Source organism: Nyctibius grandis, chromosome 6 (genome assembly GCF_013368605.1).
Source record: "Nyctibius grandis isolate bNycGra1 chromosome 6, bNycGra1.pri, whole genome shotgun sequence".
Classification (NCBI taxonomy): domain Eukaryota; kingdom Metazoa; phylum Chordata; class Aves; order Nyctibiiformes; family Nyctibiidae; genus Nyctibius; species Nyctibius grandis.
In genome coordinates, this window is record NC_090663.1 from 2,474,372 (window position 1) to 2,618,014 (window position 143,643).

Below are 143,643 nucleotides of genomic sequence, written 5' to 3' on the forward strand. Positions count from 1 at the left end.
ACCCACGAGCGGCGGGGGGGGGGATGTAGAACGAGCGCTGCGCCGGGGGTGTGTGCGAGGGGGGTATGAGTTGGACGAGCCCATGAATTCCGGAGGGGGAGGAAGCAGCTGTATCCCCCCGCTGTTTTTGCCCCCAGCTGTTGTCAGATGGAGAAGACTTTCCAGCTTCGCTATGTGTGACACTAGAAAAATGTCGGGCTCAACGCTGCACGGCCGGGAAGGCGGAGAGCGCGGGCGGCGGCGCGGCCCTGCCGCGGATCCCCCCTGCGGCGGGGAGCGCGGTGGTGCGTGCGGCGCGGGGCGGGGCGGGGCGGGGCGCGGCGGCCGCAGTGCTGCCGGTGCCTCCCCGCTGCCCGCATCGCTGTCGTCATGGCGCTGTGCGGCCGCTCCGCGCTGCTCCCGCGGACCCCGCGCCCCTCGCCGCGCCGCCCCCGGGCCGCCCAGGCCTTCGTCAGGTACCGGGGGGAGCTGCCGGGAAGGGCGGTGAGGGTGAGGGGGGAGCAGAGCTGAGGAGCTGACAGGGAGGGGCCGGGCCGGGCTTTGCGCTGCACTGAGGGGGCTGGTGGGGTGGGGCCGGGCCGGGTGTTGGGGGGCACTGAGGGGCCGGGGGTATGAAGGAGGGTGCATGGAGCAGGGCTGGGGTGTTAAAGGAGCTGGGGGCACCGAGGGGGGTGATGCAGAGGTTTTGGGGGGGGGGTGATGGGGCGGGGTTGGGAGAGTTAAGGGGGTCGGGGGGGAAACGGTGTTCAGAGAGCTGTGGGATGGGGAAGAAAATGGGGCGTTAAGGGCGTCGGGGTGGGCTGGTGGGAAGGATGGGGGGCTTAAGGGCTTTGGAGGTGCTGAGGTAGGCTAGAATAGAGGGGTCGGGGACATTAAGGAGAGGTTTTGTGGCGTGCAGGGGTCATTAAGGAGTTTCAGCGGGTATTGCAGGGGGATTTGGGGTCATTAAGGAGGTTGGGGTGGTTATGGGGGGCTGGAGCATTAGGAGCAGCATTTGAGGGGCTGGGGCTGCGGGGAGAAGGGATGGGGCATCGTCGGGGGTGGCTGATTTTGCAGTTGGCTACTGGGAGACAAGCGTTGATGGCCTTGAGGGGATGGCAGGCAGGGCCTGGCTTGGCTTTGTGGGTGTAGGGATTGGCGAATCCTGAATCCCGCTGGAGGAGGGTGTGTGGGAGGCTGTGCCAGACTGGGGGACAAACAGAGAGGTTTGGGCACTGTGGAGAGGGGCTGGTCTGGAGAGAGTGGGCTTGGGGTAGTGTTACAGTGGGGAGCTAAGCTGGGTCTGGTTTGGGAGGGGCTGGGTGTGGGGCTACCTTGGAAGTAGGGAAAAAGGGCTTGGGAAAGGTAGGAAAAATGAATTAGGGGAGGGATAGCAGAGATTTGGGAGGGGTTGAGGGATTATGGAGAGAAAGGGGATTGTGTATTTGTGTGGGCACTTGCTGGGTGACTTGTGGAGAGCTGCTTGAGGGTGTGAAGGCAATAAAGTTCTCTGAGCTTCGGAAATATGGAGGATAGAGCTTGACCAGAGGTGGGACATGGGGATTTGTTAGATGATAGCGTTGGCTCTGTGGGAGCTCAGGTGTCAGCTCAGGTATCCTTAGGTTGCTACAGCTCTATTTCCTTTTAAAGGCTTAAGGTGCACCCATGTGTGTGTATTAAGCTACAGTGTATTGTCTGAATATCATGAAGAACAACCCAGGAACTGAAGTGCTTGATGCTTTCAATAGTTATAGCACAATACCTGGAGGTACTCACCAGCCTGAAGTCAGATAATAATAGAGTAACTGGTACGTTGCGTGTAAATTGCAGAATTACACGTAAATTGCAAACAAAGGGTTGGCCAAGCTGCCTGGGTGTTAAAGTGGTTATACCTTTGCCATAGCTTTTACATCTTTTTTTTAAAAAAAAGGTTTTGATATTTTGGTCAAGGAGGGAAGAAAAGGATTTTTACTTTTCAGACAATATGCCTGTGAAATGAGAAATTCTGCATTGTGAGAGAGAAATGGAGGTTGTTCTGTTTGCTTGAAATACATGAACATGGTTGTTCCGTGATGGTTATGTTCCCTCTCTGCCTGCAGTTAGAAATTGAGTTGATCATAAGAGGGAAGGAAAAGTGACCTTTTCAATTTTTTTTTTTAACTGAGTACATTAATCTTATTTGTTTAGAAAAGCTTAGTATTTGTTTATAGCTGGAAAGTATCTAAAGATTCATGATCAGTAACGAAATACCAAGATGGTAAAAAAAACCCAAGCTGAAAGAGAAAATGGTTCCCACTCAAGCCTCTCTATGAGTGATTTTTGTAATCTGAGATCCTGGTTTAGAGTTGTCATGAGAACATTCAGACTCTCTGTGAACATCTGCAAGCTTTTGAGCTCCACTGGGAGATCCAGACAGCATCTGTAATTTGGCATGTTTGTAGGAGGCATGTCATCCATTAGGTTTTTTTCCTCCTCAACATTTGTGCAGCTTTTTTTTTTTCCTCAAGCCAGATGGAAGCAGGGAGGCCAGTGTTTGCAATAAATTTCCCAAGCAGTCAGCAGATACCAGGCAGTTAATAAAAATAACTTAAAACAATCCGTTACACTCCTCTCCCCACCCCCAAGTCCCAAACAGGAATGGAAAAATTCTTAAGACTATATAAAGAATAGAGAAACGGCCAGAGATAATTCTTGGAGTTCTTCCACATGCTTCAGAGTTTTGGGCTGCTGTATGGTGTGTTGGGAGTTGGCGTTTACCACGGTGACCCTCGGCGTTGTAACAACAAAAGCAAGTAAAGAATGGTTTTGTAAATAAAAAGAAAAAATCCCTTAACTGAGAGATGAGTAGTACCCAAAAAAGGATATGCCTTTTTAGAAGATGATGTCATGTTCCATGTGGCTGTGTTTAGTGGCAAACGAGTGTTTTCCTGAAGAATACATGCATTTCTGAACAAAATTTCTATTAAATACTTTGGTTACATTGATTTTTAGATGGTGATATTTAAGTTTGTTCTATTTGGTAGGGCTTTGGACCCACCCAATTTTGCATTACCTTTGTGTAAAATAGAGTAGGCAAATCCTCATTATTAACTACATAATACAGATTAGTTCTCACTGTGGGTCTATGTGGGGAAATGCAAAATGAGCACTTGGGTTCATCTTTATGTTGTCTCTGCCTATATGCCCATACTATCCTCTAAACCATTCTGGTTTTAATCACATAGCGGTTAAGTACGTGGCTTTTTTCCTACAGCTTCAGAGGAGCAGGCAGTGGGGTGTTTGGGAGCGTGGTAGTGCAGGGACGGAAGAGTTGTTGTGGTTTCCCAACCAGTTTTAGCAGGGGACATATCTGTGTTGAAAGATTTAACAGTTTGTATACATGTGTTCCTTATGAAATTATGCTGAGGTTCGGGATTTTGTAATAGCGCTGTTTCACCAGATTTTTTTTTAAGGGATGCACTGTATTTTAGCTATGCAAAGAGAGAGCTAATTTAACTTGCTGAAGTACAGGAGGGAGAAAAAAAAGAGCAACAAACCTCATTCCTTGAATCTCCCGGGCAACTAGCGATAGGACAAGAGGACACAGCCTCAAGCTTTGCCAGGGGAGGTTCAGGTTGGACATTAGGAAGCATTTCTTCTCAGCAAGGGGCATTAGCCATTGGAAGGGGCTGCCCAGGGAGGTGGTGGAGTCACCATCTCTGGAGGGGTTTAAGAAAAGACTGGACATGGCACTTAGTGCCCTGGTCTAGTTGCCATGGTGGTGTCAGGGCAATGGTTGGGCTCAATGATCCCAGAGGGCTCTTCCAACCTGATTGATTCTGTGATTCTGTGATAATATGGATGGGTTTCCAACGTGTTAGGGAAATAAGGGTCTGTTGAGTGCTAGGCTGTGGCCAAAGCTAAGAGGGATGTGGGACCATATGGTTGATATGAATAGAAAGGTAGAATAAGTGCTTGGAAAGGCAAAGTTGCCAAGGAGAGGAGCAGAGATGTTGCGTTAGCTCGGCTGCCTGTGGAGCTTCGGCTGAAGTTACCCCTTTGCAATCGTTCAGCTTCAACTGATGGAAAAGCATCTGGCTTCGTGCTTTGTGGCTGCAGTGGTTGTGGTCCAGCAATGGGCTCTGAAAGTAAATTTGGTCTTAAGGCACTGTAGCTTAACTTCTGTTTTCTGCTGAAGCACTAGGTGCTTGCCTTGGCTTTCTGATCAGAGATTGACTGATGGCAGAATAATTACACTTGAGCTGCTGGTCTTTCCTACTTCTTCAAATATTGTCACTTTATCAGGTGATGGTGTTTTTTGGGGGGAGAATAGTTGGCATCCTTGATAACATGCTGCAATTTAAGAAAGTGAAAATACGGAGCTGGTGTTTGTAAATCAGTCTGTTGAACAGAAAATGCGTTAAGGCTGCAGGTCTGACTGGCGTAGAATCGCAGAACGGTTTGGGTTGGAAGGGACCTGAAAGACCATCCAGTTCCAACCCCCTTGCCACAGGCAGGGACACCTTCCACCAGACCAGGTTGCTCCAAGCCCCATCCAGCCTGGCCTTGAACACTGCCAGGGAGGGGGCAGCCACAGCTTCTCTGGGCAACCTGGGCCAGGGTCTCACCACCCTCGCAGGAAAGAATTTCTTCCTCATATCTCATCTCAATCTCCCCTCTTTCAGTTTAAAACCATTCCCCCTCATCCCATCACTCCACGCCCTTGTAAAAAGCCCCTCTCGCGCTTTCCTGTAGCCCCTTCAGGTATTGGACGGTGCTAGAAGGTCTCCCCGGAGCCTTCTCTTCTCCAGGCTGAACAGCCCCAGCTCTCTCAGCCTGTCTCCAGAGCAGAGGTGCTCCAGCCCTCTGAGCATCTTCGTGGCCTCCTCTGGACTCGCTCCAACAGCTCCGTGTCCTTCTGATGTTGGTGCCCCCAGAGCTGGACGCAGCACTGCAGGGGGGGTCTCCTGAGAGCGGAGCAGAGGGGCAGAATCCCCTCCCTCGCCCTGCTGGCCACGCTGCTGGGGATGCAGCCCAGGACACGGGTGGCTTTCTGGGCTGCCAGCGCACGTTGCCGGCTCATGGTGAGCTTCTCGTCACCCATCACCCCCAAGTCCTTCTCCTCAGGGCTGCTCTCAATCCATTCTCCACCCAGCCTGTATTTGTGCTTGGGATTGCGTGCATTTAGGCGATGAGCAGCCTATCATCTGATTGCACCCATGGAAGAACTTCATTTCCAGCCCGTGAGCTGATGTTGAGGCCCGATCTGTGAGTTACTCACAGTAAACAAGTATGCTGAAGGGCTGCACTGTCCAGCGTGGTCGTAGAAAATACCAGTGTGGATATTGATGTGCTTTCTTAATAAATAGTGCTACTGTTCAGATGTGCTGAAGTGCTGAAGATCCTGAACAAGCTTGTGGTTTGCAAACGGCATCAGGTAGTCCCAGATGTTTAGTAAGGAGAGATTCATGCTGGTTCCTATGTGCTTTGAGGTCTCTGAATTACAGAATTGACTATTTCTGTCCATTTAAAGTCAAGACGGAAGGAATTTGGTCCTGTAAAATGCACATGGAGTTGAAATTTCTTTCTTTTACGTCCAGCTTTAATATTAGCTACTTACGGTTGCTAAACATGCCACGTGTTTTTAAAGTTGCTAGATCTCCTATTTACAATCATGTTCCCTTTATTCATTGCAGAGAAATTTTGAGAAGAGCTGGAAAATTGTCATGTATTTTAAAGTGGGTGAATGCCATTGTCTTCTGTGAGTGCCAAGCAGTAAACCAGTTATTTTGGTGAGCTGAGAAAAAAAATAAAACTGAGAAAGCATGTTATTGTTCAAGCTAGATAGTAAATTTCAAATAAACTGCTTTTGAAATTCATGAAGTTCTGAGAGTCTTTAATTCAAGTCTGAATTCTGGTGTCTTTTCACAAATAAGATGGTGATAATGTCAGACTGTGGGAAATCCAGGGAAATCCGTACTCTAGTATAAGCAGACAATAATAACGTTTCTGGTAGAAATTGTGAGGTCAACAAAAGGCCCAGGAAAAATAAACTTGATTTTGTAGGGGGTAGAGTGGAAACAGATGGCAGTAGCAGCAAGTTAACAAGTAGTGAGACTTGGAAAAAAATAAACTATCGTTCCATTAAATTTATTTATTTAATTAAAAAAAAATCAAGTACTTAATGTTAAAACCAGTGTCTGTCTGAGGTAGACGTCATGAATCTATTCAAGCCGTTCCCTGAAGATGAACCTTGTTAATGGGAGGATTTGCACAAGCTTGCCAGGGGTGTCTAGACTTTTTTTCCCCTTGTTCGCTGCTATCTATCAAAGCTTTACCACGTGTGGCTTTTTAAGACTGCCTGGCCTTTGTGGGGGAGGAGCAAACATCTGCCAATATGGAGCAAAGCATACTGCACACGGTGAAATCGCATCCTTTGTCAGCTGAATTGCACGTTAACCGCAGCTGCTGTCCCAGACGTGTGGAAGCCAGACGGTGGGATCCATCGGGGATCGATGCTGGCAGCGTCGCTGCATCAGTGCTGCTGGGTGACAACAAGAAGCTTGCGCCCAGAATAAATTCAGCTAGCAAGAAGGGATGCAGGAGAAGGTAACACGTTGTGGAAGTGCAAATAAAATGAAAATTAAAATACTGTGTGGCATTATTTAAAAAATGTGTGTGTTCTTATTGAGAAAGGCACCGTTGTTAATATTCTCCTTATTTGCCAACACACGTGGCTTGCAGCGCCGTGTCTGTTACCACGTTGTGACAGGCTAGGCTGTTGTACAGCAAAGTACTTTGCATAATTAGTGTGAAGACATGTGAACAGATGAGCACTAATTCTTAGAAGTTAATGATTGTCAATTATCTTCCCCCTTTTTTTTTTTTAATCTAGTCCAAGATTAGCAGAATATCAAGTACCTCAACGTCTAGTTTCTTAATTGGCCCAAGCCAGCTGCCACCCCAAAGCGTGGCTTTGCCTTCTGACCCGCTTCCATCAGCAGTCAGATCAGCTGGCTGATGTTTCAAAGCGTTATTTTTTTTAATTCCCAGGCTAGGGTTTGTTTGGATCCATAAGCTGATCTGACTTGACACGTGGCTTCAAGATGGTTAGTGCAGATACAAAGGCAGCGAGAAGGGCGAGCCTGTCCCTTGCAGCACCGTGGGCTCTTACACTGGCTTAAGGCGATACAGAAAACATCTTCTGTTCAAATGTGCACAGTGGAAAAATTCTCACTTCACCTACTTATCTGCTTCTAAACCAGCCTGGTTGTCTGTAGTTGTCTCGTTGGGCATGGTTGCAATAGACCTAGTTTGAGTAGCTTGCAGCTCATGTCTTGTCTCATTGAAGTCTCCGTGTCCAGCGATTTGGGGCTTCCTTAGAAGGGCTTCATGTAATTGTGATTTTTAACACAATGCTGATTTTTCAGGATCAAGCTACTGTAAAATTGCGTTGTGGTTGTGTACGTGGGTGGATCCAGAGCCCCATCTTCCAGGAGAGTGTCCTGAAGTCTGGAGGGTTATGCCATTGTGCGGAGCTCATTCTTCGTTGCTTCTGTTTGGAATTGTGTGACTGTGGTAAAATGAAAAGGAGTAAAAAGTCAGTACCCTTGCGAGGGCGCTTGCTTGGAGACGGGAAAAGTCATGGAATTTTGTTCCCAGGACGGTTTCTTTGTTTTTGTCAGATGACTGTTTAATGTGAAACGCAAGAAAATGCCGTTTTTTTTTCCCCTCTGACTTTATACACAGTTTAGCCTGTATTGTTTAAAAGCATGTAGTAAGAATTCTAATTATTCTCTTCAGTCTTTCTGAATAACGTCTTTCTTCAGACACAGAAGGCTTCTGTTTTTAATGTCAGCCTTTGAATGTAATGATTTATACACACTTGAAATGATGTTGAAAATATTTCTGTGAAGAAGCTTTTCCAGAGATTTCTTTCATAGAAACCACTTTAAACGAGGCAAGGAAAAATAGTCTGCTGAAGGCTGTTTGCTATCAAGATTGAAATAAAACATCTTTATGGTCATACATCTCATTAGGAAATAATGAACATATCGTTTGCCCTGTGCTTTTTCCTTTTATGTCAGGGCTGTCTCCTGAAGGAAGCGTAGCGCTGACGTTCAACTACGCTTGGCAGAAATTTCTCAGCAGCTTGATCTGAGAATTTTCTCTCTTTTAAGGGGGGCACCAAAGTTATAATACGTGTGAAAAATACAGAAAGTAATTCTAGGAGAATAAAATTCCTAACCTTAAATCAAACTTGAGGGGGAAAGGAATACCCAACGCAAAACACACATGCAAGTACTTTCCTCCTCCAGTTCCTCTTCCCCTTTTCCACCCCACCACAATTTACTTGAACAGATAAAAAAATACTTTCATGGATTTCAAGGAGACAAAAACATTGTGTATTTTGCTTTGCTCTGGTCCTGTTGCAAAGGCTCATTACACTGTTTCTTTTCAGATGATAAATGTACTTGATCAGGTCTCCCTTTTGTTGAAGTTCCTAGTGTGAAGTTAAAATTTAAAGATCTTAGGAATAACTTACCCTGTATCATATAGTAAAATCTTTTAATAAATGGGAATATCTTCCCTCACGAGTTGCTTACAAGGAGTTTGTACTTGTTCTTTGTCAAATTTAGTTCTAACCATTCTTTTCTTTTTAAAAGTGATCAGTGTAGGGGAAAAAAATTGATAGCACCATCAAAGTAAGTATTCATGCTGTGTTTATAATGCATACGAGGTTTTAAAAATGTTTTACAATCCGGATAAACCTGTCTTTGGCTGGAGAATTACTTCAATTTGCCTTGAGAGTAGAAGTTGAACACTTCTAGTAGAGGGATTTTTGCATCTTGTTTCTGAGAGGAGTTTATTGAACAATTTACCTCTTGTGCCTTCAGTTTGGAAGCATTCCTAAATTCCTAATATTTTTTTTTTTTGATGACAGTTTGTTTTCTCACTCTGAGCAGAAGCAGGAAGATGCATCCTCTGATATGGTAAATGTTTTAATAAAAGTCAGTTTGGAAGCTGCCTGTTGTGTCACTGCAGAAGTCCTTGGGCTTTCTCAAAGTCCTTCCAGTCTGTCCTTCACATAGTCTTGGGCAGCACGGCTTCTCTTACACTCCTTTGCAGATAGGTTGAGAAGCAGAATCAGAATCACAGAATCAATCAATCAGGTTGGAAGAGCCCTCTGGGGTCATCGAGTCCAACCGTTGCCCTGACACCACCATGTCAGCTAGACCATGGCCCAAAGTGCCATGTCCAGTCTTTTCTTAAAGCATTTTTGTTTTCTTGCAGTCTTTGTACATAAAGTTGCTTCCATTTTCTAGCGTATTACAGAGGCTCTAGCAATTCTGCTTGCCTGCAGCTGGTCCTTAAAGGAATGTAGGCTTGTTTGCGTGCTAACAAATGAAATAAGTCAAGTTTGTTTGTACCCACAGTGAAGAGTTTCGTAATTTTTTCTACTCTTGATCTGGTGACATGGGAAGTGTAGGAATATGAGCACTGCTTGCCATAGTGGATCATCTTTTGGAGTTTGGTGGAGTCACCATCTCTGGATGTGTTTAAGAAAAGCCTGGACATGGCACTTAGTGCCATGGTCTAGTTGCCATGGTGGTGTCAGGGCAATGGTTGGATTCGATGGTCCCAGAGGGCTCTTCCAACCTGGTTGATTCTGTGATTCTGTGATCTCTCACCTACCTAGTCTGGGGTCCTGCTTAATGAGGGGACGAAAATCTTCCAGAGTAAGATACAAAACCTTAATTTTGGATAGCTGTGAGATTCTGTTTTAGGTCAAGTTTTAAAGAACTAATAATTAGAAGTTGCTAAAGTATGCAGCGTAAGGTTCAGTGTTTCTTTCATGGACTTCACAGCATCCCCTGCATGGGCAACAACATCTGATAGTACTTGATTAGGTGTCTTTTTGCTGTCATCAGTGGCTTTAATTTCTGTTTCTGTATCTAAGACTGGATCAATATGTCTATTCACACATGCAGTGGACTGTGATACAGTACAATGTATAATATAAATAGGGAAGTTTCAGGCAAATAGAATAATTGAGGGATTCAGAACTCAAATAAGCAACCTAAAATTGGGAGAAAATAAACCTGGAGTGGTTTGCACTGATTTTGTACTTCCTATGAAAGTATCTTCAAATGTTGTCTGTCCTTTGCTGCGGGTGTTCGACTTGCACTTAGATTAGCTATACTGTAAACCTTTCATGTTCATTCTGTCTTTCAGAGAAAGTAGAGCATGATAATTGTAGTATTATTGAAAAGATCAATTTGCTTTTTACTTGGCTTAAGTAACTATGAAACTAGGAATTCTTGTTTGTTTGAGCAGATCATGAATTTAGCTCTGTTGCAGTGTTGCTATAAGAGACGTTTGTTTCCTAGAGCTGAACAGCTCATAGTTATATAAACAAGGCTATGAACAACAAAACACATTCAGTAATATCAGCAGCGAAATTTCTTGCCTTCTATCTGTATGAAAACAAGCTCAAAATGTTGCCTAGAAGCACCAATTATGTTGCTCTCTATCTGGCTGTTGTAGCTGATTTTTTTTGTCTGACTTAAAGATGCATATTGGATGACTAAATTAAACTTTATATAATAAACTATTCGTTTTGATTATGAAAATCTTGGCAAGACTTGGTATTGTTTCTTTTTACTGTAGATTACATTTCTTTTTAATGTAGATTATCAAAGGTCATACTTTAGGTTTATAATTTTCCCTAACGGTTCATTTTAGAAAAAAATTCATGGTTTTAATACAGAAGTCATGAGAAAGGTAATGTGCACCTTATGAAAATGATCTAGATATTTCTTTGGGTATGGAGGGAGAAAAAGTTCCTGCTTTTATCATTTGCATTAAGTATTATTCATTTAGAGGTTTTTTGAGCTGTGCTTTACTTTCTGACTGGAAACCCGCTAGTGTAAGTTCAGTTTGTTAATTTGTCTTGCAGAAAAATCATCTTTCTTAAAAAGTGACGCTCCTCTGGAGATTTTATTATGCTAAATGAGAGTATTGGCTGTACATTTTTCCTTTAGGGACTAGGTGAAGTTCTAGAGAGTAATGTAGGATGAGAGGAAAAACTGGTGTACCTGAAGCTTAAGTTGTAACAGCAGATCTCGTGGTCAGGAGCTGTCTGTCGCAGGGCTCACTAAATTTGCTGGATTGGGGGCATGGATGGGACTCTGCAGGTTTGCGAGTGGAGACAGTTCTCTGTGCCTTCCCCCCTTCATCATACTTTGATCTTGTAAGAGTCCTGGGATGTGTCTGTATTATATAGTTACACGGGGTGGAAGCGGTCTGATGGTGCTGGAGGTGCTGAAACTCATCCTTTACAAACTCCGCTTGGGATGTAGGAACTACTGCAGTCCCTTCCCTTGTCAGCTTTCTGCTTGGACATCACCTGCCCCACGTTGCTTTGCTCTCTACTTCTCTGGTAGAGAAAGGAATGTTGCTGGCTTGGTGAGAGGAAACTTGAACAGGAATTTTTGCTAGAGGTTAGAGATTAACAGGGCACTTGGTTAGAAGGGATAATTACGGGTTCTAGTCTTCTCTTGGGGCTATGTACTTCATCTTCTAGTGGACAAAAATAAATAATCTGGGGTTTTATATGACATCTAAATGTATTTCAAACAAAAGTTACCCAAATTGAACTGTCTCCGCTTAGTTTATATAATAAAGAAAAAAAACTAGGCCAACTCTTTAGCTTACCAAATTTGAGCACTTCAAAACACTGACCTTAAGGATGAATTCTCTTTCTTTTGCAGCTGCAGCCGCCTTCGAAACATCCAGAGTATCCTGACACAGAGCAGCAAATCTCAACCTGATGGAATCCTTTGCATTTTAGGTTAGTTTTACTACCCTCCCCTTGGCTTTTGTTCTCACTGTACTGATAAAGATGAAGATCATCTCCTTCCTGCCCCGAGCCCCAGCCCTGTGTCTGAGGGAATGGACAGCTATCTGATTGTCACACTTTTTTCTCCCTAAATAATTCTTAACCCTGTTTACTAATTTCAGGCAAACTTGCTACAATAGTAGTAATATAAACATTCTTGCAAGCCTTATAAAAATTAAGTGGCTGGAGGGAAGAGACAATCTTTGTTAATGTCCAAATTGAAGGAAAGATGGGGAGAATTTAATCCATATCTATTTGGAGTAAACATTCAGCTGTCTAGGCAGTGTGTGCTTTCTAGCTGGTGCTTGGCATAAAAGCTCAAGGCTGAAGGCACCAGCGTTGCAGCTGGTTACCCCATGGAGGGGGGGAAGGGGAAGGGATTAGAAGGTCCTGAGGTTAAGGGGGTGGAGAAGAGCAGAGGAGCACCAAGGTTTGGGATCATGATATGCGGAGCTATGGAGGGTGGTGGTTGAGAACAGGCTTGGCTTATATGAGATGCGGGAAGTGGGGGGAATAATCAGAAAACTGGCAGAATTAATAAAGTGTAGGGAATTTAGGGAGAGGGAGGTCTTGCCTCAGGAGAAGTAATTCAAAATGCATTTAGACTCGCATGAGAAACCCGGGAAGCAGTTATGAGTTAAATGGTGGCACATAAACAGCATGTGGTTTCAGTGCTTTATTTCTTCTGGAGTTGGGAAAAGGGTGATATGAAATAAAGCTGCATATACAAGTGTGCTGTAGGAAAGTAACATGTTTTTAGTACTGCTTTAACATAATTTCTGTATGTAACATCATCTCTTGTTTCTTATTATATAATCAATATCAAGATATTAAATGAAAAATTCAGGAAAGATGAATGAAATACCTTAGAGAAAAGGACCAAGGAGTGATTGTTTAATGTGTTACAGTTAGAGAAATTTAATGTAGCCCTGAAGAAGGTAAGTGTAGTAATGGGCTTATATTAAGAAAGGATACAACAGCCTGGTTTTTAGGTTGTTTTTTGTTTTTTTTAATGATGTAGCAAGAAAACTTGAAGCAGCTCATTTACTGAACCACAAAAAAGTTGTAAATAAGTGTAACCTAGTTATCTTTTGGTCGATGCTAACTGTATAACATGACTCTTCTATCCCACGTTCTCTAGGGTAAGAGTTTAAGATGTCTTTGGCTGAGTAGTAACTTTACAGCTATAAGGTCACTGTGTCAACCTTCCAATGAAACTTAATCATACAGGATAAAGCACTTGGTTTTTGCCTTTGGTGCTAGTTTAATTTCATAAAATATGTCAAGTTGTGCCCTCTCGCCATTGACACTGTAGTATTTCTTGACTAGAGTTAACTCTGAAGCTGCAAGAAGTCCCAAATAAAGAACAGTCACTCAAAACATTGTACGGCTTTGGGGAAAGCATTGCAGGCTTTGTGTAATCCTCAGTGTAATGTGGAGTATTTAAGTCCATGCATAAGACCATACTTCTTCATATATAAGCATTTCTCTTGTGGAAATATAGGAATTGTGTTTTGTTATTAGACTTGGGCTTTGCACTAATCTCTTTCAGCACCCGCAATGGGACTGTTGTTGTCTACTCTGACCTGTCTAACATAACCTGCCAAATTTCTCACATAACTTCTGATTAAGCAGGCATGTCACTCTGTTATAAATGCATTAAATCTGTCTTCAAATACAAGCCAGGTCAGGTGACAAAAAATATGTAGTCTTACATTTTGAGTCCTGTTGACTTGTATGGAAAGCAGATACTTTTATAAGTATGGTTTGGTTTGGTTTTTTTTTACAGTCACTCCATGTTGTATTTCACTTGGCTGTCTGTAATGACCTAGAGTTAATGCATTTCTCTCGCCTCAACTTTACTTTTACATTCTGGGCTGTGAGATAAAAACAATAGAAACTTTCATAGCTTTGCTTAGAGTACATTCATGTTTATACTGAAATTAAAAACAGCATTGTGAGATTCCAAAGAGAGATGAGAACTGACCAGTTATTGGTACAATTATTTAAATGTTACAGCTGATTTTCTTTAAAAAGAATCATAGAATGTGAGGGGTTGGAAGGGACCTCTGGAGATCGAGTCCAACCCCCCTGCCAGAGCAGGACCGATCTAGGGCAGGTCACACAGGAACGCATCCAGACGGGGTTTGAAAGTCTCCAGAGAAGGAGACTCCACAACCTCTCTGGGGAGCCTGTTCCAGGGCTCTGTAACCCTTACAGCAAAGAAGTTCTTCCTCATGTTGAGGTTGAACTTCCTGTGCTCCAGCTTGCATCCATTGCCCCTTGTCCTATCGCAGGGCACAAGTGAAAAGAGGTTGCCCCTTTCCTCTTGACACCCAGCCCTCATCTATTTATACCCATTAATCAGATCCCCTCTCAGTCTTCTCTTCTCCAGACTAAAAAGCCCCAGGTCTCTCAACCTTTCCTCCCTTCATCATCCTCATAGCCCTCTGTTGGACTCTCTCCAGTAGATCTCTGTCCCTCTTGAACTGGGGAGCCCATAACTGAACGCAATACTCCAGGGGAGGTCTCACCAGGGTAGAGTAGAGGGGGAGGAGGACCTCCGTCGATCTGCTGGACACAGTCTTCTTAATGCACCCCAGGATACCATTGGCCTTCTTGGCCCCAAGGGCACATTTCTGTCCCATGGATAACTTGTCATCTGATTTTAAAGTAGTTGAATGGTATATCAAACTACTTAAATTATAGTCTAAACTATTTTTTTTTTAACAGTGGTGTTTCTTGCATCTTACCCTTCAGTGGAGATTTTCAGCTCATGGTTAAGTTAATCTGATTTCTGAGGATATGTGTTTAGCTTCAGTAGGGTATGTCTATAAATCTGACTGTAGTTGTAACTGCTCTGATTGTAGATCAGGCTGCTTCACAGTTCAGCATAGCTAAGGTAAATTTTACAAGATCTTGATATTTACTTCTTATCCTCCCTGAACAGACAGGAATACTTCAGAGGCTGTACCAGTAAGTCTTTAAGTTTATTTTATCTTGGTTCTGTTAATGTATTACTACTTTTTTAGTTATCTTTTTTTTTTTTTCCCTCCATTATATCCATCCAACACAGAGCTCCTGCTCTTAGGATGTGGGAGAAACCTCACCAGCATTTACACAGAATCAACCAGGTTGGAAGAGACCTCAGGGATCATCGAGTCCAACCATTGCCCTGACACCACCATGTCAACTAGACCATGGCACTAAGTGCCATGTCCAGGCTTTTCTTAAACACATCCAGAGATGGTGACTCCACCACCTCCCTGGCCAGCCCCTTCCAATGTCTAATGACCCTTTCTGAGAAGAAATGCTTCCTAATGTCCAACCTGAACCTCCCCTGGTGAAGCTTGAGGCTGTGTCCTCTTGTCCTATCGCTAGTTGCCTGGGAGAAGAGGCCGACTCCCACTGCACTACAACCTCCCTTCAGGCAGTTGTAGACTGCACTAAGGTCACCTCTGAGCCTCCTCTTCTCCAGGCTAAACAACCCCAGCTCCCTCAGCCGTTCCTCGTAGGTCAGACCCTCCAGACCCTTCCCCAGCTTGGTCACCCTCCTCTGGACTCACTCCAACACCTCAACACTTTCTTGAAGTGCATTAGAATTTAGTACATTGCACTGGTTGTTCATCCCATTCCCTTTGCAAACGGGGAATATTTTAATATTGTGCCACTTCTGGTGGCAGTTCCACAACTGCGTGTTGGTTTTGGGCAGATGTCTAAAGGTGATCTGTCCATTCTCTCCAGCCTCCCCTTCCTGCCACCTCCCTGGTGTCCCTAGAGCTCGCATGGCTCTTCAGTGTGTTATGGACAACTATTCCTTGCTTTGATACTCAAGGGCGTGCCAGAAGTGCATGGCCAGGACAAAAAGCAGGACTTTTTTTTACCTGTAGGCTATATTTATGTCAACTTAGCAACTGTGAAATCACAGAGATGAGTGATGACTGAGCTGAATACTTCTGCTGTGCAAAAGGGGAGTCTCAGCAGGCCCCTAGACAGCTCCTTTTCCCTTTCCTCTCTTTCCTCCCCACGTGCGTTTTGCATCAGTGCTGGTGGTTGGTTGATATCTCACACCCACTTCATCTTACTGAGCAGATACTTTTTTTTTTTTCCCTGTATTTGGCCAGACTAGTTTTCTGCCAATTTAGCAAACTGAATCAGCTCACTGAGAGGTCAGATGAGCACTGACTGATGGAGAAGAAGGAGCAGGAACAGCTCCTGACTGAGTCATTGTCTAACTACACCCTTGTGATCAGTTGGGAACAAACTGGGAGTTACTAAACTGCCAGCTCAGCTGGAGACAGGCGTGGGGGTTTCCTAATTAATAGCTTTCCCCATTGTTCTGTGGAGGACTCCTGATACGCTTTCTGGAGGTATCTTATCTTGGTCATTGTTTCATTTCCTGTTTATTTTCCTCTAACTATATCTGTTCATTTAACTCCATATGTTTCTGTAGAATAATATTAAAGCCTCAATATGAAAGCTCCTGTGTGTACTGGATACTCAAAACAAAAACAAAACCCTCAAAACCAATTATTCTGCAGAGTTAATTCTTTTGTGGTAAGCTAATTTCTTCCCTTCTAGCCTGTCAGTGCTCTGCAAGCAATAAATTCACCCATGTCCTCTAAGAGTTAAACTTATCAGCTGCCCCCCTTGGTAGCACCTCCTTTTTGTCTTCTGTTCCCCTTCTTCTGTCATTTAGCTGAAAAAGCAGATTTTGGTGGTTAGCTTTGAAGATCTTCCCTGCTTCAAACCTGAAGAGCTGGTGCACCCTAATAAAACCTCAAACTCTTCAAGTGATGGCGACAACCTAACTTTTTTATGAGGACAGTTTCTCATTTTTCTTCTGATCTTCCAGACTTTATCATCATCTGTTCCTTTTTCTGCTTCACTATGTGTTATTCTGTTAGCCTGAGCACACCACCTTGGCTGTTTAGGCTTTGGAAACCCTGGCAATGAGCCTGATAAGAAGGAGTGCAAATGCCATGGCCGCTTTCATCCACGCTGTTTGGCCTGTAGTTGAGGGTGCCTTGTTAGAATAACATTTGATAGGTGATGTTTGCTTGTGAAACAATGCTGCTTGCAGAACAACTGATCTTGACAGTTACTGCCACTGAAAAGGACTATCCTGACTCCTGCTTTGTGCCAGATTCTGATTGCCTTCAAAAGTTGCCTTAGTTAGGCAAGTAATCAGCAAAACGTTATCTCCAGGACGTTGTGTGTGCTAGCTTTGTAAGGGGATAGCTGATTTCAAGGAGACTGATTGTGTTTAAATGGTGTTCCCTAGAACAATGGGATGGTTGCTTCCTGGAGGAACAGAGCCTCCACACCTGATTGTGACTAAAATCCCACCTAAAGATCACAGAATCACAGAATCAACCAGGTTGGAAGAGCCCTCTGGGATCATCGAGTCCAACCATTGCCCTGACACCACCATGGCAACTAGACCATGGCACTGAGTACCAAAATGGAGGCTTTGGCACCAATATCAGTGTGCTGAGTCCCATTGAATTCTAGATTACATTGGTATGGCTGCTTCCGTGGGGCTGGAAACATGAATAAAATAGAGACTGTGTGTTCTCCCTCTCTCCCCTCTTTTGCACCCTCTCTCTCCGAGTTCCCAGATCCAGGGCAGTCTGGTTATGCAGAAAATTATTGCACAGCAAAGATGGGACATTGCAGCAGGGAGGGGAAATGAGTGACTGGGTCTGAGCATTCTTAGCTGACTCTTTATGAATGCCGTGACCTGAGTTACAGATTGACTGCTAAGGCTCTTGATACTCCCTTTGTCAAGGGGTGTCTCCTAACTCACAGAATTGTGACTCTTTTTAAAAAGAGCATGCTCCAAGGACGTGTATATATGAACGGGAGATCAGTGCTAGAAGCTAAATAGCAGAGGAATGAGGATTCAAAGATTGTGGCAGGAAAGATTTTTGAGGGCTGAGAAAGCTGGGGCAGATGTGATGCAACTTCCCCCTTTCCCAACACAGTTCAAGGAATTCAATGCTATAGTGTTGTTGGTGCCAATAACCATGAAGCCATGAGCAGTACTACAGAGGTTCACAGCTTCAGCACAATTTGAAGTGATTGAATCTGTCTCTTCTGTAGCCTTACACCAGATATCTGATACCTTGGAATATACGTGAGCTATCCAAAGGCTAGTTACTAAACAAACAAGGGAGTTTATTAAGATGAGCGGCTGAGGGAGCTGGGGTTGTTTAGCCTGGAGAAGAGGAGGCTCAGAGGTGACCTTATTGCAGTCTACAACTACCTGAAGGGAGGTTGTAGCTCAGTGGGAGTCGGCCTCTTCTCCCAGGCAACTAGCGCTAGGACAAGAGGACACAGCCTCAAGCTTCACCAGGGGAGGTTCAGGTTGGACATTAGGAAGAATTTCTTCTCAGCAAGGGTCATTAGCCATTGGAATGGGCTGCCCAGGGAGGTGGTGGAGTCACCATCTCTGGAGGGGTTTAAGAAAAGCCTGGACATGGCACTTAGTGCCATGGTCTAGTTGCCATGGTGGTGTCAGGGCAATGGTTGGACTCGATGATCCCAGAGGGCTCTTCCAACCTGATTGATTCTGTGTGATTCTGTGTTTCTATGTGGGATTCAGTAGCTGGATGCAGACATGGCATCTGGTTAGCACTTTAAAGCTGAAGCATAACATAAAAAAGGAACATAATTAGGAGAATCTAGGGTTTGTTCCAATTTCTGGTAGGTTCAGGTGACTCTTGAGTAGCGTGGTTTCCGATGCAAGCCCTGAAACCCAGACATCCAGGCTGTGTTATTACATTATCAGTGTACTGATCTTGATTTGTTGGCAACCATCCAACTGTATCCTAATATAACTTGGTAGGAAAACTTGACGTTAGTGTTTATGAGAAATTTTGTAGCAGTCAAGACTGGTGACCTCTGTCGAGCGTGGATGTCAAGGATGCTACTTCATGCATAGTTCTACTTGTGGAGAAAACTTGATTTATTACAGTAGAATTAGGAATTATGACTGTGACTGTCTTCCAGAGAGATGAAAATACTTCCTAAATCTGTAGCCTGTTTCCTTTCTTGTATTTATCTCCTATCTCTTCATGCTCCAGATCTTCCATTGATTTAATTTTATTTTTCCCAAGGACCAGAAAAGGCTTTCCTTGGAAGCTGTTCGTATACCATATGTTTTGTGAGAACATCTTTTCGTGATTTGTTAGAAGTCCACACTGGCTTTCTGGTGACTCAGGGATTGCACTATAATACTGATAAGATGTTTAATCACGTATTCTAAAGCGGGAGATTTAGGTCACAGGATTAGTTTGTTAGGAAGCTTCAATCAAGAACATATTAATTAGAATGCATACTGCATACAGACAGATGTTTGAGGTTGAATTACTAGAGAAAATTGAACTTTTATTGATGCAGAGCACTGCAGAAAACTAGACTTAATTAATTTCTTTTAAGTAATGCCTGTGGATTTAGGTCAAGTGTGAAATGTTGGTATGTGGCAATGAACGTGCAAAAACTCCTTTTTCCCTACCCTGTTTTCCCAGTATGTTCAACGGGCGTAGGTGCCCACTGGTTACGTGATGGAGTTGAGTTAATACTCTTGTTTTAAAGGTTTTTTTATTAGGGAACAAACCAAACTTTTCAGGTGTACAATGTTAGGACACATAACACTTCATGTATGGTTTTGCTTTTGCAGGAATAGACAGTCGATACAATGAAGGTTGCAGGGAACTGGCAAACTATCTGCTTTTTGGCTTGTATAACCAGAACAACAACGACTTTGAAAGAACTGAGTTTCCTGAAGAAGTTCTCGATGGTGAGTAACATACTCAGTGTTTTTACCTATTCTCCAGCCTTTCTGGAGGGAGAGGGAGCAGAAAAAGGGGCTATCTCAAAAAAGTCAGTAAATCTCTCATTCTGATATACACCTGAAAAACTGTTCTTAAAAACACTGCTGAAAAACTCTTGTTTTTAAACATTTTCCCCCTCCGTAAGTTCCCCCAAATGTTCTAAACAAGTACAGCTCATTAGGAGAAGTCCTAGTTCAGTCGTGGTGTGTATGTACATGTGTTATCAATTATAGTGTGGTCACACCTCCAGAGTTCTAAAATACTTGAGTTCTTTTTCACTTTAACTCACTTCTCTACTATTTGAAAGGTGGCCAGTCACCACGATCATAGATTATTATTCCTTTATTTGCAGGAAACTTTGACTATCTACCCCATAGGCTGTAGAGCTAGTTTTTAGTTGGAGCAACCTTCTGATGTAACATCAGGCAAGAGCAACTATCGTTTACAGTTTTAAGTGCTCTGTAAGGACTCATCGCTGACAGCCTTGGCTTTCCAGAGGACAGGCTGATGCAAGTTCTGGGCAAGACTTTAGAATAAACCCACAGTTGTTCTGAACAGTAAGAAGTACTATTGTACTTGGAACTGTGTATGGCTGCCAACTGTTTCTTTTTTAAAGAAGTGGGGAATGGTTGTGTATTCAAACAATTAAACAATTTTCTTCTACTGAAGTGAGTTGTAGAAAAAGGGTTTTCTGTTCGGTTTCTGTGTTTTTTTTGTGCCTGTATAATTCTTCTGTGTATGGAGTCTTGATGCTGGAATGATATTTGTTCTGCTTGTTGCAGATATAATCATATTAATAAAACCTGACAGTGTCCATCTGTACTGTAACCCTGTGAATTATAATCATCTGTTGCCGTATGTGGCATACTGGAGGAACTTGCATTTTCACTGTCTAACTGAAAATGAGGTAAGTGTAAAATGAATGCAGATGAGAATTGCTAATAAACTTGCTAATGAACTGATAGTCAAAGTGGAACTTCTTTGTAACATTCCTTCCAGAAGTCTTTTTTCTTTTTCCTACTCAGCAGGCGTGTGATCTGCATATATATCTATGGGTATTAATCATTTTGCTAGTGTGTGCAAGAAGAATATGTTTTTAATACTTTGTATTTGTTGGAGCATGAAGACAAATTGCTCCCCTCTCTTACTAATTACTTGTGCTTTGACATGAGTCAATGATCTTTTAATGAGGAAAAACATGTGGGTTGTGAGAAATGCAGAATCAGAATCAAATGCTACAGTCAACACTGAGATTTCCAAGGTAGCTGCCTTTGCTACCAAAGCAGTGTTTTAATGCATGGCATACCAATAGTTTTAGAATATTAGAAAAGATTGGCTTAGTAAGCCATTTAAAATCAATAAATTTTATTATATATTTTCTGTTTAACTTTCAACTCTTCCTTTCAAGAGCTATTCATCTCAGTAAGGAAAAAAGCTGAGTTTTGTCACTCACTTTCGTTGGACTGTGGTTACAAGATGTGAGTTTCATCTTGCATTTAAAGGGCAAGGTGTTCTTAGAAAAACTATGGTTATCATAGTGAAGTACTGTTAGAGGAGTACAAAATGAAAATGTTTGTCTAGGTGTAGACTAAGAACCTTTTTATTCCAGTTGAGACTGGAAATGTTTCTTCCTAAATGCCATCATGGGAAGCTTTCCTCCCTGTTCAGTTCTGTGTAGTTCTTTTTCTAAATTAGGGTTAGGCTGAAATCTGAAGGGAGTGGGTTAGGAGCCCGTGGTGCCAGTGGGTGAAGCTGGTGGAGGGATGAATGCGGAGGTCAGGGAGGGAAACCTTTTGTTCCCTTGAGTTTCTAGCTTGAAAGCGATGGGGCTTATGATAGATTGATTGTGTTTTTATGTGGCTGTTTGATAGTTTAGATCACAGAATTATGAAATAATTCAGGTTAGAAGGAGCCTCTGGACATCATCTTGTCCAATCTCCTGCTTAAGGCAGGGTTAGTGATGAGATCGGGTCAGGTTACTCGAGGTTTTTTTGCAATTGGATGTTGAAAGCATCCAAGGATGATGACTGCAGAACTCCTCTTGGCTGTCTGCTCCATTACCTGACTGTCCTAATAGTAAAAAAGTGTTTCCTTTTATCCAGTGTGAGCCTCTCTTGTTTGAAATCACGCCCTTTGTCACGCATCCTGCCACTGCAGACCACTGCGAAGAGCCTGGCTTCACCATCTCGAAAACATTTTTGTGGGTGTTGAGAGGCAGCTATGAGGTCCAGCCGTTGCCTCCCCTAAGCTGAACAAGCCTGGTCTCTCCTTGTAGGACAAGTGCTCCAACCCACTGATAGTCGTAGTGGCCCTCCACTGAACTTGCTCTAGTTTGTCAATGACTTTCTTATACGTGGGTCCCAAAACTGGATGCAGTGTTCTAGACACAGTCCCATGAGTGCTGCATAGAGGGGGGGTAAGTAATTACTTCTTGTTAAGATGTAAGCAGCTGAGCTACAGGTTAAAGCATGCTGTAGCAAAATCTAAAGCCTGGCTTCATAAGGTTTTTGTGTTGCCAGAATCCCTACTGAAAGGGCAAATCGTGAAGCATACCTGATGGTGGTAAAACACATGCATTTTGGAATCAAGACTGGAATAGCTCTTAACACACTGTTGCTAGCACAACTGCAATCTCAGCTATTGAATTTTAAGCTGCATCTGCTTATGAGCTTTTATATGATTTATCGTGGTAAGTAGTAGCCTTAATCACACAGCACTGGATTGAATAATGGCGTAACTAGAAAGGTAAACCCTATGCCTTGCTGTTTGTGGAAATGAAAGGAAAAGTTTGATTTCTGGATTTGAAAATATAAGTCTTGTTTCATTGCCGTTTCAGGTGAATGAGCTGAGCGATGCCTTTCCAGTCACATTTCTAATGTTTAAGAATTGCCAGTTTCCTAGCTTACTTCTGAAAGAGAAACCAAAAAACGTTGCTGTGTCAGGCTTTAAGTACATCCTGTTTACAGGAGGATTGCCTGTAGTGGCTTTTAAGCATATATTTTTTTTTTCCCAGTGACAGAAATAACTTTTGTTTGCTTTTATAAAAATGAAACCTTCCTTGTGGCCAGGAAGGCCAATGGTATCCTGGGGTGCATTAGGAAGAGTGTGGCCAACAGGTCAAGGGAGGTTCTCCTGCCCATCTACACGGCCCTGGTGAGGCCACATCTGGAGTAACTGTGTGCAGTTCTGGGCCCCCCAGTTCAAGAGAGATAAGGAATTACTGGAGAGAGTCCAGCGAAGGGCTACAAAGATGATCAAAGAATTGGAGCATCTCTCTTATGAGGAGAGGCTGAGAGAGTTGTGTCTGTTCAGCTTGGAGAAGAGAAGACTGAGAGGGGATCTTATCAACACTTACAAATACGTTAGGGGTGGGTGTCAAGAGGAGGGGACCAGACTCTTCTCAGTGGTGCCCAGTGACAGGACAAGGGGCAATGGGCACAAGCTGAAACATGGGAAGTTCCATCTGAATATGAGGAGGAACTTCTTTACTTTGAGGGTGCCAGAGCCCTGGCACAGGCTGCCCAGGGAGGGTGGGGAGTCTCCTTCTCTGGAGATATTCAAAACCCGCCTGGATGTGACCCTGTGCAACGTGCTGTGGGTGACCCTGCTTTGGCAGGGGGTTGGACTGGATGATCTTCAGAGGTCCCTTCCAACCCTTAACCATTCTGTGAAACCAAAAAAGCTCAGGAGCTTTAGGAATAAAGCAAGCAATGCCGTACCTGGCTCTGTGCAGCTCTTGATGAATCTGGCAAAACCTATAGCCTCTCCTCCACAGAATCATAGAATGTGAGGGGTTGAGAGGGACCTCTGGAGATCGAGTCCAACCCCCCTGCCAGAGCAGGACCAATCTAGGGCGGGTTACACAGGAACGCATCCAGATGGGGCTTGAAAGTCTCCAGAGAAGGAGACTCCACAACCTCTCTGGGCAGCCTGTTCCAGTGCTCTGTAAACCTTATAGTAAAGAAGTTCTTCCTCTTCCTTTCTTCCTTCCTACTTGCCTTCAACTAGATGGTAGGAATTTAAGTGACTATCCTAGTTATCAGAAGAAAAAACATATTGAAGAATATCCATTTTCAAAATGGCCAAGTAAGATAAAGTACTGAAATTTGATGTATCTGTATAAGCTTTCTGGGTGTCATTACTCTGCCGTTTACGGAACGGGCTGTATTTATACCTGCAATAGCAGATAGTGAGAAAGCCTTTAGTACCCTGCCAAAACCCAAGTTCTTATTCTAATGGCATTTCAAGTCTTGAGAAACTGGCAGTTGTTTGGGGCTTGGCTTTGAACTGAAACTTTGATCTGGCTTCCTGGGATTGAAGAAAGAACACATCATGGAGGAACTTGGGCTGCATCTTAAATTCAGGCTTGTCTTAAAAGAACTTGTTCTTAAAATAATTTTCTTGAGTGTACCCTGAAGCTCACAAGAGCTATATACAAGAAGTTCATAATTATGTAATTTACCTTGATATTAAGCTCAGAGCACTGCACATAAAAAAAAAATAATGAGAGAAAACACCACAGCCTTCTGATCTTGCTCCAGAAAGCAAGTGACTCTTGAAGTACCCAGTGGTGCTAGGCCTGTTGGTTTTAGACTTGCTACTAAACTGTGCCTTTTCAGATAAAAATCAGAGGGCGTTTTTAGGTTTTTTGTTGTTATAAAAGTGATTTTTGTGTGGTTTGTCTCATCAGTATGGTTTTTATGCTTTTCTGAGCCCTCAGTATGATATTTGTTCTTCAGTCTGCTGAAGTCTTCAGACAACTTCAGTCTGCTACTAGCATGAAACAGCAAGATAGTGTTGCATGGTGGTGTCTCCTCTTCTTTCCTTCTCCTTTTCCTACATATACCTCTCCCTCGGACACCATTTGGCCTCATTGCTTGTTCTGTGACCTGAGGCGCATCTTGTCAGTTGGCCTTCCCAGTTTAGTGTTGTTAAGCTGGTAATATTTTTTGTTTTTCCTCAGTGGCAAGTTTTTTTTGTGGCACATCAGTTGGTATACTCAAAATATCTTTTATTGGTTAAAAATTGTCCAGAATCTAGTAGGTAATGTTGAAAGACTTAACTGAAAAGCTGAAAATAAAGTATATATTTATGCCTTCATATAACCTTATCAAACTTCAGAGGAAGGTTTTTAATTATAAAGAATAATTTCCATTGACTTGAATACATCCCTGCCATGAGGGAGTTTCCAAAATATGGAGAGTGAAGAGGTTCTTTAGCTTCTGGAAGCTGTAGGTAATATTTTAGTGGATTATATGACAGTTGCTGTGGAATTAAAACACTACAACACATATTCTCTGACAAACAAATTATGCGTGCCTAATCAAATTTTATTTTAAACGACTTCTTTCAGTATGAAGATGAAGAAGCCGCAGAGGAATTCAAAATTTCCAGCTTCGTAGACATGGTTCGAGATTGCAGTCGCATTGGTATTCCATACAGCTGCCAAGGTAGGTTAGCTTGTTTTATGCCGATAGTGCAAGTGTTTTGCAGTTCAGGGAGTGAGGTTTTGCTTGCCTTCGGTAAGAAATAAGGGTTAATATGTCAATAGTTTCCTTTTAGCCTCTTTTTTTCCCTCTGAAAAATGTAAGCCCTTAGACTTCATCTGAAGAGTGAATGCTCACAGCGTGAGGCAAGGAAATAATTTGCATTCAGAGAAGTCTGGTCTGCTGCTACAGAAGGTCTCTGTTCAGACGGGAGCTCCAGATAAATACTCTTTATGTAAGGAAAGAATAAACATTTTGTTATGCAAGTTTCCTTTTTTAGCACTGAAAAAACTAGGCTGCATGGCTTCCTGTTATGATCTGTAGCCAGCCTTGCAGCCTGAGCAGTGCAATCTTACATTGTTTGGTGAAGTGTCCTTTGCAGTATCCCCAGCAGTGAATAACACAAAAGCAATGCAGTGTGTGCACTTCACTGTGCAGCACGAGCGTGTGGGGTTTTTGATTCATAGTACAGGAGGTGAGAGACAAACAGGAAAAAAAAAAGAAAATTGCTTTCTATTTTTGAGCCATGTGAGTTGAAACCAAGCTAATTCAGTTTCTTTTTTTTTTTTTTTTTAATTCCTAATTCTTCATTGCTTCTCTTAGGGTCAGGATGGTATGCTCTGACTGCCTGAAGAATCATTAATGGGTCAGGGCATGGGGGAGGATGGCAGTTCTTTGTTAGGAAGTATCTAAACAAGGTGTGTAGCTAAGGATGGTAATCACACCTGTTCAGATGGCTTACAGCTTCACCAATGAGTACCAGGCTGAATAGTTTTCCTCTCCCAGACTTAAAATTCTGATTAACATGGGGATGACTTTGACAGCATTTGACTTAAGGCCTAATATTTAAAGAAATTGGAGTAAACAAAGCTCCTTGTTCAGTATTTTGAATTTTAATGGGCACAGTTTTGCTAATGGTCTTGGAATGAAATTTGCAAGGAGACGTAATGTCTTTTACTAGAGTGATAGCTGGGAAAAAGGGACAAAATTTGAAGTGTAAAGAAAGGAGTTTCTAAAAGCTACCATCTTCACAAAAAACATTTTTCAATTACAGATTTTAAGTTATACAAGGAGAAGATAGTTGAGATCCTTTATTAGAATCTCAGAACAACTCTGAGATCTCACAGGAAGTTAAACTGCCAGTATTTGTGAGAGGATGTTTCTGTGAAACATTTCTTTTGCAGGTCATCTACAGATATTTGATATGTTCATTGTTGAAAAGTGGCCAATAGTGCAGGCTTTTGCACTGGAAGGAATTGGGGGCGATGGCTTCTTTACAATGAAATATGAAGTAAGTAGTTAGATTTTTTTCATTTTCTTCCATTTCCATTCTGAAGCAGAAATTGAATCATGGAATTACTTTAGTTAGAAAGTACCTTTTGAGATCATCTCGTCCTGACTCAGCTTTCAAAGGAGGCCACCTTCTAAGCTGGGTGAAGTTTTTCAGGATCTTATGAAGCTGAGTTTTGAATGTGCAAGGATGGAGACACCACAGTCTTGCTGAGAGACTGTTAAGAGCTACACAGCACCGTGTCCTGGATAAACCATGATTGATTGTGTGTCCCCAGCCCCTCTGTTGTAATTTAGAACTCTTTTCCTTCTCTTCTACAACCTTCTCTACCAATAACAGAAAACACTTTTTTAGCTCTACCAGATGGGTATAGGTCTTCAAGAGCAGTGCAGGAGGAGCTGGTTAGTGACAAATGCCTTAAAATGAACTGAGGAAATCAGAAGTAAGTGTATTTCTTGTGTCACTGGTTTTAACACAGAAGCATCCAATTTTCTCACCAACATTATATATTCTTGGATCATCATAGCCTGCTGAATAGGGCAACAGTCAAGATTTTGGATGATGCTCCTAGTTTTAATAATGATTTGCTGTTCCACTCTGAGCAACTTGTATCATTTGATTTGCCTATTTATTAAATATACTCTAACAGCATCTTCAGAGGACGACTTTGTATTTATATACTTGCTTGAAGCTGCTTTTCTTTAATTTTCTTGGAGCTCTGCCACAGAAATGCAGATGTCCTATTTTTCTTGTCACTCCTCCGTTCTTACAGCCAGCATGTTCTTTGCCTGACTTCTGACAACTGGAAAAAACCCAAGGAATTAATAGTACCATTGTTAAAGTCTCATCACATGTACACGCTCGCTCAAAAATCTATTATGTGAGTTCAAGTGTGCCTTTCTCTCTCTGAGCACTGTACTCCTTCCACCTTTCTTCATTATTTTTTTTTCTTCATTCCATCCCTAGTACTGTAATCTTGTTGTGTGAACCTGTCAGAATCGTTAAATACCAAGTGCAAATCGATGAGCATCCTCGTGGAGGTCTGCCTAAGTATCAGGAGCCCTTCCTGATGTCTGAAATCAGTCAACGAAAATTTGACTGTGAATTCAGGAATTGTTTAGGTCTTTAATTACCCTTACCTTAAAGACCTTTTAGGTCTTTAATTGCCATTCAGAGAGAGCTGGACAGGCTGGAGAGTTGGGCGGGGAGAAATTTAATGAAATATAACAAGGGCAAGTGTAGAGTCCTGCATCTGGGCAAGAACAACCCCATGTACCAGTGCAAGTTGGGGACAGACCTGTTGGAGAGCAGCGTAGGGGAAAGGGACCTGGGGGTCCTAGTGGACAACAGGATGACCATGAGCCAGCAGTGTGCCCTTGTGGCCAAGAAGGCCAATGGCATCCTGGGGTGTATTAGAAGGGGTGTGGTTAGTAGGTCAAGAGAGGTTCTCCTCCCCCTCTACTCTGCCCTGGTGAGGCCGCATCTGGAATATTGTGTCCAGTTCTGGGCCCCTCAGTTCAAGAAGGACAGGGAACTGCTAGAGAGAGTCCAGCGCAGAGCCACGAAGATGATTAAGGGGGTGGAACATCTCCCTTCTGAGGAGAGGCTGAGGGAGCTGGGTCTCTTTAGCTTAGAGAAGAGGAGCCTGAGGGGTGACCTCATTAATGTTTATAAATATGTAAAGGGCAAGTGTGATGAGGATGGAGCCAGGCTCTTCTCAGTGACATCCCTTGACAGGACAAGGGGCAATGGGTGCAAGCTGGAACACAGGAGGTTCCATATAAATATGAGGAAAAACTTCTTTACGGTGAGGGTGACTGAACACTGGAACAGGCTGCCCAGAGAGGTTGTGGAGTCTCCTTCTCTGGAGACATTCAAAACCTGCCTGGACGCGTTCCTGTGTGATATGGTCTAGGTGATCCTGCTCTGCAGGGGATTGGACTAGATGATCTTTCGAGGTCCCTTCCAATCCCTAACATTCTGTGATTCTGTGATTACCAATTAATTTAATGAATTCGTAGAGGCTTTGAGGAAATGTGTAGGCACAGTGTGGCGATGACTTTGTAAAGACGAAGCCTCTCCTATTTCGTTGTGGGAGTTCGTGCTGTCTTTACAGCATTCTTGCAGGCTTAAAAAGGAGCAATGCAAATTCTCAGTATCTTTTTTAAGATTAAGCATGTTAGCTCTGGCAGTTCTGCCAGTTCCAGCTTGAGTTCTTGCTTTCTTCCTCCTCAGAGTCATAAGGGGATTTCAAGTGGGAAGTGGCATTCTTAACTTTTTACGTAACTGTTTATGCACGGTTATCTGTTAGGCAGCTGCTGTATGTCACAGATGGGGAGGAAAAACCAATCATCTATGGGAGGAAGTACATTTGGGATCACTGTAAATGATCTATAAATGAATACTTCTACCATTATTAAAAGAGGATGTTCTCAGTGCATTTTTAGCTCCTCAGACTGACTTTGCTGTGCGTTCTGTGCTGTTAGATTTGAAGATAATCTAATGATGACAACTTATTAATATTTTTTTTTCAGTGTTTTAAGGGCAGTTGCCCTCTTACTCTTACTACAGAGTTGCTCAAGATGCTGTAATCCAGAGAATTTACTGTACCAATAGGTTTATGGAAGTGATGTCTGGGAAATCATCGTTGCCATATCTAATAAATACAAGTAACTGGAATAACTATAAAGCAGTGACTTAAGAAAATTCCTGTTAATGTTGTGTTTTTAATTAAGTGGGTGGTGGGGAACCCTGTAAATACAGAAATTATTCAGATACAAGTGTCCTGTAAGAATATATTTTTGAATAGTATTCTCGTGTGCATCGTCTTACTACTTGGAAGAAGATATTGCTAATTGCTAAGTTAAACTAGCTTTGCCTAAATTTACATTATGCTTACAGCAAGAACTGGCTGGTGCATAGGACGAGCAACCTTGGAATCTGCTTCTTGTCTGTCTTGTCTCAGAAAACTGATTTTTCCCTTTCGGTTGCACCAGCTGATGCTATTCTTCGCTATTAATTCAGTTTTGAAAAACTCTGTGAAATTATTTGTTTGAAGGATGCAAGCAGAACTTTGCGTGTACTTTCAGCCCTCGCTTGAGGAGATGAGCCTGAAGCATCCAGAACACTTGCATCTGGTCAATTCTTTTGTAACCAGTGTAAAAATATTCCTGGATTCAGAGTTAGGCAGGGCTGTTAGACTGGGCAGCGTGCTGCAAGTCTGATTCAGTATGGCTTAAACGTGAATCTGTGACATTCTTCATGGTGTTTTTCACAGAAGTGTGTTTAAAATCTTTTTCAGTTAATGGATGTCAGCGTTGATTTGTGGAAGACATACAGCAGAATGGATCCTGTTTCCTTGGAGGACTTGCTCTTTGAGGTAATGGAAGGGAAATATTCTGACTCAACTACTAGGCTGTTAGTGTAGCTGCAGAGCAAAATTGTTGTGATTTTGTTTGTTTTTAATAGTGCTTATGGACTTACTCTACTGGCTCTGCAAACTGGTGTTTGCAGGGTGTCTTTCCTTTCCTCAAATCTACCACAAAGTCCACAAAACATTAAAATAACTTGTCTTGGATTCCTTGAATTCTTTGAAATTCTCCTAAAAGTTTTTCTAAATGGTGTGACTATTCTTCAGGTCACAGGACTATGTACAGAGTACAGAAAGTTGGTATGTTTGTGTGTGTTAATCCTCCTTTTGCAGCAAGGGGGAAGAAGAAATCTACTTTAACATACAGGCATTCTTTCAGAAGAAAACTTTAGGATTGCTTTGTAACTACTTTAAGTGGATAACAGTGACACACAGTGGCTGCCCTGATGCTTTGTGAGATACAAGCACACAGTGTAAAGTGATTCCTCATTTTAATGCGATGGTCTGATCATCTCAGTGCTAGAGAAGAAAGCAACATATGAGTGTTAGTATATATTATTTTGTTGTTAATTTTTTCATCAGATCCTAGCTTGGCAGCAAAGTAGGCTTTTAATATGTAGCGAGTTCAGCTTGCTAAAGTATCCTTTATTAATAAAATATTGTTAGTTCACACCAATTTGGTAGTTTAATCAACTGCTGTAATGAAAATTTAAATGTCATACAGTTTACAAGGCGGTCAGTCTAAACAGTCACTCTCTGATACTTCCCTTCCCTCTTCCTGTCGAAGTGAGATAAATCTTTGGGACTGTTTTCTTGTACCCTGAAACAGACTTATTTATCCTGTTTTGAAGTTTTGAACCTGAAAGTTGTTGTTACATTGACTTCAGATTTTCTAGGAAAAAAAAATTAATGGGGTTTTCATACAACTGTGGTTTCATAGAAACTGGGGATTTTAAAAATGATTCATTTCCTCCATGAGGATGGAGCTAGGTGTACTTAAAGAGCATTTGAAGCTGATGTATTCTCATACTTTTTTTTTTGTTAACACAGCTTTGATTTCAAGAAGTCCTTATTTTACCTCTACTTGGAATTTAAAAGAATATTCTGTACATTATTGGCATGTTCCAAATAGGCTGACAAAAGCACTTTTTAGTTCTTAGCTTCTATGAAAAGGTTATTTGAGACTGGAATATTCTCCAATGATAGTTTCTCCCCTTAAATGTAAAACTTCATTTTAAACCTCCAATATAAGCTTTATTAGTGTTTTGGAAGGCTTGTAAGATTTTATCAATGTTCACTCTCTAAATTTCATTTATTACTGCATCAATGAAGTGGCTGAAGTCAAATACTGTGTAATACTCATACCACTGCTAAAATCATAGTTCTAGTTTTGCCTGTTATATATCTGAAAAACTACACTTTCTAAAATCAGGATGTCTCAACTTCCAAGTTAATATGTGACAAGTAACTGAAAGCAATCTTGAGAGCATTTTAAAATTACCAAGTTCTGTAAGGTTCCTGCTTTATCAGCATGATGCACTCTTTTCTTTTTATTGATTCTCTGATTTTCTTAAATTAATTTGAGTGCAACACTTACCTGTAGTCATCTTCCTTTTTTATTCTGCTTTAGTGAGGTGTTACTGATATTTCCTTTTCCACTTAATTTTTTTTGCAAAGGCAGATAAAGAAATGACCATATGCCACTTGCAAGTCATGAACTTCCCAAATTCCCCACCCTGTTCCTCATTTTCTGACCATGAGCTTACTTAATGTTAGATACAAATTACTGCAGAACCATATGCAGATTTAAAAATGGAAAATTAAATCTGTCCAAGTGTTCATTTTGGAACTCTTATGGGAATTATGAGGTCTGAGTTTTATGAGTGATCTCAAAACAGTGTACTTAGGTTAAAAGCAGATAGTGCAGGGTCCTTTTCCCTCTCCTGCCTCTTCTCTCTCCAAAAAAAAAAAAAAACCAAACAAACCCAAACGAGCAACAAACCCCCACCCAAAAATGACCCCCTAAAACCCAGCAGAAAGTCTTTATCTTTTAAAAGATGTTTATTTTCTTGTACTTATCATTTCATTGGGCAGGCTGCAATAGTATACTGCAGAGTGAAACGTCATTTGTATTGTTCTAAAGTAATTGGGGTTCATTCAGTACAATCTGTGACTTCCTTTCCCTGGTATAACACTTGCCTTACTAAGTAATGTTGAATATTTTTCCTCTAGGATTTAATGATTTTTGAACACCAGTGGACCAACTTTTTTGCGAATTTTGATACTGAAATTCCCTTCATTCTGGAACTCTCAGAATCTCAGGCGGGGGAGGTATGCCTGCTTCTGACCTACGAGGAACGGCTGAGGGAGCTGGGGGTGTTTAGCCTGGAGAAGAGGAGGCTCAGAGGTGACCTTATTGCAGTCTACAACTACCTGAAGGGAGGTTGTAGCGGAGTGGGAGTCGGCCTCTTCTCCCGGGCAACTAGCGATAGGACAAGAGGACACAGCCTCAAGCTTGGCCAGGGGAGGTTCAGGTTGGACATTAGGAAGCATTTCTTCTCAGCAAGGGTCATTAGCCATTGGAAGGGGCTGCCCAGGGAGGTGGTGGAGTCACCATCTCTGGAGGTGTTTAAGAAAAGCCTGGACATGGCAGTTAGTGCCATGGTCTAGTTGCCATGGTGGTGTCAGGGCAATGGTTGGACTCGATAATCCCAGAGGTCTCTTCCAACCTGGTTGATTCTGTGATTCAGAAATCCTTTGAAATGCTAGTGTGATCCATGCCGAAGCAGTAACTATTCAGCATTGGGTTTTGTTTTTTTCTCCTTTTTTTTTTTTCTCCCTATCTCATCTCACCTTTCATGTTTAAGGAGTAGAAACCTATTGTGTTTTTTTTAAGTTCACCACCCACCTCACCTATGCATGGTATGCTGGCTTAGGAGTGCCTGGTGTAGTTCAGTTGAGTGTTTGTTCACTGACAACTGGGCTTAGTTGATTTACACCTCTGCAACAGATCCCTCTTTGTAGGCAGATTGACTTTCATTTTGGTGGAGGCTCCAATGTGTGCACCTCCTAACAAGTTGAGGTCGCACATGTCAAATCTCAAAACATAACTGATGGTAACATACAGCGTGGGTAAAAATAGCACAGTACTTTTTGGTAGTGGCTGTTGCTTTTTAAGCATATATGGGGCTTAATGGTGTTTGGGTTTGTTTATGGAGGTTGAAGTTAGTTTTTGAGGGTTCAGGAGTTTTCTCTGAGAAGGATAATTCAGGTTTGTTCTTAGTCATAGTGAGGCTATATCACACTTTCTGTTCGTTTACTTGTTAATCAGGGTTTTTTTTTTAATTTTTCACAGCCTTTCAGAAGTTATTTCAGTCACGGAATGATCTCAAGCCATATAACAGATAACAGGTATTACTCTCTATTCCCTGTGGAATTGTGGTGTCACTAGTACCTCGCTACATTATTTCCATATCTCTGGTGCCAAAATACTTATAATTCCTTGTGGGACCATCTCAGTATGTCACATCTCATCTTTGCATATTTTAAAAAAATGTGCAAAGGCAATTCTGGGAAGGATAAGCCAAATTTTCATGGGATTTAATGCTGTAGTTATTATATATACAATATGTTTGAAACCATCCACCTTGTGCATTTTAATATGATGAATTTTTTTCACGGTCAGATATCTAAAACTCATGAATTATTGCATGACAGCTGTGTTTGAAAATGTTGGTCCTGCTTATCTGATACTCAAAACTAATTAAAATGTGAAGGTACTTTCGTGAGTCACAACATGCACAAGATGAGTGCTTAAAGCAGGGCAGTTAAAAACCTAAATCTTTGCCAATATAAGCTGGGCAATAGAGGCCAGCTTTATTTTATTTCAGCATAGAATTTTAACTGAGAGAGGAAGGTTGTTTGTGGTATGTTGCAAAGCCAAGCATTCTTCTGTTTTGAGCTAAATAAAGGTTGCTTAGCTACTTGAATGTCTCCGCAGATTCCTCTTTATTTGGAATTAAACAGTGGAGTTCAATGTCCTTTATTGTTTTCAGCATCCTATGTTGTTTGCATTTAAATAATGAAAAGAAAAACCTTGACCTCTCCAGTTGAGTCCTGGGCCCAAAGCCAGAACTAAAACCAAAGTAGTTTTGTTTTATTCCAATATAGTCACTTCAGGGCTTTTCAAGATGGTGGATTTTAAACTAGTCAGCTTTTCAAGGCAATTCACTTTTAAAAGAGAGGAAGAAAACCTTCTAATAGCATTTGGGAAACAGCCTAGAGATATGTTCTTGTATATGAAAGAAATTATAGTCTTGTTAATTCAAGTATTTTTTTTTCTTTGGAACTTGGTCTTTTCAGTGAGAAGCTTTCTGCAGCTGTAGTAAATTTTTTTTTGTCTTACTCTTTTAGTAAGAAATCCACTAGTTGGTCCATCAGACTTGAGAGCTTTGATTTCATTTGTTGGTTTTAAGTTTTCTTCAAGTATTTTGGTGGTGATACCCTCTTTTCTCCTCAGCCCTAGCCGGCAGCCCTTTGTTCTGTTTGGTAGCCACTCAACTAAGGAAAACTTGAACTCTGGTAACTTTAATTTTCCATCGGAAGGACATCTTGTTCGAAACACTGGCCTTGGTGGAAGCACTGCTAAGCATATGGTAAGGCTTTTAAGTAGTTATCTGATATTTTGAAGCAGTGTATATTTTCATTTTAGTCATATATTTTTTTGTGCCCTTAAAATGCTTACCTTCCATGAGTTAAATACCCAGTTCTTCTTAATAAAAACATATGTTACCTTAAAAATCAGTCAGTTTAAGGAATAAATTTCATTTTTCTTTTCTTTTTCCAAGTCAGACTATACGGGATGTTTAATCAGGGACTGCTGACTGAGTTAAAATATTCCCCCAGCACTGTAAAAAGACAACTTTTTAAACACTTGTGGTGCTGAAAATGTGAGGGGTGGGGGAGAGGGGAATGCTATTTGTGAGGACGCTTGTCCTAGCCATAAAGTGAAAATCTTCCTGATGGTAGCATATGATGTACTGAACTCTGACACGTAGATTTTATTTTAATCAGAATCATTTAGCAGTTTTTAAAGAGGAGTGGAAAGATACTTTTTTTGATAATGACTTTGTGAATAGACACAGGATATTACAATTTCAATTACTATATCCAAATTTCAGTGTGTGCTTCAGCAACTGAACAGTTCATGAAACTCTGAAAATCTTTCTGGTGTTCAAAGAATGTTAAGATCAAGTTGTAAGATTAACTTGTTTCCATTTTCAAGTAAAAGCTTAGTTTTAAAACATATGATGAGGTCGATGGCTTGTTGCACCGCCGTGCAGGGGACGTAACTGGGGAAGCGACCCCAGGGAATTCAGATCCTCTGGCTGGCTGGGCTGGGTGCACCAAGAAGGTAACTCGCAGCGAAGGAGGAGAGGTAGCGTGCAGATTGCGTTGTGGAGTCCTCCCTGCTGGCCCATTTCCATGGGCTCTGGGAGTGTCCGTCAGTTGTGCGAGTCCCAAGTCTGTGCTGCTGAGGACATGGATGTGGTTGAGTACAGATCATCGTGGAGTGAACGTATGATTGAGGGCATGAGTTTATGATCTTGTCACGACAACATTTCATGCATAGTTGCTGTAGGGATGGATGGATGTGGGTATTCTGGACACATTACATTGATCGAAGCCTGAGAAAGGTTCGTATGAGCATTCTGGTGAAATCTCATCCTTCATTTGCTGCTCTGTCTAACCCTGTTTCTGTAAAAACACTTCCAATTTTGTTTTTTTTCTCCCCTTGCTAACATTCTTGTTAAGACCATCCAATATCTTTTATAATGCAAGTACAATTTTTTTTCTGATGCGGTACTTGCTCCCTCTGTTGTCCTCAGATTCTGACATTATTCTTAAAAAGGAGGTTTATTTACAGGTACAGGTGATACTGTTTTAATAGGGTGTCATGAAAATAGTAAATAAGACCAAGTGCAAGCATAGTTATGGGAACCTGACACATTTTCCTCTTCATGAGAAGAGCAGTTGACATAGGAAATTGAAATGAAAACACATGCTTAATGCTTATGGAAGTCAGAGCTCATCTCCTTTCCAAAGCCTTTCAACCATCAGGTCAAGTCAAAACTGAAATATACCTTTGAAAACGTAAGTCAGTTTTTTAAAATCCAGTTACGTCTGTGTTGTGCACTTCCTGTAGTATGTCAGTGGTTAGAAGACTGAAGGGGAACTTAGCTTCTTGTTAATTATTGCACCAATTTCTTTTACTAAGGTCTCTTTGTATCTCATTAATACTGACAACTAGGTAGTGCAGTGTGTATCTCCAAAGGGACCTCTGGCTTGTTCAAGGACCTATTTCTTTGGAACCACTCACGTTCCTTTCCTGGGTAAGTATATTAAAAATACCAAGCAGTAATTTAAGGCAGTTATTGTCTTCAATTATTTAAAATTTGTAGCGATTAAAAGATGGCTTTGATTCTTTTATGAGCGTTAGGCCATGGAGTGGTAGATACTGTGTAGTTCTGTAGCCAGTGCATGAAATCATAGCAGGACACTGTTCCGCTGCACATCCTGCCTTCATGTGTGAAAATCTGTCAGATATTCACAAGGAATGATTCAAAGAGGTCAAAAAGTGTATTTGTGTTTGCATCAGAATGCAGTGTGACGTTAGAGAGCACCTGAGCACTTGCAGGCCTTTTGCAAGTACTAGATAAACATTTAAGTCCATGTTCAATACATGTTGATAGAAAAACAGTCCCCAAAATTTAGTAATTTAAAGTAGTAGTTGTCAAATAAGCCTGCTTTTTTCTTTTTTTTTCTTAATTGACAAAATAATTGAGGATTTTTAAAAGGGTAGAGAAAATTCTTTGACTTTTATCCTTTATCCTGTGGTCTGGGTCCAATATAGTGTATTCTAATAGCTATCTTCCCTAATTAAAAAAAGCCATGTGAAATTTTAAAAAACCAATTTTCTTACTCATTTTAAATGGCTGCATGAGTCCATGGATACACGGTGACAGGATACATGGTGAGAGGGATCTTTGTTCTGACCCAGTGCAGCTCTTGGTCTTGGCCTAGTGTGTACTGGCTGTACTGGTACAAGTTAACCTGTGCTTTGCTCTTTTTTAAATCTGCAAACAAACTGCAGTTATATAAAATACTGGATAAATGTCATGTAAGCTATGCAGCAGAAATGTTATGCCCAAGAAGTTCTGTGTAAACACTTCTGAAAGTGCTTAAAACAAACGTTTTTGTTTTTAATACAGGAAATGACAATGAGATGCACAAGCAAGCTGAACAAATGTAAGCTGGCAACTTTTTATTCTTCCTTAACTCTTCACTCTTTCGACATTGTGGCAGTTGGTCAGAACCGCTTTTAGTCGGCAGTGGCTGTTGGCATTTGCAGAGCTGTGTTTTTATTTAGAATAACGTGAATGTGAGAGGGTTTCAAAGGCAAATTGCTCATTGAGGGTTTCAGTGAGCACTAGGAGTTTTTAGTGTGACATCCCTCTGCTGTGCAGCAAAGTATGAAAGGAAATACTAGTAAATTTTGCTTAAATTTTAATAAAACTTTTTTACCTTAACACTTATTTGAATTGCTTTAAAATGGACTAAATATACACTGAGTGGGGAAAGTATCTATAACCGAATGGGAGCATGTTCCACAGATAAATATAAAAGTAATTTTTAGACTATTTTCATTAAGCTACACAATGTGTAAGATTTATAAGGGTTAGTGAAAATGCCAGCAGGGAACAGTCAGACTTGCAAAGAAATTTCACTATGTTAAAAGATAGATAAAAGTTAACTTCTGAATTTTTTTGTTAGTAAGCTCAAAGCTTCTGCACGTTTTGACCTTCCCAAAACAAGACTTTGCTTATCCATGTTGATGTCCACTTCTCTGCATGCTGTAGATACATCAAGCTTTAAGATCATGGTGGATAATCTGCTTTGGTCCTGCTCTCAATCTTGATAAATCAGACATTTCCTTAGAGATTTTGTCCTCAAGTACTGTTAACTTTTGATAATTGTGATATGATTCTCAAAGATGTAAAAGTGAAATTACTAGGCTGAGCAGCAGATTTTTCATTTTTTGTAGTACAGGTAACGCCGACAGATAATTTTGCTTACATATATGTTCTGCCCAAACATATAGAATATTTCTTGTCCTACTTCTAAAAGACTTTGTACTAAATACAGTTCTAACCGAGATGGCTAGAGAAGTTCTAAGCAAAGCAGGGGTCAGTTGATAGAGGCAGTATTTTTTATGAGAATATCTTTTTTCTTGGAAGCATCCTTGTATTGGATCAAATAATCTAGTCTCAACAACAGCAGCAAAATTAGCTTTTCTGGCAAACCTGACGTAGTGATTTTGGAATTAGTTTGCAATTGAACCCTCTAACTGGTTCTTATATTTGTCAATGTTTTCCAATGAAATAAAAAATGGAAAAATATTTCATAAGCACTTTTCAGTCCAAACTTGTCTGTATTTAGGAAGCAGAACTGCAACCTAGAGTGCAGACTGGCTGCAGTGCATAAGCTGACTGTGTGACTTTATGTATCCCTGGGGTAAACTTTATATTTTTGGGTTTTTTTAAACAAATACCATTTTCTGTTTTGCATTGTTAGTGTTAAAATTTTAAAATGGGAAGAAGAGTAAGGCAACTACAGCATATTAATGTAAAGCACAGCCCACTGTGAGGTGTTTTCTTGCAAATATATGTGTGAATTTGAGTGAAAATAGGAGTGGTTACAGAGTTGGGAAGAATTATATGCATTTCCTCTAACAAGTGTGTGCTGAAAACATAAGTTAAATGCATGTGTTAGTACATGAAATTACATAGAAGAAACCTCAAAAAGTAGTGAGAACGTTCGATTTTAAAATCTCTTACTGCTGTTGGGGATGAAGTTCAAAGACAAGCATTGGTGCATGTTGAGGTTCCTCCATGTTTGGGGGCTTCAGAGGCTTTTTTTCATCCTTCAGGAGTGCTTTGCATATGGCTTCAATGCTGTATCCTTCTTTCCTCCCCCTCTTCCCTCCCTCAACATCTAGCAGTTGCAGAGGAGTAATGAGAGGAGTTAAAGCTTGGGGAAGTAGGACCGTTCTGTCCATCTGCTTATTTTTTTGTTCCAATTTAGCTGGAAGACAGAGGCTGACGTTTCTTAGTTGGGCGCAGGTGATTGTTCTTCAACAGTTCTGGAGCTATAAATATGTCAGTAGCTGTAAGATGCTTCTGGCTTCACCTAAGCCTTGTTTATTTCTGTATAATTTTTTCAATTCCCTTTTAAGAAGGGAATCAGACTAAGCTGTGATGTAGATGTGCTCAAAAGGTGCTGGTGACTGGTTTGTTTTGGTATCTTTATTGCTTGACACGCTCCAGAACCAGTCTCTGAAGTCGGTTCACTCTGTTTTCCAGTTTTGCTTTTATGGAACTTGGGGCTGCCATTCTATTCTTGCAATATTTAGGATGTGATCCTCAACACAACTGCAGCAAAAGTCAACAATAAATCTTTTTTTTTTCCTGACTGAGAAGAGCAGGGATACATTTGTGCCAAGAGGTGTTTTTTTTCCCCCAAGATACTCTGTAATTTGAGCAATTTACTTGCTCTAATTATTTTTTTTAACCGAGATGTTAAGTGTAAAGCTATTTATATGCTTGTTTAAGCAAGGACCCCTTGCATATAAGGGAGTTCTGTGTTATGGCAGGAAAAACTGCTCCTTGAAAAAGAGGAGGAAGAAAATTCTATCTGTCTAGTAAATGTTGTGTTTGTATTTCTCTTCAGTACGCTGTTGTCGCAAATATATACTGCTGTTGTAGAGGCTGTGCTTGCTGGCATTGAGTGCTATGCTAAAACTTCCACTGAATCCAAGGTAAATGAAGCACCGATTCTGTACATTGTAATTGTTGATTTGGATTGCTGCAATATCGGATTACATGCAAACCAAAATGAAAAAAAAATAACGTTTCAGTCAACTGCATAACATTGAAGTTAATACTGTGGCCTCCAACCAGTCTCTGAATTCTGTTTAAAAAGAGAAATTTCACAGTATATCTAATCTTATCCGTTTACACTTGTTTTTCCATCATTCATGAATTTTCCTAACCTTATAGTAAGGAAAATTACATACGTGAAAGAACAATTTTCACTTGGTGCGTCAGTGTGGTGTTGTTTAGTGCGTGGTCTCTGTTTATCTTCTGGGTGCTCCTGTAGTTGCTGGGATGTCAAAGTATGGGAAAAGATATTTTATTCTCTATTTCCTTTTTTTCTCAGGCAAAGGAGGTAGCAGAGCAGGTGCTCGTGTCAGTGTTAGATAACCTTCATTTAACACAACTTAAAACTGCATTACGGTATGTATTTTCAAACACTTATCAATTGATGTATGTGTCACTGTGTTAGATTCTTTGGGGAAAAATACCCCAAATGTTAATTTTAAACTGAACTTGTGTGACTGTCAAAATTCAAGACTTGATAATGCATTCAAACTTTTAAAATCATTATAATTATTAATTTTGCTTTAAATCTATTATTGCGTATTTTACATGTAGAAGAAGTATAAAACACACTTTTTCACCAGTACCATTTCTGTTCTACAGCTCCAAAATTGCTTTTCAAATTCAGGCTGTGAATAATCATGGAAGGTTTGTATCACTGTCTTAAGACTTCTTGTAATTAATTAGTGGGTTTAATACAGTAATAATTATTTTTCTTGTCTTGCATTTGATTATTTCATACAAGACGTACTAAATGCTTTTGTGCATGAGACAGCTTAATGGTTTCATATCTGTAATTCTGTGGAGTCTTAAAAAAATATAAAACAACTGAGCAAACCAATTTTATTAACTGTTAATGAGTGGAAGCAGCATGAGCCCATTACGAGTTTCCTTCTAAAACTGTGCTTTTAACTTAGTTGATATCACAAGCTTGTGCTTTTTTAATCCCAGTGCTGTCTAATTGACTGAAATGACCTACAAAAATAAGTTTATTTTAAAATGAAATAGCTTTTTTGGCTGTTATGAAGTCAGTCAAAATGATCTAACTTTTAAATATTTAATTACCATTATTGTTCTAGAATTACTCCATTAGATAATGAGGATAGCCTGTGTTTGATTAAAACGGTAAGTAAGCTGTTCAGTATTCTAATTATACATTTTATTAGAAAATAGAGCTTGAGTGGCTTTTTTTTATGGGGCATGCTGAGATTTTTATCTGTGTGAATACAAATGTAAGGGGAGAGATGAGAGAGATTTCAGATGCTGAAACCGAGGTAAGACTGAGTTTTAACATGAAGTCAGACAGTGGAATTTGGATTTAAATATTAACATAGAGTTATGATCTCAGACTTTCCACCACAATACAGAAGGGGTGTTTTAGGAGGTTTAAAATGAATTTTGCTGATTCAGTTGAAATGTTTAAAGTTCTGCTTTCTCTTTCTTTCTGTCCGACTGATGGATTGCTGTAGGCATCTATGATGGTGTTTGACATTCCAGACTTGCTCACAGGAAGAGGATGCTTGGGATCTGTTGTTTTTTCAGAGTCCTTTCTAACGTCACAGATACAAGTTAAAGACAAAGGTAACTTTTTTTTTTTTTAAATTTAAAATTTTTAAATTTTAAATTCTAACACCAATGTTGTCATTGTGTTAGCTTTGGTGTGACGGAAGAGCAAAAGGGCTTCCGATGGATGTTATTACTGTTACCATTAGGGTTTTAAGCCTTTGGGTTAATTAAAAGACCAAAATGTTTTCTCTTGCTAGTAATGAATATCTTAAGTATCAAGTTTCTCTAATCTCACTGAAAGGACTTTGGGTTTTATGGCTTTGCAATACAGCAGGGCTGAGGTGTAAAAAATTCAAGTGTAGTAGTACCCTTCCTAAATTTTCTTCAATCTTAATGAATGTTTTGTGTTGTATGAGGAAATTCAGACAGCTCCTTTTCCATCGCTTTTGTAACACTCATTTTATACGATATGTTTTAATTTCAGTTGCTCTTTGTTTGGAAGAGATGAAACAAAACTAAAAAAAAAAGATGATTTTTAGAAAGCTTGGTTTTGGAACAGCCTTACATTTAAAATACAGGGTGCTGTGTAATTTCCACAACTTTAAGTGCATATTTTCCAGATTGTTTACATGTGACAAAGATAGATCACAGATCACAGAGATCACACAGAATCACAGAATGTTCGGGACTGGAAGGGACCTCGAAAGATCATCTAGTCCAATCCCCCTGCCAGAGCAGGATTACCTAGATCATGTCACACAGGAACGCGTCCAGGCGGGTTTTGAATGTCTCCAGAGAAGGAGACTCCACAACCTCTCTGGGCAGCCTGTGCCAGTGTTCAGTCACCCTCACCGTAAAGAAGTTTTTCCTCATATTTATGTGGAACCTCCTGTGTTCCAGCTTGCACCCGTTGCCCCTTGTCCTGTCAATGGATGTCACTGAGAAGAGCCTGGCTCCATCCTCGTGACACTTGCCCTTTACATATTTCAAATATATTGTATATATAGATATGTAGATAGTTATTGAGGTTGTCTGAACAATATTTATGAACTCTTGTATCCAGACAGGCTGTGGGTTTCCTGGCCTCTATTAGGAATAGTGTAGCCAGCCGGTCTAGGGAAGGGATCGTCCCTCTGTACTCGGCACTGGTGAGGCCGCACCTTGAATCCTGTGTCCAGTTCTGGGCCCCGCACTGCAAGAAAGATGTTGAGGTGTTGGAGCGAGTCCAGAGGAGGGCGACCAAGCTGGGGAAGGGTCTGGAGGGTCTGACCTCCGAGGAACGGCTGAGGGAGCTGGGGGTGTTTAGCCTGGAGAAGAGGAGGCTCAGAGGTGACCTTCTTGCAGTCTACAACTACCTGAAGGGAGGTTGTAGTGAAGTGGGAGTCAGCCTCTTCTCCCAGGCAACTAGTGATAGGACAAGAGGACATGGCCTCAAGCTTTGCCAGGGGAGGTTCAGGTTGGACATTAGGAAGAATTTCTTTTCAGAAAGGGTCATTAGCCATTGGAAGGGGCTGCCCAGGGAGGTGGTGGAGTCACCATCTCTGGAGGTGTTTAAGAAAAGCCTGGACATGGCACTTAGTGCCCTGGTCTAGTTGCCATGGTGGTGTCAGGGCAATGGTTGGACTCGATGATCCCAGAGGTCTCTTCCAACCTGATTGATTCTGTGATTCTGTTTTTAACCATGGGATCTGGAACACTTTTGATGGGGAGGAGAGCAAAGGAAGAAGCCATATACTAAGAGCAGAATAAAAGCAGGGCTTTGGTATTGTATAGCACCTCTGTGTGTGTTACAGCAGAAGAAGACTGAGAGCTAGTCTGCTGTGAAAGCTTCACTTAAACACTAAGATAAGAAAGTCCTTAAAATAATGAGGAAACTTTCATATTTCCTAAAGACATTTCAAGTTGTAAAAGTAACTCACTGAACAGTCTGAAGTATATGGATGGTATTATACTACTTTGCTTTCCATTTACTTCCCTGCAGATGGCAGCATTAATTCAGAAACCAGCCACGTAATACTGACTGCAGCTATCCCAAGATACGCTTCTTGGCTGGTTAGTACACAGAAACTTATTTGAGTTTTTTCTGCACATAGAGATTCACAAACGAAAACTTGTTACAGAAGTCTGGATGTATGAGGGAAAAAGTACGGAACTTGGGCATTGAAACAGAATATTACTGTATTAATACTATTCTGATTTTTGGATTGGGACATGAAGTGAAAAACTAAGTGGAAACAAGCTGATGACTCCACTCACAACACGAGTTTTTAATTATTTCATTGTCACCGCTTAAGTTGTTTAGCTGTGTAAAAGTTTGGGTGTTTTTCAAGTACACAGTGTGACTTTTGAAAATTCTGTTTTGTTGTGAAGCACTTTAGATCACTTCAGTGTCTGCCCCAACAGAAAGAAAGGTGTGCTTCCAGACCTCTAGTGTACTACACTGTGTAGAGGTATAATTCCAATGAATGTTATGGAGTTGGACAACGTTATGCCCTTTGGCAGTCCGTACTTCTTAAACACTTTAACAACAGTAAAAAATAAGACTGAATGGGATACACTACTTTGTGTCTATACAATACTATTGGAGTCTATAAAACAATTTAATGGGGAGTATCCCCTCGAATGTGTTGCAGGGAACTGTTTCAGTCCTATGGTAACACAGCGTTGAGGAGCACAAAACTGTCTTTGAAGCACTCTGGTCTCCAGACTTTACCTATCTGTGGTACCTCAGGGTCTTGTTTACCTTGAATCTTCGTTCATGCTTTTTATTTAACGTTAGACTTGCTTTATCTACTAACAATATAAATGGAAACTGTTTCTGGCTGCAGGTTGAAGACAGTGATGTGAAGCTGTCTGAAAAGGCACAGCATATATTGAAGGTAAAATTAAACATTTTTGTTGAACTATGTAAGTTATGCTTTCAAGAACCAATATTCAAATAATCTTAGCCACTAGTAGAACTGGCTTTTATTATGTTTGTTATTCCTCTTCTACGAAAGACTTCCCTATTGTACCCTCTCTCAATATTTGACCTACAAAAAAAATACATTGTATGTAAAAGTTTGAGGTTTTCTTTATGTAAAAGAATGACAAAACCCAAGAACAAAAAGAGTTCTAATAATAAAGCTACGATTTCATAGAAGTCTCACTAAGTATTACCCATGGAGCTCATGCATTTCAAAAAAACCCCCAAACTCAATACCACTCTACATGCAAATTTCTTTTAACTTAATTAGCATGCTGAATGTCTAAAGGCAAATACTTTAAGCACTATGAAAAAGAAAAGAATTTGGGATCTGGGAACGTCTTAAACTACATGAGTTTCACATTTGTGGTTTAATTTGTGGTTACCAGAAATCTTCATTACAAATAGATTTATTTTCCTGTCATATACTTTTAGTTGAGAAGATTGACAGTCTAAAAACAAAAAGCTATGCCTTGTGGTTATGACAATAGCTTGTAACTTAATAGCTGCTGGCAAAACCAAAAGCAGGGGGAAGAGCTTTAAAAATTATACTCTTGACATGCTGTCTTTCACTAGCTCTGTATCAATGCAGTTTAAAACTCTCTTAAAAGTTCTGATGCTAAAAAAAAAAAAAATAAAACAACCCAAAACTTTTCTCTTGAGACAAAACCATGAGAAAATATTCTTGCCTGGACACAGTCCTTGATGCAGTCTGTGATATTACTGTTTGTTTTTCCTCTTTAGGAAGACAAATCTTTTCTGGGCACTTTACTTACTGGAGGTGATGGAGTATATATTTGTTCTAGCAATCCACAGGCCATGCCTGCAGAAGGTGAGATGTGTTTTTTCAGTTACTTACAGAGTTAGTCCACTTTTTTTTTTTTCCCCAACATGAGATAGATGCACAGTTTCTGGGGTTCACACATCTGGTGAGCCTACCTATATCATTGTCTTAAGCTTTCTTTCCATTTGCCTTTACAACTCTCTCTTGTTAAACTCCATGTCTTACTTTTTTGTCCCCAACCTCTGCTTGAAACTCCTAGTCCTAGAAGAAGGATTCCTGTCAGAGCCCTGGGCTCACTTTTGAGGCACATGGGACTCCTACATGATTGACAGTGAGTCTCTCCAGACCTGGGAGATGGCTTTTTTTCCATAGTTAGCTTTCAAAAGCATGTACAAACTGGCTGCTTCTATCTTTAATAGATGATGTGCCGTATGTTTTCTGCCTTTTCTGTATCTACATGAACATTAGGTTGGAAAGATGGGGCATTACAGTAGTGACAGGGTGTCATGGGTTCACAGCTCAAGAAGTGAAGGCAAATATGTACATTTTGGGCAATGTGATACATTGCCTGTGATGTAGGAGGGCTTTGGAATGATTTTCGTCTGAATTTATTTACAGCCTTGTCTTCTTTACTCCTACTGAAGCCTACTCCTGGAGCTGACATGCTCTTCCAGTTTTTTTCCACTGTCATTTTCACTCAGGAACTTCAGTGCTTGTTAGCAGAGTTGCTCACTGTATTACAAGAAAGGAGCTCGACCTTGGTCCTTTTCAGGTTCAATCAAGTACTGCTTTCTGACACGAGATTACTAGCAACGGTCTTAGATCATTCCTCCTCTTTTGGTGGCTTTTCCTTCAGGAAATTAAGTAACATGAATATCCCAGTAATATGGATAAAGACAATTTGGGAGGACTGTTGGGAGGGCTTTCCCTCACTCCACAGCCTTGTGTTTAATGTGCCTTGCTTTGCCTAGAACCAACAGAATCACAAAATCACAGAATCGTTTTGGTTGGAAAGGACCTTTAAGATCATTGAGCCCAACCCTTAACCCAGCACTGCCAAGGCCACCACTAACCCATGTCCCTCAGCACCACATCTACACGGCTTTTAAATCCCTCCAGGGATGGGGACTCCACCACTGCCCTGGGCAGCCTGTTCCAGTGCTTGACAACCCTTTTGGTGAAGAAATTGTCCCTGATCTCCAATCTAAACCTCCCCTGGTGCAACTTGAGGCAGTTTCCTCTTGTCCTATCGCTTGTTACCTGGGTGAAGAGACTAATACCCTCCCTGCTACACCCTCCTTTCAGGCAGTTGTAGAGAGCGAGAAGGTCTCCCCTGAGCCTCCTTTTCTGTAGACTAAACAACCCCAGGTCCCTCAGCCTCTCCTCATCAGACTTGTTCTCCAGTAGATAGTTCTTAAGGCATAATGTTTTTATATTCCACCGTACAGAGAAGGTACTGTTGGCACAGTACTGATGTGCAACAGAAGATAACTAATATCAGACATCTAAGTGCTTAGTAGAAACTGACAATCTTTAAAGGAAAATCTTTAGCTTTATTGTTCTTGTAGTCATGCAATGTAGTGTTGAGGATAAATAATGATGTACAAGGCAATTAAGCAACAACGTTCACACAGAGGAATTTGCTTTTGCTGTAACTGAACAGATTATAAAGGACGTTTAATGCAGAATAACATCTTTAGCCATTTTGCAATACAGTGCTGTGGGCACGTGTTCACTCAGTAAATAACTAGAGAATGGTGATCTTTTTTTTTTTTAGCTATGTGAAAGCTGTCTGTGTGTGCCCCGATGGAGGAATTTACTTTTTCCCTTTTTTGGGGAGATTTGTGAAGTTAAATGTTTTGATAACTCTTGGGATGGAGAGTTTTAAGTAGGTGGTATAAGGACTATTATGTAACACTTCAACGAGCGAGATATTTTCTTAGGTGTCAAGTGAAAACGGACTTGATCTCGTTCCCTTTCATGTACGCTGCGAGACAGTTTGCTGTGCTCTAATTTGGGCTCTACTGAGGTTGCAGCCATGTAATCTGGCAAGATGAGGTGCCAAAGGTGCTGTCAGACAGGCACTCACCTTCTCTCTCTGTCATTTGTGTCTTGCCATAAGAAGATACACATTCATGACTAAAATGCATCAAAAAAGGTCAGGCTGTTAAACCTTTGTATGCTGAAACATCTCCTGTGTGAAGGATTTTTGTAGGATGAACTTCAATCAGTCTTGCCAATTAAACTTTCTTTTGTGATTAATCACTTGCGGAAAGTATACAAGTAGTATATCAAGTTGTTCTTGATTTAATTCACTGACCTCCATGTTAAATGAAGCTGTTTTAGGTTGGATTAATTAATACTTTTGGGCTTGCTTTTCTGTTACAAAATAATTAACATCTCTGATTTCCTTCCTTTCCCCCTTGACACGTTCTCTGTGAAGTGTGATATTCTGTGAGATTTGACAGAAATGTGCTTGAAGTGTTGTATTTTGCTTTTTAATTCCTCGACCACTCAATAGAAGGCACATACCTGTGCTGTGGATTGGATTTTATGAGCACTGGAAGCATCAGCAATAAACATCTTGTATATGTAAACTCTTAAACCTCCCCATCTATGTAATTATGTATGGTTTTGACTCCATTCTGCTTGCTGTGAATTTGGACCTTGAATCTGTGATTGTAGAGTTTCCTAATTTAATAGTCGCTGTTGCTCCAGTGCAATTTTTATGTTAACTAGAAGCTTCAGTCTAAAATAGTTACGTGCATCGTTAGTAGAGCCTGTATGTTTTTTAGGTAACTGTTGATATCACGTATCTGGGTATGGTGATTTGATTTCGTATCACAGAATCAACCAGGTTGGAAGAGACCTCTGGGATCATCAAGTCCAACCATTGCCCTGACACCACCATGTCAACTAGACCATGGCACTAAGTGCCATGTCCAGTCTTTTCTTAAACATCTCCAGAGATGGTGACTTCACCACCTCCCTGGGCAGCCCCTTCCAATGGCTAATGCCCCTGGCTGAGAAGAAATGCTTCCTAATGTCCAACCTGAACCTCCCCTGGCCAAGCTTGAGGCTGTGTCCTCTTGTCCTATCGCTAGCTGCCTGGGAGAAGAGGCCGACTCCCACTGCACTACAACCTCCCTTCAGGTAGTTGTAGACTGCACTAAGGTCACCTCTGAGCCTCCTCTTCTCCAGGCTAAACACCCCCAGCTCCCTCAGCCGTTCCTTGGAGGTCAGACCCTCCACACCCTTCACCAGCTTGGTCACCCTCCTCTGGACTCGCTCCAACACCTCAACATCTTTCTTGAAGTGCATCAAGTTCTTTTTTATTAAAACAGAGCCTTAATACTGAACAATTTTGAAGATCTCATTCTAAGTTACCATTTCAAGAGGAAAATGCCTTAATGTCGTAGTTTCTTTATTATTTCTTCTGAGCATTGTTTGATAGATTGAGCTAGACATGTGGTCACGTCAGCTCTACGTGTTACTTTGCTGCTCAGCTTTGCTTTTTCTTGGAGCGTAACTCTGAGTAATGCCATTTCTTTCTTTTTGTATTTTTTTTTTTCCTTTCTTTAAAGAAAATATTTAACCTTTCCCTTTTGCTGACTCACATGCTTCCTTCTATGGGATGTGATCCTGCTTTTAATGCATGGCCCAGCACTGCTAGCAGAGGTCCAGCTGGCAGCCCCTGCTCGGTCATTTGTTCAGGGCTTTCTTATGACGGTTTGGAATTAGTTTTTTGCTGATGTAAGTTTCTAGTGCTTTGGTGGAATTTTGTTTTTATCTATTATACCATCTTGCCTTGCTGTTTCTCATTTTCTAGCTGCTTTCCCTGGTCGTGCAGGTTTGTTAAGAACCAAAGTGTCTGTAAGGTGGCAAGAATCATAGAATCACAGACTGGTTTGGGTTGGAAGGGACCTTAAAGATCATCTAGTCCAACCCCCCTGCCACGGGCAGGGACACCTTCCACCAGACCAGGCTGCTCCAAGCCCCATCCAACCTGGCCTTGAACACTGCCAGGGAGGGGGCAGCCACAGCTTCTCTGGGCAACCTGGGCCAGGGTCTCACCACCCTCACAGCAAAGAATTTCTTCCTCATATCTCATCTAAATCTGCCCTATTTCAGTTTAAAACCATTCACCCTCATCCCATCACTCCATGCCCTTGTAAAAAGTCCCTCTCCAGCTTTTCTGTAGCCCCTTCAGGCACTGGAAGGTGCTAGAAGGTCTCCCCGGAGCCTTCTCTTCTCCAGGCTGAACAGCTCCAACTCTCTCAACCTGTCTCCATAGCAGAGGTGCTCCATCTTCGTGGCCTCCTCTGGACTCGCTCCAACAGCTCCGTGTCCTTCTGATGTTGGGGGCCCCAGAGCTGGATGCAGCACTGCAGGGGGGGTCTCCCGAGAGCGGAGCAGAGGGGCAGAATCCCCTCCCTCGCCCTGCTGGCCACGCTGCTGGGGATGCAGCCCAGGACACGGTTGGCTTTCTGGGCTGCCAGCGCACGTCGCCGGCTCATGGTGAGCTTCTCGTCACCCATCACCCCCAAGTCCTTCTCCTCAGGGCTGCTCTCCATCCATTCTCTGCCCAGCCTTTATTTGTGCTTGGGATTGCCCAGACCCATGGGCAGGACCTTGCACTTGGCCTTGTTGAACTTCATGTGGTTGAAAACCAGAGATGAAATGGATGCCACGTCTCTCTTGGCTGTCACTAGATTGTTGGCTTTCAGGGAAATTGCCAGTAACAGTTGTCTCTATACGCAAAAGAAAATGCAAGTCTGCAGGTAAAGGGCTTTTCTGTTTTAAACTTTGTCTTGGTCAGGAAGTGAAAGGAAAACTGTCGTCTTATATTTATTGTTTTTCCTGTCTGCATAGTATGTGTTTATTGACATTTTGATGAAAATCTGACCAAGTTGTTACAATGTTTAAATTTTCAGTTGTTTTAGATGTAAGTTTCTTGTTTTGTCAGTTTTACATTTCTGGAAGTTTGCAGTTCAACATGATGGATTTTTTTTTGGCTTTAAAAAAAAAAACCAAAACACAGAATATTTACAATAAGTGGGCTCTAGGGGATAAGTTCAAGTCAAATGCAATTATAGTCATGATTCCTGCCTTCATGATTCTCATGATAGTGAGATCCAGTAAAGATTGAATGGTTGTGCTCTGAATGCTGTCTAGATACTATCCCAAATCTTTACTCAAATGTACTGCATGTTAAATATAACAAAATTCTGCAAGAACATAGATTTCTTCCTGAGAAAGAAGAGGCATTTCTCACATGATGCTGAAATATCAATATATACCTGATACATCTTTTTTCTTTCCAATTCTAGGCAAATTGTACTTCTTTTCAGATGGCATTCTCTTTTCTGATCCCCACCATGGCAGCATTTCCATTTCAAAGAACCATATGAGTTCCATTTCTTTCTATGATGGGGTGAGTATTTTGTTTGTTCCTACTGTCATAAACTCTTTATCAATTTTTAACAGTACTTCTGTAGGGCACTAGTACCAAGTTTCCATTTCAGTTGCAGTTTTACAAACGTGTGCATAAAACTGTAATAACTGATGCAAATCTCTACACTTTTGGTATTGGTTGGCTTAACCAATTACTGAGTAACTAAACTGTAAAGAGGAGAGAATTTTGTGTTAGACTGAGTTATCAGTGTGGTTTTAATAGCGTGGAAAATTGCCTTTTATTGAAAGAAAAACTGCAGAACATAGCATTCATAAAACATCTAGCAGTCTTAAGTGATAGCTAGAGAAAAGTTCAAGGCATTGCGAAGTCCTGTGGTGTACTGGAGGGTGAAATGCTGCCTTCTGTTCAAAATATATTTAACCTTCAGTGAAATGTTCGTGGCATTGTACTACTTATCTCTGGAGAGGTCACGAGCGGTGTCTGTCTACTGTCGTAGAGCGTTGTGTAACTGACAGGGTGAAGGGAATGACTGGTTCACATTTCCCAAGCTGAGAGTGAGAAGGAAAGGCATGTTGCATGTAATTATTCTGAGTAATTACAGTAAAAGACACAATGGTAGGCATAGACTTTTGTCATTCCTGTGATCAACTCATATCACTTCACTTGGCCAACTTGCCACGCTAATAGTTTGGTCTTCTGGCTTAGTGGGAATTGACAGTTAGGTTAATGATGGCAACTCAGCTTTTTTTTTTTCCCCTCTTCAAGGCAAACATGCTGGGTTAACTATCACTTTTTCAGAATGGATAAGAGATTATTTTGGTTGGTTATTGTTTCCTAAGCATTGGAACAAAATCTGCTTCCTTTAGTTTCTATTTTCTTCAGGTACAGTATTACAGATTTGTTGAGTGACCTCCAGAAACCATTGTGTTGCCATGATTTCATCATATAATGGAGGAAACCAGTAAAATACAATAAAAGTGTGTGATTCAATAGAGATGAAAACACAACAGTGAAGAGAATCTTACCTTAGCTGCCTTTTCTTGTGTATCATGTTGATTGCCCCTTGGTAGTTTAAGGAGCTATTTTAACACTGACCTTCCTTGTATTGTTTGATTCAAGACACTCACTTTCATAAAACTAGCTATTTATGGGACCTGGCTATCATTCTTGAACTGATGCCAGATTTTTGTGTAAAGCTAAACCTTGACAGAGAGCATTTTATTGTTCAACTGACTTGGCATAATACAAGGGTGGAGAGCTTAAAATGTTAAAAAGTGACAGGAGAAGAAGGGTGATTGTTAGTATGCTGTTTCCAAAAGTTATTGCAACAACAATATTGATGGAAGAGAAAGGATAATGTAATGCTAGGATTAAAATAAAAGATACAAAGACTTGAAGTGATGCAAAGTACAGGTTCTTAGCAGCTCTGTCACCATGCCTGCTAGGTGCTTCTCTTTTTACCATGAAAATGTCTGCACTTCTGCCTCCAACACGTGCTGCAGGTTTCTCTGTTCTGAGAACCTGGGCACCTAGCTGCCACCTAAGCTCCTGAAGTCCCTGAGGCTCATAGACATTGAGTGCATGGAAGACAGGGTAGATTCCTCACAAAACTGTACTATGAAGGTCTAAAGCAGAAACCATCTCAATCTTAGCAGAGTCAAACATAAATCTATCATCTCGTAAGACAGAACTTAGATGATCTTTAAGCTCCCTTCCAACTCAAACCGTTCTATGATTCCATGAAGGCAGCACTATCCTAGTGATCCTGGGAGTAAAAGAAAACCCAACAGGCTACACTGCCACCCAGTCTCCAAACTCCCAGGTTTATTTTTTTCTTCTGTAGCCGTTCAGTGTCTCAATAAACCGTGTTGAGGCATCTTTACTGTACAGAGCTTAAGATGCCATGTGCTTGGTTTCAAAGTCTTATTTAAGACCAAGTATTTTAGCTTGTAAGTACCTGAATTCAGCATTCATTTTGGACATTAATCAAGCACAGAAATATTAAGTAATACTTAGATTTCACAACAACACTATCATCTTGTAAAACTTTGAAATGGATTCTTTTAACCATATGTTTGTGGCAGTTATTGCTGCTTCTTTTCAGCTTTTTTTCAATTTGTGGAACCCTAAACATTTTCCAGGAGGAGGAGCACATTCTGCTGGATGCTTCACACGCAGATTGCAGCATGTATGAGTTGGCCTTTTAGTTGTTCCTCATGAAACCTGCAAGCTATCCTGCAGAATCCAGGGTCTGTGGACTGTGTTCCAAAAGCTGCTTTCTCTTAAGAGGAAGTGTTCTCATTTAGGAGAGCATTTTTGTATGTTCTTCAGTAACCTCAATGACTTTGAGAGGATTACTTCTATAATTAATCCCTCAGTCAGCAAAGGGTAGAGATTTTGTTTACAAATGTCTCTGAATTGATACCTATTCTTATGTAAGTGTTCCCCAACCTGAGCTTTTTCTTCTCAAAAATTAGGAAGTAGAGTTCTTTGCCCACTTCTGGTGAAAGGGAGTTACTCAATTTCTAATTTGAACCCTAAGTAATGGAATCCACATCCTCCAGGGATATTTCACACTGCTGAATTGTACTGTATTTTTAATACTTTGGTGTGAGAAGAGTTACAAGTCAAAGCTTGAGCATAAAACACTTCAGCATCCTGCAAAGTTGTACATAAATGCCTATCATGAAATCCAGAAAACCAAGGGTCAGTGTTGTTTTATTAGAACAAAAATTGGACAACCTGAGTTCAGTGCTTCTGAGGAAGACCAGTCTTGAGGGCTTCAGCTTCCTGTTGGTGAAGACATAATTCAGGTGAAGAAGTGATAGATTTAGTAGAACTTGTGCTCATTAAAGTATCTGAGAAAAACAGGGTGCTCCCAACGTGGAAGGGACCTACACTTTAAATTGCAGGCCTGATAGTTGTATCTCGTTGCAGCATGGTTCCTTTCAGGTCAGAAACTCAAGAGCATGGTATAAAAAAAGGTTTGCAATAGCACCATGCCATCCTTCTAATCTTTTTAGCTGACATTTAATTCATTCTTCCAGGGTATCTGTGTCAGAGGAGGTGTGTGGGTGTAGACGAAGGTGGCTTTGTTGTGAAACATCAGCAGAGGAAAGGGCTAAAGGTCTAGTTTTTGGTGGAGGAAAAAGAATAGATATTAAAATGCAAGCTTTTCTTTTCAAGACAAGACAAAGCTTAGGTGCTTGGAACAAGCTCAGATGCTTTCTTTAAAGCTTATGATATCTCAAATAGCTGCAGAGTAGAAACTGAGGAGTTAAGTGGCTGCGGTTGATCCTTCTGCTTTATAGCTGCACTATGCAGGCTAATGAAGGTTCAGATCTTTGTGTGCCTAGCTGTGAGGTGGTTCTCTTCTGATCTCTGCTATTTCATGTATTAAGCCTTTTTTTTTTTTTTTACTTTCAGTAACTGTTAATTATAATTTGTCCTGTTTGTTCATTTTCTAGGATTCAAACAGTATTGTTGCTGCTCTCTTTATAGACTTCAAAAGTTCCTTGCTTAATCATCTACCAATTGAATTCCATACCCGAGACAACTTTTTGATGATTGCACTTTTCCCCAAAACAAAGATTTATGCAGCTTTTTATTCACAGGTAAAGTAAAAAAAGATTGGTTTGGGTGGGAGGAAAACCACACAGTTATTCTCTGTGTTTCAGATGAGAGGCGTGGGCGTATTTGTTGATGTCTGTCGTAACTGATTAAATTTGGAAAGAAGGAGGGGGTTTATTTCTCATGTTAGTTGAGCCACTAAAGCTTGTCACCTGGTAAGTAAATACAGGAAAGGTTAAAGTTCAAGGTCCTTCTTGCATCAATCTTCACAAGTGAAACCTTTTCCTATATCTCAGTGAAGAAGCATAGTTTAGAAAGGAGAAGGGGCAGTTAATATGGGGAAGCAACAAGTTAGGAAATACATTGAAAACATCCTCTGTGAAGCTGGGTGGGATTCACAGAGGGTATTGAGAGAGATGGCTGATATGCTTTTGAGGCTACTTATCATTTATAAAATCAGGATGTTGCAGTAGGAAGGACTGTTACAAATGATTCTGCCCCTCTGCTCCGCTCTCGGGAGACCCCCCCTGCAGTGCTGCATTCAGCTCTGGGGCCCCCAACATCAGAAGGACACGGAGCTGTTGGAGCGAGTCCAGAGGAGGCCACGAAGATGCTCAGAGGGCTGGAGCCCCTCTACTCTGGAGACAGGCTGAGAGAGCTGGGGCTGTTCAGCCTGGAGAAGAGAAGGCTCCGGGGAGACCTTAGAGCAGCCTTCCAGTCCCTGAAGGGGCTACAGGAAAGCGGGAGAGGGACTTTTTACAAGGGCAAGTAGTGACAGGACGAGGGGGAATGGTTTTAAACTGAAAGAGGGGAGATTGAGATGAGATCTTAGGAAGAAATTGCTGTGAGGGTGGTGAGAGCCTGGCCCAGGTTGCCCAGAGAAGCTGTGGCTGCCCCCTCCCTGGCAGTGTTCAAGGCCAGGGTGGATGGGGCTTGGAGCAACCTGGTCTAGTGGAAGGTGTCCCTGCCTGTGGCAGGGGGGTTGGAACTAGATGGTCTTTAAGGTTCCCTCCAACCAAAACCATTCTGTGATTCTATGATAACTTTTTCAGTAACATAACAAGGGGCAGTAACCACAGATTGCAGCTCTGAAGATTCAGACTGAACGTTAGTAGGAGGAACAGGTCACCCAGACAGTGAATCTGTACCTTTGAAGATTTTGAAAATTTGTCTGGATGAAGTGATGGCTGAGCTGATCTGTACTGCCAGCAATAGTCCTGCTTTGACTCCCAGGAGGTGGGGCTGAAGACCTCCAGAGGCTCTCTTCCAACCAGAAACTCTTGAGTCTGTGACCTATGGCATGTGCCTTGCAGACTTGAGATTGTTGTGGACGGACCTGCCATGTAGACCTTCCCAGGAACATGATTGCTCCTGATCTTAGGACCTTGCATGTGTGAGAAACTTTAACTTATGTATGCATTTCTAGTGATTGTGTTGCTCGGGAAGTTTAATGCTCACCATGTGCTTTCGTTTTGTCTTCTGAAGCTCCAAAAGCTGGTTTTCTAGTAGTTGCATTTTAAATGTCGCACTGGTGTATAATTGGCTACAGCAATTGTATGTAGCGGCAGAGGTTCTATTGTGTTTTTTTGTGGTTAGACACATTTGGATCATGATCCTTAGGGAAGTTTTGTTAAAGTCTTTAAGTACCCCATATGGCGTTGTGTTATTCTCTAAGTAGATTGGCTTCGTGCATTGTAATGCAGAGGCTTTTAATAAACACAACTTTATAACAATAGCACTTTTGAGGAAGTGAGCCTGGAGATTTTAGGACTTCACAAGTATGCGATCATAGCAGTGGATTGGAAAAGACCACCTAGCTCAGTGAGTACAGTCCCCACTGGTAGTATTAATGTTACCATAGAATTTCTCCTCTTTCATCTTAAGTGTTTGGATTCCTCCCAGTGTTCCACTGTGTGAGTGGTCGGGAATATTTTGTTTGGTTGGTTTTGAGTTTTCAGCCTGTTTTATTAAATCTACTTTTATATCTGTTTGTTTTTTTTTTCTTTTGTGAATGTCCTTGAGGTATTCAGAAATTTTGGACCTATTCTTTCTGACTTATTTGGCCTGATAAAATAAAACCAGATCCTTTTTAATCTAGGCTTATAAAAAGTTCTCTTTTCCTCTGATCGTCGTAATACTCTTCATCTGTTTTTTGGCTGTAGATATCCAAACTGTGTGTAGTGTCTGAGATGGAGGGTATTTGTTTCTTGTACAGAGGCAATAATAGTTCTCTCTTCTGAAAATGTTCAGAGGTACCCTTGGTTTGCCTTTACTTTTCACTGCTGCCTTGTATTAATAGATCGTGCTCATTTTTTGAGGAACTCCTTCAGGTCCTTTCTCTTTTACTACCCACCGATACTCCAGCTGATTCTAGAAGTCTTTGTGTGCTCATTCTTGCTTTCATACTTACTTTCCTCCTATTTTCCTTTCTGTTTCTTCCATTCTTACAGTTAGATCTATTTTTCTATGAAGCACCTCAATGCTGTGTAGACTGTCTCCCAACTTAGTTCCCCAAAATGCTGTTAATTCACTTCAGTCTATGCCAAATTCATTGCAAAGGGTGTCATGGGGCATTCCCTAAGCCGGGCATTCACTCTGCTGGTGAGTGTCCCCAGCCTTCTGCTGCTTATTTTGGTAATATTTAGAGCTGCCCTCCTTTGAGTTAGCTTTGTACTGAGTTTCAGTTTCTGCAGCTTAACATCTGGCACGGTGCTAGTTACTTTGCTCAAGTTCAAGTAGAAGAAACGTCTTTTGTCTTGAGGATGATCTCTCGTGAATGAAAACTATTCATAAGATCAAGCGTACCTGATTGTGTAAGGCATGGAAACATGTTATTGCATTTTGTTAGTGTTTACCTTCAGGTATTTCCTCTAAAATTTTTTTCTAAAAGTCTGCCTGCCGTTGAAGTCGCACAGACATAGTCGTCATTCTACAGACCTGTAGTTACAAAGATTCACTAAAACGTAGGTACTAGTTTTACTCTTCTCCAATCATATGGCATGATACCTCACTGGGCCTATGCTGTAATTATTCCAAGCCTCATTGAAATAGGGAATGGCAATTAGCCATTCCACTAGATTGGAGTGTAGTAAATTCCTTGTAACTGAGGTGGCTGCAGGATTTTGAGCATGGAGAACTGGAATCTGGTTTGCAGATCCTGCGAAGACAGAATCAATCAGGTTGGAAGAGCCCTCTGAGATCATCGAGTCCAACCATTGCCCTGACACCACCCTGTCAACTAGACCATGGCACTAAGGGCCATGTCCAGGCTTTTCTTAAACACCTCCAGAGATGGTGACTCCACCACCTCCCTGGGCAGCCCCTTCCAATGGCTAATGACCCTTGCTGAGAAGAAATGCTTCCTTCCAGAAGGAAGCACCTTTGGCTGGCTGGACTAGATGATCCCAGAGGTCTCTTCCAACCTGATTGATTCTGTGTGATGAACAGGACAGTACCTTTCATGTCCTCACTCTAGTTGGCAGGGGAGGAAAGCTTGCTTAGGCTTTGGGATGTGTTGCTTTCTCTGGTTTTCTTCACCTTCTCTAATGCCATAGCAGCTCTTTTTTTAAATGTTCACTAAGTTATACAAAAAGGACTGATTTCTTTCTTTGAGTTCTGTCTTAGTCTGACCTGTGTTTTCACTTTACCCCCAGCCCTTTTCCTTCTAAAGAATACCATTTTCTGTTGAGCAGTCCTTTCCATCCCTTGTAGGCATTTTCCTCAGTCTTTTATATGTGTTTTGAAGTGGCTATTTGTTTAGTGGCGTGGATCCTCCTACACAAGCAATATTGTCTTTGTTAATATCAAAAGTTTATTTTATTTTGATGGTTTTTATCTCAGTACCCTTGTGTTTAGGATGCCGATTTGTTAATGGAAAGCAGTCTTTCCCCCACAGTTGTTTTGTCTTGCAGCAAATTATTGTGAAAAATGACAATGGCTGTTGCCTTTACTTATTAAAAGAAGGGAAATACCGAACACTTAAATGACTCTGTGATTCATCTGAATCTGATTTCTAGGTTCAGAGTGCCATTCATATTAATGTCACTTGGCTGGAGCAGTAGGATGCGAGCCAAAACACTGTTCCCTGGAGAAACGAAGGGCTCCCTTTCCTTCTGCAAAGGAACAGAGTTTTTCTTAAATTTCTAGAAATGATTGCTGCAGTCTTACCTCATGAAAATCACAATGCTACTTAAAGGAGACTTAAATTAATTCAGTTCTTGCTGTACAGCAGTTGGACTATAAATACCTAGTGTTTTTATCAGTGAAGCATGCTGTGACTGTAAGATACATGTGAATGGTGTGGTTACTTTGGTGGGTATATTTTTTTCCTAGGATTTTTTTGCCAGCAATGAAGATGGAGGGGAAAAACTAGACTGTTTATTAGTAAATTATTTCTTAAAGCAGTTCTAGTCCAGCCAAAGAGAAGCTTACAAAATCTGATCTGTGGAGACTTCTTCCATATTTTGAGTTCTTGCGGCAAAACCAGTATTGTGAAATATTTAATGGCTGGTTAAACTGCATCTATTTTTTTTTTAGGCGAACAAAACCAATTCCTAAACAAGTTCAAAACAAATTTTGCAAAATATTGACGCTTATGCATAGGTCTGGTTTGTTCCAGGTTTTTTCTTCGTGGCAAAACCAGACAAACTCAGGATTATCTTTAAGGGTTGTCCAGGAAGGATTCCTGTCTGTGGAACAAAAGAGACTGTAAGTTCATGCCACTTACTCCAGCGTAATTATACATTAACTGTGTGCTACGGTCAGAAAAATACTGTCACTCATTGAAGATGTTGATAATGATTCAAAAAGGAATCGCTGCATTCTTAGTGCAACACTGGCTTTATTTTTTTTTGTACTAGTTACTATGTAGCCATCTGGTTTAAAGAAGATAAATTTCTAAGTTTCTTTTTTAACTAACCAATTAATTAATTTGCTTATTTTTAGGCATTCCAGTGCTCAGAAGCTATTTAATGCCTTGTCCGTTCCTTCTGGGGAGAGATGCAGGGAGCTGAAAATATCTGCTGCCCTTCCAGAATTAGAGAGGTGAGAAATTATTTTTGTTTTCAAGGGATCGGTTTTGTCAGAAATAATACAAAAATATTTTTATATGTGTGATACTAGTCTGAAAATTGCTTATTTAATAACTCTGCCTTCACACTAGATATTTTTATTCTGAGATGAATTATTTCCTCTCTAGGAAGCCTTTGTTTGACCTTTTAACAATCTTATTTTAGTAATTTCCCAACTATTTCTGTGAATGAAGTCTTTTGGTGATTGTAAGAAAATAAAACTTTTATTTTTGAAAGGTTTGTGCAACATTTTACTGTCAGCAGTGTCAGTCACGAGCCGGTAGTGAGAGCACATCTTCCTATTCTATTGCAACAGTCAGAAATCATTCCTGAGAGCAAAGCAGAAAGCGATAAGGTAAGGAAGCAACCCAACAATAGTTCCTATCCCTAGTATAGAATATTTAGTAAATATTCCATCTGTCATTAGTTCTGTTGCATGTAATGCAGTAAAGTACTCGTGTATGTTTAACCATGCTCTCTGCCTCCTTCTCTAATACCACCAGCTCACACTGAACTTGCTTCAAGTCCGTTTCTTAGAACAAATTGCTCTACCCTGTTTTCCTGATTACATTACTCAAATTTTTTTCACTTAAACAATCTTTTGGAAGTGCTAATGGCCCTTCAGCCTGATAAAATAGAAGCAGAAAATGAGACATAGATCTTCAAGTGAACAATTTTCTCTAATGTCCAGAGAGAGTTAGCCCTAAAGCAGTAGCTTGTTTTTATGAATTGTTGAATAATTTAACTGAATTGTTCTCTGGAACATAAAAGTCCTTTAAATAGCATAGAGGTAGCACATGATATTTAACATTTGCTGATATTATCTGTAGAACACTCGGTTCTCTATAGGGGCAATAACAATTATCAGACTTAAGGAGTGCTTTAAATAGCATTTTCAGAGAAAATATTTCCTTGTAACTTTCCAGCATTTGAAATCTGCTGGAAGCAAGAAAGTTAAAGCAGCAGGAATAGTCGTTCCCTTTGAATGTTGCAATATGGTGGCAGCCTTATTTCCTGGGGTCTAGTTCAGAGACCATACTGATGCTTAAAATTAAGTATTAATTAATAAACCCTTATTAATGTTTTTAAATCTGATTTGAAGGTTAGTTTAAGTGGTTTTGTGTCTCTTTAAAAAAAAATAATTCTGTAAAACATGTCAACTTACTACCTCTGACTTTTCTGAGTTACTTCTCTATATTACAGTTCTGCACTATCTTGCTCTTTCTGTGGTTAGTGTCACTTGATTTTGTGTTTAGACTTAAGTTTTTATCGTGATAGAGCGCCTTATGTGTGTTGTAGCTCATTTCTAGTCTTCCAGTTGGATCCTTCTTATCTATTCCCTGTGTTTTAGGTGGTTATCACCGTTATAACTGGTCTGCCAGGATGTCGTTGCAGTGATCTGTGTGCTTTTCTTGTAACTTTTAACAAGGAGCGTGGAAGGTTTGTACAGTTCTGGTTTTACAGTCCAAAGCAGTGGTTTATACTAATTATCAAAGAACTAGTGAGCGTGAAGGAAATGAAACTATCAGTGTTTCACTTAATTTATTTATTTTTTTAATATCCCAGTTTCTCATTTGTAAACAGATGCGTTACAATATTTACTGAATTTATTCTTATGAGGCATTTTAATTAGTTCTACATAACACACTGTAGGGTAATGTATGTTACTTCAGTTCTATCACTTCAGGTATCTCATTTAACTGTGTTATGCCAGGTAGATGTGCCCTTAGATTTTAGTCATTTAGACAAGAGAAATAGCACAGGAGAGTTCTTTGTTGATATTTCATATTAAGAATACCACGGGTATCACTGTAGATCTATGATGCATGTCTAGAGCTATCACTGATGCTACAAACAGTTAAGAATAATCTTAGAACGGCCAAAATCTTTACTGTGAGGGTGGTGAGACACTGAAACAAGTTGCCCAGAGAAGCTGTGGCTGCCCCCTCCCTGGCAGTGTTCAAGGCCAGGTTGGATGGGGCTTGGAGCAACCTGGTCTAGTGGAAGGTGTCCCTGCCTGTGGCAGGAGGTTGGAACTGGATGGTCTTTAAGGTCCCTTCCAACCCAAACCAGTCTGTGATTCTAAATGAATCATGCCTTAAGCAAGTATGGAAGTCGTCACAACTTGAAGGAAACGGGTGAAGAGCTTCCATTTATTAGACTTTTATTAGACTTATTTATTTAGACTATTGTGGTAGTCTAAAATGCACTTTTCTTGGACAAAAGACTATACTAACAGTCCTTGCTATGGCATTGTTTTTAATCTGACCTGATTTCTGTTCTACAGTAGCAGGAGATATATTCAGGACTCCCATCATATGGCAATAAGATAAATCTGCTGTAGGAATTTGTCATTCTATGTGTTGAATTAACTTCTGGAAAATAAAAATTCTTATCCTTTCAAATCTTACAGCCAAAGACCTTAGCATTTAATCTTAGTAATGTTCTGGACTGTTTTTTTGTATTACTTTTGACTCAGTGTCTTGGTATTAGCAAGTTGATTCAGAACAGGTTTGTGTTTCTGTTTTTAGGGCAATCAAGTCAGGTGGCTTTTGAATGTTCTGTAATAATACATTTCATCATCTTTTCCTGCAAATGTCATCGTTTTTGCAGTGAAATATTTTCATGCCCAGAGTCTTTTGAATTGGATTCGTATAATTTGTTTACTGCATCACTAACAAACATCAGAATTACTCCTGTGATGTGCTGCTTTGAAGAAGCTGTTGAACATTGTTTCATTAAAAAACAACAACAAAAACCCACAAAACCTTTTGGCAGTGATGTAAAGAATGTGCTCATGCTGGAGATGATAGAAAGCCAAGTAAATTCCTCTTTCCTATTTACTATGAGATGAGAATCTTAGGGCTTGTCAAATTTATTTTTGATCATTAGTTCAAAATAAAAAGAAAATAGAAATATGTTATCGAACACTAACTTCTATCCTTGTTTTCTCTTCTTTAGGTGGATAGTTTATCGTCAAACTATGGATAGTCCGGAGTGCTTCAGTGCAGCCCACTTCCAGCGTTACCTCTCCAGTGTCCTGGAGGCTCAGCAAAACCACAGCGTCCGTCAGTCCGCTTATGCTAAAAAGAACAAGCGTCTCTTAGTGGTCTTGCAAGGGTAAGTGTTTGAAACTGTTTGAGCTGTTGCATGGAATAAGGGATTTTCTGTTCCCTATTTCCAAGGCATTTTTCAACTTTCCCATCACTCTCTAGCAGTTATATTTCTGTGCTGTGGTGTGGAACTCTGTGAGTTCTTTTACATATGTACTAAACTCAGCTTTTCTGCAACCTGATAATTTTATTGCTTGTTATTCCATTGAAACAACGATGTCCAAAGTCTTCCTTCAATCAAAAGGACAGACAGACTGCGTTTGATTCATCTTCCCTATTTAGGAGTTCGACTGTGATTTTTGGCTTCTCAAAAGAAGTTTTCTTGCCCTTTCCAGCTGCATCTTACACTGTTGTTCAATGGCACTTTATTTATTGGTGTGGCTGTGTAGTTTTGTGTTTGGGATTGTTCCCCCCACACCCCCGGAGGTCCTAGATAGAGAGGTACTTGTCCTTCAAAGGCTGATGACACTTCTTCATGCACATATTCTCATATCTCCTTCAGACTTGCATTTCCAGTGGCAAAATAAGAGTACTGACTGGCTGTTTTTAAAGCCATAGATCTAGATGGGGGCAATAGAACAGAGATAACTTGAGATTGTGTTGCAAGTTGCACTCCAGAGAATCACAGAATCAACCAGGTTGGAAGAGACCTCTGGGATCATCGAGTCCAACCATTGCCCTGACACCACCATGGCAACTAGACCATGGCACTAAGTGCCATGTCCAGTCTTTTCTTAAACACCTCCAGAGATGGTGACTCCCCCACCTCCCTGGGCAGCCCCTTCCAATGGCTAATGACCCTTTCTGAGAAGAAATGCTTCCTAATGTCCAATCTGACCCTCCCCTGGCGAAGCTTGAGGCTGTGTCCTCTTGTCCTATCGCTAGTTGTCTGGGAGAAGAGGCCGACTCCCACTTCACTACACCCTCCCTTCAGGTAGTTGTAGACTGCACTAAGGTCACTTCTGAGCCTCCTCTTCTCCAGGCTAAACACCCCCAGCTCCCTCAGCCATTCCTCATAGGTCAGACCCTCCAGACCCTTCACCAGCTTGGTTGCCCTCCTCTGGACTCGCTCAGCAGGTGAATGTTACTGAACTATTACCTGCTATAGCGTTATCTTAACATTTAGAGGGACTATTGCATGTTGTAGTCCCTGTCGGTACACGAATGAATTATTGCTACTTTTTCCCAACAGACCTGGATTTTGCTGGTAACAAAACAAAAAACCATGAAATAAATGCATAACTTTTTACAGAATGCAGAAAAGCACATTAGCTGCATTCTCACCCTACCTTTTGTGTATATTTTTCTTTGAAAGTTTGCTAAAATGTTGAAATTGTTTTGATGAAAAATGAGGATGGAGCACGTCCCTGTTTATTTCAGAGGAAGATCTATTGTCTTTAAGGCATTAGATGACTGAGCGCATTTTGGTAAATTTTAATTTGAGTTGCTTCAAAATAGAAATTAATTTTAGGAAGTGTAATATGGTGTGACATAAAGACTATAATTATATCTCTCAAGTGCTTACTGTACCTTAAACTTTTGAAAGATCAGTGAGTGCTAGAGACTCTTTAATAAATAAATTCATAGTTTCCAGAACGAAATGGTCCATTAAGTTTGCAATATCTTTTCTCCAAATAGAAACTTAAAAGACTAAGCTACTGTGACTCGTACTGAATTTTTTAAACAGAGAACGAGTGTGCTACAGTAAGCATAAGAACCAATCTTTGTGCTTTTTTTTGCAAGTATTTAGCATCTTTGTGTGCATAGATGCTTGCTTTTTCTTTGCATTTCTGCTATTCTTTATTTTGATTCTTTGGCAGTATTAGCTACAAAAAATGTGACGCAAACTTTCAAAGTTCCAGCTGATAAAATATGAGAAGAAAGAGAGGCAATATTGCATGTGAGTTGCTATCCAGATAAATATCTGTGCATTTTTTGCACATCATTTCTCATGTGGTGTGTTCTGAGTCTCTACTTCAGAATGAACAGCTCCATAAAGAGCTCGCAGGCTCTCGTCCTACTGCAGGACTGCAACCACCCCAACATCTGCTGGAAAAGTAGCATGGTGAGCTGTAGGCAATCCAGGAGACTCCTGGAATGCATTGAGGATAACTTCTTAAGCCAAGTAATAGACAGCCCTACCAGAGGGGTTGCGATATGGGACCTGATGGTCACCAACACAAGTGAGCTCATTGGTGGTGTCAAGATTGAAGGCAGCCTGGGCTGCAGTGATCATGCACTGGTGGAGTTTGCAGTCCTGAGGGATATGGGTCAGGCAAAGAGTCAAGTCAGGACCCTGAATTTTAGGAAAGCAAACTTCCAACTGTTCAAGGAATTAGTCAATAGGACCCCCTGAGAAACTGCCTTCAGGGACAAGGGAGCAGAACAGAGCTGGCAGATGGTTTCCATAGGGTGCAAGGGCTCTCAGTCCCCAGGTGTAAGAAGTCAGGCAAGGAAGGCAAGAGACTGACATAGAAGAGTTGAGACCTGTTGGTCAAACTAAAGGGCAAGAAGAAAATGTACAGGCAGTGGAAGCAGGGACAGGTATCCTCGGAAGAGTGTAGGGATGCTGCCTGGTTGTGTAGGGATGGGGTCAGGAAGGCCAAGGCATGGATGGAGCTGAGCTTGGCAAGGGATGCAAAGAATGAGAAGAAGGGCTTCTACAGGTCTGTCAGCCAGAAAAGTAAGGTCAAAGGTCACATTGCACCCATTTTTACAAAGGGTGGAAAGGAGGACCCTGAGAACAACCAACCTGTCAGCCTCGCCTCTATGTCTGGGAAGATCATGGAACAGATCCTCCTAGACTGATTAACATGTTTAGGATAAATGCCACTTTTCTCGTGGAATAAAGGTGAAGACTCTGAGCCATCTCTGTTTGACATTTCCATCTCAAGTGTAGCATTTGAGAACTAGTATCATCTGCAGTATGTTTGCCCACCTGAGTCGTTAGCAGGTAACATAAACTAGCTTGAGGGAAGTACTACCCTAATCTGGCTGGGATGGTTTTTATTCGCAGGCTACCAAGTGTTCAGCCTTTTCACTAAGGGCATATATATGGAGTTTAGCATTTTCTTCATTGTGGTCACAGAATCAGTCAGGTTGGAAGAGACCTCTGGGATCATCGAGTCCAACCATTGCCCTGACACCACCATGGCAACTAGACCAGGGCACTAAGTGCCATGTCCAGTCTTTGCTTAAACCCCTCCAGAGATGGTGACTCCACCACCTCCCTGGGCAGCCCCTTCCAATGTCTAATGACCTTGCTGAGAAGAAATGCTTCCTAATGTCCAACCTGAACCTCCCCTGGTGAAGCTTGAGGCTGTGTCCTCTTGTCCTATTGCTAGTTGCCTGGGAGAAGAGGCCGACTCCCACTCCGCTACACCCTCCCTTCAGGTAGTTGTAGACTGCACTAAGGTCACCTCTGAGCCTCCTCTTCTCCAGGCTAAACACCCCCAACTCCCTCAGCCGTTCCTCGTAGGTCAGACCCTCCAGACCCTTCACCAGCTTGGTCGCCCTCCTCTGGACTCACTCCAACACCTCAAATCTGGTCCATTCTGACAGTGCTAAAAAACATTATTTTTTCCATGTTGGAGTCAGATTTTTTTTTTTCCTTAAAGTTAGTAGGAGAGGTATAAAGTCTAGTGATGTGAAAAATAACCGATATTCTAGTAGCAGCATTGGCTTCAGGAATGGCTAATTATAGGTTTTCCATTTGTTCAGGGTAGTTGGGTGTTAGTATAGAGAGACAGCTTTAAAGTAGCTGGAGTTTTTGAAATAATCCATTAATTTGATAACTGACAGTACGGTTTTGGGAGAAGGTTGTGACTGGCTGAGAAATAAACATCTGGAATAAAAACTGAGGTTCATCTAAACTTTACTATCACACAGAAGTGTAATACAGCAGGGTGTAGAGTACTGATAAAAAATGGACGTGTTAATTACAGAAGCATGCTGAAATCAGAATGCTGATAAAAGTGAGAGGAGTTACTTCTTTTTTTCTTTACTTGACTCAAACTTAGTGCTTAATATACTTTGCAGTAGGCATGACATGCTTGTGTTTCCATTATGCTTTTTGTGCTTCCAGAAAGCTGGACTTTTCTGTTGTTCAGCACAAAAAACAACAGCCTGGAGAAGAGAAGGCTCAGAGGTGACCTTAGTGCAGTCTACAACTGCCTTGAAGGGAGGTTGTAGTGAAGTGGGAGTTGGCCTCTTCTCCCAGGCAACTAGCGATAGGACAAGAGGACACAGCCTCAAGCTTTGCCAGGGGAGGTTCAGGTTGGACATTGGGAAGCATTTCTTCATGGAAAGGGTCATTAGCCATTGGAAGGGGCTGCCCAGGGAGGTGGTGGAGTCACCATCTCTGGAGGGGTTTAAAAAAAGACTGGACATGGCACTTAGTGCCATGGTCTAGTTGCCATGGTGGTGTCAGGGCAATGGTTGGACTCGATGATCCCTGAGGTCTCTTCCAACCTGGTTGATTCTGTGAATTCTGTGATTCTGTAAAGTTTATACTGCTTTTCTCTGTAGTTGTAAATAGTTTATTTCTAATGTTACTTGCAGTCTACTTAATCTCAGGATTTGCCAAATTTTGAACTGCTTTATTATTATTTTGGTAGGCTTTTTTAGAAATCTAACCTGCCAGCAAGCAATACAGCAGGATGACCATGAGCCAGCAATGTGCCCTTGTGGCCAAGAAGGCCAATGGCATCCTGGGGTGTATTAGAAGGGGTGTGGTCAGCAGGTCAAGAGAGGTCCTCCTCCCCCTCTACTCTGCCTGGTGAGGCCGCATCTGGAATATTGTGTCCAGTTCTGGGCCCCTCAGTTCAAGAAGGACAGGGAACTGCTAGAGAGAGTCCAGCGCAGAGCCACGAAGATGATTAAGGGAGTGGAACATCTCCCTTCTGAGGAGAGGCTGAGGGAGCTGGGTCTCTTTAGCTTGGAGAAGAGGAGCCTGAGGGGTGACCTCATTAATGTTTATAAATATGCAAAGGGCAAGTGTCATGAGGATGGAGCCAGGCTCTTCTCAGTGACATCCCTTGACAGGACAAGGGGCAATGGGTGCAAGCTGGAGCACAGGAGGTTCCACTTAAATTTGAGGAAAAACTTCTTTACGGTGAGGGTGACCGAACACTGGCACAGGCTGCCCAGAGAGGTTGTGGAGTCTCCTTCTCTGGAGACATTCAAAACCCGCCTGGACGCGTTCCTGTGTGACATGATCTAGGTAATCCTGCTCTGGCAGGGGATTGGACTAGATGATCTTTCGAGGACCCTTCCAATCCCTGACATTCTGTGATTCTGTGAGACTAGATGTTGAAATGTGTCATTCTGTTTCTCTGAAACCCTATTTCATTTTGCTTTCTTACAGATATACTGATGTTATTGATGTTGTACAGGCTCTGCAAACTCATCCTGACCCAGACGTGAAGTCTTCTTTCATCATTGGAGCAGTTAATACTTGTGTAGAGCCACTGAGTTGCTATATGGAACATAGGTAAACTTGAAGATATTTTTACTAGTTTGAAAATAGATATGTAAGTTTGAGATCACTTTTATAATAATTAGAGATGTATGAGGGTTAAATGCCATTGAACTGTCTTAGAACTCATAGAAGTGCTGGGTAATCCATCTTGGATGAACTTTGAAGTGCTGTTTGTTTTATAAGATGACACTTAGTTTCTACTAGGTATATAATTATATATAATATTAGTAAAAGTTTAGCTTGTGGCAGAATAAACAAAGATTGTCATTAGCATGCTGCTTAAATATGGATACTCAGGCTAAGACTTGGTAAAATCTGGACAGTCAACTGTCCTCTCGTGTGCTTTTTAAATCATTTTTTCTTATGATCTTTTTGTAAGTATGACTAAAAATGAAGACGTGCATCTCAGTTTGGGTTATTGATTGTTTCACTACTTTTGGATATTAAATGAAGACTTTACAGATTTAAAATATGGAACTTACGGGAAGCAGTCCCAAATTTAGTGGGAGAGAATGACAAAGCACGGAAGCAAAAGAATTGCAAGTATTAAAATCTGATATCCTGGGTTACCGCAGAGGCAGGGTGGGGAGGAAACAGCAGCAAAGCCAAGTTACTGACATTTAACATAGTGTGGTATGGTTGCTCTTTCATAGTATATGTATGTGCTCTGCACCTCAACAAACATGGAACTAATTTCATAGACCCATCTGTAAAATTATGATACTTTAATTTTCCAATCGTGCCTTGCAGCTGCTTTAAGTAAGTTAAAGCAGTTACAGTTTGCAGAGTTCTTAGCATTGCTGCTATTTGTGCTAAAGCTCTGTGCGTCACAGCTTAGAGGTGAACTGCCCAATCATTTTATAAAAGTGCATTCCTTAAAATTCCTAGCTGTTTTTAAAACACCAATACGCTTCTTGTGCTTTGCACTAGTCAATAAATAGACGTTCCCTTACTGCTTCTTTTTGTTTCCGTGACAAAGGTTGTAAATAAATAATCAAGACTACATGAAATATTCGTGGATTGATGCTGGAGTGCTCTTTCAACTTGTTCTTTCCATAATTATAGGAAACACAAGTTCCATTCCTAGGTTTTTTTTAAACTTACTAACGTGTTCCTGGTCATGGTACAGAGTAGTATTTATAGCAGCAGTAGCCTGCAATCCTTTGACTAACATTGTTTGTCTCCTGAAGTGCAGTAGCAATTGAAGGAAGAGGCTTAGCCTATGCTGTAGACTATTTGTGTCTTGCTTTGAAGTCTCTTCTGATAAGAACTTACCAAGTAGCCATGTACTGCTAATGACAAATTGTTCAGCTGGGAAGCTTTGGCAATTTCACTGTGAGAATCGAGAAGTGTGATTTTAACATCTGACTTGAAACTTTTGCAGTCAAGAAAATCAAAACCATTTATTGTCTCAAAATCTGTTGCTGTAGACACCTAGCTCTTCCATGAGCCTAAGGTGAAGCTCTTCCCTGTGTTGACTAGCAAGCCAGAGCAGGGGAGAGGTGGTTGAAGGGGAACGGATAAAGTACTATCTCTGGAACTTTTGTTTGCATGATAAAGGTCAAAAATAATTGTCGCTTGTCTGACACAGCACCAGAAATCGGTACAGCAAGCATTATGTACCTACAATCTTTCCATGAAGAGTTCCCACCATGTTTGAAAGGCCCAATTCTTTAGGGCAAACTTAAAATTCCTATTGTTTAAATAGGACTTAGAATAATATTGAAGCCTTTTTAACTTCCTAAAATACAGAATAGATTGCATGGCAGGAATTAGCTCTTAAATCCATTAAAGAATTAAAACCATCTACAAAAATAACTTTTGGGGAAGAACTGAAAGACACAACCTACAGGGATGTTCCATGGATTGAGGAAAGGAAACATGAAAATGATTTGGATAGTAAGACTCTAGCTGTCAGTGACCAAATGAATGTAAATGCTTTACTTAAATAATAATATCCATTCTTGATATACAAACTTCTGTTTTTTTTAGGCTGCTTTTTCCCAAGTTCTTGGACCAGTGTTCACAAGGTATGTGTCACTTTTCTTGGCTTTGAGTTATACAGAGCAAGTAGCTGAGCCATATGGCCAAATAAATATGCTGTAAATGCGTATAGTCAAAGGATCATGATAAACACTTGCAGGTTAGAACCATCTGTGCTGAGCAGACAGTCTCTCTCTGCCTACATTATTAAACACCGTAGGTGCCTGGAGAAGATGTAAGAATAAGGAGCATGATGCATTCTGGTCGTCCTCATCTCGAGGATGAGTTTCTAAGACCATGAGTTAAACTGCTTACCTTGTACTGTTGTAACTCATGCTGTGTTGTTAATCTAGGAGCAAAATGGATTGGATTTCCTTCTCTTTTGGGAAGGTATGAGGAAATGGAGCTCTCCTTTCTGCTATTTTAGAAAGGAAAAAATGAGCTGGTTACCTTGTTCCCCATATCCTCTTCTTAATGCAGTGTGGAGTATCCTTGCAGGATTTGTTTGACATTACAGCAGACAAAAAAGCTCACTTGCAGAAGAACAGAGGAGGGCGACCAAGCTGTTGAAGGGTCTGGAGGGTCTGACCTACAAGGAACGGCTGAGGGAGCTGGGGGTGTTTAGCCTGGAGAAGAGGAGGCTCAGAGGTGACCTTATTGCAGTCTACAACTACCTGAAGGGAGGTTGTAGTGGAGTGGGAGTTGGCCTCTTCTCCCAGGCAACTAGCAATAGGACCAGAGGACACAGCCTCAAGCTTCGCCAGGGGAGGTTCAGGTTGGACATTAGGAAGCATTTCTTCTCAGCAAGGGTCATTAGACATTGGAAGGGGCTGCCCAGGGAGGTGGTGGAGTCACCATCTCTGGAGGTGTTTAAGAAAAGCCTGGACGTGGCACTTAGTGCCATGGTCTAGTTGACATGGTGGTGTCAGGGCAATGGTTGGACTCGATGATCCCTGAGGTCTCTTCCAACCTGATTGATTCTGTGATTCTGTGTGATTCTGTGAATCTGTGATTCTGTGTCTGACCTGTACGTTCAGTTTTATATCCTGATTTTCAAATGCATCATCCTCCTTATCAGGCTTGGAACTTAAAGCAGATGTTGGCGTAAAAGGGATACCATCCTTGCTGACCTACCATCAAATCAGTTCTTTAAGTTTCAAGAGCAGAAGCAAATTCAGCTATAGCACCTTTACAGTTGTTTTTAACAGTTGCATAGCTGATTTACAACATTAGGACCAGTACTAGGGGTGTGTGTATATATGAGAACTGATCTCTCCAGTCAGATAATCTTTTATTTTAGGCAGACTATAAAATGAGCCTGAAATTGGATAGACCAGTGACAGTTGAGGTTTTTAAGTCGCTGTTGGACTGCAGTTACTGCAGCATGACTTTCTGATCTTACGCTCCTGTCTTCTGAAGTAAACTGCAGGACTGTAATTTTTGTGCTTGTATTTAAATGCAATTGTCAGAGTAGGATGCTGCACTCTTCTTGTGGCTATTTAGACTTTGTAGAGCTCTTTTTTGCTGCCAGAATTATGCTACCTCTTATTCATGTGTGAAGAGAGTCCAGAAGAATGAAAACCAAAAGAACCCTCAGTAAATTTGCAGATGACACCAACTGGGTGGGAGTGTCGATCTGCTGGAGGGTAGGAAGGCCCTACGGAGGGATCTGGACAGGTTAGATAGATGGGCCGAGACCAACGGCATGAGGTTCAACAAGAACAAGTGCCGGGTCTTACACTTGGGCCACAACAACCCCACGCAGCGTTACAGGCTGGGGGAAGAGTGGTTAGAGAGCAGCCTGGCGGAAAGAGCCCTGGGGGTGCTGATCGACAGCCGGCTGAACATGAGCCAGCAGTGTGCCCAGGTGGCCAAGCAGGCCAATGGCATCCTGGCCTCTATTAGGAACAGTGTAGCCAGCCGGTCTGGGGAAGTGATCGTCCCTCTGTACTCGGCACTGGTGAGGCCGCATCTTGAATCCTGTGTCCAGTTCTGGGCCCCACACTTCAAGAAAGATGTTGAGGTGTTGGAGCGAGTCCAGAGGAGGGCGACCAAGGTGGTGAAGGGTCTGGAGGGTCTGACCTATGAGGAACAGCTGAGGGAGCTGGGGTTGTTTAGCCTGGAGAAGAGGAGGCTCAGAGGTGACCTTAGTGCAGTCTACAACTACCTGAAGGGAGGTTGTAGTGGAGTGGGAGTTGGCCTCTTCTCCCAGGCAACTAGCGCTAGGACAAGAGGACACAGCCTCAAGCTTTGCCAGGGGAGGTTCAGGTTGGACATTAGGAAGCATTTCTTCTCAGCAAGGGTCATTAGCCATTGGAAGGGGCTGCCCAGGGAGGTGGTGGAGTCACCATCTCTGGAGGTGTTTAAGAAAAGCCTGGACATGGCCCTTAGTGCCATGGTCTAGTTGCCATGGTGGTGTCAGGGCAATGGTTGGACTCGATGATCCCTGAGGTCTCTTCCAACCTGATTGATTCTGTGATTCTGTGTGATTCTGTGAATCTGTGATTCTGTGTCTGACCTGTATGTTCAGTTTTATATCCTGTTTCTGAAATGCATCATCCTCCTTATCAGGTTCGGAACTTAGAGCAGATGTTGGCGTAAATGGGTTACCATCCTTGCTGCCCTACCATCAAATCAGTTCTTTAAGTTTCAAGAGCAGAAGCAAATTCAGCTATAGCACCTTTGCAGTTGTTTTTAACAGTTGTATAGCTGATTTACAACATTAGGACCAGTACTAGGTGTGTGTGTATATATGAGAACTGATCTCTCCAGTCAGATGATCTTTTATTTTAGGCAGACTATAAAATGAGCCTGAAATTGGATGGACCAATGACAGCTGAGGTTTTTAAGTTGCTGTTGGACTGCAGTTACTGCAGCGTGACTTTCTGATCTTACACTTATGTTTTCTGAAGTAAACTGCAGGACTGTAATTTTTGTGCTTGTATTTAAATGCAATTGTCAGAGTAGGATGCTACACTCTTCTTGTGGCTATTTAGACTTTGTAGAGCTCTGTTTTGCTGCCAGAATTATGCTACCTCTTATTCATGTGTGAAGAGAGTCCAAAAGAATGAAAACCAAAAGAACCCAAAAGGATGAAATTGTGAACGAGCTGGAAAGCATGTAGGTGCTATCATATAAGTCAGTATTTTATTCTTTTTTTGAGAAAAATGTTGGTGCTACAAATTGGGGAATTGACCAATAGATAATCATCATGATTATAGCCATGGGTGAAACTGAAGAGAGCAGGAGAATGTCAAAATTAAGAATATAATGGAATATTAATAACTACTGAGAAGTTAAGAGTGCAGGCATGCCTTTTCTTTTATGACAGAATTAAAAAAATACTCAAAGCTGTCTTTTTTTTTAAAGTGCATTTGTACAGACCTGATTGGGTGAGAATTTCTTATTGTTCAAGAAGAAACTAAAAAATGCTTAGGACAAGCATAGCTAATTTTCCTATGGTCCAAACACTGAAAGAAGGAAAAATACTGGAGGTTAGAAGAATGTTCTTCTGGCAGCGAATTATTTCTGCATGTTGCAAGGTTTTGTCATCTAGTTTTCAGATACAGAATGTGACATTAGATAGCCTCGAGGTCTGTGCCTGCAAAGCAAATTGTTTCACATGAATAGGGGCAATTTTTGTGCAAAAAGTTTTAAGAGGAAAAGTATGCTTTGAACTGAGATGGGGTACACTCTTAAACTTCCCAGACAAATGCAGAATTGTATGTATGGTAGAGAATTTACTTCTGCATAATTGAGAATTCATTTCTGGCACAACAATAGCAATATTTAATGAGAAATTCACTTTGAGAGATATTTGTCCTACTTTTTTGGTGTCATGCACCCCAATATTATTGTTTGTGTTACTGTAGCATCAGTGGGCCAAGAGAGTGTCCTACTGGGCATTGTAGAAATCTGAAAACAGAAACTTCAATAAGGCTGTAAGAAAAGACAAGTATGGATATAGACAAATAGGAATTAATTAGACTTTTGGGTGGTTACCTTGTCCTCATAACTGTCTTGCACATTTTGGGAGTGAGTAGGGTTAGCCTTTTGCTGCTGCTTTCTGAGTCTCTTCTCTTGTGTGGCTTTCTCTGTAACGCAGGGGTACCTGTGCGTGTTAGCAACATGACATCATTTTACATGAGTGACACTTTTCTCTTTGGAAAGCCACAAGACTAACAGAAATGGATGAGGATCAGGGAGAAATGATAAAGCCTTGAGCAGAGTGACCAGCGTTAGGAGTTTTGTTTTGTCTCTCCCTTGCGTACTTGTTTAAACTTTTAAAAGATCTTGCCACCATCTGAGTGCTGTAATTTCCTTTTGTCTCACATCTTCCAAATCTGCGGGGTTTTTTATTTCTTGCACAGGGACCTGGGGGTCCTAGTGGACAGAGGATGACCATGAGCCAGCAATGTGCCAAGAAGGCCAATGGCATCCCCGGGGTGTATTAGAAGGGGTGTGGTTAGCAGGTCAAGAGAGGTTCTCCTCCCCCTCTACTCTGCCCTGGTGAGGCCGCATCTGGAATATTGTGTCCAGTTCTGGGCCCCTCAGTTCAAGAAGGACAGGGAACTGCTAGAGAGAGTCCAGCGCAGAGCCACGAAGATGATTAAGGGAGTGGAACATCTCCCTTATGAGGAGAGGCTGAGGGAGCTGGGTCTCTTTAGCTTGGAGAAGAGGAGACTGAGAGGTGACCTCATTAATGTTTATAAATATGTAAAGGGCAAGTGTCACGAGGATGGAGCCAGACTCTTCTCAGTGACATCCCTTGACAGGACAAGGGGCAATGGGTGCAAGCTGGAACGCAGGAGGTTCCACATAAATATGAGGAAAAACTTCTTTACGGTGAGGGTGACTGAACACTGGAACAGGCTGCCCAGAGAGGTTGTGGAGTCTCCTTCTCTGGAGACATTCAAAACCCGCCTGGACGCGTTCCTGTGTGACATGATCTAGGTGATCCTGCTCCGGCAGGGGGATTGGACTAGATGATCTTTCGAGGTCCCTTCCAATCCCGAACATTCTGTGATTCTGTGAGGCTGTAAGATGACACCTAAGGGCACACTGGCATCCCCTGTGTTGTATCTGAAGTGGTTTTACAGATTAAGACATCACTGTTTTTAAATATGCCCATTGTATGTTTGGGAGCAAAGAGGATCCATTATTTTTATAAAGCATATGTATTTTTAATCTATCCCTGTTTCTTTACTGTTCCTATTGAACATGCTATTCCCCAGGCTGCAAAGCTTTTTTGCTTTAGATGGATGTATTAATACGGAATTAAACCAAAATTGGGTGGTCTTCAAAATGCAATAGAAGCAGAACTGGCAGTGACAATTCAAATAGAAAGGTCAAAATCATTTGTTACTAAAACTGTGTGGGCATCTTCCAGTTCTCAGAAAGCTATTTTTCTTCTGGATTACACTACCTGTTGGTCAGTTCAGTGTCATGGACTGTTGCCTGCTAACACGGTCAATTTTTGTGTGATACTGGCACCTACAAGATTTATGCATAGGTGTGTGGGGAGCCAAAGCTTGGAGATTCCCCAGGCTCTGAGCAGTCTTGTGTTGCTTCCAAGGCAGCGTGGGTGTTTACGAGCAGGAATGACAGCTAGTGCCCAAAAGCTGTTCCCCTTCGACAAGCGCAAATGAAGCAGAGATTGATGGAGAAAGAGTATGGGTGAGGAGCATGAGACAAGATGCACAGGTTTCTGATTAGTAGGTATTTTATTCCTTGAATCTTTTTCTTAACTTTAAGCTTTGCCAGCTTGGTCCTTGACAATTTCTCTTCTCTCCAAGGCATGGTGCTTCTAACTGTAACGTGTGCTTCGTAGCATTTATGTCGTACAGCCATTTTATTGTTCTGCACCAGCTTCATAGAAAGTATAACTATGTTTTTAATTAAACTTGACTTTTAAATCAATATCAAGTTTGGGGATATTAAGAAAAAAAAAATAACAAACCACTGTGCGTAGCACACCCACAATGTGGTGGTTGTTGATTAGCTTGTTCATTTTTTTCATCTTAATTGCATGATCTACATAATAATTTCAAGCATGCGTGTGACTTAAATTTCTAAGCGTGCTTGCTGTTCTTCCCTCCACCCCATCTCTCTCAAGAGCAACTGTGTACTGGAGAAAACTTAGACATTTCTGAAATTGGAATGGAAACTTCTGTGGGGGATTAAAAAAAAAGAGAAATACTAATGATGGAAATTTGCTTGGGCTGTTATTAAAATTGTAGCTTGAAAGGGTCAGTGATGCAAGTAACAGTGACTGGGAGCATATGGCATAATGGAAGTAGCCCAGAAATGTTTAGTATAGAAATGTCTGTGTAAAGAAGCCTCTGCAAGGATTAATGTACTTTAAATTTAAAGACTTCTGTAAAGATCAGGAGTAACTGTAGGCATCAGATAATGGAATTGTAGAATGGTTTGGATTGGAAGGGGCCTTTAAAGGTCATTTAATCCAGCCCTCCTGCAGTAAGCAGGGACATCTTCAACTAGGTGAGGTTGCTCAGAACCCCATCCAACCTGGCCTTGAATGTTCCCAGGGATGGGGCATCTACCACCTCTCTGGGCAACCTGGGCCAGTGTCTCACCACCCTCACAGGAAAGAATTTCTTCCTAATATCTAATCTAAATCTCCCCTCTTTCAGTTTAAAACCGTTCCCCATTGTCCTATCACTCCATGCCCTTGTAAAAAGCCCCTCTCCAGCTTTCCTGCAGCCCCTTCAGGTACTGGAAGGCTGCTCTAAGGTCTCCCTGGAGCCTTCTCTTCTCCAGGCTGAACAACCCAAACTCTCTCAGCCTTTCCTCACAGCAGAGGTGCTCCAGCCCTCTGATTATTTTTGTGGCCTGCGCTGAACCTGCTCCCACAGGACCATGCTTTTCCCACGCTGAGGACCCCAAAGCTGGATGCAGTGCTGCAGGTGGGGTCTCACCAGAGCAGAGTAGACAGTGTGAGTTTCATCACATATTCTGCTTTAAATAGTGATGAGTTGAGGTCAGGGGAAATGCATCCTGGTTCAGTCATTCATGGGTAGTCACACAGAATCACAGAGTGGTTAAGGGTTGGAAGGGACCTCTGGAGATCATCTAGTCCAAGCCCCTGCCAAAGCAGGGTCACCCAGAGCACGTTGCACAGGGTCGCATCCAGGCGGGTTTGAAATATCTCCAGAGAAGGAGACTCCCCACCCTCCCTGGGCAGCCTGTTCCAGTGCTCTGCCACCCTCAAGGTAAAGAAATTCCTCCTCATATTCAGATGGAACTTCCCATGTTTCAGCTTGTGCCCGTTGCCCCTTGTCCTGTCACTGGGCACCACTGAGAAGAGTCTGGTCCCCTCCTCTTGACACCCACCCCTAAGGTATTTGTAAGTGTTGATAAGATCCCCTCTCAGTCTGCTCTTCTCCAAGCTGAACAGCCCCAGCTCCCTCAGCCTCTCCTCATAAGAGAGATGCTCCAGTCCTTTGATCATCTTTGTAGCCCTTCGCTGGACTCTCTCCAGTAATTCCTTCTCTTTCTTGAACTGGGGGGCCCAGAACTGCACACAGTTACTCCAGATGTGGCCTCACCAGGGCCATGTAGAGGGGCAGGATAACCTCCCTTGACCTGTTGGCCACACTCTTCCTAATGCATCCCAGGATACCATTGGCCTTCCTGGCCACAAGGGTACATTGTTGGCTCATGGGGAACTTGTCCACCAGAACACCCAGGTCCTTCTCTGCAGAGCTGCTCTCCAATATATCAGCCCCCAACCTGTACCGGTGCATGGGGTTATTCCTCCCAAAGTGCAGGACTCTACACTTGCCTTTGTTGAACTTCATGAGGTTCCTCTCCGCCCAGCTCTCCAGCCTGGCCAGGTCTCGCTGAATGGCAGCACGGCCTGCTGGTGTGTCAGCCACCCCTCCCAGTTTTGTTGAGTTTATTGTTCTGTCTTACCCTGTGCCTGTAGTTACAGGAAAGTGTCTGAAATGAGCTGAGTATCTTGAGCAAGGAAATAGCGTTCCTTTCACATTCTGACAATGCTGACATCGTAGGGAGTCAATCTCTGAGGAACTGGGCTGCAATTCATTCCGATGTAACGTCTCCTTGATATAATTGGAAAGCAGAGATCCTATAACGCTGAAATTAGTCGGATGATAAGTGCGATATGTCATCTTGCATTTTTTCCTTAATGAGATCCATTCCAGTGCCCAAGGCTTGACGGCTGCGATTGTTGGTGTGTTATTTCTGATTGCCTTCAGAGGCATCTGCAGTGCAGCGCTTGGAGCTCATTTAACGCGAAACTTGTCTTATGCCTGGCAAGGCAGCACGTATAACATGAAAACTGTGTTGTCACCTTCAAATATTGGAAAGTTTTTGCTTAAGAAGTGTAACCATTCCTTCAGTGGAATTGGTCGCACTAGGTGCAAAGTGAAGGGATGCTGTTAAATCTCAAAAAAGGAATTGCTTTTCTGGTGACATAGCTGAGTCCTGTTGGGAATTGGGGCTCAGGACAAATAGTTACCCTATTTTTTTTTCTCTGTTATCTCTTTTGATGCCTTGTTGGTTGAGACATGCGGTCTGAATACCGTTTCAGGATCTGTCTTTAAAAACAGAGCCTGCAGAAAAGGAGGCTGAGGGGAGACCTTAGTGCTGTATACAAGTACCTGAAAAGAGGTTGTAGCGAGGGGGTCGGTCTCTTCTCCCAGGTAACAAGCGATAGAACAAGAAGAAACGGCCTCAAGTTGCACTAGGGGAGGTTTAGGTTGGAGATCAGGAACAATTTCTTGATGGAAAAGGTTATCAAGCATTGGAACAGGCTGCCCAGGGCAGTGGTGAAGTCCCCATCCCTGAAGTGATTTAAAAGACGAGTAGATGTAGTGCTGAGGGATATTTTTTAGTGGTTGACTTGGTAGTGTTAGGTTAATGGTTGGACTCGATGATTTTAAAGGTCTTTTCCAACCAAGACGATTCTGTGAAAAAAAAAAACCAAAACAACAAAACCCAAACCTGTCTCTTGTTTTTGGAAGTGGCGACTGTCAAAGTACTGATTTTTAGCTATTCAGCCTTTCTACAGAGTGAATTTGCCAAGAGGCTTTAAATGTTAGTGTGTTTTATTAAATTAGTCCTTCTCAAATTGATTCTTGTATGAATTTGTTCTTTTAATTAATTGATTCTTTTGATTAATTGAGCCTAAGTTGCTTGTTACGTCGCCTGTGTAATTGAAAGAAAAATGCCTTGACCTGGTATAGCTGTGTTTTGGCACAGCAGGCCTTCCTCATTAGTGGAGTCATCTTCAGTGACTGGTGCTGTACTGGCAGGCTCATGGTTTTAATTTTTTAATTTTTTTGGTGAGATTGTTTTCACTGAATCATAAGAACCCACAGATTACAACATCCCGCCTCTTTCCCCTTGGTTCATTCCAGTGACTGAAAAGGGTTGTCTCCTTCAGGAGGTATCATTCCTGCCTGTCTAGGGGTTGTGACAGAATGGGCTTCTGAGCTGGCTGCCCTCCAGATGCAGTTGCAAAATCAATAGTTAACGATGATTATGCGTTTGGTTATTCCACAGGGTTCATGTGTGAATTCGATGGGCATCTAGGTTTTTGCTGGGCAAGCAAAACATGAAAGGTTCCTTGCTTGTTTTTGTTGTTGGTTTAGTTGTTGGTTTTTTTTTTCCCCTTAATGACGTTAATGTAGTAAGATGGAAGGAAAATAAGAGAAGAATTGTCAGGGCAATGGTTGGACTTGATGATCCCAGAGGTCTCTTCCAACCTGATTGATTCTGTAATAGCTCTTATATTAATTAATCGTTTATTACTCACTGTTGCATATCTGACTTCTGTATATTCTCCTCTGATTTCCTTACACAGGGCTAGTGAGTAACGTGGTTTTCACAAGTCATGCTACAGAGCAGAAGCATCCACTCCTTGTGCAACTGCAGAGCCTTATCCGAGCGGCAAATCCTGCTGTCTCGTTCATCTTGGCAGAAAATGGAGCTGTAACCAGGTAACATTAGTCACTGTCCGGTGTTTGTCACTTTGGGCAGGTGGGACACACACTTAGAAACTTGTATTCTCTTGTTTTACTCTGGTAACTTATACAAAGGAGATGCAGATTTTTTCTTAATTGCTTCTCATGCAAAAGGCATCTTCCCTTTACATTTATGGTCGTATAAATACTGGCATTAGGAAATGTATGGTTTTGTTTGCAGAGTATGACTTAAGTTGCTGTTACAGTCATGCTAAGGGACAATACTCTTAATTTTACTGTGACTAATGCATTCTGTTTCGTGTAAGTAGCATACAGATAGTGGCCATTTTGTTGAACTTACAAATTAAAAATCTTCATCTTTATTTCTTTATAGGAATGAGGATATTGAATTAATTCTCTCAGAAAGCAGTTTTTCAAATCCTCAGATGATGAGAGCTCGGTATTTAATGTATCCTGGCTGGCAAGTATCTAGACTGAGAAATACTAAAACTTATTTTTCTAATTAACTTGAAGATTAAAAAGTCTCGCTAAATGTATATTTTTTGTTCAAGACTACTCATTTGGAACAGCCAATAGCTTTGTAAATCATTTTTAAGAGAGCTGATGAGTATTCTTAGCAGATACACGATTGCTGTCCTTTTATGGGGGAAAGGGATCCTTTCTGGACACCATTTAAATCAGTGGCAAGATTACTGTTGCTTTTCAGAAGAACAGAAAAGAACCCTCTGGGAATAAGCTGGGAAGGATTGGGATGGGTGAGGTCAATAATGACTAGAGTAATTTCATTCTGACAGCTACTCAGCCTTACTGGAATGAACTTGCTATGTCAGTCTAGCTATTAGCAGAACAATTATTCATCAAACCCAGCAGCCTATTGACAGTGTTGGCAGAAGCTAAGGGCACAATAATACATGGTACCAAGCTTTCCATTTAATACTGAAGGATATTTTTTTTATGGCTCAAGGTTCTTTACACATCTTGTTGCACTTATCTGTGCTGCACCTATTTGGCAGAAAATGTAAACCTGTCAGCCATTATAACTCCTGGCTGACTGTTTTCTAGCTGGGTTTATAGTGCTGGAAGCACGATTTGTTTACCATACCCTGCCAGTCCTGTATGTATGTATATTTTATTCATAATTCTTGCTCTAAATTGGATGCAAGTAAGGCTCTTAAAGTACACTGGCAGAAAGTGTCCACTTCTGGGCCCTATGTCCAGTTCTGGGCCCCGCACTTCAAGAAAGTTGCTAAGGTGTTGGAGCGAGTCCAGAGGAGGGCGACCAAGGTGGGGAAGGGTCTGGAGGGTCTGACCTATGAGGAATGGCTGAGGGAGCTGGGGGTGTTTAGCTTGGAGAAGAGGAGGCTCCGAGGTGACCTTAGTGCAGTCTACAACTACCTGAAGGGAGGTTGTAATGAAATGGGAGTCGGCCTCTTCTCCCAGGCAACTAGCGATAGGACAAGAGGACACAGCCTCAAGCTTCACCAGGGGAGGTTCAGGTTGGACATTAGGAAGCATTTCTTCTCAGCAAGGGTCATTAGCCATTGGAAGGGTCTGCCCAGGGAGGTGGTGGAGTCATCATCTCTGGTGGTGTTTAAGGAAAGCCTGGACATGGCACTTAGTGCCCTGGTCTAGTTGCCATGGTGGTGTCAGGGCAATGGTTGGACTCGATGATCCCAGAGGTCTCTTCCAACCTGATTGATTCTGTGATTCTGTGAAAGCTTGGGATGTCAGAGCTGCTTGTGGGTTGCATGGAGCCAAAGGGAGAGAGAGAAAGCAGGAAAAGAAGGTATTTAAAACCTTCTGACAACTGTTAATCTATTTGATGATCACATGCAAGAACAGTATGTCAGAAAAATAAATTGCAGCAGGAAGAGCATCAAGAGGAGTCCTGAGCACTTTGAACAACCTAATACTGTTAATATCGTAATTTTCATGGATGTCTTAGAGAAGAAAGCTTAGTATTTTTCTTCCTATGAGCAAGGCTTACCTTGGGTGAAATAGTAGATGTTCCTTTTAAGAAGTTTGTTAGGTGAAAAGCACAAGCACGTGTGTTTTCTGTATGTTGAAGGTGTGTGTTTTTGTCTTAAGGTATGAAGGCAAATATGGAGCTGGGTCTGTCTTCCCTCCGATGGTTCAGATCTGTGTATGGTTTAATCGTCCTCTAGAAAAAACACGATTTGTGACCAAGTGTAAAGGTACAAATGAACTTTGACTGACTTGATTTAAATCCAAGTTTGAAATACCGAGGAATAGAGGGGAAGGAAGGCACTGACGTAGCACAGTTATTTAATTACTGCTGAAGTAGACTTTTAATTGAAAATTCAGCTTTCCTTCCTTAAAGTACAGTAAATTATATTCTTTAGTGTCTGCTCTGGAAAATTCACCCATGATTTTGTTCAGATGAAAATCTAATTGAATTTTTGGTTTCTAGAGACTGAGACACTTACCTTCATATGTGTGGGTTTTATTTTATGTTTAATTTTAATTAGTAGTGTTGAAATACAGTTTATAAGTGACCATCAGCTTCTCCTTTTTATGCCAAATAATTCTTTGTAGTTACTAGAAAATAGGCTCAGCTCTGTGTTAGGCTACTAGAGTAGATATATAATCATGCCTTTCCTTCTCTCCTCAGCAAAACAGTGTTAAGGAGCACCATTTTACTTGCCACACACACTGTAAGCGTTCATTATGCCAAACACATGTTATTTCCCAGCTACCCCATAGCAAAGAAATGAGAATATATAGAAATGTTACGTAGTGGGGCTCCAGGGGACACTGCAGCTTTTTCCCCTGAAGCACTAGGATGTGGATTAGAGACCTGTAGCGTAGGTCTGATCAGAAGCTACACCAAGGATGAGAACAGTAAGTGAGATAATCTGTTTGCCTTTTATTTCAAACAGCGATTAAGTCATTGCTCAAGCCAAGTCTTTTTTCTGGAAACATTTATCACATCATGGGCAAAGTTAAGTTTTCAGGTAAGGGCAAATTACTACTTACACGTTGTCTTGCGATTGCACTGCATGTATATGTATTTGAAAACTTTATGTGCTGTATTCTGTCTACACCAGTGTGTTGATATTAAATTAGATTAGCAATTATCAAGACGTTTATTTCTTCCCTCTTCTCCTTCTTAGATTCTGATAAAGTGATTGAAGTCTGTCACAACACATCATCTAATTCACTAAGCCTCGTGCCTGTTCTGGAGGGGCCAACTCCTCCTGATTCAAGAAGCGATAGCAGAGATGGCAGCAGTCAGCAGGAGTGCTTCCTTGTCTTCATTGGCTGCTCTCTTAAGGAAGAGGATATAAAAGACTGGCTCAGAGAAACTGCGAAACAGGTTCGTGGGCATGTTTACTTCTGTTCAGTGTGATCTCTTTGGCGTTTCTTAACAACAAAAGGAGGAATCAGCGTGTCTCACAGAATCACAGAATCAATCAGGTTGGAAGAGACCTCTGGGATCATCGAGTCCAACCATTGCCTTGACACCACCATGTCAACTGGACCATGGCTCTCGATGGAACTTTTTTTTTAAAATCTCCTGTCTCTTCTGCCAAGGTATTAGCATTCCAGGGTGTAAATGTATTTCAGACAGAGGACTAACAGTTTGCAAATGTGTATTGTAATTTGTGTATTGTTTTAATATCTGGTACAGCTTATTCATGGATTGATCTGCTCTTGAACGCTTGAGCAAATGGAGTACGTCCAGAATAAACACGAGATGGTTTAGCTGAGACGTGATTGCCAAAAACTAAAGTGTAGCACAAAATAAATCTCGTTGAAGTACCTGAACACTGCAAAGCTGAAAACTGGTTTTGATTTGCTAAATTAAACCTCCTTGGAAGTAATCCACTGAAACGGAGGGTATAGTTTTTTTCATTCTGTCTTGCTTAATTTGTCAAGTGTGCAGCTATGTAAGACTTCATGTATTTCTGCATGACAAACATACCTATGCAGTAGAAGCTGGAGTAGGGAGCAGGGAATATGCACATCATAGGAAGCCTAGAAGTCACGTTTTGCACTCGTGGTGTCTTGCTAACTTCACACAGTGACTGGCACGATCTGACCAGGAGTGCAGGACAAGATGGTTCGCTGCTACATAACCAAGACCAGCAGGTATTACTTTTGCCAGGCTGCACATCAAGGTCTTAGGAAGTGAGTCTTGAGGCTTGATTCAGAAATATACTTGGACAGAAACTGTTCAACCACACAAATTGCATATTTTAGCACTCTAGTTGGAACCTGAGCCTGTAGTTCCAACTGTGCCCTTTCGTGATGCCCATTTTGGAACATTTGTTAGTTAAAAATACGAATGGTTACTTTATGGCTTAGGATTTGCATAGTATCTCTAAAAAGTTGTGTAGGAAGGGAAAAAAGTTTCCTGCAGTTCATGTTGGAGCTGTTTCTAAGGATCTTCAGGTTCTCACCTCTGTTCTCCTAGCAGGTTGTGTTACTTCAGGGAAGTATATGTTTTCTGTGATGATATCTCATGCTCTGTGTATATCACATGGGTAATATATGGAGACAAATGCTTTTGACATGTAAGCAAGCACTCTGGGGAACACTATTTTTATTTTATGAAAACTTGGAACTTTAAATGTGTATCTCAAGTGTGAAGTCCTTCCTCTTTGAGCAGTTCAAAACTACAAATAGGCTTTGTACAGTCTCACTAGTCATGGCTAATTTAGGGTTTCACGTAGTTCTGAGGGTTCTTGTATGCTGCATGAAAGAAATTAATTAGAAAACCTTTCAGACTAAAAACTGGATTGTTTTTTCTGTTTGTGTGCCAGTTTTTTCTTCTTTTTTGCAGCAGGAGCTGTATTTAAATTGTACTGTTTAAAATACCTTTAGAATTTGTCATCTCTAACGGTGCCATATGGAAGATCACTTAATTTTTACTTTTGTTTTCAGAACATAGTTGTGAGTGCCTTAATGTAATTGAATAATTTAGAAATTAATTGGAAAAATACGTGCTTCTAAAAGGAGTACTTCTGTGCTGAGCTTGAGCATGATAGGACATGATAATAGATTTCGCTGCCTTTAGCCATGTTTTCAAGAAAGAACTTTTCTGTGTTTTTTTTATAATGTAACTAAACTGTAGCATCATGTTGTCACTCAGTAGCTGTATAACTGGGATCTAATTCTTCATACAGAAACCTCAGAGGAAAGCCCTGAAAACCAGAGGAATGCTAACCCTTCAGGAAATAAAAAACATTCACGTAAGTAGAAGCAATTAATAGCAAGTCCTTCTTTTGGCTGATTTCCTTAAATATGTCCTTGTACGATCAAGCACCTCCCATACTTGCCATAACAAGTGTGCTGAGCACTAAATTATTGCAGCACTTACGGTCTTTTTATATACTCAAAACGTAACTGAGGCTGTCCAGGAGGGATTTGAGATCTTGGTGTTATCTCAGGGCTTCAGGTTAGCTCTGAAAAGTAGGAGAAGGTGGAGGGTATTGGACAAGCATATGCTTTTGGGTGCTGTAATGGGCTTTCCCCATCTTTTCTCCCTGTTCTGTGCTGTGCAGGTTGGCACTTGCAAATTAGGACCCCAAATGCCTAATCCTGCCCTCAATAACTACCTTTAGATTGTGAGTGCTATGTCTGGAGTTGGGTTCCTACGATTGCTGTTGCTGTACCTAACTCCTCTAGTCTGTATGGATATCATTTATCATCCTGTTTTTTCAGAGCGCTCCTGTATGGCCAGGAGCCATATCTTCCTCCCTGGCTGTTAAGTTCAGCAGAAGGAATTTTTCTTTTATCTATTTAAGTTTGTTAGGACTCTCCCTAAGCGGTTTTGAGTCTTAAATGTTTAATGTACAGTATATTCTTTCTTAATGTAGGTGAAGCGCCACTTGGATCCACTTCCAGCTGGTTATTTTTACAACGGGACTCAATTTGTGAATTTTTTTGGTGACAAAATGGATTACCATCCATGTATCCTTTAAAATGTGGGGGGTTTTGGTGAAGGTTTTAGGTAGGCAACAGGCTATGCAAATCTGAAATGCAGACTGTCGAAGCAGATGATACGGTGAAGAGCCAGTTTGATTTGCAGGTGGTAATAGGAAGTGAAAAGTTTTCTTCCTTAAATCAGTGCATGGCTACTTGCCATTTAAAGCTTACTGTTAAAACGCTTTTGCAGAGATAGGATCTAAGAAATAGAATAGAACCAACAAAACAATCCCAAAACTGCACATGAGCTCACGCAGATAATAATTTGTGGACCACAGCTTGTCAAAGAAATATTTTTCAAACCAAGTAGTGCTTTAATGTTGCTTAATGCCTGGTCATGACTGATAAAACTTCCAAATGAATATAATTTTGTGTGCATGCATGTGCGTGCACACACTCAAGTGAAAACAATCAGGATTGTTTTAGGTTTTACTACAGTATCCTTTTTCCTGCCACATATTTTGCAGTGAAGCTGATGTTAAATGATTGCTCTCATTTTCACAGAATTACAGAATCAGTCAGGTTGGAAGAGCCCTCTGGGATCATCGAGTCCAACCATTGCCCTGACACCACCATGTCAACTAGACCATGGCACTAAGTGCCATGTCCAGGCTTTTCTTAAACACCTCCAGAGATGGTGACTCCACCACCTCCCTGGGCAGCCCCTTCCAATGGCTAATGACCCTTGCTGAGAAGAAATGCGTCCTAATGTCCAACCTGAACCTCCCCTGGCGAAGCTTGAGGCTGTGTCCTCTTGTCCTATCGCTAGTTGCCTGGGAGAAGAGGCCGACTCCCACTCCACTACAACCTCCCTTCAGGTAGTTGTAGACTGCACTAAGGTCACCTCTGAGCCTCCTCTTCTCCAGGCTAAACACCCCCAGCTCCCTCAGCCGTTCCTCGTAGGTCAGACCCTCCAGACCCTTCCCCAGCTTGGTCGCCCTCCTCTGGACTCGCTCCAACACCTCAACATCTTTCTTGAAGTGCAGGGCCCAGAACTGGACACGGGATTCAAGGTGTGGCCTCACCAGTGCCGAGTACAGAGGGAGTTTTGTAACTCGGTCTGAGGAAAAATCTTATTGGATGCAAATGCAGTAATAGGAACAGGGTGTTCAGAGTTAGGTGTGGAGGTGCATCTTTTTGTAATCACTTTTTAAACTGACTTCACAGAATCACAGAATCAACCAGGTTGGAAGAGACCTCAGGGATCATCGAGTCCAGCTGTTGCCCTGACACCACCATGGCAACTAGACCATGGCACTAAGGGCCATGTCCAGTCTTTTCTTAAACACCTCCAGAGACGGTGACTCCACCACCTCCCTGGGCAGCCCCTTCCAATGGCTAATGACCCTTGCTGAGAAGAAATGCTTCCTAATGTCCAACCTGAACCTCCCCTGGCGAAGCTTGAGGCTGTGTCCTCTTGTCCTATCGCTAGTTGCCTGGGAGAAGAGGCCGACTCCCACTCCACTACAACCTCCCTTCAGGTAGCTCTAGACTGGAGCTTAATAACTAGGAGCTTATCCTGCAGAGAGAAATCTGCTGGTTTAAAATTATAAAGTTGTCGCATAGGGCATAGAAAATAAATAACTGTTTGTTCTTATTCCAAAAGAGAATCACAGAAGCCACCTGGATTTCTCTAAAGTTTGTCGAAGTTGAAGTGAAAAGTAAACTGGGAATATAAAACCAAATTTGAAATTTCAGTAATAAAACAAAGACAAAAGCAACAGACAGTTATGAAAACAAGAAAGAAGAACAGAAATACACTGGAATATTAGTATTACTCAGGCATTTCTTGCCGAAGACAAAAATATGATAAAGTTTAAATTTAAAAATAATTTCTGGAAAGAAATCCAGAGAACCCTCCTTCAGCTGTAGTTCACGTTCTGTAAAATGACACCAAACAAGACCAGCAAGGACAGTGCGTTTACGACTGTGCATATGCCATGATTTGATAAGTAAATCATACTGCTTGCTAAGCTGAAGGAATTTTAAAATAAGGTTTTAACTTGCTTAAGTTAGGGAGGTGGTGGAGTCACCATCTCTGGAGGTGTTTAAGAAAAGACTGGACATGGCACTTAGTGCCATGGTCTAGTTGCCATGGTGGTGTCAGGGCAATGGTTGGCTCGATGATCCCAGAGGGCTCTTCCAACCTCATTGATTCTGTGATTATGGTATGCTGGCAGAAAACAGCCTAGCAGCAAGCTTGGACTTAAATATTCACTGGACCTGTCCTCCACCACCATCTTGGTGTTTGGCAATAGAAGATACAGGCAGATTAACCACTTTGGGATGATTTGAATTTTGGGCAGAGTTTTTTAGACTGCCACTTAACCAAAATAGCTGTGAACATCTGCAAACCTGCTGTAGTTTTACTGTTCTTCTGTTCTTCCTCTTGACTGGGAAATGCCTGTTGTGCAACTCCTTTATTCTCCAGTAATATGGAGTAGTTGTGGTTAGGTCTGACTGCGGGACTCCCAGAAGGTAATACATTGAATTTCTGCTTTCAGTAAATGTGCCTGAACTGGCACGTCCTTCCAACCTGTATGTTCTTTCCTAATGAAGGCTGTTTGCACAGATGTTTTTCCTTAGTTTTTCAAAATCAGTAATGGACCAATTCATGAACGATTACTTGGAAGAAGCCAACAGGGAAATAGAGAAGTACAACAGAGAACTAGAAGAACAAGAGTATCATGATCTCTTTGAGCAGAAGACATAAGCACGTGCGTTCTGTGTGTTTCTGAACCGCTTACTGTCAGTAACCAAAAATGCTGTCGTCCTTGCTGGTTAACTAGAAAATTAAGTGAAATGTCAGTTTTCAGCACTCCTTTTAAAACTTAAGAGATCATTCCTGTAAGGTTGGCATTTTTATATGGTAACTGCTTAGCTGTTTGTACTGTCAGGTTTGCTTCCACTTCACCTTAATTCCAGACTGGAAAAAGCATCACCTGGAATCTCTGGCTAGTAGTGGAGACTTATTTACAAGAAGAATAAGAAAAGAAGCAAAACTGTATTTCCTACTAGGTCAGAATGTAATCATGGAATTGGTCCGTCGTGCAGATAATCAAACCACTTTAATCTCTGGGTGTCCCTTGAAAGTTATTGCACAGGAGCATTGATGAGCAGTGGCAGACTTCAGTGTGTGGGATTGGGGGATGTTCCTAAAGCGAGAAATGGGGGAACATCTAAAAAACTCCTAAGAGTACCTAATCCCACAGCTGTTCAGGTGTTCCCAAAGCGAGAAATGGGGGAATACTTGAAAAACTCTGAAGGGTACCTAATCTTGTATCTGTTAGGGTGTTCCTAAAGCGAGAAATGGGGGAACATTTAAAAAACTTTGAAGAGTATCTAATCCTACTGCTGTTAGGGTGTTCCTAAAGTGAGAAATGGGGGAACATTTAAAAAACTCAGAGGAGTACCTAATCCCATGGCTGTTAGGGTGTTCCTAAAGTGAGAAATGGGGGAACATTTTAAAAAACTCTGAAGAGTACCTAATCCCACAGCTGTTAGAGTGTTTCCAAAGCAAGAAATGGGAAAACATTTCAAAAACTTGGAAGAGCACCTAATCTTCCTGCCGTTAGAGTATTCCTAAAGCGAGAAATGGGGGAATACTTGAAAAACTCTTGAAGAACACCTAATCCCATGGCTGTTAGGGTGTTTCCAAAGTGAGAAATGGGGAAACATTTAAAAAACTCAGAAGAGTACCTAGTCCTACTGCTGTTAGGGTGTTCCTAAAGTGAGAAATGGGGGAACACTTGAAAAACTCGGAGGAGTACCTAATCCCACAGCTATTAGGATGTTCCCAAAGCGAGAAATGGGGGAACATTCCCAAAACTCAGAGGAGTACCTGATGCTACTGCTGTTAGGGTGTTCCCAAAGCGAGAAGTGGGGGAACACTTAGGCATCTGCTTTTTTCTGAGGGGACAACGTGTCTCATAACCTCCGCACAGTTTGAATCTGCAGTTGAAATTGTGACTTTTCTAAAGAAAAGATGTTTATACATTTCAGGGTGAAACAAGATAAGTGGAGATATCTTGCTTTCTTCCCAGTGTTGTTATTGGTGTTCTAGAAAATATGTCATGAATGGCAGTAATATGCAACTTGCTGTTGCTTGAAAGATTATCTCTGAAGGGTTCTTATTTCAGTACTAAAAACTAAGCAAAGCAAGAGAAGAGGGAGATTCTTTAGCTAAAGAATTCCTTTTCATGACAATGACTTAATTTCCAAAGGTAAAAAATGTCACAAGATACACTTGAAATATGAAAGAACTTGTTTGTGAAGCTTTCAGATGAATTTGCACGCCGTAACGTTTTACTAAACTGATACACCAGGTTTTAAGTACTTGCAACAATACCTTTACAGTTGCTAAATGATATCGTAATAGGAATTCTTGCGAGTTGTCCTTTAACTTCATTTAGTACAATTTTAAGTGAGACTTCATAGATCACTGACTGAAGGATTATAAGGTACCGTAGCAGCTACTTAAAGGTAATTATCGAAGTTTATTTGAATAAGCAGATTATTGTAGCGTGCTGCCTGTTCAGAATTTAGTCAAGTGAAAATAGTCCGGGAGGAATTTATTTTCATATTCCTTTACCTTAGGAACAGCTCAGTCTTTCAATACAACTGCAACTTTTCTTTTTGGTCAGGTGTGTGTTATGCAGTCAGAAATTGAATGTACTTTCTTACAGCACACTTAAAATACTTAGAGGATGTCCACACGGTCTCTTTCCGTGGCAGGAAAATGAGATTTAACTCCTGCCATCAAACCTAAGGCTAGATACAGTTTTATGCCTTAAGAAATGTATTTTTTACCTTTGGAATATGAAATGGCTGAAATTACAATAAGCCTGTCAAAAACTGAAACACCTTTGAGGTAGGTTTTCAGTACACATTGCTACTAGCTGGCTTGGTGCCTGTGCTGTGGTGGTTACACAGCGCAGAGGTGGAATTCCAGGTGCTGCAGGGTGGGATATAGATGTTGATAAGGTTTCGTTACGAGCTTTCCTACTAGATTTAAAAAGCTGTCTGAATTTAAGAATTTTTTTTCTTTTTTTTTTGCACACCACGAGACTTTATAAACTACTTGTATCCTGTTAAAGTACAATAAAAGCCAGCGATTAGTTTGTGTTTCTAGGCTTTTGGGGTAAGCCGTATTACAGGTATAGAGCGTCATGATAAGGCTCATGAGTTTATCTATGCATGGCTATACTTTAGTCTTAATATACTGTAGTGCCTGGTAGAGTAAGTGTAGCTAGCAGTGGATTTGGGGGGCTAGCGGGTGTTTACAAACTAAGTACAGTTGGTTGCATGAAGCTATTTATCCGACCAGGATTATTAGAGTACAAAATTCTGGTCGTAACACTGCAATAAAAAGGGGCATTAGAAAATTCTTCACAAATTAATAGTTCTTTGCCAATAAACTTAGTGTAAACCCAGCGTGCTCCTTTTCAGTACGAGTTATCGGATCCGCAAAGCCATATTTCTAGAGTAGTGGTATGACTGTAACGTCAGAAGAAATACCCGTGGCTGGGACAGCGGGCACGGCCGTGGTGCCACGTCTCAACCTGCGAGTCAATAGCAGAGTAGGTTTAAGTGCAATTGATTGAACAATAGATGAAGATACTGTAGCTTATTGTGCTCTGCTGAACTCTTTTTTTAAGAACTCCAGTTTGCACAGCTCGAAAATAAACGTCGATGGGGCTGATTCACACAGTCAACCAGGTTGGAAGAGACCTCCGGGATCGTCGAGTCCAACCGTTGCCCCAAATTTGTCTGGGGTGTTGGCGTAACGAGTTGTAATTACGAGATGCCCCATGAACAAAAAGGTAATTAGCATTCCAAATTGGCGTGCAAATTGAGCTGTTCCTTAAAAACTGAAGCAGAAGAGCTCAGAACAAAGGCCTCGTGTACTGATATACTGTACTGCATGCTATATGGTAATAGCTGTGTATCATAAAGACCTTTCACCATACTGGTACTATTTCAATTAATATATTTTGGTATTGAAAAAATTCGATTACCTCAATGTTTTGTTTTTATTTTAGTTTTTAACTGTGACTTTAAAACAGGAAAAAAAAAATACCGAAATAGTGAAACTGTGACAATGGTATCCTTTAAACATAGTAGTGCCTTGCAGATGACACCATTTATTCAGAAAGCATAAAATAAATGGCTGTCATGGGTTGTATTGCTTGCACCCTCTTTTTTTAAAGGAAAAAAACAGTTTTGGTGAAAGGACTTAAAATTAACCTAGTGAAGAATATTAGCACAAATGGTTAAACTGTTGAAAAGAAAACTCTTTGAGGACTAAACTGTGTAAATGCCTGATGCTGCTGATAGTTTAATAGCAGTTGCTGATTAGTTTGGAGTTAATTCTAACAATCAGCAGCACTTTTTTTTTTAGGAGAAGAGCGTAACTTTTGTACTCTGGTCAGAGATGTTTATACTGTATCAAACCCCGTCCGTAGGGTGATCTGGTTTCCTCACTCTTGAAGTCAAGGTGAGGATGGAGATACGTCGAAGGAGCTAGTTTTGAAAATTTTTTTAGCTACTGTAAAACTTAAAAAAAAATAAAAGCACCATTTTTAAACCACAAATGTTTGGATACAGCCAAAGTGCCATTACACCATTCCTTCAGCTTGTCCTGTATTTTGAAAATTGGTAGCAGTAACTTTGTGTCCAGGCATTTCTGATGTTGTGAAGAAGTGCTGAGAGTCCTCAAGGGGTTTACGTGCTTTGCTGACCTTCATGTTAGCAGCTTGTGGTGGTGGTGGTTTGGTTTTTTTTTTCCCCCTCACCGAGAATGAGTGTGATCAGAAGTTACTGAAGTTATAGGGAGAAAAATGTGATAAACTTAGGAGAGGAACATTTGCAACTTGAACTGCGCTGCAATCTCGGAGTATTTTATATTAAGCCGTGCAATTTGGTATTAGTCCGATTTTTACACTTTGCAATTAACAAAACTGATTGCAGGGAGGATTTAAGTTGCATGTAAAAGTTCCCTAATAAGTTTTTTTTTTAATTATTATTTTTTAATTGAAACTTTGCACAGATTTAAGCTCTGGAATACTTTGGTGTTCTTAAAAGGGAAAAATTGTAACTAGTATAGTGAATTGTAAACTGTGAGTCGTTAGAACCACGTTGTTGATCTAATTTTAGATTGTTTAAAAATGTACCTCAGAAAGCTAGTGAGAAATGGCTTCATTTTTACACAACGGTCAGATGCTAATGTAACACTTCTCACTTTACAATGTGCCAAAATTCACTTTTATACTAGTTCTCAATGCTTTAATATTTGCAATTTTAAGTTAAAAACGTGTATTTACAAACACTACTGTAACTTCAGTTAAACTGAATTGTGTGATTGAAGCTTTTTTGCCTATTGTATTTATTACACGACTTGATTCAGTAAATATAAAATTACCTTTCCATTTATTTTTGTATTGTTTTACATGTTTATACCTGCAGTTTGTGTGACTTTTACACCTGTAACTCAGATGTGATGGAAAGAACCAATAAAACAGTATCCATCTGCTGTCTTTTGGCTTCTTTAATAAACTCACTATTCCCTAAACTTGAACTTTTAAGCATTGAGCGGTTTTCTTTTAAAATTTCTTAGATTTTTAAACCGGCAGGAAGGTGATTAGTTTATATTCAAACCAAAATGTAAAGATTTAAGGAAATTGTTTGGGGTTTTCTTTAAGCTGCTGTTTTAGGTTTAAACCTTATTGCTTGGACTTCTGATTGGGTAAAATCTAAAACTGGTTTTAGGATGAAGGATATTAATCAGCTTGACAATGTTTTTGCTTTTTTTTTTTTCTTATTTTGTAGGAAGGTTTTGCACTCGATGGATTTTTATGAGCTGTTTATATGTAAAACCAGCATGTTAAATTCAGCCTGTTTGTCACACTCCAGGTATGCACACAAGAAATAGCAGCTTCTGACACGTGGAGACTGAAATCCAGGAATTTTCCCTTGCTGTGCAGCTAGTTTTGGAAAGCATCTTCCACTTGTAAATGCATTTGGGCTGCATCCACTCACTTTGAACTGCTGCGTACGTGCAGTTTCCTTTGACTTCGTGTTACGCGCTGTCAACACGACACCGACCAACTTCCATGTCAGCAACAAAGCTGGTGAAGGGTTTGGAGGGTATGTCCTATGAGGAGCGGCTGAGAGAGCTTGGGTTGTTTAGCCTGGAGAAAAGGAGGCTGAGGAGAGACCTTATCACTCCCTACAGCTGCCTGAAAGGAAGGTGTAGTGGAGTGGGAGTCGGCCTCTTCTCCCAGGCAACCAGCGCTAGGGCAAGAGGACACAGCCTCAAGCTTCGCCAGGGGAGGTTCACTTTGGACATTAAGAAGCATTTCTTCTCAGCAAGGGTCATTAGCCATTGGAAGGGGCTGCCCAGGGAGGTGGTGGAGTCACCATCTCTGGAAGTGTTTAAGAAAAGCCTGGACATGGCACTTAGTGCCCTGGTCTAGTTGCCATGGTGGTGTCAGGGCAATGGTTGGACTCAATGATCCCAGAGGGCTCTTCCAACCTGATTGATTCTGTGATCTCACTCGGATTTTAAGAGTTGTTCTTTGCAAAGAAATGCTTTTACAGGAAGGCTACAGAAATTAGACTGTCAGCTCAGTACACGTAGTACTTTGGAGCTCTGGCCAGGAGGAGTACGTCTCTAGAGCTCTGTTCGTAGCAGCCCTCTTAGCTTGAGAGTAAAGAGAAAAACTCTGACAAGTGATGAGCTGTTTGTGATTTGGGAATTTGTAGAAATTATCCCAATACTGAAATATTGGCATTTTTTTTGAGAAGAGAGACATGTCCCTTACCAGTCTTGCTGGAACAAGTGGTGGAGACCACTGGCTTAATTATGGTCCTCTCCAAGAACACAACATAGTATTAAGCAATCATTTTGGGCTGAATTCAGGATGCTCTCCTCCACAAAAACATGAATTACAGCTTCCTTCTTTGTCCGTGTGACACTAGGCATGCTTCTGGTTGCACCCTAGAGGTGCCGTCAGCCGTGTGGGGTGCTGAACAAAGCTGAGAGCTCCAATCTGTTGCTTTTGTGCCTCTATCCAAGTACGTGTTGCAGGCATCAGCCCTGGGCTTAACGAAGGCGTGTGGCAACGAAGTCTGGAGCACTTAAAAGGAGGAAACATCACCTACAAGTACAGGACAAGTTGATTTTAATGTTTTTCTTTCTTTGCAGATACCGATTTCTGTCTTCACAGTTTTATTAGTTGTAGACACGTGTAGTGTACCATAAGATTTGTTGTGGGGAAGCTTTTAAAGCAAGCACCGTATCGCCTCTACGTGCTCTGCTGGCTACCGCTCCCCCTGCCTCTGTGCTTCCTGTGACACTTCCATGTGACCCAGATGTGCCTTTCTGCCTGCGGCTTTTGCCCCCTGTATCCATCCTGGGGTGCTCCATCCTATTGGTTTATTTTTCCGTGGCAAAAATAATTTTTTCCCATCCCAAGAATACTTAGCTTAAAACTTTCCGAAACTGATGGTCACAACTGGTAAGGTTTGAATCTCCCAATGGGCCAGCGGTGCTTTCTCCATGGAGACTCAAGTTTGATTCTGTTCCTGGATGGTGAGGAGAGATCTGGACAGGCTGGAGAGCTGGGCGGAGAGGAACCTCATGAAGTTCAACAAAGGCAAGTGTAGAGTCCTGCACCCAGAGAGGAATAACCCCATGCACTGGTACAGGTTGGGGGCTGATCTACTGGGGAGCAGCTCTGCAGAGAAGGACCTGGTGTTCTGGTGGACAGCAAGTTCACCATGAGCCAGCAGTGTGCCCTTGTGGCCAGGAAGGCCAATGGTATCCTGGGGTGCATTAGGAGGAGTGTGGCCAACAGGTCAAGGGAGGTTCTCCTGCCCCTCTACACGGCCCTGGTGAGGCCACATCTGGAGTAACTGTGTGCAGTTCTGGGCCCCCCAGTTCAAGAAAGAGAAGGAATTACTGGAGAGAGTCCAGCAAAGGGCTACAAAGATGATCAAAGGACTGGAGCATCTCTCTTATGAGGAGAGGCTGAGAGAGCTGGGTCTGTTCAGCCTGGAGAAGACTGAGGGGATGTTATCAACACTTACAAATACCTTAGGGGTGGGTGTCAAGAGGAGGGGACCAGACTCTTCTCAGTGATGCCCAGTGACAGGACAAGGGGCAATGGGCACAAACTGAAACATGGGAAGTTCCATCTGAATATGAGGAGGAACTTCTTTACTGTGAGGGTGCCAGAGCCCTGGCACAGGCTGCCCAGGGAGGGTGGGGAGTCTCCTTCTCTGGAGGTATTCAAAACCTGCCTGGATGCAACCCTGTGCAACGTGCTCTGGGTGACCCTGCTTTGGCAGGGGTTGGACTGGATGATCTCCAGAGGTCCCTTCCAACCCTTAACCGTTCTGTGATTCCGTGATTCCTGGTGGCCTCAGTTTTGCAAACATTTACTAACACATCTCCTGCAACCCAGAGGGATTTAAGGTGTCTGGGAAAGTATGAAGTTACATCAACAAGTCCTACAAGAAAATAGTGTTTGGGGGAAATCCTCGTGTTACAGGATCAGAGGAAATATCCTTATATTTGTGCATTAGCAAAAAATAAAGAGCAGGAACGTACACAGGCTGGGATTGTTTTATCTGCTCCCACTTTTAAAACCCTTGGCCACCCCCGGGGTGCTGCCTCTGTGCTGTATCTCACCCGCTGCCCTTTCCACCCTCTGCCCAGCCCCGTTGCCCTCGCTCTGGGCCCTAATCTAACAGCTCTCTTCTTCAGGCTGAGGCTGTTGAAATGTCGATTTATTTTTAGCAGCCAAAACTTCAGAGGGGGAGTGTGCAACATGTTTAAAATATCGTGAGCACACTTAGAAGCTTGTCGTTTCCACAGTCTCCATTTTTAGGAACAAAATATAAAGGTCAAAGAAGGTCTCTTCTCTGATCCACCTCCTGTGAGGGGCTGTGCAGGTTCATCCTTTCTCACTTGTTCTAAATGGCTTATTCTTCTCCCCTCCCTCATGCTCTACTTATGTGGAGCAGAATCAAACTTTCCAGCTAATGTATATTTACTCTTCTCGCACTGCCATGTAGTTTCAAAGGTCCCATTCCTCCCCAAATCCTTGTTCTAGTCTCCTTAAACTTGAGAACTTCTCCCCTTCCTGTCAAAGGAGGATCTCAGGCTATAGCAGTGCATCTCCCTCCTTCAACCTCTGTCCTTTCATTTTCCTTTCATTTTCAGATGGGTCATCTCATCTGGTGGGATCTGCACGCAGAGCTAAGGTGGAGCTTGGGTTGTCTAACCCATAGCGTGGGTGCCAGAAGCTGAGCTCCAGGCTCCTGGGCTTCAGCTGCTTCCAAATTTGACCAGCTGAGGGATGTTTATTTATGTAATGTGACTTATACCCAGATTTCAGTGCTGACATGGGGAATGTAACAGGTAAAATCTCTGTTGTGGCAGGTCAGACAAGATCAAGCTGAGACTCTCAAGATCTTTTCTGCCTTAAAAATCTTAAAATTCAGTTTGGTTTGTTGTTTTTTTTGGTTTTGTCCAAAATAACCTCTTATTGCCTACAGGTATGGATGGAAGGGAAGCACAGGTGGGTGTCCTAGGAGCTGCAAAATCTCAGTTGGGAAGGTCCTCATGAGGTTGGCTGGTTTGTCCCCCTTATCATTCAGACTGTTCCCTATGAACTTGAGTTTCTCCTTAAATAACTCCTTTTCTAAGCAAAGGAAACGTGGAAGATCTCATCTACCTGGACTTGGGCGGTATATTGGGTATGTTTTCAAGATGGGAAGCTGTTAATTTGGAGACCAAGGGGGTTGGTGGAAGAGTCACGAAGTCAGTCAGGAATTGGCTGAAGGTTTGATGAGAGTGGTCAGTGTTGCAAGGAGAACTGGGCTGAGAGAAGGTTATTTGGTGGAGCTCATGAGGAACGTGTGCAGTGAACATTTTATGTAAATGATCTTAGTCGCTAGAGTTTTTCTGCAAGAAATTCACCAAGGATGTAAAGTAGAGGAGTGTTATATACAGCAGAGGGTCAAGAAATGATGGAAAAATGAAGTGGAGGACCTAGGGTTAGCACTGAAAATCAAATAATTAAGATATTGATAGAGGGATTTGAGCTCGTATCACTCAAAGAACCAAGGAAGAAAAGCTGAATGTGAGGCTGGTGCAAAAGCATCTCTGAAAAAATGTAAATAGTTTCTGGGATGTGAGTGATATCGATATTTCCAGTGTGGCAGGAGATGACCTACACACTTGTAGATTACTGGGATAACTTGTGCTTTTCTGGTCACTTGTGCTCAGAAAAATAAGTACGCCAGAAACATCTAAGCAAGAGTGACCAGAGTGGATGGAGATCCTGTTTCATCCAGGGACACTAAAAATGAGCCTTACTTTGGCCTGACAACAAAGGGGGCATTGCAGTGGCCAAGGATAAATTCAGATTAGATGCTGTGAGGAAGGTCTCAAATGATCGGCAGAAGCATCATGCTCCGTTACGAATAGGAGCAGATGAAGAGCAAAACCCTCAACTAGTGTAAAGCTTAAAATGCTTTGAATGGGAATAGATAATGGGGATGCCTGTTGTATGAATTTCATTTGCTAGAAGAGATGAGAGGTTTTCCCAGATAAGTCTGAATCACAGAATGGTTTGGGTTGGAAGGGACCTTAAAGACCATCTAGTTCTAACCCCCCTGCCATGGGCAGGGACACCTTCCACTAGACCAGGTTGCTCCAACCTGGCCTTGAACACTGCCAGGGAGGGGGCAGCCACAGCTTCTCTGAGCAACCTGGGCCAGGGTCTCAAAACCCTCGCAGGAAAGAATTTCTTCCTCAGATCTCATCTCAATCTCCTCCCCTCTTTCAGTTTAAAACTGTTCCCCCTCGTCCTGTCACTCCACGACCTTGTAAAAAGCCCCTCTCCCACTTTCCTGTAGCCCCTTCAGGTACTGGAAGGTGCTAGAAGGTCTCCCCGGAGCCTTCTCTTCTCCAGGCTGAACAGTCCCAGCTCTCTCAGCCTGTCTCCAGAGCAGAGGGGCTCCAGCCCTCTGAGCATCTTCGTGGCCTCCTCTGGACTCGCTCCAACAGCTCCGTGTCCTTCTGATGCTGGGGCCCCAGAGCTGGACGCAGCACTGCAGGGGGGGTCTCCCGAGAGCGGAGCAGAGGGGCAGAATCCCCTCCCTCGCCCTGCTGGTCACGCTGCTGGGGATGCAGCCCAGGACACCGTTGGCTTTCTGGGCTGCCAGTGCACGTTGCCGGCTCATGGTGAGCTTCTCGTCACCCATCACCCCCATGTCCTTCTCCTCAGGGCTGCTCTCAACCCATTCTCCACCCAGCCTGTGTTTGTGCTTGGGATTGCCCCGACCCACGTGCAGGACCTTGCACTTGGCCTTGTTGAACTCCATGTGGTTCGCACAGGCCCAGCTCTCCAGCCTGTCCGGGTCCCTCTGGATGCCATCCCTTCCCTCCAGCGTGTCACCATACTGCACAGCTCGGTGTCATCCCCAAACTTGCTGAGGGCGCATCAATCCCACTATCCATGTCACCAACAAAGATGTTAAACAGGACCGGTCCCAATCCCGACCCCTGAGGAACGCCACTCGTCACTGGTGTCCACTTGGACAATGAGCTGTTGACCGTAACTCTTTGAGTGTGACCAGCCAGCCAGTTCTTTATCCACCGAGTGGTCCATCTGTCAAGTCCATGTCTCTCCAATTTAGAGACAAGGATGTCGTGTGGGACAATGTCAAATGCTTTGCACAAGTCCCGGTAGGTGACATCAGTCGCTCTTCCCCTGTCCACCAGTGCTGTAACCCCATCGTAGGTCACCAAATTTTAACATGTCCCTTGAGTCAGGTTTTTCAGCCCTGTTCCTTGCTCTCAATTATCTCTTTCATTTTGGGGAGTCTGGTAGTATCTGCAGAGGTTTCTTATTCTGCTTTGCTTTTCATGAGCTCCTCTACCTTCCAATGTGAATTGATCTGGAATTTCTTTGCCTACGTGTCTGCAGACAAATGGTGCCTTGTTAGCTCCATAAATCGCTAGCCTAATTAAAGTAATGAATTCACAACAGGAATTGCGTGAAAATGGAGCACTTTTTAATTGAATAGCCCTGGGTTCGGCTCCCATTGTACACTTTCAACAAGGTGCTTGTGTGATCTCTCCTATTGAATTTGCTTAAAATAAACCTTCAGGGTAGTTTGATGTCTTGGTAGGAAAGAAAACACCCAATGGGCAAGGCCTGGTGGATTTCAATAGCTTCATTGCTCCAGGACAGACAGAAAAAAAAGCATGGAAAGTAAAATCTGAGTGACCCATTCATGGCTAGGAAATCATTAGGCACACAATGTATTGTATAGATCACTGTAAAACCACCCGACACGAGTAAAACAGGAAATTTATAATAGTTAAAATTGAGCCTTCAGTTAACCCCACCAAAAAATCTTCTATTTTTCTGTGTTATCAAAGTTAGTTCAATATTTGCTTTATATACATCCTGTTCCGGACTTTGATTCCTCTATATAGCGCACCTTCCTGCCTTCTAATATCTGATTTATTACACAACCGTTTCTCTTCTGAAGCTTTTGCTTTGTCTGCATTAACTCTTTATCTTGTCAGCCGAAGAGCTGGTTTTGTCCCCAGTCTTTCCTTGCGCCTCTGCTTGCTTTGTGAAGCTCCGGAGAAAGAATAAGCGAGGATAAGAAAGAATAAGGGGTGCTGATTGACAGCCGGCTAAACATGGTCCAGCAGTGTGCCCAGGTGGCCAAGAAGGCCAATGGCATCCTGGCCTCTGTTAGGAATAACGTAGCCAGCCGGTCTGGGGAAGTGATCGTCCCTCTGTGCTCGGCACTGGTGAGGCCGCACCTTGAATCCTGTGTCCAGTTCTGGGCCCCGCACTTCAAGAAAGATGTTGAGGTGCTGGAGCGAGTCCAGAGGAGGGCGACCAAGCTGGTGAAGGGTCTGGAGGGTCTGACCTCCGAGGAACGGCTGAGGGAGCTGGGGTTGTTTAGCCTGGAGAAGAGGAGGCTCAGAGGTGACCTTAATGCTGTCTACAACTACCTGAAGGGAGGTTGTAGTGGAGTGGGAGTTGGCCTCTTCTCCCAGGCAACTAGCGCTAGGACAAGAGGACACAGCCTCAAGCTTCGCCAGGGGAGGTTCAGGTTGGACATTAGGAAGAATTTCTTTTCAGAAAGGGTCATTAGCCATTGGAAGGGGCTGCCCAGGGAGGTGGTGGAGTCACCATCTCTGGAGGTGTTTAAAAAAAGCCTGGACATGGCACTTAGTGCTATGGTCTAGTTGACAGGGTGGTGTCAGGGCAACGGTTGGACTCAATGATCTCTGAGGTATCTTCCAGCCTAGTTGATTCTGTGATTCTGTGATGGGTTGCAGGGTCTTCTGGAGAGAGATGCAGAATGTCTAAGGTGGCTTGTGTGCATCAAATCAGAAATTGGGTGGGTTTGTCCAGGTTGTCTCTGAAGTCAAAGGGTTGCAATCGTGCAGGATGTGGTCAGTGTCCTGCTGCTGGAGCTTGGGCTGTACAAGCACAGGAAGGAAAGCAGGTCCTAGCCCCATGTGCCCACCCTCTACATCAGTCTTCTTTTCCTAAAACCCCTAGTAGGATGTGGAGGCTTCAAACACCCTCCCGGCTGTGGCTCTGGGTCGGGGATCGCTGCCCTCCCGATGCTCTGAGGCTATTTGCAGGCTCTGCCACGTCGCGGGGAAATGGGGAGGAAGCGCTTTGCTCGAGGTCAGAAGGGATGTCACCAGCAGACGGGGAACGTCCCAGAGGCAGGTTTGGTGCCGAAGACTGTTGAAAGATGTGTTTCCTGTGCAACAATAGAGAATTTTGTTGTATTTCCCTGTGGAACCTCTTGAGATAAGGGCTGAAGTTCATCCTGTGCCAGCAGACACATCCCTTCTCCCTTTGTTGGCACGAAGAACACAAAGAGAGAATTACAAATTACGGTGCCTCTACATGCCTTGTGCTATCAGAGGTGACCTGCCCCTTTTCAGTGTATTCCATCCTGAACCTACCACCAGGATGACATACACCTATCTACCCCTCATCTTCACGTGCACTAGTCACTACAGACGCCATTAGAAGTTGCCTTGGAGAGAACAGAAGAATTCTGCTTTAAATTTTAGGAAGAAAATGAGGAAATTGCTTTCTGTTCCTGGACTTGGCTGGTCCTGAGTAGGGCAGAAAGAGGAGGCAGCAGCCGTCCTGCTCGCAGGGAAGCATCTTGCAGGGGTAGTTGGAGTAAATGACCTCCAATGATCCCTTCCAACGCAAACTATTCAGTGAATTCTGTGATTCTATGATTCCCTGCAGCTTTGTTTCTTCAGGAGATGGGGTTAAAAGACTCCTTGAATTATGCCTTTTTTTATTTTTTAGACCCTAAAATAGATCTGCTAAAAGGCCATGTTGTCCCCCTGCCTGAAGACCTGCTCCCTGGCAGTGGGACATGGTCATGACAGAGTGGGGCTGATAAGAGATTTCTCTTCTCAAAGCAAAGGCCTACGTCTTTCTTCTCTCTCTGGCTGCAAGATTGGAGAAATAAGTAAAATCTCTAAATTTGCCTCCCAAAAATGGAAGAGGGAAGCAGGGGAGGGATGACTGCACTTGCTTGGTCTGTGCTGCAGATTAAAATCACCGCTGCGAGGCAAATGAAACACAAACATTTTGGGTTTGGCTTGGTTTGGGAAGGGTGTCCCTTCCGCTAGCAGCTCTTTGTTTGGCTAGGTTAGGTGGGTGCAAGCTCTAATAATAGACCTTCCTGGGAACGTGATGGCTCACGGAGAGGTCAAAGCAAAGGAACAAACCAGCATCAGTGGATGGGACGCTGCAGGGAACGTGGGAGGATGGGGTGGGCATATGAAGAAGTGTGGTGTGCTCCTTCCCATCATCCCTGTGTGTTGTCTGTCATCTTTTACCCATCTTGCAGGCAGCAATGGGCATTGCTTTGGCTCTGGATTCCTTTCTGCTGCTTCTCCCAAGCTAAGTGGTCATTAAAGGGCTTAAAGCAGAGAGAGAGGAGAAGGGATGAAGAGAAAGATGGGAAGACCCATGAAAAGTCATCTTGTTTATCCCCTTTGCCCCAAGAAAAGGTCACTGCTGCTCCTTGGGGTATCCAGCTGTGGAGTTTTCTCCAACTGAACTGAGTATTGGCTTATTCCTACCTGCAAAAGGCTTTTCTTGGTATCTGACTCACGTCTCTTAAATGGTAGAGCTGGGTGGGGACCCCAGGAGGAGAAGGGTGGAGGCCTTTTGGTACAGCCAAGCAGTTTGTCTCCCAGTTGCCACCACACACAGCAGCACAGCTCCTGCGAAGTAATAACAAACCCTTTGTGCCACTCCTTGAAAAACACCCGTAGACCAGCCCTGGGGCAATATCACCTGTGCAGGTTGGGGAAGGGATGCTGTGGTCCCTCTGTGCCCTCAGTGATGGGGCTGTGTGTCAGGTTTCGCTGTCCTTGCTGCGGACCCTGAGGAGCTCTACGCTCCTGCTTCCCACTGACTTCAGCGTGCACAAGCAAACTATTGTTTGATTCAGTAATGAAGTGGAAATGTGCTCCAGATGTGAGAACGTGGTTGATGCAAATCTGCCAAAAGTGGACAAAAGATGAGAGCAGCATCCTTGGAGTGAAGAGGAGCAGATGGGCCGCAGTGGGTCAGGTATGGCTAATTGCTAAGATTCATTGGAGTAATGTGAGAAATGTGGACCAGTTTCCATGGTCTTATCTGGTTTGCGTTGGAAGGGGCCTTTAAAGGTCAACCCCTGGACATGACTGCCCGTGTAACTGCATCTACCCAGTGCCTTGCAGCGATGTTAGCATGAGCAAGCCCAGATCAATGCACCCAAGCAAGGAAAGTCTCTGCCTTGAATCCCCTTGCAGGAAAACCCAATGGGGCTGCTTTGTTGGGCGTGGGGAGGAAAGGTGTTGGGATTCACTGCTAGAAGCGTTGAGGTGTGCAGCATCACCCTGGTGGGAGCATCCCTTGGTGGTGCCTTGTTGAGATGGGCATGACGTCCCAAAGCAGTGGTGAAGGGCAGAGCTCATTGCAGCCTTATTGCAGCCTACAACTACCTGAAGGGAGGTTGTAGTGAAGTGGGAGTTGGCCTCTTCTCCCAGGCAACTAGTGATAGGACAAGAGGACACAGCCTCAAGCTTCGCCAGGGGAGGTTCAGGTTGGACATTAGGAAGCATTTCTTCTCAGCAAGGGTCATTAGCCATTGGAAGGGGCTGCCCATGGAGGTGGTGGAGTCACCATCTCTGGATGTGTTTAAGAAAAGACTGGACATGGCACTTAGTGCCATGGTCTAGTTGACATGGTGGTGTCAGGGCAATGGTTGGACTCGATGATCCCAGAGGTCTCTTCCAACCTGATTGATTCTGCGATTCATCTCCAGTAAAAGGAAGGGAAACCAGAAGTTTTGCAAGCCCAGGGTGTGGACATCCAGGAAGGGATCATGGCATTGGGAAGCAGGGTTGAATGTCTTTTCATGTGGCTAGAGCCATGGGGTTTCTTTCTCCCTGCTTCAACCAGACTCAGACTGCATGGTTCCTTCCTTACAGATCTAGATGGCAGACCGCTACCCGATGCCATGGGACGTGGTAACAGAGGAGGGACACACCAGCGTCATCCAGGATATGTTAAACTCTGTCCTGAACTCGCTGGTCCCTCTGGGACGCATGGAGGAGTTCACTTCTCAGAGAGCTTCTGGTTCAGCTGGCTCGCAGACAGCGCTGAGTTCACCCATCTGCCGCTTTCTTGGCAGCTGATGAGGGTAGGAAAATAACGATCGTTTTCAATCAAAGTTTAATGTGTGCAAAAAGCAGCGCGGAGGATTCCTTTGGCAAAGCCTGCCGCGGGGGAAGACAGCCGCTGGCGTGGGCCAGGAAGGCTTTTTTCCCCCTGCCCTGGGTCAACCTTTTCTTGTAAGAGAACATTTCTGATTGTCTGCAACAAGTCTGCCATGGCCAAGTCTCTCTTGCTTGCCACAGAGGTGCTCCCATCCCGTTTCTGCCTGCAGAACTCCTGCCCAGCTGATATTCCCAGCACAATTTGTGCACTGTTGCAGACAGCCTTCAAAGGCTGAGCCGTGAAGCTGCTCGTTGTGAGGCTCATGGTCTTCTGCCTGCATCTTCTGGCAGCTTTCCCATTGCTGTCCAGGCTAGCAAGCTACATTTATATCCTACTTACAGGATGGTGAGGAGCAAATCAATGTTTTCTTCGTGATGTGGACATTTGGGAGGTTTTGTAATTGTTTAATTCCCTGTTTTTCTGCTCTGGATGTGCAGTTGTCCATGCAATGCTGTCCCTACCCCTGTTCTCCTTCCTAACCGTTGCCACCAAAGTCCCCTGCCGTGAAGCATGTGGGTCGCTGGAAGTGGCTGTGCTTGAAGGTGAAAGGGAAGCTCAGTAAACATGAAGGATGCTCTTGGCTTTACCTGGGGAAGGCATTCCTTAATGTATCGCAGCAAGCCCTGAGGCCGTTGGTCAGCCCTTGAAGAGTTAACTGATACCTGTACAAGACTTAAGCTCACAGAAAGTTGGTCTCAACTTAGTTGGTCTCAAAGTAGGGCATCACACCACAGATTAACTTTTGTAATTCAAGTGAATTGGCTTTTTTCTCTTCGTAAGTCAGTCTTTCAATTAATTATGTATCATATGCAGCCAGAGTTCCTCTTTCATTTCCAAAGGAAGAAAAGGGAGCTGGTGAACCCTGTTCAGAAAGAAAAGCTGATGGGGTCTGGGGGAAATGATGGCTGCTGATTCAAAGTACAGTCCTGGTGCTGAGTTGTTTGCACCTTTCCTTCATCATCAGCTTTTTGCTGCTGTATCATGCCTGGTTTGCACGGTTGCCTGGTAGCACCGGGGCTCCTGAAGGCTGCCCTGAGCTTGCATGGCTTTGCCACCTTCTGGGTTCATCCTTCCTGCTCCGCTTCCCCCATCTGCAGTGCCCGTGAAGGCTCATCCTTCTTTCCATGGGTGTGTTCAGACAGCCCTACAACACGGCGGTGGCTTTGGTCACTTCTGGCATGTTAGAAATACGCTCTTAGCCTGGATGCTGTTGTAGAGCTGCCTCCTGTAGGAGAAAGCAGGAAATAAAGGAAAATAATGGGGAAAAGATGTTGAGCAAATCTCCTCTCTGGCTTGGAAGGAAAAGCTCAGTTAAAGAAGACTCCAAGCACGAAACCCTTTTAATCGGATCCTGCTTTCTAGTTGACCCTACAGATGATGTAAGGAGGCGGACAGCCTTGATTCAGTGTGATAAATCCAGGTCAATGCACTTGTGAGACCTCAGCATGTGTCTGAAGTCATGTAGGGCTGCAGATCCCTGCATGGAGGCCTTCCCCCAAATTAACAGAGTATGGCAAGGCCAGGAGCAGAGGTTACTGTGTTCTCCTCCCAAGTGAAGATAAAAAGAAGGCAGGAGCAAGAAAACAAAGTGCACAGCTGTTTCCTGGCTTCTGTGTTGCCTCTTTGATGGCAGCTATTTTTGGGATCTGAGCTATGTTTTGCTCCCATTTTGAGATACCTGAAGTGTTCATTTCTACTGTCTTTGGGGAAGGCTTAAGGGGGAAAAAAAAGAACAGGTTAAGCACATTTCTAGCAAAGAGATACTGAAATAAAACCAGAACTTACACAGGAGCTGGGACTGTGACAATAACATGACCTGAAAATGGAACCCAAGCCTGGTGTCCCATCTTGTGATGCCACCTTGACCACACGGGACCAAGTTCTCCATGGAGAAGAAAAACCTAACAACAATAATAAAAAAAGAAATGTTTCTGCCATGTATATAAAGCAAAGGTGAGTAAAAGGTCTGTGCGCAGAAGCTGGATGTTCCCTCATGTCCTCTCTCATAGCTTGGAAATGGGAAACCAGAGAGATGGTTGGTTGTCCTTGGAATGTAAGGTTAGGAAGGGTCCATCAGGGTTAAAGAGCCTAATGAGGAGGTTTGTTCACCACTGGCCCCCTTGTTGCCAGCCTCTTCCCGTGAAGTTCATGGGTGCTTGGTCTTACTGTTCCTTGCAGCAGGAACTGCCTTGAGATCAGAAGACCTGGGTGCAGTTGACCTGCAGAAGCAAAGCAGTATTTCCCAGCAGGGCTGGGTTTAGCTACCAGGATCCTCTTTGGGATCTCCCTTGTGCAATCTGCAGTTTGGCTCGGGAACTCCTTGCTACGTTACACAAAAGCGTAGCTTGGTCCAGAAAGCCCATTTTGCAGAAGAAATGTTTCATCAAGAGCCAGCAGCAGAATAACGGAGAGGAGGCAAACCTAGTGTCTGCCAGGGTGGGGACTGCAGATTGCTGGAAACTAGAAGGGTAAGGCAAGGTAACCATCACGCTGTGGCTGTCGTCTTTCCCCTAGCACTGGTTCTGGCTCCTGCCTGGCCTTGGTGGACCCTTGGTCTGATCCGAGACAGCTATTGCATCAAAAAACCCCTCAAGACAAAAAGCTAATTAACAATATGGCCATAACAGCCCAGGTGTTCTGCAAATGCAGGTCCTGGGAAGAATTGAGAGGACTTTCCCAGGGCTGTGACACCATTCCTGGACATGTTGCAGCAGGGTCTGGGGGACAGCTGGGACAGCTTATCTTGTCCCGGAGGTAACTGCCCTAAGGCACTGGCCTCCACAGCCACTACGTGAAGGCTGCCAACCCCTGGATCATCTCACCTCAGGGTTTCTGCTTATTTCTTGGCTGCAAGGTCTGTTAACGGTTGGACTCGATGATCCCAGAGGTCTCTTCCAACCTGGCTGGTTCTGTGATTCTGTGATTCTGTTGTGGGGGGCCTGTCTTCCTGCACTCAGGGTTTAGTACAATGAAGCCCTGTTTCATCCGAGGATCTGCTGTCAGTGCACCACCGAAAGAGGGAGGGGGAATGTTGCGTTCTCTGGGAACCAAAATCCCAGGAGCAAAACCCAAGTAACCTTGGTTACCACGCTTTTATTCGTGGTAAACAGAATGGTTGATAGCAGAAGTCCTTTTCTTGTGTACATCCTGAGGACGCAGTGTACCCATGGATGAAAAACAGCAGAACCAGGGCAGTGAAGACTTTGGTAAAGCAAGTAAAATGTTGTAAATGTGATGTCATGGTTTTCTCATCACTCCAGTGCTCTTGGTGAATCTCTCCTGAGGAGGTCAGCTCTTTGATACAGTGCAAAGTTGTTCCTTCTCTCTTTTGTTCTTGCCCAACTTAGGTCCCGTGGCGATTTGTTTTTGCAGCTCCTAGAGATGAAACGTCTTTGGCTGCAGTCACGAAAATGCCAGCGAGGTGTCCATGGTTGGATAGCTTTGCAAAATGGGTTTGTAGCTTAAATCCTTATTAATGCGGGATTTGGGAGATGTGTTTGCCCAGTGCTTAGTCTACCCAGGAGCTAATCTCTTGGTTCTGTTGTTATGGAAATGCCCTTTGTGGCTTTCCCACCAGCCTTTGGCTCTGGAAGGTCTCTCCTGCCATGTGCAGAAATGCCTGCTCATCGTTTCCTCCCTTTTTCTGTGGAAAGTGAGACTTCCACAACTGGAGCCACTTGTGCTATATCCCCATACTCCTCTTCAGGGATTTTCCAGATTCATTTTTTCTGCGTTACCAACATTGTGTCGCCGATCTGGAGAGGAGGATGGTACCCCCAGCAGAAGTCTGTTTATCTCCAGTCCCTCTTGTACGCCAGCCTGCAGAGACGCAAGCAGCAGTCAAGCTTTCTCTGAAAAGTATTTTTAACCCTTCCTCCCTCCCACTCGTCTTCCCAGCCAGACCCCGGGGACTTGCTTAACAAGATTGTTCTCACTTACGTGTCTCTTGTGACTGTATGAAAGAGCTTAGCTCTGCTTTGAGAAATACACTTCTTACATATATTCTTCTTGTCTATACCCATTTTTTCTTGAATCTTTGCCATGAAATCGCAGTTGTCAGACCAAAGAGGAAAAGTTGGAAATCTACTTGATTTTTCTATTTGAAATAGATGATTTTTTTCATCTTTCCATGTTTTGTTGAGCAACGCAAGGACTGTTTTCCTTGCATATTCTCTGACCTGATTGACCAAAGTACATCAGTTTCTGTGCTGTTCTCATACTCATTGTGGGACTTACTTGATCATGTGCAGACATTTAACCTGGTCTGGTCTGGTCTTTCAAAGTCAGCGAATCCTACCCCAGTGCAGATACCCCCACAGATGGATCCTATTCTTGATACCTAAGCTGTAAGAGCAGCACACGATGCAAGGACATCCACACTGGAGCTGAGCCAGGCTGGTTCATGACATACATGAACATGCAGTGCACACATAGGTGGACGTATACAGCCATAACCTGCTACAAGGGTGGGAGAAGCATCCTTGTATTGCCATGCTGGCAGTCTTGGCATGACCTACTCATGTAGAAAACCCATGGACACACAGGGACGGGGCTGTACTCTGAGCATACAATTCATCCCAACTGCAGCGTGCAAATGGAAAGACTTTAACTCCTGTCCTATGTTCTTACTGTTCATTTGCTGCAGTCTGGCAGCTAACTACACATCCCTGTTTGTTTCTGCAAACTCCAACACCCTTGATCCCCATCCAAAAAATTCCAAACACAGGTTGGAAAGGATAGTCGTCTCAGGCTTTAAGAGCACAGAAGTGAAGCAGCACAGCAAGAAGCCAAAGAAAACACAGTTTGCATAGACATCTCAATGATACAGGCTCACTGGATAAATTCAGCCTAAACAAGTATTAACATAGTTTACACTAGTGGCAAGATAAAACACAGGCATAGCACAGGGAAATGTGTAAAGCCAAGGAGTCTGGACACCATATTTGGTGGATATCACATATGGGTCCATAGAGGAAGATAAAATCTCAGTTCAGTTGGTGACTGCTCTCTTACCTTCCTTAGGAAAGGCGCATGTATCTTTAGTAGGCAAGTTTCTGGCTCAGCCCTTCCTGGTCTCACCTGCTTTGACTTTGGTTGTAAGGCAGCCTCTCAACCAAGATGGCTCGTAGACTTGGGTGCAACCCTCTGTTCAGTTTTTGGCCGTCCGCAGCTCGATGCACGCCTGGAGGCCTCCTAATGACTTTTTGAACTAAGTTTGCTCAGAACTAGGTGTGTTTTATAGCTGCAGGTATGTGTTGTAGTCTATCTTTACCTAATTTAATCCTGCTGGACAGAGAGGGCAAGAAGAGGAGAGACATACAGGTTTGTTCTTTTGCTTATCATTGTTTTTTCATAAGTGATGCTTGCACCAGGGCTGTTATTATTGGACAGTTGGTGCTCATGTTTGTTGTGAAGGCTCCTAGAGGTGGGGGCACAGGCTTTGAGGTATGTAAATCTAAATAAGAATGACATTTAAAAATGGTATACCCAGGTGTGCACAGAGAAGAAATATGAGTAGGTCGACTTCAGATCCTTGAAGTAAAAAATCCCCTGTGGGAGTATCATTAAAGTTCTCAGCACCTCCAGGTAATTATATTCTGACATAGGCTGTTTGGACCCCAATTCAAGATAACTCTAATCTGGACCTCTTTATGATAGATAAAGAGGAATTAATCACTGAGCTGGAAGCTGGATTTGGCCTGGAGGCATATGGTCATGACCAGCCTGCTTAAATTTGGGCAATGATGGGACTGTTTCAGCTAACAACGTGTGGTCTAATAACAAGGGTCATTAGACATTGGAAGGGGCTGCCCAGGGAGGTGGTGGAGTCACCATCTCTGGAGGTGTTTAAGAAAAGACTGGACATGGCACTTAGTGCCATGGTCTAGTTGACATGGTGGTGTCAGGGCAATGGTTGGACTCGATGATCCCAGAGGTCTCTTCCAACCTGATTGATTCTGTGATTCTGTGTGTGTACACACATACACTTAGAGTGGCTCAAGAGGGTCAGAGGGGCACAGCTGACAAAAGTTAACAGCAAAACTGCCTGGACAGGAAAAGGACATGGAGAGGAAGGTGGCAGTGGGAACTGAGGGTCATTTCACTTGTCAGTCACTTTTGTTTGCCAAGCCAAAATGCTTCCACAAAACTCAAGCAAAAACAGAGTCTTTGGGAGCCCGCTGGGTCTGCAGATGTAATTTCACTACTGGTGCTGTCTGTGGACAACACACAGGTTGGGAAGCAACCAAGGAGGTCTGGAGGGTTGCACAGCAGCATTCTAATTGATCAGGGAGCACAGCATGGTCAGAAGACCATTGGTCATGGAAGGTGTGTGCAAAGGTACTCAGCTGATGGGGGGAGTCTGGAGGACAACATTGACTGCCAGCAGTTTTATGGGCTCTGACTTTTCAGGCTGGGCTCTGGATTGTCTGCTCAACATCACAGTGAGCAGAATTTTTTTGTCTATGGTTATTCTGAAAGACACACAAGGGAGATGAGCGACACTGTACTTCTTTCTGCTTTACCCATCCAAGTGGATGGCCCAATATGTAGTAGCCAGGACATGGTTCAGAAGGCAAATCTCTAAGGATCTGTACCTCTTAAATTGTTTCTAGCACCACAGGCAAGAGTCTAGCCTATGTCTACCATTGCAAGTGCTTCCCTTTTAGTTCAAAATAGTCCTTTTACTTTGTTCTTCAGGGGGATCTTCCAACATATCAGCGTGGTTCCAGCCAGTTTGGTGTGAAATGTGGATCCTGATACGTTAGCTGCATTAACTCATTTCCAGGCCCAGAAAAAGTTCAAATCTACTTGAGCTTTTGCTACAAGTAAAATTTAAATTGCTGAACCTGAAGAAAGCAGACTGTGTTCCCCCACTATCTTTTGTGCAGCATCCAAAAATAACCCATAGTTCTTGTTCTTCATTATTGCAACCAGAATCCCCCTTTCAAGCATCAATCTGGTGCAGGCATGGAGAAGTATTTCCACTGTGTATCTTCTAGCCCACCTAAGTATGAACCTCGAGTTTGCTTTCAGTAAATAAATGTTTGTGGTGCCTTGCAGCACGTGTCAGAGTTTAAGAGCAGAGCTCCTTGTGCTTTCTGCTCAGCGATTAGATGCTTTGGCTACAGAACTGCTTCCTTTGCCTGTTCCTGCTCTTCAAGCCCTCAGAGCTCTTAAGTATATATCTACATGTCATCCTTGATAATAAAGACCTGGAAGATATTTTTAAAGACATAGATGATAAAATACAGCATCTCTTTACTTCCTTTCTGCTTTCCTTTGCCCAAGCACAGAGTCTCTCTGCAACGAGGTCTTACTTCCTTTACTGTATATTTACATTTTTAAATCTTGATACCATCTGAAGCTGTTGGCTCCAGTTTGGGCTTTTTTCTTTTTTTTTTTTTATTGTTGTTGTTGTTGTTATCCTCTCAAGAGAAAGAAACTATGTGGGTTTCCAAGTTCTTGAATAAATGTCAAATAAAACATTCCAAACAATTATTCAAGCTGGTAATAAGCAGTGAGACATCCTTCCTGGAGAGAAGCTGAACAATGGTTTCCTCTGACAGAAGCAAAATATTAGGAGCCTTCCATATGTTGCTGCTGATTTAAACAGCGGCAACATCTCTGAGAGGGATAGGAGGCCCCAGCAAGTATCTGGATATCCTGCGGGAAGAAAAGCTCTGCGGGTAACACCCAGGCTCCCCCTGACATGCCATAAAGTTCTGGGAGTTTTCTCTGTGTCTCCTCAACATCCTCCAGTTTTGAGAGTGTTTGCTTCCTTCCCTGGCTTTTTTAATCCTTGCCAGCACATCCAGCACTTCGGTGGCTTACCCCGAACACCCCAGGGAGGCAGGTGAGCCACCCTCCACCTCAAACGCTAGGATGACTTCCAGGGAGGAGCAGTGCTGGCTGAACTTGGCTGCCAGTTTGACTTGCATCCCTGCAGCCCCGGTGAACACATCCCCTTCCCAGACCGCGTTTGGGGTCTGCTGCAGCATTGTCATCTCTTGCCCAAGGATGACAACTTGGTGGGCTTTCGGCACTTTGACCCTGAACCGGACCCAGCTCTGCTCTTGGAGCACCCCTGTGCGTGGCTCTAGCAACACGCACCCTCTCCTCCACAGGCTGTACACCCTGGGGAAGGGGGACCAGCTGGGATCAGAGAAGCAGCGTATAACGTAGTCACAAATATGGGCAAAGTCCTTGTTGTCCTTGCTTCTCCCAAAAAGCCCCACTTTGTAGACGCCCGACTCAGGGAGCACAACGCACACGCTGACTTTAGTCCTCAGGTGCGTGACCAGGACATACCTCTCCAGGGGGTACTTGGTGCTGATGACTTTGTCCTTACTCAAGCTGGCGGTCACCTCGATGTTGGCAAGTGTGTGGAAGGTGATGTTGCACTTCCCCAGCTTGGTGGTGATGATGGGAGCAGAGTGGCTGGGGTTGGAGAGGCCGTGGTCACTGGAGCTGATCCCGCTCCCACAGTGCATGCTGAGCCCCAAGGGGAAGAGCTCGTTCTGGTTGACGGGCTTCAAACAATGAATGAGGAAATTTGCCACGTTCCTGAAGGTGCTGCCTCCTAAATCTTTCACAAACACGGAGAGCCGGTAGTAACCCTGGAAAGGGCAGAGCACATGGCAACTCAATTTCTCCTCCTCAGCTTGAGCGGCCAGGCATTTCTCGCTCAGTGCAGCATCTAAATCTTTATTAACCAGCTCATACGTGGCAAGCAAGGGTCGGGACGTATGGAGACACAAGAGCAAAGTTCCCTGTGGAGCAACAAGCAGCTCCCCTTTGTGGCTGCTCTCCTCAATGCCAAAATCTCTCACCTTTTGGTGAAGGCCCCAGAAATGAAATGGGTTTTCAGGCAGTTTCTCTCCATTGTGTGGCTCCAGACACTGGATCTGATAGGAGCACACCCAGTTGTACGGGTCTTGAGAGTCAGTGTGGCGTGCGAAGATCATGAGGTCAAACAAGCCCTCAGTTGGGGGAGTCACCTTGATGGTCATGTTATTCTCGGACACCGTCATCATCCCGTGAACTGCGCTGACATCCTCTCTGGTTGTGGTTCCCTGGAGTCTGGACAGCTGGTAGGTGAACTCTGTTGGATGGGTGCTCCCCAGCATCACTGACACCTCCCCATGGGCTGTAGAAAGGTGAACAAAACACCTTTTACAACCCCTTCATCAGCAGTGTAACACATTCGCTTTTGCAGTGTTGACCCAAATCATTTACACTGGAGACAGAGACTTGATTCTCCTTTGCTTTTTGCCTCTACATGCTGAAGGACCTTATCAAGATCCTTCTTCACCTTTTACAATTTTTCTCCCTTTGCTGAAAGAGAAATGATGATACCGCTAGATCTGGAGATGAAGGGGACTGGTGCAAATAGTTAACCTTTGGGCCCTGAGATGCCCAAAACTAAGCTCATGATGTCCCATATGGGGTAATTCTTGCATGGCTTCTTGAGCTGGAATCATTCCTCTAAGCTGCAGGTCTTTAAACTGTGGTGTCAAACCAACAAAGCAGCTGGAAGGAGCAAAATATCCCAGCCTGGCTGGTAGGAGATCCCACATCACTGCCACATTTTAAGAATTTTTGCTGTTATTATTATTAAAATATTTTTTCTAAGTTTTGGCCTCACCAAATCACAGAAATCCGCAAGCTTCTGGCTTGGAGAGTACACTAACCAGGGAGGAGGGGAGAGCAGGAGGTCCAAAGGAGCATTGCTATGGGTATTTGGTGGTGGTACCATGGTTGGTGGATAAGTGCTGGGGCTCTTTCCCAATGACTTTTGCTCTTTGGTGGACATAAGCAGTCTCCTGCTCAGGGCCACCACACACCACCCAACACCTCCCCAGCAGCAAACCAACCTGCTCCCCCAGGCAGAGCACAGTGGGTGGCTTTAAAGCCAGTCTGAACCCACCTTCACACCCAGAAATGAAGCACCTCTGAGGGAGGTCACCACGGAGGAGAAGGGTTGTGGTGGCCTTGGCTTCACCCCCACCCTCTATGTGCCACGTCTTGCCGCTTGTAAACCCATACCGCAGTAAGAGAGAGCAGTTCTTGGTGCAGCCAGCCCTCCCAAAAGATTTCCATCTGCTCCTGGGCAGAAAGGGTGGTTGGTTGATTTTGCAATGAAGACAGGGCAAAGTTTTGCAAGCCCTGAAGTCTTGACCCTGAAGAAGATGGGAACATCTAACCAGCAGACAGCAGGCAGCTTTCAGCACGTGGTGAGCTACATCATCCCATGTGAAGCCACAGGTACTGGGGCAGCCTGGGTAGAAAAACCCTGGTTTAATGGTATTTTATACCTTTTTTTTCTCCAGGTATAGATGAAAGCATGAGAAAAATGACCACAGAGAACAAGACTTTGACTCCTTTTGCCCTTGAGGGATCCCAGAGTGCTTCACAGAGCCTGGCACTGGCACAGAGACGTACTGAGAAGTGTACTTAAACCCATCATCCTCAAGGTCTGTGGAAATTAAGCCTGCTCCTCGTTACCCAGGGTCCCCAAGTGCCCACAAGGATGGCTTGTCTCACGTCCAGAGTGCGGCTGCTCTGCTTCGTCCCATCCTTACGACGTTTTGGCTGGAGAGAGGGGAGTACTGAGCAATGGCACTGCGGGAGCCCACAGCTGGTACCAGCACCCGTGCTGTGCACAATGTTCATTTGTTCTGGGTGCTAACACAAAATGACAAAAGCCTCCCAATTCATGCTGAAAAAATTGTCCCTTGCTAATTATTAGATTATGAAACACATTTCATAATCTAATGAATAATGGGGGGACAACTTTTTTTTTTTTTTCCCATTTGAATCTGGATTTTTTCATTGTTTGCCCCACAGTTTTTGTTGGTAGGTTGAAACAGAGATGTGAAAAGAATGGGAAGGCTGGGTTTTATTTGTGCCTTGCCTGTTAAAGCTGTGACTTGGCTCACACAGTAAGTGCAAACAATTCTCTCCTGGCAAGTGTTCAGTGGAGACATTACTGATGACAGACTTTATTAACTGCAGGTTTACTTGTTATTAAATTCGCTCTGTGCTAGTTTCTGAAGCTGCTGGCCTGGCCGGCTGCATCGTATTAGGATCTTTAGGAAGGAAGAAAGAAAAGAACAGAACATTGTATGCAGCGGAGCCAGCGATGACGAGATAGGGAAGCCAGCAACGCATTTCGCTTTGGGAAGGAGACCCAAGGAGATAATTAACGGCTACATTTAAAACAAACATTTATTTGCTTTATTGAGTTAATTCAAGCCATGCGCTAGAGATTCCTGGTTTTCAGGGAGGCCAGGTGAAGCTGGGGGTATGTTCCCATGTCAGCACGCTCAGTGCCGCAGGAGGTCAATGTATGTTGTATTAATTGTTTGGGGGGAAAAAAAACCCCACCATTAAAGTGCAGGCATGTTTCTAATTTCCCAAAGCCTTGTTTAAAAGGCTTCCCTTCCTCCCTCCCACCCTAGCTATTGTATCCACAGCATGCCACCAATGACTGCCTCTCTATACAAAAAATTAATCTTATAGAGTCTTAATTCCATAGGGCTGAATGCCCTTCATCACTGCGGTTACCAGCCCTAAGGCCTGGGCAACGTTAGCATCAAAAGGGATGGGTTTTCAGAGGATGGGTGCCAGGTATTTCCAGAAATCAGGTCCCTTTGCAAGGTGTCCCACCTTCAGCTCCTATCAGATAGTGATTTGTGGGAGGAAGCTTGGCTGAAAGCTTTTAAGCATTTTTAAGCAGATGGGAACTGCTCGAATATAACAGGGCAAGGATGGATCCACAGTAGCCAAAGAGGGAAAATAAGCAGATTTTGCACCAAAGATCTTGAGTGGTTTTGCACTGAGATTGCCTTAGATGCTTAAGTGTACCTACCCTGTAAGGTGATGGCTTACTTCCATCGACCTAGATCAATATAACCATAATTTTGCATCAACAAAAGCAGACATCTGGTTTGGTTCACAATCTGGGTTTGCAATTTGGTGTTTTAAGCACAATTCTGATATGAGGCTGGCTGTGGAGGCCAAGTACAGTAGTGAAACTGTTCAGGTTAGGTCCAGGAATACAGTTCTTTCCCTCCACAAGATGAGAAATTCACAGGGGAGGGGGAAAAAGTCAGCATTTTTTCTACTGTTCTAATGGAAAAAATCTCGTTTCATCTCAGTTTTGGGGGGAAAAAGAAACCTGTGCCTGTAGCCCAAGTCACCTAGCGAGTTTTGTGGTTGAGGGACAGCAGATCCTCCAGCCAAGGGGGGGTGCAAAGGATTGATGTAGCTGGGATGTGCCAGGCAGGCTTGCTTCCCTAACCTTTCTCCCCAGGTCCATTTTGGCTCATGGCAGCTAGTGGCCAGCAAGGACCCAAAGCCCTGAGCTGCTTCTGGGCGCTATCCCTATGTCTTTTGGCTATCAAAAACTGGGGGAGAGAGAGGAGAAAATAATGAAATACTTATTTTTCCTCATTCTTCCCTTTGGGCTTTTGTACCACCACTAATGATATTTGGTAGGAGTCTTATGTTTTGCAATTTATCACTTTGGCACGCAGATGATGGGACTGGTTGCACTATTGATCTCCTGTTTTTCCTCTGAGACCGCAAAGGTTTTTTGGTTTTATGCCTTGGAGCTTCCCTGGTGGCCTGGACCTGAAAGGGGTTTCTCTAAGTCTCCAAAGATCTCATGGTGCTTCTCCACTGCAGAACCTCAGAGCATCCTGGGGAGGCCACTTTGTCTATGTCTACCCGAGGTCACATAGCACCTACGTGGCAGTCCCCATAATGCTGCATAAAAGGCAGCGTCGCCCTTTCAGCTGTTCCCAATTTAATTTGATTTTCACATACCACTCAGCAAAGCCCCAGCGTCCTGGAAATGCTGGAGGAATTTGATTTCTGGGTAAGTAAGATTCTCTCTCAGTCAAAGCTTTACAGTGTGCTTTGTCTGTCATGCATTCATTTTCTGTAAGCCTGACAACTCCCCTCAATCTGAGATTGCTTTATCTCCTAGCTTGCTGTCTTGATAAAATAAATTGCAGGAAAAAATCCATATACTCTTGGGACCATCCAGGGAAATGGATGTACAAAGGGTGTCTGGGTAAAAAGGAAGATCGTTTTGTATCCAACCTGAAAAATTGTCATAAAACTACAATCAAGGAAAAACAACTCCAGCCCCCTCCCTTCATTGTCAAAAAAAGGGGACGTGAATGTTTCAGGCCATGTTTTATCTGGGAGTCTCCGTGCACAGCTTACGAACACAAAGAGGATTGTGTCTCAGGTACCTTGAAGCCTATTTTGCTACTGTTGGTGAATTTAGATGGGAAAAGCCAGGTACAAAAGGGCTTAAGTGATTTGGCTCAGTTAACTATGATTCATGAATCTTAATTCCCACTTTACTAATCACAGTATCAAACAATGGCCGTGATTCCAGAAATTGCTTAAATATGTGCCTCTGCTCTACTAGATGTTAAACATATGCTTAAAAATAGACAGATGGGCCGTATTTGAATTAGAAATGTTCTCCTCAACCCAAAGTTATTTCTTAAAAGAAAGAGAACTCGTAGATTACTAGGATTTAGCCCTTGCTTTGCATTTACCTGTTTTGAGGAGGGAAGTGTTTGGAGAAAGGAGGGAGAGCTGAAGTCTGAAAAACTCTGAAGTTTTAAAAACTCTCTGCTCAAAGTCTTCCCGCAAGACGGGGGGCTGCAGAAGCTGCCATTGGGGGTCCTCTGGCCAATGGGTCTCAATGAAGTGCTCAGGGTCAGTAAGGAAGAAAAAATCATCGTGCCTGCAAGGTGAGAGGAGAAGACAACATGGGAGGAGGAAGAAAACCTTTAGCGTCCTGAGTGGTCACGGTGCACTGCTGTAAGGGAAGGGAGCTTCCTCCACACCATCAGCGCTGCACCATCTTCAGCAAGGGAGGACGGAGCTCTCATTTGGCATTTAATTTTCTGCTGCCCTTATTTTTTCTCTTTTTATCCTGTAGACATGACCAGAGCTGAAACTGCAGTTCCCAGCCCTGTAACAGACCTCTTCCAGCAACCAGTTAAGGTGACCCTACGTGCTGCAGAGGAGATCATTTTACTGAGTGCTTCCTCTACCAAGGCCTGTTACTTGAGGATATATTTCAATATGATGTCTGACCTTGGTTTAAAGCTCTTCCAAGAATTTACATATGATTTAAGAAACAAAATGCCTCTTGGTTCCAATGTAAATGTGCCTAACCTGACTTTCCAAACATATCCCTGCTTAGCTGTTTGCTGAGTGGGTCAACCTGCAGGTGCGTGCTCAGCCTTGTATTGGGGCCATCCTGTGAAGCGCTGTTGCATCAGTTGACCTGAAGGTTTTGAGGACACTGTGTTGGACCCACAAGAAGCTATTATCTCTGCCTGTTGCTCTAAGTGATGTTTTGTTCTCTTTCTCCTCTTTTCCCCATGCTCAGCTAAAAACAACCCACACTCATTGGTGTTTTAAACTGTTCTCAGCAAGAAATTGCCTGTTAGAAATTCCACAATTATATCATTATGCATTATTAGAGGAAAAAAAAAATTAAAAATGCAATCCCATAATACAGTTAGTGGAAATGATTAAATTGTACAAGTAACTTTCATGAGAGTCGTTATTTGCCTATCATGGGCTGAGAAATCTCAAGTAATTACATATGGAACCACATAAGAGCAAAGTTGCTGTGAAAATGAGGATTTGTTACTTCGTAAGTGACACTATTGCAGATTAAAAACAAGTTGCAGGGGGAGGTTGTCATCTGAAAAGTTACTGCCTCGGCTCAGGGAATAAGTCATTTAACGTAGATGTTTACATGCAGATGGCTCACGTTTGCATGAGGTCCCTGAGCACCCACCATAGTTGAGGATGAGCAGAATAGCTCTCTGGACCTTCTGCAAGTAGCCTCTGGGGGTGCACCTGGAAATAGGGGCTCAGGGCCTGGTGAACCAAGACTTTAAGGAGTATATTGGAAGGGTTGGGATGGCCATTCTGGAGTGTATCCAAAGTCAGGTTGAGCCTTGTCCATTTGTGTTGGGGACCACGACTCCAGTGATGGCAGGGGAAGAGGTATCTCACCTGGGCAGGAACAACCTGCTCTCTTCATCCACGGTCCCTGCACCCCAGCAAGCATCCAGGAGGCACCACTGTCCTTCCAGCTCCACTGCGTTCCACATGTGGCTTCTCTTCTGCTGCTGGCACCACCGGCCTCTGCGGGAGCCCGGGCTCCGGCCAAACCCTGGGACCTCCACGCAGCTCAAACCCGCCTCCCTGTCCAGGGAGAGCCATCACGGGAGATAACTACAGACCAGACTCTGCTTTGTTCTTGCTTTCTTGAAGAGCAGCCCAACCTGCATGGTAAATACAACCTCCCTCTTCTTAACGCCAGGGCCCCACTCGTGGAAGCTCTTGGCCAAATTCAGCTTCTATCCAGCCCCCTGCCTTCCCCACAGCTACTCCCAACCTTCATCCCTCATATCTCTGGTTCTGGTTAATCTGTCAAAGCCATATATACTCCTCCATCCAAGTCGAGGAGGAAGGAGGCAGCTGCTGTGCCCAGGGGCATGGTGGGCAAATGATGCTAGTTGTGTGGCAAGCCCCATGCCAGAGGTATGTTCCCACCTCAGCTCTTCAAGGGGGCAAGAGAAGAAAGCCCAAGGTGAGTTTTACCTGCACATTTCCTGGCATAAACGGGCATAACCAGAACACACAGCTCTTCCCGTTTGCAGGACCTGCTCTGGCATGTGCATCTTCTGAGACAGCCCCAAGAAGCCATCCACATCATATTCTAGGAAAGGGAGAACACCATGCAACTTCAGGCCAACATAAGGGCTTATTATTTCCAAAACGATCCCATTCCTTGCCCTGCCCAACCCTATTTCTCTGCCTACCCACCCTGGAAGCCATGACAGCTCTTCTCTCAACCATTATTCAAGAGTTTGAGAATTCCCCATATGAGCAAAGAATTGCCAAAGCCTTGGGGGAGTTGGGTTCCCAGGGCATGTAAACAGCCGTTGAGCCATTCAAGTGAGGTACAGTGACAATCACATTGTCTCACACACATGGATGTAGTAGGGTAAAGTAGCACGAAGCGACTGCATTGTGCTGAGATTCCTGTGTCCCCAGATGACTGCTGCCAGGCATAGCTCAGCCTCATCGAATTTGCATTATCAGGGAAACTGCCTCTGATTCATTGAAGCTGAGTGCACCAGAGGCAGGTGGGCTTTACTGGTGTCTCTGGGGGTCTGGCCCCTGAGTGCCAGTGAACCAGGCGTCATCTCCAGGATGAAGAGTGCCGTGGTGGGAACCAGTTCCTACTCCAGGCTCTTTCCTGAATTCAAGAGGGGGACATTTCAATTGATGACTGCAACAGGAATACTGTGGAGCCTCTATTCTTCAGGGCATGAAGAGCCTAAATCCAGGAGGTGGCACATCTCTGCAAAACAGTGGGACCAGACTTACCGATGTTGTGGCAGAGCCAGAACCATATTGCCCGCACCGTCTCCAGTTTACTCTCAGATTTGGCAGTGATCAGGGGAACGATGGCCTGGACAGACAGCCTGGTGTGCCTGGATTTCAGCTGCAATGGAGAGGACGGGTAAGTTAATGGGAATCTGAGTGTCACTGCTGTGTGGGTGGGTGACCTGGAAAGAAAATGTACACCACAGAAACCCCAAAGCTGCATTTTTTCCCCCCAGAATTTAAAATGCAAAAATACTGTTTGTGGTAGAACAGAGTGTTGTCCCCATTTTCCTAGGCATAGTTTTGTAAAAGCCTGAGGACCGAAGTTGCATGCTGGAGGAAATGAAGGTGGCATTTCCCATTCCTTTAGAGCAGATGGTTGGGACATTCAGTGTCATTGATCTGGTGCCCTCTCTGTCCAGTTCAACATGTCCTCTGGCCCAGAAGGTCTTGTCCTAGAGGTGGGTCTCTCCAGCAGTGCTACTCTGCTGCGCTTAACTAGGGACAGTGCGTGTCTGTCAATTAACATCTCAGTGTATTTATGCAGAAGAGGACCAGACTTGTGGCTCAGATGCTCTTCTTGAGGCTGTGAAACCTCACTCAGACCCATACACCAAAACGGGGAGTAAGAAGATTTTTTTTGCCCCTACCACTGAAATTTCACTAACTTTTTAATCCATACCTGACCCCAAAGAAAAGCTTTCTGCCCCTTTCTTCCCATTCACATTTCTGGGCTCTTCCCTCCTTTGTGATAGCACAAGCATTTTTAGCAGCAGCCTTTTCTTTCACCAAGTTAAATTTAGCCCAGCTCATTTCTCTGAACTCCTGCCCCTGCTATTTCATTCCTCAATGACTTTCCTGCCCCAACCATCTGTAAGACAGTTTCACATAGATGGAAATTTCTTTTCATGGGAAATGTTACGTTCGTAATGGCCAAAGATTTTCCTTGGGATGTGGGTTTAAAAAGGACAATGCAGCCAGGAGAGCACCTATTTCAAAATGATGGCGCTACTGCTGCTCTGTTGCATCTCTGTCATGAGGTTGTTAGGAGTGGGCAGCTTCGAGGCAAACAAATAATATGAACTATTCCCAAGGAAATCAAAATAATACTCAACCATTAAATATCTAGATGCCTGCTTCTCTGTTGGCACACCTTGGTGCATATTGAGCCCAAGTCCGTGCTATTCTTCGTTTCAGTCAGAGATGGTAAAAAGTAGGTCCTAGACTGAGAGTTGCTGTACAAGCAACATCGCTGGAACCAAGTAATCCTGGTTCCAGCTATGCCTGAGGACCCTGAAGAAATGGGACAGAGCATCTTGTGTTACAGAAGCTGCTGGTTACACCAGAGTGTTTGGAGTTAACGATGGAGCCGTTTTCTCCAAAACCATCCAGGCAATGATCCTGCCACGACTTTTTCATGTGGTTAAGGCGGATACACACAAGCAGACTGAAGGCTACTCTGAAATGGCCAGCAAACAGGTTCAGCTTTGTGCCTGCACTGCCTGGGGCTCTCCCATGAACCACCTTCTCCCTGGGGACTGGCAGCAGGGCTTGGTGCACAAGGAGAGGGGGCAATCCTGTATCCCCACAGCACCGCTGGCCAAGCAGCACCCATCACTGGAGGTGCAATACCCTACTCACAGGTGATCAGTAAACTGCTCTACTGCTGCTCTTGGCACTAATAATTCACAGCGAAGAGGAAGAGACGAAGTGCACCAGGTTTTAGTGCAGTTAGCACTTTGAATAAACGGGAACAAGTTGTTCCCATGACACCCCACTGCCTTGGAGGTATTTTTGGTTGTTTATTACCCTCTTTTTCCTATCTTCTGACTCCCTCCCCTCTCTCTTCTCTTTTTAATAGACTAGGTAGACTCTGAAACCCTCAGGCATCCTTTTTCCCAAGGGAGATTAGCCTCAGGCTAGGTACAAATTACAGGTTTCAACAATAACGGAGAGCACAATTATTCCTTGTGCCTCTTTGCTCTCACTAACAAGTTGACGTGGACGCTGCAAACCCCGCATTGGTTCAGCTACGGCCGCTTAGGCAAATTGTGCTGACCCTGGGGGAGAGATTACACCGACAGCGCGTGGTTCAGGTAACAGGAAGGAATTGCGAAGTTCAGTGCTCCCCTTCTGGGCTCCCCAACATCCAGAAAGTGGGAGCATCATATAACGGCAGACAGCCTGAAAAGAGGACACAACCGATGCCCCCTGCTTGAGAAAAAGCAGGACTTGGGCTGCCACAGGTATGAAGGGGTTGGTGGTGGCCAGACCATGTGGTTATCGCTGGCTGTGTGTGCTTTTTATGCAGGATTCATGCTGGCTCACCAGCTCCCAGCCTAACTAAACAGCCTGTGCTGCCTTGGGGCATCCTGTGGTCTGAGTCCCTTCCTCTCCCCCTTGCAACCTTCCTAGAATGGTTTCCAAGATCCCTCTACCCCACTGCAATCCTGTCTAGGACCTTGAAAAAATCCTGTCCCGTGATGAAAACAGCCCTTCTTCCCAGTTTTGCTTGGTGAGCTGCAGCAAGCACTGCATATTGCAGCTACACACCGGTGCTGCCTGGAAACAACACATCTTCAGAGGTAGCACAGCAATCTTTGGCCATGGTTAGGACAAATTGACAGCCCGGGGCCTTGTGACGTCCTCTAGTTTTGCTGTAAGGCACCACCTTGTCACTGCTGTCATCAGTGAAATGTTGAATGTTAGGATGTGGATCTGCTGGTGGCCCCATCTGCTAATGGCACCATCTGTGTTCCTACTGAAGGACACCATAGAATCATAGAATTGTTTTGGTTGGAAAGGACCTTTAAGATCGAGTCCAACCGTTAACCCAGCACTACCAAGCCCATCACTAAACAATACCCCTAAGCACCACATCTACTCATCTTTTAAATACCTCCAGGGATGGGGACTCCACCACTGCCCTGGGCAGCCTGTTACGATGCTTGACAACCCTTTCAGTGAAGACATTTTTCCTGATCTCCAATCTAAACCTCCTCTGGCGCAACTTGATTCTCTTTCCTCTTGTCCTATCACTTGTTACCTGGGAGAAGAGACCAACCCCGCCTCACTCCAGCCTCCTTCAGAGAGCAATAAGGTCTCCCCTCAGCCTCCTTTTCTTCAGGCTAAACAACCCCAGCTCCCAGGACCTACCTGCTGGCTGACATGTAGGACATGGGTGTCTACATGGCTGAAAACCTTTGAGTCAGAGAAGAGGTCTCTCCTGGTCTTTCTCTGGGGATTTTTAGCCTGCTTGTCTTCTTCCAAGATGCTAAGCTCTTCCTCAGGAAGGAGGGCTGGAGAGCAGCTTCCTGCAGTCACGGATGACTTCTGCAGTAGCTTTTGGAAGGTAGCCCTTTCACTGCTGTTGTTAACTTTGTTTGCCCAGAATGTGAAAACTGCCCTGGAGGGGGAATCCTCAGGCTCATCTCTTGCATTTTGTGTAGTTGAGACTTTCTTTAGCACCCCCTCCTTGGTCCTGTTTACATTGGTGACTCGGTGGAGGAGTTTCTCTGAGGTCTTGCAGCTGATCTCTTCAGAAATGTGTCCCAGGGGAAAGTTGCCATTAGAGACATCTGACATCTGAGCTTCTCTCCAGCCAGGCAAGATGTTTTCTGCCTGGGATGGTATCGCATTTTCTCTGTGGTTCCTGGGATGAGCCCGTCTCGATGTGCTTTGGATGGTTTGTTTTTCATGATGGTGGCCATTCCTGGAGCTATGGGAAGGAATCATCTCATTTGCTTTGACAGTCTGGGATTTGTATGACTTGCCTCTGTCATAGCTGGTCTTCATCCGTGCAGTGGGTAAGGGGGGTGAAGAAACCACGGAGGTCTGCGGACGGAAAGACAGATGATTTTTTTTCAAAAGAAGAATGTACTCTGCATCGATTACTTCAGAGCCTGCCTGTCTGTATGGTTAATTACAGCAAATCAGGATTTGGTCAGCTGGGTTTAGCCAAAAGTACTGACTTTTTTCCTAATTCCAGAAGTAAGGTGGGATGGCAATGCCACAGAGAAGCCCTTGGCCTGTTTCCAAGTGCAAATACTTTTTTTGGGGGGATAGTTGGAGATCCAGTGTTGGGCTATCAGCAGCTACATCTCTGCACTGGAAGGGAATGGAAAAATCAGGGTTATTCCTTTTGCAAAGAAATGGCAAGGAAATGTTTATATGTGTTGAAAGGTTCTGTAAGTAGGCACAGGGAATGGGTGGGAGCCTCAGTTTCCCTACATGAGACTAGGACTAATCCCATAGCATTTCTCCTCACCTCCAGAGCCAGGAATCAAGGAGAACAAAGAATTAATATAATTAGTGTTTTGGTGCTCCAGAGAGGTTCATCTGCCAGAAAATCTTTTCTTTAGCAGGACTCCCACCTCCCACCCAATATCTCTCTGTGTTGCTCAGATTCACTTCTGCCATTCAGGTCCTGAAGAAAAATGTCATTCTTTGTATTATCGCTTTGCACTTGAAATGTAGGTGTGTTGAGTGAGAAGTCTGCAGGAGAAAAATATGTGGAAAAATTAGAAGCAAAGGTACAATCCAGGATTGGTGAGGTTTTTGGGGTTAAAGCTGTGGGTAGAGCCAGCTCTTGCATGCCCTCAACATCTGCACAGCGCTTACTAGTTTTATCTTGGTTTAGCTTCTATTTGCTGTTGTTGTTTTTAATCATAAAATGACTACTTGTGCAATGCAAATAGCAGAGCCTGCTGTGAGCCACTTAGCGTAGCCCAGAAATGTCACTCCCTGTATTCATCCAGCCTCTCCCACGTGGAGGCAGACTGGCTTTTCAACAACCGCACTGGGGTACTGGCCTCGGTCTTCCAGGAAAGCGCGATGTCACTCATCCCTCTCTCTGCTACCCTGGTTTTTCTCTCCTTGCTTGGGATTGAGGCTTGCAGAGGTAGGACAGCCTTGTCCAGAAGGGAGAAGAGATCGTGACCGCTCCAGGCTTGCCAAACTGTTTTCCTATTAAAACATGTGTGCACGTACAAACATCGAGAGGATGCAAACAGCACCAATGAGTTAATCCAGTGCTGGATGCTCAAACAACCAGATGATGCCCCAATGGGAGGATGTCCTCTACACAGGTTCTGAGCGCATGGGATGGTTATTTTCGCAGGACAGCCATACCAGAGCCCAAACCACCCCGCTGCCGTGGGGTTTCTGCACGGCTTGCTGAGGCTGTACGTTCTCTATTTACTCCCAGACCACATCTGAGCCTGAAGAGACGAATTGTTCGTGCCCAGCTGTTGACACGTTCAAGTTGTCCTTGTGCGTGTGAGCTGCGGTCGCTGCTGGGCTGCTCTCACGTCCCCAGGCGCAGACACCCGCTGTCACAGGCAGAGAGGGATTTTGCCTGCCACTTTCTAAGTGAGCAACAAGAGGCCACTTCTGAACCCTTCATGGTCGTTACCTGACATGAACCGGGCCATGGTAACGCAACAAAATAAATCCCAGCAGATGCCAGGAACACCAGCCTTTCTCCTCTTGCTTCTGTAGGGCTTGCTCCTGCAAAGTGTACCCTACATCGGAGGGATTGGGGGGCTCTAAGCCCAATTTGTCCATAGCTGTGCTTTCTGAGCACAAGTCCCTCTGCAGCCTTCTAACATGGCATTTGGGAGGGGAGTAGCTTGGGACTGGGGTGGAAGATGCACCCTCAGCCCTTAGCCACAGTCTCAGAAATACTGGAAAACCCAAATTCACTCCAGATGACTGAAAATGTGAAAATCCTCACGTGCCCAGTTTTATTTTTTAATCTGAGCACTTCTTCTTCGGTCCAAACCAAATGTTTTATTTCAATTCCATATCACTTCTGTATTTATGGCTTTACAAGAAATTTAAGCAAAAGCACCACTTTGACATTAGCCTAAAGTTTCCTGTCCCCATGCCTTAAACACGATGCTTCATACACAACCCCTAGCTCAGAAGTCCCCAAATCACTTGGAGAAGAGGATAACGGGAGACTGCTGCTTTCTTACTTTCCCCCACAAACTTCATCCGTGGTTGGAGAGGACAGGTCTTTGAGAGCATTGGTCTTAGTGCAACCTCTGCTTGCACCCACAGGGTGTCCAGCCCCTTCACAGAATCACAGAATCAATCAGGTTGGAAGAGCCCTCTGGGATCACCGAATCCAACCATTGCCCTGACACCACCATGGCAACTAGACCATGGCACTAAGTGCCATGTCCAGGCTTTTCTTAAACCCCTCCAGAGATGGTGACTCCACCACCTCCCTGGGCAACCCCTTCCAATGGCTAATGACCCTTGCTGAGAAGAAATGCTTCCTAATGTCCAACCTGAACCTCCCCTGGCGAAACTTGAGGCTGTGTCCTCTTGTCCTATCGCTAGTTGCCTGGGAGAAGAGGTCGACTCCCACTCCACTACAACCTCCCTTCAGGTAGTTGTAGACTTTCCCATGTCCCATAGTGCCCCGGAGATGATAACGTGTTAATCCATGAAACACCAGCCCTAGAGGAGATGTTTCAGCCCAGAGGTGCCATTGCAGAGGGCTCAGGGAGAGGTGGGAAAAGGGCTGGCTCCTGCTGGGGTTTGAACAGGAGAAGCACCCTGCGCCTTCCCAGGGACGGTTGTGCTATCAGCAGGCTCTCGACTCACGTTCCCAGGCAGGCATTTTGGTCTGCTCTGACCACACTCCGAGCAGATAAATGCAATTTTAAAGTAGCCCAGGCAAGATTATCACCATCATCTCTGTGCAGTTTCAATGTTGAGAGTACAGGAATTGCTTTGCCTCTACGAGCTGTAACAGCAGCAGCTTAGATGTGTACCAGGTCAAGCAGAAAGCTTCCACAAGAAGAGCAGAGAGAGACCATCTGACATCTCTGCAGCATCCCTCCCATGGTAACCATCCTGGCAGGGGGTGGAGAGGAGAAGGGAAATGCTGTGGGGGACACCGAGTTTGCAAAAGAGCTGTTGGGGTGTGGAGGGTTTGAGGTGAGGAAGGTGGAGGTGATCAGGAGATAGGGGGAGGACCACAAGCAGGCCACCAGAGCAGAGCCACGCTGGACCCTGGCCACCCCATATGGGGATGTGGCACTTTGTCCTGCTGTGCAACAGGCAAGGCAATGGCTGGAGCCGAGGGAATAAATGCAGAGGGATGACAGACCCTGGGGAATGATCTCCAGCAGATCTGTGCGGTGGTGGGTGTCCCTGGAGAGACCCAGAGCAGAGTGTGCTAACGACAGAGCCAGCAAAGCCTTTAAAAAAGGGGGATGTTCCTACTCACCCTGCTCGTGACACAGCCGTGGCTCCCCGCCGTCTGCGGAAGGCAGGCAGCTCCCGGCGGCCCCCATCCCTTTTATACACGTGCCAAATCAGGATCGTTTTTGGTTTTTTTCACCTTGCTAATGTCAGGAGAGCTAAAAATACTGCAGAGCGCCGGTGAACACGTTACCATTGCTGCTGCCAACCAAAGCCTCTGCAGGCCTGGCGCTTCTGCAGAGCGTAGGAGCTAGGGTGTATTTACAGGAGGGATGGGGAGAGATAAGAGGCTTTCCCTTATCAGCGGCCAGGCTTTGGCAGGGCAGCAGTGGCTGGCTCTGCCCAGCTGGCTCGTGTCCGTCCCCTCTCCCCCTCTGCTCGTTAGGACTGCTTGGAAAGGCCTTACTGTCTTGTGAGATGCTCATGGAACTATTCACACCACCTTTGCAATCATCTGCATCTGCCCTGAACTTATTGCATCCCTGATTTTCCCACTTTTCTGCAAAATTCCCTGTGCCATTGGGCTCCCCTCACCAGGGGAGGTTCAGGTTGGACATTAGGAAGAATTTCTTCTCAGCCAGGGTCATTAGCCATTGGAAGGGGCTGCCCAGGGAGGTGGTGGAGTCACCATCTCTGGAGGGGTTTAAGAAAAGCCTGGACATGGCCCTTAGTGCCATGGTCTAGTTGCCATGGTGGTGTCAGGGCAATGGTTGGACTCGATGATCCCAGAGGGCTCTTCCAACCTGGTTGATTCTGTGATTCTGTGATTCTGCATCTGTAGGATTAGAAGGGGAACTTTTTATTCTGGCTTTGCACAGCACAGGTTGCTTTGGAGCCATTGTCTCAAGCTTGGTACCCTGGGAGGTCCCCAGGGCACATCACGATTAAGAACACCGTCTCATAGAGGTGACCAAAAATTTGAAACACGGATGCTGGAATATTGTTCTTTATTATTATCTAACTATGTTCCACTAAGTGGCATCATATCCCTTGTTTCTGTTCACTCGTCTTAACTCTGTCTCCAAATATTGAAAATTTTCTTCGTCAAACAGATAGGAAATAATAAGGGAGGAAAAATATTTGCCAGCTGAATGGCAATGTATTTTGGGAAGATTTTTTTTCCAGTTTTTGGCTGAAAATGGGGAGAAAAAGATTACTTTGGAAAAGAGGAGAGAAACATTTCATTTAAATGCCCCCCCAGATCCTACCCCCCCCAGGTTCGCTCACTTTACCCAGGGTTAGGAAACCACAGCCTCTTGCTGTGGGTTGGCTCTGTTTCGGATGCAGTGGACACCATACCCGGCTGCTGGAGAGCACAATGTGCCATTTGGGTCCCAGCAACGAGACCTTCCTAACTTGCAGAAAATGGTTTCAAAGTGAAATTTTCACAGCAAGTGGGTTTTGGCAGTAGGAGGCTGGTGAAAGAAGGTCATGGGTCTTTGGGGACAGAGCATGAGATGCTACGGCTTGAAGATGTTTCTAGTGACATGTAGCTATTAATGGGTCTGTTTTCAAATTAGTGACCCTCTGCTGGTCTCTACCCAATCCAGAGACCTACTGAAATGCTGCAAAAGGCTCTGTGAGGCATTACAGCCCCCTGGCTAATGTAGTTTTGGAGCCAGGTATGAGTTCAAGCCTCTAGGCAGACCTATGGACAGCAGTCTGACCATGGTGGAGCCCACCATCAGTGGGACTCTGATTCTTTAATCCAGGAAATCAGTGACATCTCACCTGGATGCTGGTGACATCCCTTCCAGGAGTGACACTGACTTCAGAAACATGTTCGGCTCATCTGTGCTCACCAATGAGACAACTAAGGTGAGGCTGAACTTTGGTCTCTGCTGTGCAGCAAGTTGTCACTGTCCTTGCTGTGGGACTCTTTCTCTAGATGATGTCTGAAGGGCAAACACAACCTTTCGCAATTGAAATAGAAGGAAAAATCCCACACCAGATGGACCAAGGGAGTCACTAAAAAGTGATGGGCCAGTATGAGTCGCCATGGCTGGGCAGCTCTATTGACCATGTAACAGAGGCAAAGGGGTTTTGCAGGAAAAGTTGAATTTGCAAGGAAGGTTTGGAGCAGAGGGATGAGGCATTGCTGTGATTGTATTTGGGGGCTTTTCTCAGCATGCAGACAGACAGGGAAAAGAGCAGAAGATTGCTTGCTTGGAGATTCAGCAGCTAGTAGAGGACGAACCAGGTGACCCTGGGGATGGGGCTGGGATCAGAGGTGAGACAGGAGAGGGCATAGAGGCATTAGATAACAAAGACAAATCACTTCCTCCTCCCACAGGGGGAAACAGTGCAAAGAGAATCAGGGTACAGAAAGAGCTGACCTGACCAAGGCAAGGAGCTAAAATTACTCTTGCAGAGAGGTATTTTGCATGTACAATGAAGGCAAATTTGCGTCAGGCAAGCCCAGATGAGAGGCTGTGGCAGTAACCCTGTGCTGAGACAAGGGCCTTGATGAGCTGGGGGCTGTGTGAGTGGGCAGGGGAGGGCATTGCTTTGAAATGCTGGGTGAGAGGGGTGCAGGCTCCAGCTGTGTAAGAAAAACTGCCCACACCAACTAAGGATGCTACAGATTTGATCCTAATTGTCCACGTGTGGCAGGAAGGGCCAATTTCAATATTCACAGAATCACAGACTCAATCAGGTTGGAAGAGCCCTCTGGGATCACCGAGTCCAACCATTGCCCTGACACCACCATGTCAACTAGACCATGGCACTAAGTGCCATGTCCAGTCTTTTCTTAAACCCCCCCAGAGATGGTGACTCCACCACCTCCCTGGGCAGCCCATTATAATGTCTAATAACCCTTTCTGAGAAGAAATTCTTCCTAATGTCCAACCTGAACCTCCCCTGGCGAAGCTTGAGGCTTATTCAGTTGTAGCTGTAGGTGGGTGTTTGCAGATCAGGCCAAGATAGATACAGTTGTGCTGTCCCCACCTTGTTTTCATGGTGGAGAGCAGATAAAACTGCCCCATCAGGTGGGATGCAGCCCCCAGGCCATTCCCATCCCTGAGCTATGGCATTGCTAATATTGCAGAGCAAGGAGAAATTTCAGGACAGACAAGTATCTATCTCTGAACTGGGGCTGGTCTCATGCTGTTTGCTTTGTCTCTGCAGAGCCATGAGCAACTTGGGATTTGCAGAACTGGAATCCAGCGTGGTGCCTCCGAGAGGGACCGGCCACGGGCTCCCGACCAAGGCGTACGGATCGTGGCAGCAGTCCTGCAGCCTTCTCATGCAGAGCGTGGTTGAGAAAGTAATTTTCATTGTAATCTTTTATTTTGCTTATGAAGCCTTCCAGACTCAGGGAGTCTCTTGGCTCGAAAGCCAGGAGCTGGTTTTTGGGTTATTTTTTTTGATTTTTTTTTTTATAAAGCACTCAGCAGGAATCCAGAATTTAAGAGACGAGAGAGAATTGCTCACTCTTCAGATACTGGCAGCAAGCCGCTTTTCCAGTTTATTTCCCTGGAAAGAGGGGATGAATACACAGAAATAAAGCAAAGGCAGTGTTTTAAAATCCTCCAGACAAGTACTTTCGCCTAACGTAGGTCTGGGCTGGCTTTTCAAGCCAGCAGAGCCTTCCTAGCCTGGCAGATCCTAAGCCCGGAGCAGGCAGGGAAATCCACAGCTGGTTTTGAAATCAGCAGTGAGCTGTGTTTGAAGGACAACAGGTTGCCCAGAGCAGCTGTGGCTGCCCCCTCCCTGGTAGTGTTCAAGGCCAGGTTGGATGGGGCTTGGAGCAACCTGGTCTAGTGGAAAGGTGTCCCTGCCCGTGGCAGGGGGGTGGAACTGGATGGTCTTTAAGGTCCCTTGCAACCCAAACCACTCTGTGATTCTGTGATTCTATGATATGACAACACGTCTTTCAGAAGGGAACCCCAACTCAAATCAAAGCATCCAGGAGGGGCTGAGTTCACCCCAGATACTCAGAAACTAACACCATGTTGTTCTTGCAGCTAAAACCCCCTGATTTATTTGGAGTCTGCAATATTCCAGTCTACAAGGGGCAGCCGCTGGTTATCCATCCTCTTGGTTCAAAAGCTGTTGGCCAACATGTGCAGTCTTTGCGGGTCAGGGCCACCTTGTTGTTCTGTTTGTACAACACTGGCTGGCCTGGGGTTAGTGTCTACGTGATGCTGCTCATGTCTAAGAAGTTTACAGCAATTCTAGCTGGGGAAGGACTTCTGTTCTGGGGTGGCCTTTGAGATTTAAAAAAACATTAAAAAAAAAAGAGACAAACAGGTGATGTTTCAGCATGTTTTCTGATTTGGAGGTCTCTCTAACATTGTATTTTAAAGGTTTTTTTGCAGTATTCATGAAGATAAGAAATCAGGAGGTGAGGAAAAAAGGAAATTGAAAGCTGGGATTCCTGCTTTCTCATCTGAGGCTGTAAGATAAACCACAGAGACTTGGTGTCTCCTAATCAAACGAGGAGCGCAGGTGAACGTGCCCATGTTTCTCATCTTCCCTTGCTGCACGCTTGCAGGGTCTCGAGCTGACAACCTCCTGCTCTGCCTGTGCCTTTGACCGCTCAGCACACGGGACCCAGTCTCAGGTGGGACCTTTCCCTGCTGCCCCAGCACAGGGAACAGATTTACAGCGCTGTGAAAAGACCTCTCGAGGGGAGTGAGCTCCTGTTTGGTAGAGCTCACCCACCCGCGGCGGGGAGATGGAGCTGCTGTGGAACAAAGGTACGACTTAAGGAACAATACGGGAAATAATGCATCAGACACGTCTGTCACCAGGTTGCCTCATCTTATGCATCACTGTCTTTGACGACCTTTTTCAAGCTCTTTATTTTAATGAACAGTTATTTTTTGCAGACTGAGGAAGAACACAAGGCTTTTGACAGTTCCCTTCTGTCATAGTTTCCTTTTCTTTGTTTTGTTATTTCTTTCAGGTGAATGCTTGAACCAAAAATGAGTCAACTCTCTATTTTTTTTTTGATCAAAAGCATGAAATATCCTGCAGAGACTGGGCACACTCTGCTTTATGAACTCACAGTGCTGGCATCTCACGACGACAACGATGTGTTTGATGAGCTCCTAATAACACTGCAAAGAGCCGTCCCCCTCCTGGCACCAATCTGACACTAAACTCTTTGAAGCTTGGACAAGTATTTAATTGACATCACTGAGCTGGCCTGCTATCACTGTGCTGAAACTGTCGGGCTGCTGCAGACAAAGCGAAGGAACAATGTAAGTGACCTTTTTCTTTAGAGGAGGCTGGAGTAGTGGGGAAGCACAGCCAAGGATTAGAGCATACGTGCTCCCTGGTGCATTTCCATGCTTTGCTACTCTATCATACATCTCACCATACAGAGCACAGGATGACCCGTGGGATTTCCCAACGATCTGGTAATACACACAGCAGTAAGGACGTTTTTGGCTGTGGTTGGTTGCCTGGTGATGTAACAACTACCTGAAGGGAGGTTGTAGTGAAGTGGGAGTCGGCCTCTTCTCCCAGGCAACTAGCGATAGGACAAGACGACACAGCCTCAAGCTTCGCCAGGGGAGGTTCAGGTTGGACAGTAGGAAGCATTTCTTCTCAGCAGGGGTCTTTAGCCATTGGAAGGGGCTGCCCAGGGAGGTGGTGGAGTCACCATCTCTGGAGGGGTTTAAGAAAAGCCTGGACATGGCACTTAGTGCCATGGTCTAGTTGACATGGTGGTGTCAGGGCAACGGTTGGACTCGATGATCCCAGAGGTCTCTTCCAACCTGGTTGATTCTGTGATTCTGTAAAATGTCCCTGTGACTTAGCTAATGCATAGGGACATGCTAAGGTTGCATGCCAGTGTGCCAGGGGCAATGACTGTCCTTCATCTCTGGTTGCAGGTCCCAGTCAGGAACTGGTGCACCATGAAAGACTTCATGATTATGCAGTATCCCAAAAGACATGAGATGTTCTGGGTAACCTTTTCTTCTCAGAAAGGGTTATTTTCTTCTCAGAAAGGGTTATTAGACATTGGAATGGGCTGCCCAGGGAGGTGGTGGAGTCACCATCTCTGGAGGTGTTTAAGAAAAGACCGGACATGGCACTTAGTGCCATGGTCTAGTTGAGATGGTGGTGTCAGGGCAATGGTTGGACTCGATGATCCCAGAGGTCTCTTCCAACGTGGTTGATTCTGTGGTTCTGTGATTCTGTGATTCTGTGGGTATCTAGCAAGCCTCTTAGTGCTGGGAAAATTTCCAAATGTGAGTCTCGGGGGAAAGGTGGTGAAAATTATGGACCAAACATCGAAGTCCTTGAGGTCTGTTTGCCAGAAAAAGGCAGAGAGTCCATGGGGTCCATGTGGACCCCACAGCAGGTTTCCAGAGATGGTGTTGGGCTGTGACAGCCTGCAAAACAAACCTGCTCGTACCGCCACCAGCAAATCTGTCAGCAGAAGAGGCCACACGATGCCACCAGGTGTGTAATGATGAATACACCTCCCAGTTTGCACTAGCAATGTTCACCATGTCGTGTCTTCTGGTTTTGCACTGGTTCTTGTCTCCTTTTCATCTCCTGTGGGTCATGTCTATGTCGGAGGAGACAGCGCAGGCTGTTACAAGAGATGCACTCCCAGAAATGTGCTGCTGTTGTTTATTTTCACTCGTCCCTGCTTTGCAAGGATGGAGTGTGTGGGAAGAACAAATGATCTGTCCTTCCAGATTGAAAGGGAGAAAGAAAATAAACAATATTTTAATGCAAGATTGCACTTGAAAACCAGCAAGCCTGGATTTTATGCCTCGATTTGGCTTAGAGGTGACTTTGCAAGAAAAATGGACAGTTTCCTGTCCCTGACACAACCGCCAGGCAGGGGAAAGCTCTGAGACAAGTAGCCAGACTTTCTCCAAGAGTTAAGTGGAGGGATTCACCTTCCTCAGGAGCTTGGCCATCAACACGGCAGGCGTTGGCTGTGCTTGGACAGTAATGTTGACTTACAGTTTCCTCTGCGGCCTGGTGGTCCCAAAATAACAGAGAAGGGACCTTGGATGCCACCTATTGGAGAGGTGTAGGAAGGAGAAGACAAGCTGGCTTCATCTGTGTGGGTGATGATACACCACCGCAAACAGATGGGCTGTTTCGGCTCAAAAATTCACTTCCATCTGGAGTGGGTGGGTAATAAAGCTCCTTGTCTCTGTAGTACAGCAATGAGGCAAAGGCACAGTCTGTAGTATGGGATGTTCAATGTAAACATCATCTCAGTCAAGCCCTCTTGGGGAACAGAGCAGCAACATAGAGTAATTTCTTAGCAGCGAGTGGTTTGCTGATGCTGGATCTGGGTAAAGCAGAACAGCAAAGGCCATGCTGCGTGGTTCTGCTCAGCAGTTGTGGGGCTGTTGTTTGCTCTGAAACCAGAGACTTGCTCCTCTCCTGGGTTGGTGACCAAGGACAGCACACACACATGTGGGACTGAGATGTAGGACTGTGATGTGTCCAAAGTAATGTTCTCCTGATGGTCCCGTCATTGCCCACGAGATCTGGGACAGAGAACTCCTGGCCAACAAGCTGAGCAGAGGGGTGTTTTTACTGTCTGTACAGACATAAGGTTCAGTTTATCGTAACACCTTGTTCTTTTCCTCTTGGGTCATGCAGGATTTGTGGGGACCCATGGATGCTGCTGCTTAGTTTTTCCAGAGGTTCTGCCCCCTTTAGAAGGGCTGTGTGTTACTTCATGCTTGAAGGCAATAGACTGATTCCAGCTGGCATCAGCTGGGGATCCAACACACACACCCCAGGACTATTTTCATTGGGTAATTATTGTTGCTGGTGTAACGAGCAGCACTGAAATCATAACTCTTGTTCTTCATGGATCTCCACGGACCCATTAAACCCCATTGTAATCTGTAGGATCCCTGGAGTACATGAAAATTAACAGCAGTGCCTATGCATTACAAATACCACCAAGCAAAACTCAGAAATTCCTTTTTGCTGGAAAGTCTGTCTGGAAAACAGCGATTTAAAATTACCAACTCTTAGGAAAATAGGATTCCTGGAATCAAAGTTCTCAGCTATTTCAAAAACTGTCTGCACGTTGAGCTTCTCTAAGAGAGATCAGCCTCTCCTTTTCTTTTAATTTATTCTTAGTGTTACGCTAAAAAAAAAAACCCACAAACCAGCTGCTACTCTAATTAGTACTGAGTGAAACAGCTTCTTTTACCATCTAATTCAAAATGTCAAACAATTCCCTTCCAGCAGCAAGACACACCTCAGACAAGAAGATAAGATGTTTCAGTTGAGCAGTAGCTGCTTTCAATATTGTGGAAAACTGATCGCAGGCTAAAACAAAAGTGGAAAAATATGGAGCCGGACTGGCAGGCAGGCAGGAGAAATCCTAGATGAAGTTAGCACCCAGCCATTTTCCATGACAGACCATTAGGTGCATTTTTTTTTCTCTCTCTCTTTTTTTTTCTCCTGGCAAATTGATCGATTTTCAAGAGAAAATTTCAGTCTTGCCAAAACTTCATTTTCCAGAGCAGCTGCCGTCCTGATAAACCTGCAGCCAACAGGGAAACCCTGTTTGCAGTGAAGAACATGCAATTCCTCTGCAGACCCCCAGGAGATGGATAGGACAATCTGTTTTCTGTCCATTTTACGGACAAAGAAACAAGCCAGGTGTGACTTGATTCAAATCTTCATCCGTGTTTAATCATTGGCTTGTAGGAACTGCAGTTCCTGCTACAGAGCATGAGGTTTCCAAACAATCAAAGAGGACAATCCCTACTCCAAAAAATCCCCAGTTTAAATTAAACATAGTCAGGGATTCTACAACTACCTGAAGGGAGGTTCTAGTGAAGTGGGAGTCGGCCTCTTCTCCTGGGCAACTAGCGATAGGACAAGAGGACACAGCCTCAAGCTTTGCCAGGGGAGGTTCAGGTTGGACATTAGGAAGCATTTCTTCTCAGAAAGGGTCATTAGCCATTGGAAGGGGCTGCCCAGGGAGGTGGTGGAGTCACCATCTCTGGATGTGTTTAAGAAAAGACTGGACATGGCACTTAGTGCCCTGGTCTAGTTGAGATGGTGGTGTCAGGGCAATGGTTGGACTCGATGATCCCAGAGGGTTCTTCCAACCTGGTTGATTCTGTGATTCTGTGGATTAAAACAAGAGTGATTTATGTGCAAAGCAGCATCATTCCCTAAGGGCAAGCAAATGAATGGAGACTCTAAGGGTGTTCTTGAATCAGGCACACCAGTAGATCTCCAAACCTTGCATGCAGTCCCTCAGGTGACAGGCAGGACCCCATCCTTACAGCGACATAGGTGTGGAAAATGTCTAAACCAGGATAATAGGGTAGATACTGTGTTGAAACAGTAATTTAAGTGTGTGCTTGCTAAGGTGGACCTGGACTTCTGCTCTGCTTTGGAGGTGGGACTTGAACCTTGGTGTCCAAGGACTGCTCCAGCCACCAGAGGTGGCCGTGGGTTGAGTTAGGAGAGATGGCATGGACCTTTGGCATGGATCAGAAACTCTCCCACAGCCTGACAACCTTTCCACTCAGCACCACACTTTCCCAGCTGTTTTTTTTTTGGACAAATTGAGGTTTTCTGATAAAAATTACTTGAGGTGTTTCTGATTTACTCCAACCTGCTATAGTTTCTACCTGCTTGCGCAGGGGATGTGGGCAGCAAGGGTCAGAGGGTTTTTGGCACCACAGATTGAGTGAAAAAAAAGGTGGGAGGAAGCAGCACAGACACGTTTTACTTGGCTGGAAATTACGGGAGAAGCTGGGAAGCCAGCTGGAGAGCTCTCCCTGGTAGGAGGTGAGGAGTTTTCCTACCTCCCTTGAGTGGGGTGTTTTTACAGCTCCTCCAGGTCTGACAGACGTAGACAGGTTTGCTGTAGGATGCTTAGCCCACAAGTGCTGATGTCTGAGGGGTAGCTGTTATCACTGGAGGGCTCTGTGTCCCTGTCTGCTGAATCAGCAATGGCTGTAGGTCACCATGCAACGACTACAGTCATCTTCATCCCTGCTTGATGTTGTCCCCATGGGACAGCCAGGGACCCGAAGACCCTGGATGCACATAAATAGAGGGCAGTTGTGCATTGCTGCTCGGAGTGAAACCAAGTCTCTTTATATTGTTTGAGTAACAAACAGAGGAAATATCTGTAATCTCTCTTCCCTGCCACTCCTAGGGAGCTATCTTGTTGCCTTTCCTGTGGAGTCCTCTGCTGTGGTTCTGCCTGTGGGAACTGCTACCCAAAAGGGTTAGTTAAGCTTTGACCAGTTCTTCTCAGGGGTTTTTACAGGGTTCTCATTTTGCACATCTGTCTTTCATGGCAGGAGGAAAAAAACCTGATCTTCAGTTTCTGTCTGTTTTGTGAGTTGGGATGATCTGGCAGCTCCTCTGCTGCAACAGCTCAGCTTGTGCAGCACTACCACTTTCCTAACAGTCTGTCTTCTTGCTGACTCTTCATTTGCTCAGAGATTTCTTTGTCCCAGAATGCATCCTCCTCAGCAGATCACACCTGTGCTGGAAAAAAAGCCTAGCCTGGACCCTAAACCGCAGAGTTTGGTACTGCTTAACCTTTGTTACCAGTGCCTTGTTCAGGCACTGAGGCGTGGGCTGCACTTCCATTTCACAGAATCACAGAATCACAGATTCTGACCCTAGATATCCATGTAGATCTGGAGCAGGTTGCCCAGAGAAGCTGTGGCTGCCCCCTCCCTGGCAGTGTTCAAGGCCAGGTTGGATGAGGCTTGGAGCAACCTGGTCTGGTGGAAGGTGTCCCTGCTCATGGCAGGGGGGTTGGAACTAGATGATCTTTAAGGTTCCTTCCAACCCAAACTATTCCATGATTCTGTCCCTACAAACCAGCTGCAGAGTAGGTGAAGTCATAGAAAGAAGCCGTTACTACCCCTAAGAGCTGTGACCAAGGCGGGTAACGGAGGCAATGGGTGCAGCGACATGCCAAAGTTACAGCTTTGCAACTCAAGGCAGCAGGGATCAATCCCATATCCGTGCCCTGACACAGGAACCACTGGGGTATGTGTATGCAGGTCTGGATGAGACCCTGCTGTCGTAGATAAATATTCTGGAAAGGCTTCATTCCATAGCTGAGAGCAACTCAGGTCATGCCACAGTCACTGGGCTCGGAGGGCAGCTGAGGATCCTCTCTCCTCTCAATGTAAGAGCCCAATTAAATTCCAGCCAATTAATTTCTTGCCTATATTCTACCCCTGAGCAGATTCCCATCCTGCCAGCATACTGCACTCCCACCTGCCCCCAGCTAAACCAGCCTTCACCCTAGCTGACACAGAACTGCTTCCCTGCATGGTTTTGAGAAAAAACCAATCCATTCTACGTGTTCGTGAGGCTTGGGATGACCCGTGGTCATCCAGACTGGGAGCTTGTCCTGAAGCTTTGCAGCCTCTCCCAGTCAGTGCACTGCACTTCTCTTCCAGCAACATGTACCTGGATGCCAGACACCCTGGGATGGAGGGGAGACATGTTTAGGCTACTCCAAGTCCCCTAGTCACTCTAGTACCACTCCAGCATCTCTTTCCTCCAAGCATGGCAGTTTGGGTTCAGCCTTTTAAAGTAAGTACCATGAGAACTACTCAGGATGTTTCAGTTGTGGTCTCACAAGTGTCTGATACAATGACATTAAGGTTTCCATACCAGCATTTAAACTCCTTGCCCAGTACATCCTAGGGTGATGTTTTTCCACAGATGCCTCGATTATTTCGGTTATAAATATCCCATATCTCCACATTTTCTCCTCTTCCATTATTTCCAAACTGTAATTTTTTCCTTTTTAGTCAGATTTTTTGTTTGATCCTCTCGGTACACACTATAATACTTTATTAATTTCCATCCTTTTTAGCTCTCAAGCTCAGGCATTTTGTCTTTTATGATAATTTCCAATTCTTCCCTCTGCAGAGTTTTTATTTCTGTACCCACAGCAACCATCAGCTCCCTGCTCTTCCTTTAGTCAAAACTACTACTCAGAATATATTTCTTTAAAAAGGGGCCCAACACCTCACCTTTCAACTCCATTAGAAACTTTATTCCCATCCATTTTTTCCACTCCGATCAAAACCTGGTGACGTACGTCTACACCCTATCCTCAGCTCAGTGGTTACTCATCTTCACAGATTCCAAACAAATCCTCTTTTTCAGGACATTACTGAATAAATAAGATGCCAGGCATGATGTCAGCAAATAGATCAGTGAGGTTCTCAGACAGAAGACCTCTTATTGCACTCTTCTAGGAAGACACTGTTTTATGGCAATCACAGAATCACAGAATCAGCCAGGTTGGAAGAGACCTCAGGGATCATCGAGTCCAACCATTGCCCTGACACCACCATGGCAACTAGACCATGGCACTAAGTGCCATGTCCAGTCTTTTCTTAAACACCTCCAGAGATGGTGACTCCACCACCTCCCTGGGCAGCCCAATGAATTAGAGAAGGAGGTATAGGAGGAAAGCAGCTATGGAAGCTCCAGCTGTCGGGTAACACATGCTTATCATCTTGAGCAACAACTCATTTCCTACCACAACAAGTAGGGTTCCTGGTTTTTGATGTGTACAGTGCAGATGCAAGTAGCCACCTTGAAGCCCTCATGCTCAGGAGGGAAGACAGGTACCGGTGGGCAGCAGTAGCTCTGATGAGCTGCAAGCAAGGAAGAAATGTAATGATAAACCTTAACCTTGTGATTAGCTCGTGAATCCCTCAACCCGCTGTAAAAACCACCTTCCTCCTCAGCAGACTTCTACCCTGGCTTTGCACAGCAGACCTGACAACAAGCCGCAGGATATCCATCTTTTCAGACATCTTCCAAGAGTAACGTCTTTGAGGGCCCAGGTCTGGACCCAGTGTGTCTCTTGCTGATTTTATTGATGTGATGCCAGGGATTAATCTATCCCCTGCATTGTAAGCACTAAAGCTGCAGCTGCTGGAAAGAACTGCTCCAGGCTGTCTTGGCAAATATCTTGGCATGTGAACATTTGAAAGATGACTTAATAACTCCAAAAAAACTCAGCCCCCAAACCGTGCAAGGACCAGTGAGTCACTGCATATTGGCAGGACGTGAGATGGGAGGTGGCCAGAACAATGCATCTGCAGCTTGTAAGGTATGCATGAGCCCACAAAGTTGACTCCGTGGCCAGTTAGCCCCAACTGCGGGGTCAACAAATAAAATGTAGAACTGAATCAGCCAAGGATCAGAGTATTGAGAGGTTACAGGCAGAGAAACTCATAGCCCAGCCCATCCAGTGTCACTATCCTTATCCAAATTCAGCCTTCTCTGTAACTTAGGCATTTTTTCACATGAACCAATTCCCATTTTATTAGTTAGAAGAATTAAATGTATCATCCAATTCTCCATCCAGTCTCTCTTCTGAATGAGGGACTTAACTACTCTGCAAGTTTTATTGACGGCCTTTATAAACAAACATAATGCCTATAAAATGTGCACTGTAGTTTTATGTTTTTCAGCGTCCCCACAGCATTTCAATGTTTGTAGCCACATGTTGCCTGTCTCTTTCTACTGTCACACTAAAATTACACTAATTACACCAGATAAACTTTCCCACAAGGCTCTGTAGCCCCAGGAAGATAAGAAAATATTGAATGTGTGTGTGCAAGTAAAATGTTCACTGGGGAATGAACCAATTTATAGGGTCAGAAACCCCTTGCTAAATGTGAGATGAGAGTTAGGGAATCATATAGAATTATTTAGGTTGCAAAGGACCTTTAACATCATCAAGCCTGACCGTTAACCCAGTACTGCCAAGGCCACCACTAACCCATGTCCCTCAGCACCACATCTACACGGCTTTTGAATCCCTCCAGGGATGGGGACTCCACCACTGCCCTGGGCAGCCTGTTCCAATGCTTGACAACCCTTTTGGGGAAAAAATTTTTCCTGATATCCAACCTAAACCTCCCCTGGTGCAACTTGAGGCCTTTTCCTCTCGTCCTATCGCTTGTTACCTGGGAGAAGAGACTGACCCCCCCCCTCGCAACACCCTACTTTAAGGCAGTTGTAGAGAGCGATAAGGTCTCCCCTCAGCCTCCTTTTCTCCAGGCTAAACACCCCCAGGTCCCTCAGCTGCTCCTCATCACACTTGTGCTCCAGACCCTTCACCAGCTTCATTGCCCTTCTCTGGACTCGCTCCAGCTCCTCAAGGTCTTACCTGTAGTGAGGGGCCGGGCCTCTTCTCCCAGGGAACTAGCGATAGGACAAGAGGACACAGTCTCAAGCTTTGCCAGGGGAGGTTCAGGTTGGACATTAGGAAGCATTTCTTCTCAGCAAGGGTCATTAGCCATTGGAAGGGGCTGCCCAGGGAGGTGGTGGAGTCACCATCTCTGGAGGTGTTTAAGAAAAGACTGGACATGGCCCTTAGTGCCATGGTCTAGTTGCCATGGTGGTGTCAGGGCAATGGTTGGACTCGATGATCCCAGAGGTCTCTTCCAACCTGATTGGTTCTGTGATTCTGTGGGCCTAAAACTGAACACAGGATTCAAGGTACAGCCTCACCAGTGCCGAGCACAGGGGGACTATCCCTGTCCTAGCCCTGCTGGCCACACTAGTGCTGATACAAGCCAGGATGCTGGTGGCCTTCTTGGCCACCTGGGCACACTGCTGGCTCATATCCAGCCGCCATCGACCAACACCCCCACGTCCTTTTCCACCAGGCACTTTCCAGCCACTCTTCCCCCAGCCTGTAGCGGTGTGTGGGGTTGTTGTGCCCCAAGTGCAGCACCTGACACTTGGCCTTGTTGACCCTCATACAGTGGCCTCGGCCCATCAATCCAGCCTGTCCAGATCCCTCTGCAGAGCCTTCCTGCCCTCCAGCACATCAACACTCCCACCCAGCTTGGTGTTGTTTGCAAAACTAGGGAAGACTTGCTAAATTTCTCAGAGCACTGAATTTCTTTAACTGTCATTTTCTCCATGCTGACTTGTTTTTGAGGGTCCCCAGGACAGAGGAACTTTCCTAAATCTCTGATCTCTTGTACTATAAAATCTTTCAGACACAGGCTGAGCTGTGTTTTGTCACCCCAGGTGGAAAGGATGCAGACACCAGGGTAACAATTCATATTTTCTATTTCCTTGGATGTTTTCCTTCTGGGGCTGGCTTCTTAGTGTTGCATTAATGAAGCCCACTCCCAGGCAGAATTGCCTCACCAACCTCATTTGTGTGCTGCGAGATAAGGGAATGAATTTGGCTGCTTGTCAGTTAATTAACAGACCACTGATGAATTTGTGCCTCTATCAGCAGGGTGTTAGCGCTCTCCTGAGCACCTGCTGTCAATGGAAGGTGGGGGATGGAGAGTTTATGCAACATCCATGGGACAGAGCAAGTGATGCTCAGGGTCTGTACCCCCACACCAAGGGTGAGCACTGTGGCTATTCCCAAAGCAATGGATATTTCTAAGGAAAAAAAAGAAAATCCAGGGCAATATGCCCCCATGGCCTCCACTCAGGACAGACAGGATTTTCCCCGATCCTCACTCCTTCCGC

The 143,643-nt window shown here is 43.7% G+C and overlaps 1 protein-coding gene across 1 annotated transcript; it reads left to right on the forward strand.

The window, feature by feature from the left end:
* Positions 1–360: 360 nt before the first annotated feature.
* On the forward strand, positions 361–93,221 carry DNAAF9 (dynein axonemal assembly factor 9). Its single transcript, XM_068403543.1, has 37 exons — positions 361–455; positions 11,733–11,812; positions 19,545–19,664; positions 20,481–20,605; positions 25,052–25,148; positions 26,369–26,475; positions 29,777–29,854; positions 32,078–32,176; positions 33,201–33,256; positions 34,365–34,500; positions 36,156–36,237; positions 37,117–37,153; positions 39,635–39,722; positions 40,124–40,200; positions 40,447–40,491; positions 40,923–40,968; positions 41,313–41,424; positions 43,331–43,401; positions 44,178–44,228; positions 45,059–45,146; positions 50,429–50,532; positions 53,982–54,128; positions 58,703–58,791; positions 59,029–59,127; positions 59,391–59,508; positions 60,505–60,593; positions 62,115–62,273; positions 67,632–67,757; positions 69,738–69,775; positions 79,579–79,714; positions 80,073–80,159; positions 81,788–81,894; positions 82,600–82,674; positions 82,834–83,036; positions 84,850–84,915; positions 85,543–85,636; positions 88,252–93,221. Exons 1-37 carry the CDS (start codon positions 370–372, stop codon positions 88,362–88,364), a joined length of 3,531 nt encoding a protein of 1,176 aa, XP_068259644.1. The 5' UTR covers positions 361–369; the 3' UTR covers positions 88,365–93,221.
* The last annotated feature ends 50,422 nt before the right edge of the window (positions 93,222–143,643 follow it).

Excerpts from the sequence above, each read along its gene's own strand:
- DNAAF9 (XM_068403543.1), top strand. The coding sequence starts at position 370 with ATGGCGCTGTGCGGCCGCTCCGCGCTGCTCCCGCGGACCCCGCGCCCC. Across the intron at positions 32,177-33,200 it reads CAGAATCTCAGGCGGGGGAG|CCTTTCAGAAGTTATTTCAG; the intron begins GTATGCCTGCTT and ends AATTTTTCACAG. Across the intron at positions 33,257-34,364 it reads AGCCATATAACAGATAACAG|CCCTAGCCGGCAGCCCTTTG; the intron begins GTATTACTCTCT and ends TTTTCTCCTCAG.